The sequence below is a fragment of the Xiphophorus couchianus genome, chromosome 11 (assembly GCF_001444195.1).
Source record: "Xiphophorus couchianus chromosome 11, X_couchianus-1.0, whole genome shotgun sequence".
NCBI lineage: Eukaryota > Metazoa > Chordata > Actinopteri > Cyprinodontiformes > Poeciliidae > Xiphophorus > Xiphophorus couchianus.
Genome location: NC_040238.1, coordinates 26,856,192 through 26,971,626, shown reverse-complemented (window position 1 = coordinate 26,971,626; position 115,435 = coordinate 26,856,192). Strand labels below are relative to the sequence as shown.

At 41.3% G+C, this 115,435-nt stretch overlaps 1 protein-coding gene across 4 annotated transcripts; it reads left to right on the top strand.

The window, feature by feature from the left end:
- Positions 1-10,588: 10,588 nt before the first annotated feature.
- dscama (Down syndrome cell adhesion molecule a) lies at positions 10,589-112,617 on the top strand. Of its 4 annotated transcripts, XR_003597346.1 has the most exons (34): positions 10,590-11,565; positions 41,264-41,581; positions 41,746-41,895; positions 78,314-78,460; positions 79,148-79,426; positions 79,571-79,846; positions 80,118-80,414; positions 81,892-82,167; positions 83,112-83,390; positions 83,515-83,634; positions 84,853-85,032; positions 94,021-94,217; positions 94,616-94,712; positions 94,816-94,944; positions 95,072-95,239; positions 96,182-96,252; positions 97,159-97,402; positions 99,677-99,823; positions 101,204-101,359; positions 102,758-102,891; positions 103,016-103,169; positions 103,544-103,661; positions 104,251-104,414; positions 104,530-104,628; positions 104,707-104,895; positions 105,422-105,712; positions 105,798-105,974; positions 106,063-106,093; positions 106,461-106,576; positions 106,656-106,814; positions 108,794-108,991; positions 109,134-109,436; positions 110,508-111,187; positions 111,347-112,617. XR_003597346.1 is itself a non-coding variant. In XM_028032128.1 (33 exons), exons 1-33 carry the CDS (start codon positions 11,523-11,525, stop codon positions 110,885-110,887), a joined length of 6,078 nt encoding a protein of 2,025 aa, XP_027887929.1. In that variant the 5' UTR covers positions 10,590-11,522; the 3' UTR covers positions 110,888-112,617. The 4 variants fall into 4 exon arrangements, 3 of the variants coding, with proteins under 3 accessions (XP_027887930.1, XP_027887929.1, XP_027887927.1); XM_028032128.1 differs by having other exon boundaries at positions 106,656-106,805; positions 110,508-112,617; XM_028032126.1 differs by having other exon boundaries at positions 110,508-112,617.
- Positions 112,618-115,435: the final 2,818 nt, after the last annotated feature.

The window sequence follows — 115,435 nt, the reverse complement described above, 5'->3', positions numbered from 1 at the left end:
TCAGCAACATGATGTGAGCCTCATCTGGATCTGAGTATTAGCGTTGCAATACATTTCACATCTTATTGGCCAAATCTGAGTTTGTATTTAATATGTACAGAAATATTAAAAATTGCTGTAAACAACAGAAGCTAAAGTATTACTTCAACTTAAACATATAATTCAGACTTATTGTGGACAATTCATTAAACTATCCACTGACAGATTTTAGCTGATTCAAATTTCTTTTCTAACCCAGATAAATTATTTCATTACCATTTTCTGGTGTACCTGATGACACATTTTCATGTTTGTTTTAAAAAAACTATCTTTATTTTTCAATGTAAAGTTTGAATCCCCTATGATACATTGACCATTTGTGGTACAAAAAAAGATTTTTTACATTTTTGTAACAAATTCTGAAACATGCTAAACAGTGAATCAGCCATGTTACTGTACATTTTGCATTTAAAAAATGCTGTGGCCGGATATCCTTCAGGATCTCTTTCTGAGGAAAATTCATGGTTCCATCAATAATGGAAAGGTTGTCCTTGTTCTGAAACTGTTCCTATTAGTCTTCATGAAGATATTTGTTAGGAAATCTGACAGGAGTTTCTGTTTTTTTGGTCACCCTCTCACCATAGGGTCTTCCATGTTGGCCAATGTGTTTCTTATTATTGAATCATGAAGATGGACCTGTAGATGTTGTTTGAGATTCTTTTGTGACCCTTTTCTCGGAAGTGCTCCATGTGTGGATAATGGCTCTCACAGTGTTTCGCTGGAATTCCAAAACCTTACAAATGACAGTAAAAGGAGTTCAGATTTATTTGTGTTAATCACGGGGAGTGGATATTAATTACCTGACCTGCAGGTTTTCTAAATATGGTAGATTGTAGCCAACAGATCATTTCCATTTTGGTAGGTTTATGCCAACTTATAACATATATCTGTAGTGCCTTATGTATAGATGGTATCTGGATAAACATACACTAACCTTATGTTGTAGATATAATGTTGGATCAAAAATTATTTATTTCAATATTAAATTCTCTCTTTTACAATCACGCACTTTACAGTCTACATTATTTCCTTACTCCGCTCCGCCTCCCTTTCAGTAACAGCTGCTGACCACACGGTGGCATCAGTTCTCAGTGAATGAACATACGTTCAGCATCTCTGACGAGCTTGGGTTTGGGAAATAATCTTTGCTGAGGTTTTAATAGTAATCTCAACAATCTCTTTTCTCCTGTATGTACAGCCCATACCATCATTACAATGCAGAAAAACAAACGACTGATCCTCCCTGGATAAATAAGCTTAAGGAATAACAAAAGGATTTCCATTTAAGATAGCTACTTTCTCATAACAAGATCCCTCCATACAGAAAAAAAAAACATTTCAGTATAGTTGTCAGGGTACATATGTGTATATTATATATGTAAAAAAAGTGTATTTTGTACCCTGTAGGGGTGAATTTTTGAGTCAGAATATAAAATGAACCCTTGGAGATGGTGCGTTCTCATTCCACTAAATGCCGTTTTTCAGGTTAAATGTTTATCTCCCCAGAGTTCTCTTTGGTTGGTCACCATAGCATTGCTGTTGACAATTTTGTATTTAGGTCAGTGGTGCCCCCTCAGGGTCTGACAAAGCACGTTCTCCCAGAGTCCCTGTGATTGACAGTTTTCCTTATCGCAGATGAAGTCCTGCTCCTCCGGTTTTAAATTCTTGATGAGTAACATGTTATAAAATACAAGACTAAATGCTGCTGTTGGTGCGTCTTTGTTTTGCTATCCCTGAATACCATTTAGTTATGCCCTTAATGCCACTAACAATACCGTGGACAATATTAGAATCTCTCTGTGTGTGCGGTATTTGTGTTGAATGATGGGAGTGTATCTCCTAATATACCACACATGGACATGTTTCTCTCTGGGGGAGTCGCATCTTGGTTTGCATAGACAGCAGAACCACGTGACAGTGTAGAGACCCTGGCTACCTGTTGTTCTTTGTGATCTGTCTCCTCCACACACCACACAGTCTGCAGAAAAGAAGCAGAATTACCAGGACATCCTCTAAGAACATAATGCCCGTCTTAGACACTGGGCATCTGGTGGCATTTCCTCACTGCATGCTCCAAACAGGGGAGGGGGCTGAGGTGAGGAGGAAGCCTTAGGCTGGGATTAAGGGAGGGGAGCTGTAACGGGGGATGGGTGAGGTTGAAGACGTCGTGTTGACCTGAACGGACCACATGTCCCTTCCGTAAAGCGCTTTTCTTGTGTGTTGGCCCTGTGCCCCGGACAGCCAGTCCAGGTCGGGCCTGGCACCCCCACTGAGCAGCACCCCATGCTGCTGCCCAGAGTCATTGGGATCCACAGGTCTGTTCAGTGATCAGGCCTGCGGGGCATTCTCATACTCAATCTGTAGACATTGTCTGGTCAGGTCTGCAACTTGGAATAAACTTGATTGAAAACGATCTTTGATGCAAAGAAAGCAGAATGTAAATGCTGTACTGCAATGACTGAACCAGGAAATCTCAAAAATCCTAACTTAGGATAACTTGTGTTTAATTTAGATTTCAATTGTAAGAATTTGTTTTAAAGTTATGCCGGTGATTTCCAGGTGAATAGACTTTTGGCAAACAAAGTAAGTTTGTATTTGACTAGGCATATGCCAATCAATATATTGACTACAGCTCCACTGAATGGTGCATATACAGTTGTATGCTAGCTTAGCACTGGCTACCCTCATCAAATACAAAATAAAAAATAATAATGCTTTGTAAAAAAAAAAAAAACAACCCATATTTTTCAGTTTGTATACCTTGACAAAAGAATCTAAGACCTAAGACCTCATCTAAGGCTTATAACTGACTGACTTGGTGGATTTCAAAGTGTTTAAATAGGTTTCACTTGTGTCATTTTGATAAACTGTAGTTTGAAATTTATAGTACCGGTAATTTCTTGAAACAACCTGAGATGTATCTACCTTAATCCTGCCGTGTGGTTTGGCAGTCAAACTGTCTGATATTGTTGGAACTGTGTTGAACTAAAAAGAACTTATGCTAGGAGAAACCCTGCTATTCCTCTTGACAGTGAAGAGGAGCAGCAAGACAAAGGATGTTTTGTGTATTTAAGACCGTAGGATTCATAGTTCAGTTGAGGAAATTCCTCATAATGAATGAGTATCTTTTTACCCATAATCTGAGGGGTCCTACTGAGAATTTTTAGTTCTGGAAAATATTAAAGCCTTAATAGTCCATCGATGTCTATAATGAAATGGGGTCTTTTTGTACAAAAGTGAAACTGTCTTGATATCTAAATTAATTCTTTTTACATCTATGAGACGCCTAAAAGGCATGGAATGAACTTTGCTGAAATTCTACCAAGTGTCTTTAATAGAGCAGTTGTACAGCTTATTTTGAACAAATTAAATACAGTTTTTCTTTAATTAAATACAATTAAAAAATAAGGCACTGCTTAGCAACAGTGCCGTGTTTTTTCCCATGTCTACTGCCAACATGCTTTAGTTGTCCATTTCTCATCAGTGTCCTCGACGCAGACTTTGTTTGACTGGACAATGTCTGAGCTGGTATGGTTCTCAGTTAATTTGCTGTCATTTAATCAGAGAGGCAGTCAACATTGATGGTCTTGATGGTTTCTAAGGACGAACATTGAATGATTGTTCAATCATTCAATGTTTCTCCAGCTAAATAACCCCAAGATGTTTGCCTTGTGAGGCGGACCCCAGTATCTTAGGTGGGATGCCTTGCCAACTGAGCTATCCAGCTGCTGGTAATGGCCAACAGATCCAGACATTGTGATCATTAATAAACAGCAGAATAAAGCCATTATGAGTGATACAGCTATTCCAAATGATGAAAACATCAGGAAAAATTAACATGATACACTAGAAAAAATACCAAGGGCTAGAAAGATCCCGGCAGGCCAAGGATCTTTCTACTGCTATGCTGCCATTATGTGAATATTTTTAGTATAGACCAAAACAAAAACTGTGATCCAGTATTTTCTGGAGTCAAGAATTGTTGAAACTGTAATGACATAGGCTACTTATTTCCCCAATGGTTTCCAAAGCCTCCATTGTACTTTGTGCTGTTAGTTTAAGTAATAACACCGGTAGTGTTCGACTCCACGCCCGCTTTGTCATTATGACACTTGTCTCAACTCTGCATAAACCTTCTACAGAATAAGGCATTTTGCACAAGGTGACTTCCAGCTCCTGGCAGGCTGTGTGCTGAGGAAACATTGAATATGCCCCAGGGTCAAACTACCAGCACCGAGGCCAGATGGGAGCCCCCACACGTTTCTACCTGCCACCGCCTCTCCACCCCCGCCCTTCCACCACCTCCACCCGGTGCCAGTCTCTTGACACCCCCTCTCTGCCATCTGTGCCGACCTGCCCCTAGCTGTCAACAGTTCAAGAGCGGCGTGCGGTGCTTCGGCCCCGACAAACACAGCTGTACAGATGTTTTCGGGGAGAAAAGATGGCCACGGAGGCGACAGCAAGGCTAACATCTGTGCTCCCTGTGGGAACAACATAGCAGCACTTTGTATGAAAGCCAGTCGCTGTGATAGTACGAGCTGACAGATGCTGTGTTTAATGTTCTGTGTGTTATCATCGCTGCTGCTGGCTTATGAAGGCCTTGGAAAATCCCACACATGCGTACACACAAAGCCAGCGCTGCCTGGCGATCTGTCACTTCAATAAATATGTTTTGGGGATTAAATTCAGATTAAGACTCTGGAAACCACAGTGCACAGATTTACATCCCGTAAGTCTATCACAGAGATTTGATATGGATAGTGGCGCAAACATATAATCCAAATATCATTATGGATTCCTAAGCCTCTATCTGCCTTTTTGTACTTTAAGTAACATCGCAGGAATGTTCTAGTGAAACTAAACATCCTCTGAAATTGTGCTGATATTCTTGTCGCTGGATGCAAACCCCCCACCTCCAACTCCTTATGCTGCTCCATGCAGTCTGTGGCATGTGTCAGGTACAGCCTTTCATTACCACTCTGCTGCTTTATCTCTCCCTCTGTCTCTCTCTGATGCACACACACACCCACGCACACACCCCCACGTACAAAGGACAGCACGTTTAGGGTCTGTTCATCTGGACTACGTGTCTGTGTCGATGTTTGTGTGAGACAGAGGGAGCGAGAGAGGGAGAAAAAGCAGCACACAAGAGAATGTGGAAAAAAAAGACTTCATACATTTTTATGACCACACCGATAAGGTCACTCATGTGCTGTGGTTACTAAGCAACGCTGACACCCCATGTTGGGCAGTTATGGACCAGAAGAGTCAAATTCAAAGAATTTTACTTTTGCTTTATGAATGACTGCTGACCAGTCGCTGACTTCTGGCATGTCTGCGGAATATCATCCCAATAAGACGAATGTAAATATACAGAAACACTTCCTACTGCTGCTTCAATGTGATGCAGGTCTTTGTTAAATCATCTCAGGGAAAATACACTTACATGGAGAATCATGTGCATGGGAATGGCAGGAGTAAAATGATTTCTATCTGTCTGTACCACACAGGAGTAATTTAAAGACAAATGTGCCAAGACGTCACCCTTGGGGAACCTCAGAGATAACTGTTTCCTGACATTCAATAAAAAAAGTAAAGTAAAAAGCAAACTAAATTGCTATAAAGTGACACATCGAAAGCAGCAGTAAAAACTTAACTTAGCTAAAACTGAAGTTTTACTTTGAGGAGTTGGAGACATTTCTTTGGTAGCACTAACCTATGAGCGATGGCTTATTCATCAACGATTGTTTTTCATACCAGTTTGTGGAAACAGGAAAATATGTTTGGATTGCAGAGAGCTAATATAATGGTCCAAACAATTACAACTACACTAAGAAGCTGAAATCAGCTTAGCTCTTTTTGCAGATAACTCAAACTTCACAAGCATATGGATTTGAGGGGATAGACTGTTAAACCTGCATCTGCGAAGACACTTAACCCTCAATCTCAAGATGATCAGCAATATTAGGATAACATTACCTTACACTGATCAAAGATGTTTTGGCTTCTTTTTAGATGACCACATGTTAGACAGTGCATATCATTAGCCAGCTAAATAATGTGTTCTAAACTGACCAATCACTTGTTTCAGTCACTTTCAGCAACCTTGCTCTACATCTCCTTAAGAACTTTGTTTTATACAGAAGAATATAAATAGATTAATGCCTTTTGATTTGATCATGACCTCACAACATGTCAGAGACCTAAAGAAGGGATTAGACAAATAAGGTTGGAGCTCTGTTTGACCATACTGCCAGTGATTTTAATCCAATCTCTGTGCAGCCTCCACTGGGATAAACGCTGGCGAGAACCATTCAGCATATGGCTGAAAGATTAGATAAACAATACAAAATAAGAATGATTTGGAAGTGGACCAGAACACTTGGGGAGGAATGCTTGAGATTTCTGAAATGTTGTTGTTGGATACCAAAATCCTGTTGTTGCTATCGACAGTTCTGGTGATAGTTCAACTATGAATTTCTGGAATTAGGAATGTGCCAATCCTGATTTTTGTTGTTGTTTGTTTTGTTTTCAATACTGAACTGAGTCTTTCAAGATCAGAGATTTTCCAATATCAAATCACAGCTCAACATTTCATCAAAATAATAATTAAAAAAATCAATGGCATGTGTATGCCCAAAAACTACAAAAATGAAACTACGAAAACAAAAATTACATCAGTGTAACACATATATACTTACCAATGACATTCCAGGCGGTCTCTTCAATCCACTGTACTTGAGAACAACAGATATTTTATTTCTTCATTTAACTCAATTAGGAAAGCTCGTGTATCGTTCCCGCTGGTCTCATGGTGAGTACCCTGCTTTAAACCAGGCTAAGATTAGCATGTTGCATTCTGTTTTGATAAAACTCATTGATAATATAGCTTGTAGGATATATCAGGTAATCAGGTTTGACAAAACATAAAGAAAAAAAGTTGTTTTGCTGAATAGACTTAGAGCTTTGATTTGATCAGAGTAAAATTAAATGCTGCTCTCTGTTCAGCTCTCTGTCCTAAACTGAGAAAATGCAGTAATGGGGACCCTGTTCTGCACAACATATGTGGTTTAGCCATTAAATGTTAAAACAAATTAAGGATAATGAATTAAAGAGATGTCTTAGTGCTTCCTAGCACAATCTTTATGGGTTGTGAGGATCCTACAATCAAATTTTACAAGCAAGATTGCCATTTCAAATGTCTTTTTATTCAACTTTGAGTGGTAAGAACGCCATTTGGTGAAGTATGATGCTACAGCTGATTTCCAAACAATACTTTGAGCTAAAACTCTGGATTAATTTTGCTCAAATTGGCAGCAGAAGATTGGATTTGAAAACATTTCTACTCAGATAAAGGGAACGAAATCCAAATGTGGTAGTCCAAACATCCATTAGAAATAACTTGTCTCCACTTGAGGCATTTTATGGCCTTCTAGGAAATGAACTTTAACTTAGTGAAAAAATAAAGAGCAGAAAAAACTACCTTTGGCGTGCATATATATAATGAACTCTATTAGTAAGTATTTGATGTAGGTGTGTACGTGGAGATCTGTTTTGCTGGTGGGATGCATCGGATTGGTTTGTCAGTCGGCTGGAACAAAATAAAGAAAGCAGGGTTTCAAATAGTAATGTGTTTAAAAATGGATAGAGGGCATTGTACAGCACCAATCTGCAGATTAGAGCTGTGCACAATGAGGGGGGGATTTGGTATAATCTTTACAAACACTGAAGCAAACACTTCTTGCACACACACACAGAGAAGCACTGCATGTTTCATCCCCGCTGTCTGTGATAATAATCGGTTTTATTTTGGGGGACGCCTGGCTGGGAGCGTATGCAGAGGCCAGACAGGCGGTGGCAGGTTGTGCATTCCTGGTGGAAAGAAAAATTGTTCATGTCTGGTATAGATGCTGAATCTATGAGACAGATATGAGGCTGGGGTTTAGGGTTGGGGCTAGTTGGCGTAACTGGGTCGTGGAGATGTCACAAGTATTGTTTGGTTATTTTTTTTGTTCGTTTTTGTGTTGCACTTCTAAAAGGTGGTGAAATCTTGCCTTCGTAGTTTCTGTAACCAACTAAGTTTTTGTAATAACAGATGAAAAATAGCTCTCATGTGAGTTTTGTGAAAGAAAAAACAGCCCCACAGCATGATGCTACCACAGCAATGCTATGCAGATACACTGTTGTTAAGATTGAATTCGCCCAATTTTAATGTACAACTTAGACACTCACTTGCAACATTCTTATAACACGCACATGTTAGGTCTTGTGAGCTTGTTAATCAGCCTGTACAGTCACATTCAACAAATCAGGAAGTGTTTTCATTTTGTCAGATAAAAAGTATTGTTTGAAAATAACATAATAAAAGTAGGTATTAAACACACGTTTCCATAAAGCCCACATTTCTCTATTAAAAAACAAGCAAGGTGTTTTGCATAAATATGCTTTTTTAGGCTTGAATAGTTTGGTTTTAGGCTAACTCCTTTTAACACAACTTGAACACAACAATGGTCTTTTCCAGCGTCCAATCAAATCGTTTTTTGAAGTAAAAATTAGCCCTCAGTGGTCCAAGAGAAGCGGTTTTGCCGTTCGTCGTCGTTTGCGAATGCTGCGTGTGCGTCTGATTTAAGGGCGTACCAGAAACAATTCAAAATTGTTCAGGCTGGAACCTTTGTATTTAGAAAAAAAGAAGAAGAAAAAAGCAATTATTTGCATTCAAATTTTTAACGCGTTAAGATCTATGGAACTACTTTATCAAAATTAACATGCTAAAGTCCCAAAGTTAGTTACAGCACAATGAGAGTAGTTGGAACAAAAGTTAATTAAGGTGTAAGTTTACATTTTTTTAATTAAGATATCAATCAATAATCAATCAAGTTTAATCAGGTTTATTTGTATGGCACATTTCAGCAACAAAGCAGTTCAAAGTTCTCTACATAAAACCACAAAAATACAAAGTAATAGAAAACACAGTCAACAACTGAAGCATTACAGTGACAGATTAAGGTGAGATTGACTATTGATTTCAAGGTAAAAAGGCCTGTTAGAAGATATATGTAAAAAAGAATAGATTTTATGCATTAGTAGCGTTTAAGCAGTGCTGTTAGAACAAAAAAGATTAAATAATTTCACATCCTAATATCAGTTCATAACTAGAGTCAGTGTTGTTAAAGTTGTAAATAAACAGACCGTGTTAGTGGAACTATAAAGTCTGAGGATGATCACTTGACTGGCTGTAGAGTAGGAAAAAACCTTTTAAACGATGTTGTTAAAACCGAGCCGGCGTTTTAGTTTCAGGTTACAGTACAATAATTACAGCACAGTCAATTATTTTTTACTTTATTCTGTGAAGTAAAGAGATTTAGCAGAAAATATTCATCGCCAGGAAGTCGCCTTTGTACATCACGCCAGTCTATTCTCTAAAGAGCCACCTGCTCATTACTAGCTGTGATATGTTAATGTGGAGGTCACCTCTAATTATTTCAAATAATCAACATTTACCTCGCAGTTTAGGCATTTAGTGTGCATGTGAATCCCCTCTCATATCCCCCTTCAGTCCTCATGTGCAATTGGAATGGACCAGAACTCAAGGAGTGGGTCTGACATGGCTGCTGTTTGATGCCCCCTGCTGCAGAGGGGAGGATTACATATTTGTCAAGGTCAATTATTGAATGCAAGGGGGTTACAGCTGGAAGGATCCCCCCCTCCACACACACAAACACACACACACGGACCCCCCAAAACCGCCCCAGAGAGTCATAAATTATCCAAACAACACATTTATTTTAAAGTCAGGATTTAGATCTCAGGGCTGCACAGTGGCGCAGTTGGTAGCACTGTTGCCTTGCAGCAAGAAGGTCCTGGGTTCGATTCCCGTCCGGGGTCTTTCTGCATGGAGTTTGCATGTTCTCCCTGTGCATGCGTGGGTTCTCTCCGGGTACTCCGGCTTCCTCCCACAGTCCAAAAACATGACTGTTAGGTTAATTGGTCTATCTAAATTCTCCCTAGGTGTGTGTTTGTGTGTGAATGGTTGTTTGTCCTGTATGTCTTTGTGTTGCCCTGCGACAGACTGGCGACCTGTCCAGGGTGTACCCCGCCTCCCGCCTGGAACGTAGCTGGAGATAGGCACCAGCAACCCTCCCGACCCCATTAGGGACAAGGGTGCACGGAAAATGGATGGATGGATGGATTTAGATCTCCTCCCAATTAAGGTAATTTAGCATGTGTTTTCTTTTCTCTCCTAAATGCTTCCATAGCATCAAGTCAGGTGTGGGCTACATCACTATCCCCCTTCCTCCTTCCTCCAGCCCTACACACTAGCAGTCCCAGCAAAAAAGCAAAAAAACCCAGAAAAAACAGAAGGATGTCCTGAATTGCTAGATCTCTCTCACCTATTAAAGCAGCCCTGCCTCTGAGTGGGGCACCTTGATCCGTCATCTCTGTGATATAGAAAAAAAAGAAAAATAGATTTATTTTTTTTTCTTGCTTTCTAACGCTCCTTCAGAGGCTCAGCTGCGCGCTCCCCCTCCCCACCCCACCTCACCCCTGTACCTTTAAGGCAATGGAGAGGGACAAAAGCGTCTGCGGAGGAGGCGCGGGTTTATTCCAGCGCGCTCTGAGGCAGGGCAGGTTCTGAGCGCAGGGAACCACAGCAGTGCGCAGTGTGTGCGTGGAAGATGCGTGTGCTTGTTGCTCCGCGGACGGAGAGAGGCGGCGAAGAAGAGAAAAGGAGTTTCCAGCGCAGCTAACAATCAACTCCATCCTCTTGATTTTTTTCTTCTTCTTCTTTCCAACTTTTCCCTCTGACGGCTGGGATGACACATCTGGCTTCACGCTTCTAATTTTTTTTAAAAAATCTCATATTATTTATTTTCCTTATTTTATTTTTAAAGGCTTTTCTTGTTTGTTTTTATTGTTCTTGTAGTTGGGTGTGCGCAAAAAAAAAAAAAAAAAGGTACTTTGTCCTATGCGTCTCCAGCCTCTGACTGAGCGGCAGCAGCAGCGGAGGTGTCGGCACTGCTCACCTGGACCGGAGCGCACCGAGCCGAGCTTGCTCATGTTCCCCGCAGAGCAGCGCTCCGATACGGGCGGACGGCTGCTCTGAGGCCCGGAGCGGTGCGGTCAAGTCCAAACGGCGGTGTGGAGGGGGGGAGAAGCAGAAGAGACGCTACAGTTGTGGATCTTATACAATATCTGCGGCTGTACCAGGAGACAATCACCAGCAGGAAGAAGCTCTAACCTCCTCCTCTTCATCTTCTTCTTTTTCCTCAACGTGCAGGATTGAGGGAGAGAGAGAGAGAGAGAGACAGAGAGAAGGGAGAGAGGGAAAGAGATTTGCAAGCTCCGCTTTCTTTCATTGCAACTGACTTGTTGAAGGGATAATAATAATAATAATAAAAATAAAAAAACGGAGAAACAACAAGAAAGAGTGCGTGGAGAGAAGAAGAAAAAGCATTAAGATTGGATATTGAACGGAGCGGGGCATGTGGATATTGGCTCTTATCTTTTCCCAGTGCATCTTGAATGGTGAGTGATGGTTATGCGCACATCGGAACTTCAAGTTTAGCCTAATTATCGCAGCGTTATCTGACGGTTCGAAGCCCAGCCTGCACGGTGCCGGTGCTGGTCTGCGGAGAAAATTCGATTATTTCTTTTTTTCTTTCTTTCTTTTCTTTTTTTTTTTTTAGTGATGCTTTATAATCGAACGGATGAGGAACAGGCTGTTGCTATGTCCTGTCACAGGCTATGGGCTCTGTACGTGTGGGGGCTCAGGGGGGTGGGCTGACGGTTCAGTCCGCAGGAGCCCTCATGGAGCTCAAGTGTAAAATTGTTTCGTCATTTCTGCAGGTTCAACATTTACAAATAACCTTTTATGAAGGGAGATGTGAAGCAGAAAGAGAGGAGAGGGAAGCAAAAAGAAAAAGAAAGGGAAAAAAAATGTAGGCTGATGATAGGTGCAGCCTGTGCTGCAGAAGCAACATTATGTATTTCCAAATATTGTTTAAATTCCTCAATTAAACCTTAAATTTAAGGTTTGAACGACATCTAACAATTATTTAGCTTCATTATTAGCAGCTTCTGAAGGTGATTATTTATTCTCCATCCTAAACCTGCACAGGGCCTCAGTCTGTGTGGCTTTTCCTGCATTTGTCTGCAAATCAACAGCAAATAATCAATTTGTACTTATAAAACCTGCCTCATGAAAGGATATTCATTGGCAAACGATTTTTCCTCAATATACTTCAGTGCTTACTTGGTGCAATCAGCAAATTGTTTAAATCTTAAAGCTGCATTTCTAATTTATTTCAGAAAATCAGTTGTGCCCCTCGGTCCCCCTTTAATTAGAAGAATAATAATTGTTTAAATTCAACATGATAAAGTGAGCCTGAAAACGAGCCAGCATTTTGGTGGAAATGTGATCCATTTACATACATGCATTTTTATTATTTTAGGTTATTAACAAAGTGCTGTAACATGGGATTGCATGCTTTTTGTTTTTTTCCCCCTGCAACATCCAATGTGTAGCTTAAGAATTACGAATACATAGGTTGTCTGCGTTTTTTTTTTTTTTTCCGGCATTGCACCCGCCATATTAGAAGCACAGACGTGGAGTCATTTTGAATTGGGGGGGAAAGAAAAAAAAGAAGACAAGCCCTTTATAGCCCGTGCCTAAGTGCACATCTCACTAAATGAACCCATACATCGTTTTGAGCACAGCAAAGTCCTCGAAAGACGGGCTGGATAAGAAGCTTTCTGCTCACTTTGGAATAAGGGTTACTTTTTATTATGATTGTTACGGCAAATACAAGAATTGAGGAAAGGCGGAGGCTGTGAAGGGGGGGACAGTGGTGTAATGGGTGGGATGTGCGTGTGTTGGGGGGCAGATATCAGTTAGACAGAAAAGGAGGATGTTTTAAAGCTCTTCTGGGAGGAAAAATTGAAAGAAAGGGGTTAAAAGTGGCCAGAGTGTGGACTGAGATCAGAGGACGATACGTCAAGCAAACATGACAGGCAAACCATTTTGTGGCCATGCTAAGGGCTCAGCGAAGACAGACGTTATTTGGAGGGGGAGACTTAGAAAAGAAAAAAAAAGCAAACATGATTTTCTGGAAACAGATCCTGGAAACAAAAGAGGACGCCGCTGGTTGCTGCAGGACTGTCTCTCTGTATCGAGCTTAAAAAAAAATAAATAAAAAAAATTCTTCTGTTTGCTTTGCTGGTGAATGGCTTTTCCAGTCTCTTTGGTCCAGGCAACAGTGTTGCAAAATGGCTGCTGCTACAGACAGCTAGAGGAAAACTTTGAATGGCAGACACAGCCAGTCGTGCAATAGTGATAAATGTTAGATTTGTCGTATATATATTAAAATAACCTCGCTCTGTTTGACGCTGAGCTTCTTTGTCGAGTCGAAGAATTAAACGCAGCCATTTTTTTTTCTTTTTTTTAATAATGAAACACTCAGATGCACCATAAACAAGCCTCCCTTTGTATTTTCACTCCTCGTCTTTCATTCGCAATAAGAATCTGTGACTGCTGATCTCTGATAGCTTTGTTTCTGCCGCCTGTTTGTTGTGCTTCAATAGGCCTGCAGAGACTAAGGGGCTGGTGAGCAGCCTCCAGCAGAATGTTTTTTTTATTTTATTTTCTTTTTTGTTATTATTATTTTGCACCTCTTCTGGACTGAGAGCTGCAGCTCTATGAAATGAAAGCTTTTAGAGCTCCCGTCCAGTGCGGGCTGCTGAGGTTGTCTCTATGGAGACCCAGGTAATGAGTGCTGCTGCAGTGTGGGCTTTGGGCAGGAGAAAACGCTGCACTCCGTTCAGGTGACCCGAGCAACGCTTTTCGCTATATTACAGCCCTTTACTCCTTCCTTGCAATTACATGATGATTACCTTTCACTACTTGGTCTGATTTGCTTCAATGATCGCATTGATTTGTTTATATTTTGTTATGCCTTTTCATGAAGGAAAGAAAAAAAAATCTAACTCTGCAGTGAGCATTTGTGAGCCCGTCACACGTATCCCCCCACCTCCCCTCTTCCCCGTTTAGCTCCGAACTGCTATTTGCCAATTTGAGGACACATTTGCAAGCTCATCTCCAGCGCATATAAACAATCCACTGCTGCAGAGAGTGAAAGCTGCTGTGGAGTTCACTTCAGCGCCGCTCGAGCCTTTGAAGTGCTCTCGCAAAAGCGCCTATTAAAACCATAAATGTAATAGGAACAAAATATTCTGATTATTAGGGGACAGAATGGAGGAAGTGGCATAATGTTGTTTTATTTTGGGGTTTTTTGCCCGGGGATGAGGACAAGGCTGAAGCGGATGCTCCATCAGACCCTAATAAGCTCTGTAAACATACAGTGGAGATCCTCTGTTGGCTTTTGAATACATTTAGCTTTCTGTGTGGAACTGAAAGACACATTAAGAGATTAGACCTCTTAAGTTCATCATGTTATAAAGTAGAATTTAGGTTGTTGTTTTTTCACTGCACTTGGGTTTACTGATAGTTTCTGCAAAGTAAACTATTTATTGGGTCATTCATGTTAGGAAAATGCGTCCAAGTTGTCTGAACCCCATGAGCACGGTTATCACTGCTTCTCTTCAGGGAGGCCCTCTTGTGAAGACGGAGATAAAGTAGATCAAAACATACAGAAACAGTCTTTATGTTTAGGGAAAAGAAAACAATCATGGAACATCAAATATGAAACACTATTGTTATAAAGGAAACAACAAATATATGATAATATATACATTTCACCTAACATATCCCAATTTCAAACAGGCTTCTTTAGGATGTGAATTACTTACAGAAGTATGATTTATATCACCCAGCTACAAACAGTAACTGCATTTATTAATAATTTCAAATGTTCTGATATTTATTGATGCTCTCATAGAACAAACAAGTGGACAAAATAGTAAAAATAACCTTTCCGACAATGCTGTGTTTGTTCTTTTATTTAATGTCATTAATTGGAATTTATAGAGGCTACGATAAATCAAATTCTTATCACGATAAGAAATGTTTCACGATAAAAGGTGCGATAACTGCCCACCCCTATGTGTTGACATGTTGACAGATTCGTGTTTAATTTGTTTCCCCATCAGTTCTTAATCCTGGAGAACAAGACTAGTGCAAGCACTTTTGAAAGTGAAGATCTTACTGGGGTCGGGCATCTGTGCTCGATACGATATGTTTATCTGATATATTAACGATACATGAGATGCAATTAAGCCCAAAGCTTTTATCACAGGAGGATCTTGTGTTATTTTCCATATCAATGAACATCTGACTTCTATGAAAATTCTACCATAAAAGTGTAATTTGCAGCTTTTCGATATCTTAGTAGTAGGAAGCAAAAAGTTTATTTTCCAGATTCTCAATATTATATTATATTATATTATATTATATTATCAATAAGAATAGGTAAATCTCTTTGACACTGTTCATAATGGAAAATGTCTTGACCTTTACAGAATACAAAAAGTGGCTATTATTTTCAAACAAGGACAATTAAAGTGAAAAAAAGTTTTGATTTACCAAAAAAAAGGACATATAATTCAAAAGTATTGACAGAAGATACTCACATGATTTGCATGATTAGGGTGAAATGGACTATAGATGCACTTTCAGCTTTTATGTTGGCAGACTTGCTGTAGTTCTATTTCCAAACTGTAGGTGGTAGTGCTGAGAAATAATACTGATGTGCTGCTGGAAGGACAGCAGAAGAAAAGCCTCACGTGTCTTCTTTTATTTTTTACCAGAACAAACCATTCATGTATCTAGATTTTATCCAAAAGCTCCTCAGCATCTAATCATGGTTGCAGTACTGATCCACTGGTGTTAGAAATGTCTAAAGTCAGAGTCTGTATTAACATGATTTTTAGGGTTGCACTGATTAAATTTTTATGTACTGGTTCCAATATTTGAATATTTAAAAGTTCTGATTTTTCCAGATTTTGTTGAAAACTAAAGACAGAAACATAATTTTCTTCTAACTTGAGTTCAGCTATCTCTATAGCAAGTTTACAGTAATGGGCTTTTACATATTTTAGTAGCAGGCAGCTATATGTAGTAGCTAAGCTTAAATTGTAATATTTAGAAGCAAGAGCTAAATTTTTCTTGGATGCTTTTCATGTTTTTAATTTCTGGTTGAACTTGAAATTGCCTACATCTCATAAGTTAATGTATGTTTACTGAAGTAGTTGTCAAACAAAATTAATTTGAACTTTGCTGATTGTGTCAAACACGGCTGTTTAATAAATTATGATTCATCAATATTATTTGGAAAACTTCTAAGTAAGGTTTTTTAAGAAACCATATGATAGCAACTTTGATTTTTCAGAAATCCAGGGCAGCCACTTTGATAGAAAACGTTTTTATAGTAGCGACACTACAGAGGACGATTCCCGCTCTACGGTTCCTCAAAAGTCATTAATTTCACAGCATTTTTTAAAATTACTCTTAGATACCGTATTCTGTTCTATTTTACAGTTTTAAACAACTATCACCAGTCAAAACAAGGATGCTTAGAGGTCACATGAGGGCCAAAGAGAAAGTGGGTCTCTGAAGACCCACGCCTTTTGGTTTACATCTGTCACTTCACGTAGAGGCAGGAAGGGTTGACAGAGTCGAGGCAACACACATCAGCAAACAACAGCCGAGCTCAGCTCTTCAGTCGCACTTTAAAATCAGCACACCAGTCAACTGAATGTAGGCCACGGGGAGCAAAGCTTCAAAACGCTCGGTTTGAATAAAATGGTGGTCATATTTCCATTGGTTCTATACAATAACACAGTGAAACAAGTCATTATTTTAAGACAGATACAATGATATAGCCTTAGTCACTTTTCAGGTTTTTATTTAAGACTGCTCATGGCAACGAATAAATTAAAGAGGCTTTAATCCTTCTGTAAATATGAGAAGTATCATAGCTAGTGCTCTAGATGGCAGTAAGAAGTCCATTTTTATTTTTTTTTAATAAGATGCTGAAGATGTAACATCAGAAAGGATTAGTGACTCACTCTTTTTGTGGACAGAGCGGACTAATCACTTTGGGATTTGTTGGTGCCATCGGGTCAGGATTCTTTTTAGTTTCTTTGAGGCTCCGCAGTGCGCACATGTGCCTCGACTTGGCTGTGAGCAGACTCAAGCATATGTTAATGGATGCACATTGAACTGTTAAAGGTTTCATTTAACCCAGACTGGAATGCTTAAGGAGATGTTGGTGTGTAGTGAGGCAGAAAAAGAGGGGGAAGACGGGACACGCAGAGACGGATCATCTTATTTTGTATCTAAAGCTCAAAGAGTCGGATCAAATCAGCTTGTTTTCTTTTTCTTCCAGAAACAAGATGGTGACATAGTCCTTATTCTTTGTTCGTGTTATTGTAAATACAGCAGGCCACGATCTGCAGGAACTAGACTAAACATTGTTGTTGCGCTTTTTGGCTTAGTAGTGTGGGTTAATTTAAAGAGAGATCCTCTTTTTTCTGCCAAGATGTAAACATTGTGTTGTGTTTTGAATTAAATATGGGAAAGATATTAGATAAAATTTACTAAATTGAAGTGAAATAGGCTTGAAAACAATTTCCAGTTGTTGTAGAGAGAAATATTGCAGATATTAGTAGGCTGTAAGCTTGTGGAGGGTTGTTAACAAAACCTCCCCAACCATCCCATGGTGCCATAATGTTGTAAACCACCAAAATTTAAAACATAAAATGTTTTTAGCAGTCATTCCACTTGCTGCAAAAACAATGGAACATATTGTTGCAGTTACAATAATGTTGTTTAAGGTCTTTATTTGGGGTGTTTTGATTTTGATAAATAATTTTGTGGAAATATGAAATTAAATCCTAATACCTAGGTGCAGGTCTCCTGTCTTTATCGAGTAACACGGACATAAAAAGTTAATATCAGCTGGTTAATTGACCGGGCTTTTGGCTCGGGTATCTAGCCTGCTGCTTGTCTGAGTTGCTGTTTATAGCTTGCCAAATATATCTTTAATTTCCTGCCTTAAAACACGCCTTAGTTTTCATACCATATTTAAACATAAACTAGCCTTCTGGTCAGCAGTGTTCAGCCATTACTCGACACAGCTGATGGAAACTATTCTCACTTATTCACTTTCTCTGGCTCATTTTTCCACTAATACCTACTCAGCATGACCTCACTCAGCTCTGTACAGTTATAAAGGTTTTCCACATGCAATGATTGTGTGGTACCAGGCCCACTTTTCAGAACCTCCTTCGCAAGGGTGCAGAGTCGGGCTGAAGACGCATCAAAAGACTGTTGGTCACTGATTGGCTATTGGGTGACGTCACAAGGGCAACTCCCTTGCCACAGTCCAATACACCATTTGTAAAAAGTCGCAACTGAGTCTGACAATAAGCCATGGAGTGAGCTGAATATTCAACATGTCCTCCATTGTCGGGTACAGATCACGTCATGATACTTCAGACCACAGGTGTCAAACTCCAGTCCTCAAGGGCCAGTGTCCTGCAACTTTTAGATGCGCTTCTGCTGCACCACACCTGAGTAGAATAATTAGGTCATTAGCAAGGCTCTGGAGAACTGATCTACACAAGAAGGAGGTGATTAAGCCATTTCTTTTCAGTGTTTTGTACCTGAGGTACATCTAAAAACTGCAGGACACCAGCCCTTGAGGACTGGAGTTTGATACCCCTGCTTCAGGCTCTGGAGTCACCCAACTAAATGGAAAAACCCGCCCACGAGGACTGTTACTCAGTCATAATAGTGAACCACTTAAACTGTTTAGATACTACAGTTATTGACTGTCCTAAAAGTTGCTTGATGATGTCATCAACTAATCTGCATATTTCGCCATGGGCTTTAAAAGAAAAAAATATTAATGTCAGTAAGTCAAAATGTAATTAAAAATACTCTAAATATGTTTTTGGCAAATAAATGACTGAGGCTGCGTGAATCAAAAGCACTAATTTATTTTAGTGTGGCAGTTTCTTAACCTTAGGTCACATAAAAATACTATATTTAGATTATATTTACATTCTTTGTGGTTCATAGTGGTATCAGCGGTAGGTTTGCACATACGTGATGCAATTGCAGTATGGAAATGGGATGGAGTTGATCTCCTCTCTGCCCTGACTGCAGGCTGCTGTCAGACTGACCACCTGCAGCTGTTGGGGTGGGAGGGTCTCAGTGCAGCACTCATTGCTGATATATGATTTGTTCTTTCGTATGCTGTCGCCAAAATCTCCAATAGCATCGAAAAAAGTTGCTAGATTTATCTCCAGATGCCTTTTTGAAAAAAAAAAGTTGCTAAATATAGCAACAAAGCGACTAAGTTGGCAACGGCGTGTAGAGTAGAGCCGAGTCTGTAGAGCGGCTGAGTGCTTCTGGAAAAAGGCCAATAGAAGAATTTAACATGTAAGAGAGGTATGAAGGTAATGTTTTGCAGTTTTGACACAGTAACTTTTACAATCTTCAGTGTATAACTGATTACTAAGTCATACTTAATACAGGTGCTCAATATGGCTGACAGGACACATGTACTGAGGGGCTCGGCAAGGGGGACTTGCTGGGTTGGGTGAGGAACCCGTTGATAACTGCTTGCAGTTCTAGTTCTAACTTCAACTCACGAGGCAATTCAGAAACAAAGACGTTTGCTTTATTTGCTAATACTTACAAACAGTTAACAACAAACTTGCATACAGAAACAGAAGATCTTCCTATCACAGAATTTTGGCTTGTGTGTCTCTCAGGATAAAGAGAGGCTACAGTTCAGCATGATGGCAAACCTCATTACTTGGATGTCTGTGAAATTTTCTGTGGTGTTCTATCTTCTCTGAAAATGCCATGGCACCAAAAAGAGCTTGGTCCAGTCGTGAGCTAAAAGGAAAGGTGACTTAACAGGATAACAATTAGGTGTGTTATTTATGTCTGTGGACTTTTACATAAAGTAGGGCAGTAGGTCAATGGAGTTGACCCCAATGATGAAGGAAAACCTTGGACTTGGTGTTCCCTCGCCCGGACGCGGGTCACCGGGGCCCCACTCTGGAGCCAGGCCTGGAGTGGGGGCACGATGGCGAGCGTCTGGTGGCCGGGCTTTTACCCATGGAGCCCGGCCGGACTCAGCCCGAAGAGGAAACATGGGCCCCCCCTCCCATGGGCCCACCACCCGTGGGAGGGGCCAAAAGGGTCGGGTGCACTGTGTGATGGGTGGCGGCCAAGGGAGGGGACCCTGGCAGTCCGATCCTCGGTTGCAGAAACTGGCTCTTGGGACGTGGAATGTCACCTCTCTGGTGGGGAAGGAGCCGGAGCTAGTGCGTGAGGTCGAGAGGTTCCGGCTAGAAATAGTCGGTCTCACCTCGGCGCATGGCTCTGGTTCTGGAACCAGTCTCCTTGAGAGGGGCTGGACATACTTCCACTCTGGAGTTGCCCAGGGAGAGAGACGTCGGGCAGGAGTGGGCATACTTGTTGCTCCCCATCTCGGCGCCTGTACGTTGGGGTTTACCCCGGTGAACGAGAGGGTACCATCCCTCCGCCTACGGGTGGGGGGACGGGTTCTGACTGTCGTTTGTGCTTACGGGCCGAACGACAGTTCAGATTACCCACCCTTTTTGGAGTCCTTAGAGGGGGTACTGGAGAGTGCTCCTCCTGGGGACTCCCTTGTTCTGCTGGGGGACTTCAACGCTCACGTGGGCAACGACAGTGAGACCTGGAGGGGCGTGGTTGGGAGGAACGGCCCGCCCGACCTGAACTTGAGTGGTGTTCTGTTGCTGGACTTCTGTGCTCGCCATGGATTGTCCATAACGAACACCATGTTCAAGCATAAGGGTGTCCATATGTGCACTTGGCACCAGGACACCCTAGGCCGCAGTTCGATGATCGACTTTGTCATCGTTTCATCGGATCTGCGGCCGTATGTCTTGGACACTCGGGTGAAGAGAGGTGCGGAGCTGTCCACTGACCACTACCTGGTGGTGAGTTGGCTCCGGTGGTGGGGGCGAAAGCCGGTCAGACCTGGCAGGCCCAAACGTGTTGTGAGGGTCTGCTGGGAACGTCTGGCGGAATCCCCTGTGAGACGGAGCTTTAACTCCCATCTCCGGCAAAACTTCGAACACGTCCCGGGGGAGGTGGGGGACATGGAGTCTGAGTGGACCGTGTTTCGTGCCTCCATTGTCGAGGCGGCCGATCAGAGCTGTGGCCGCAAGGTTGTCGGTGCCTGTCGCGGTGGCAACCCTCGAACCCGTTGGTGGACACCTTCGGTGAGGGATGCCGTCAGGCTGAAGAAGGAGTCCTATCGGGCCTTTTTGGCCTGTGGGACTCCGGAAGCAGCTGATGGATACCGGCGGGCGAAGCGACATGCGGCTCGGGCGGTTGCTGAGGCAAAAACTCGGGCGTGGGAGGAGTTTGGAGAGGCCATGGAGAAAGACTTCCGCACGGCTTCGAGGCGATTCTGGTCCACCATCCGGCGTCTCAGGGGGGGGAAGCGGTGCAGCACCAACACTGTTTATAGTGGGGATGGTGTGCTGCTGACCTCTACTCGGGACGTTGTGGGCCGGTGGGCAGAGTACTTCGAAGACCTCCTCAATTCCACCAACATGCCTTCCACTGAGGAAGCGGAGCCTGGGGACTCTGGGTTGGGCTCTCCAATCTCTGGGGGCGAGGTCGCCGAGGTGGTTAAAAAGCTCCTCGGTGGCAGGGCCCCGGGGGTGGATGAGATCCGCCCGGAGTTCCTTAAGGCTCTGGATGTTGTAGGGTTGTGTTGGTTGACGCGACTCTGCAATATCGCAAGGACATCGGGGGCAGTTCCCCTGGATTGGCAGACTGGGGTGGTGGTCCCCCTGTTCAAAAAGGGGGACCGGAGGGTGTGCTCCAATTATAGAGGGGTCACACTCTTAAGCCTCCCTGGCAAGGTCTATTCAGGGGTCCTGGAGAGGAGGGTCCATCGGATAGTCGAACCTCGGATTCAGGAAGAGCAGTGTGGTTTTCGTCCTGGTCGTGGAACACAGGACCAGCTCTACACCCTCGGCAGGGTCCTGGAGGGTGCATGGGAGTTTGCCCAACCAGTCTACATGTGTTTTGTGGACTTGGAGAAGGCGTTCGACCGTGTCCCTCGGGGAGCCCTGTGGGGGGTTCTCCGGGAGTATGGGGTACCGGGCCCTTTGATACGGGCTGTCAGATCCCTGTATGACCGGTGTCAGAGTCTGGTCCGCATTGCCGGCAGTAAGTCGGGCTCGTTTCCGGTGAGAGTTGGACTCCGCCAGGGCTGCCCTTTGTCACCGATTCTGTTCATCACTTTCATGGACAGAATTTCTAGGCGCAGCCAAGGTGTTGAGGGGCACTGATTTGGTGGCCTTAGGATCTCATCTCTGCTTTTCGCAGACGATGTGGTCCTTTTGGCTTCATCAGATCGTGATCTGCAGCTCTCGCTGGAGCGGTTCGCAGCCGAGTGTGAAGCGGCCGGGATGGGGATCAGTGCCTCCAAATCCGAGGCCATGGTCTTGAGCCGGAAAAGGGTAGAGTGCCTTCTCCGGGTCAGGGGGGGTGTCCTGCCCCAAGTGGAGGAGTTTAAGTATCTCGGGATCTTGTTCACGAATGGGGGAAGAAGGGAGCGGGAGATCGACAGGCGGATTGGCGCAGCGTCTGCTGTCAAGCGGGCGCTGTACCGGTCCGTCGTGGTGAAGAGAGAGCTGAGCCAAAAAGCGAAGCTCTCGATTTACCGGTCGATCTACGTTCCCACCCTCATCTATGGTCATGAGCTTTGGGTCATGACCGAAAGAACGAGATCGCGGATACAAGCGGCCGAAATGGGTTTTCTCCGTAGGGTGCCTGGGCTCTCCCTTAGAGATAGGGTGAGAAGCTCAGTCATCCGGGAGGGACTCAGAGTAGAGCCGCTGCTCCTTCACATCGAGAGGAACCAGTTGAGGTGGCTTGGGCATCTGGTCAGGATGCCTCCTGGACGCCTCCCTGGCGAGGTGTTCCGGGCACGTCCCACCGGGAGGAGGCCCCGGGGAAGACCCAGGACACGCTGGAGAGACTATGTCTCTCGGCTGGCCTGGGAACGCCTCGGGATTCCCCCGGAAGAGCTGGAAGAAGTGGCCGGGGAGAGGGAAGTCTGGACCTCCCTTCTGAAGCTGCTACCCCCGCGACCCGACCTCGGATAAGCGGAAGAAGATGGATGGATGGATGGAGTAGGTCAATGCTGGGACCAAGCAGGTAGTTGTTGTAAATGAAGGACCCGGTCACTTTTTCTTCATTGTTTGATTTTCTTTTTCCCACAAAATATAGATTTTAGTTGAACCTAAAATGAAATAAAGCTTGGGGATGAACCTAAATGTAGCCATGTAGGATTCACTGGGCTTTCTTCAGTTCATTTATGCATACAGTTTTTCAGTCGCTAAAACAATGAGTATATAATGGAATTTAGCATCCATCCATTTCCTTACCTTCCTAATTCCTAGTATGGTTTTTCAGCAGTCATTGGGTAAAAATGCGGCAAAGATTGCTATGGCAACACAGAAACAAACATCCTTGCAGACATACACATTTACTGTCATCCACCTGAGAGCCTTGCATGTTTTAGACTGTGGGAGTACTAGAGGGCCAGGGTACCAGCTGAAAACATTATAACAAAAAAAATGGCAAGATTTACACCACAACTCTATCTTGCAGCGAGCAGCTGTGCTATCTCTCCGCCATGCTGACATGAGTTTGAATATCTAAAAGTAAGTAGCATATTAACAAGCTTACATATCTCTTACTTCTAAGAATGTTGGCTGCTTTTATGTTGGGGTTCTGAAATCAGAATACGATTACGAGTTTACACAGTTTGGAAATTTAACCAGCAGAAGGAAGAGGTAACGCCTGGAGAAAAGCCGTCCCTGCACCTTATAAACATCACTAATAAAACAGTTATCTATGACTTCGCTTCCAATCAACTGTAAATTATTACATTTTTTATTGTATTGAACCTGAATCTTTAGAGTAGCATGTAAAATTCTGCGATGATGCCTAAAAATATGTTGATTAGTTGATAAAAACGGTTTGCTCCATTATTATGTCTGGCTCTTAATTTCCTCAAACAGGTTTATTAAATGTTTATTATTAAGCACACTTCTGTAAGATAGGGACTACTTCCTGCCGTCTTCTTTGTGGTTTGCGCCAGTGGCAACATCTGGTTGTTGATCATGTGATTCATGTGATGTTATCATTGCAGTTTTGCAAAATTAACTAATTTCGATACAGCCAAAAAATAAAAATAAATAATTAAACACCTCATGCTAGTGCTAAAACCTTTTTTATTGAGAACAGAAGGTTTTTTCAAAATGTGGTGCATTTCTTTTAAGTGAATTTATTTTTGAAATGTCAACATTGTCCAATGGAAATGCAGCTACTGTTCTCTGTGAAGCAGCACGCATTCTTCATTACGAGATTTATCTCTTTCCTAGTTAACTGTCTTTACTTCTGCTCTGTTACAGTACATCTGGGCCACAATAAGTTCGCTTTCATCTATAAAGTTGCAGCTGACACATAGAAGATGAGGAGCAAGAAACAGTCAGGGACTCTGGAGCTGATTTTGTGCCCCACTGACTGCCTTACTGGACATGTTCATTAGGCAGAGCCAAACCCTTGATTAGCATTCCTAATCCAGCTTCGTTCCCGCAGCCGGGAATGTGTAACATTTTCAAACATTCTGCCGAATGTTTCATTAAAGCGCTGTTAGCCCCCCAGCTCCATTCTGCTCCAGTCTACGCTCTATCAGGCCTTACCCAGAAGTGATTATGCTAATTGCTGTTTGATCAGATGATTAAATTATAATTTGATTAATCCCGGGCACTAAACGCTCTGAAAATGTTGCTGTGTGTTTTTGCTGCCTGGCGGTGTTTGCCGGGCCCTCTGTCGCCAAGCTGCCGGTTTAGCGCACGCGACCCAGGTGTCGGACGGGATGAGGGATACGCGTCAGGCTCCGATGGAAGGCGGGCACGGCCGTGAGTGGAACCCCGGTTTGATGTGCTGTGGCTTCATTATCACAGGAAACACGGCGGTTAATGAAAGCCGCTTCTCATCTCTGTGCAGATTGAGGGCAGCTCTAATGCAGACAGCTGCCATTTTCTCAGTAGCGTCTGTCTCTGTTGCTCTCAGCTGACAGTGTATCCATCAGGGTGATTTATTATAGCGGTGCATCAGGCTCCCATTCTACACCGCTAAATGATTAGATTTCTAAACCATATTCCCAAATCACAAGGTGAGCTTCTAATGCACCATGATGTAAGAAAAATACAGACAAAGCGATCTCTCTTACTGTATGTATAACATAAAAGCAGAATATAGATCCACCCGAATTCAGAATGTACTCTGTAGGTTTTGCATAGTGGAAGTAAGTGAGGAATTAATACTGTTGCCTTTGAGGGAAATGGAAGGCTGAAGATGGGAGGGGCTCTGAAAGTGGCAAGTCATCTGACCCACAATCCTTTCTTAACCCCAGGATTTTGATTTGCCCTCCACTGCCACCTGCGTCCTGTTTTTTTTTTTTTTTTACCTCTTTCTTTGTGTCCGTATCAGGGGTGTCAAACTCCAGTCCTCAAGGGCCACTGTCCTGCAACTTTTAGATGTGCCTCTGCTGCACCACACCTGAATAGAATAATTAGGTCATTAGTAAGGCTCTGGAGAACTGATCTACACAAGGAGGAGGTCATTAAGCCATTTCACTGCAGCGTTTTGTACCTGTGGCACATCTAAAAACTGCAGGACAGCGGCCCTCAAGGACTGGAGTCTGACACCCGTGCCGTAGATAGCATGCACTGTACTAAGGCCTTCACATGAAAGTGGTTTTATTAAAAAGAAAATCAGTTTCTTTTAAATAATTCCTAAGCTTGAACCTTCTGATGCCATGAAAGCATCACAAGGACTTTCAAATCAAAAGAACATGCACCAATCAGAGATTTGGGGACAATTTCTGATCTCCGGTATTTGTGAAGCTATGACCCCACTGATACTGATGTTAGTTGAATTCTCTTTTAATAAACAAACTTGAGAAGCATTCATATTATTTTCTTCTAGACTTCCTACTGAGGGTGAATTTTCATAATAAATGCAAAATCGCTCAGTGAGTCTGTGAGAGCTAATTTAATGCAAAAAGAGAGGAGTGGAAGTTAACATTCTAAACTACCTTTAATACCTTTTATTGGCTGTTGTACACTTTAGTAATCAAGTAATCTATTGACTATTCTGATGATTAGATGAGTAACCAAATAAAAACTTGTCCCATTCTGTAGTAATTACCTAAGCTAATAAAAGAAATATATGAAAGAGAAAAAAAATGCTAGTTAAAAAAACTACTCACTGTTTTTAAAGAAAACATTTTAATGCAATATTATTAAAGTCTTTTGAAGGAGAATTTTTAATTTGTTTTGGTCAAAATCTGATTTTTGAAATTTGATTCAATAACTTTTGTAGGCAGTGTATTAAGAGCAGCTCTTTACAGCTGCAGAAGCTGGTTTATTAGAAACATGCTACCCAAATATTAATTGGGGAAATAATTTAGATCCTTGTCTAAAACACTTCCAAACCTCATCCTTATCTTCAACAATGTTGCAACAACATCATAATTTATCATTTGCAATTTCAATCCCTTACTTTACTGATTAGTTAAAAAAAAGTAATTTGATTACATTAGCATGTTACTTCTAGCATGTTAATGTGCATCACTGGTTATATCTGCATTGTTAAAGGGAGACCTAAAAATGCAGCTGCTATTATTGAAATTATATTGTAATTTTAAAAACGAGTGTTGGTGACAAGTTTCTTTCATGGAACGAATGAGCTTTAATTGCACTTTGTAGGAAAACAGATGACACTAAGAATGGACAGACAAGCTGAACATTTCACTGTCATAAACATTTTCCACTTGCATTTTAGGTGCCTTGGGATTAATTAAAACAATCCATCAATCCATCCATAAATCTACGGTAAAAGAAAACCTGGACAGATAAGAAGCTGCGTTTCCACTGACCTCATAATTGTGTAATTTGACATCTTGAAAACAAATTTGCTTAGTGGAAAAACAACAATTTCAAAAAAACTTTCATTTTTTGATTAAAAGCTGTGGCGCTAGGATGAGGTGGAGTTTTATTGGCCTCATCAAAATTGTTTTATTTCACAAAACTGCAATGGAAAAATTTTTTTTTCACATCATACGAGTCACATGATCACCAACTAGATGTTGCCACAGGCTCAAACCACAAAGAAGATGACAGGAAGTAGTTGGACGATGACGACATGGCATATTTTTCAATGACTTGTCACGTGAACAAATTTATTCATGTGGGATTTCTTGTTTAAACCCAGTTGAAGAATTGTGATTTTTTTTTTGACATTAAGATTCACAAAGTTTTGCGCACATTTGTAATGGAAACAAAGTTCTTGTGCCTCAAATGTATTTATCAAGAAAAAGAAGTCAATGAAAAGTGAACTTTTATAAACCGTTATCTGCTGGTTTCTGGCAGATTAACGACACTGGAACTAAACATGTAGTGCCTCAGGTTATATTACGCATGTGCTGCAACATCGCATAAGTAGTGTAGATTATCTTCAAGTTGTCAGCCTTCCTCCTTAAGCTAATCTCTCCATTCAAACACACACACTGGGTTTAATGTCCTCCTCCTCTTCCTACCTGATCCACTCTCTCCTTCTGTCTCTTTTTCCCCTCCATCAGCTCAGTCAGGCTGCGGTTTAGAAAGCGAGCAAATGTGGGTGGAATCTTTAATGAAACAGAAATAATGCCACTCAACCACTCTCTGAAAGTATGCACAGTGTATACTGCACTTCAAAGTATTACATACAAATTTAAGTCAAGTACTGTCGAAAGGTTCAGAAAGTCGGAGACTAAAGAGGACATCTCTAACAAAAATGCTCTGTGTGAAACGCAGCTCTGGTGGTGCTGAACGGAGGTAAGAAATTTAGGACTCCAAAGTTTCTGCACCAAAACCAAAGCCAACAAGGTGGTTGGATCAACATCACTAAACATCCATCGCAAGCGGTTAGCATAACCATGGCAACACACGCAGGAATGCTGGAGAAAGCAACAGAGTGAGTTACTGAGTGAAATCAAAGTGTTTTGGAATTTATTTGCTATTTAGACCCATAGAAGATGTCAGAGAGAAAATGTAGTCCATCTTATGAGTCCTCAGGCTGCTGAGCATTTTAAACATTAATGTGGTGAGCTGTGGTGAATGAAGCACAAAGTATAGTTAGGTAAACCACTTGTCAGGATTCTGTGTAAAACATGGCCGTTATAACTAGGAAGGTAAGAAAATTCACAGCAAAAACACAAAATCTACCAAGTATTTTTGGTCTAGTTTCTAGTGCAAATATCTTAGCGCACTTGAAATAAAACATAGGAAATTTAAAAGTAACTTTTCATTAAGAAACATGGGAGAAATAGTACTAGTTATAAGTGAAATAATCTGCCAGCGGAACAAGAAATTTTCCCATATTATAAATAAAAATGTCTTGTTCCACTGGCAGATTATGGCATTTAGTTTTTCATCAATCTTAAGTAATTATTGATTTTAACAAGCTCCTGCATTTTGCTGAAAAGTTACTTGTAAGTCACTTTTGTCATATTTCATGTGTACTAATAATATATTTGCACTAGAAACTAGACCAAAAACGCTTGATAAGAATTTGTGTTTTTTGCCGTGTTGACTGTTTTTGTTCATATATTAGGAATTAATTGGGCTAAAACATTATTTTTGAGAGGTTTAAATCTTGTAAATAATTATCACTTAGACTTGGTGAAGCCTGGAGATATCTCAAATAACAGTAAGCAATGTTACACTGGGAAAACATAAGTAGCAGTAAAAAATGTAACAGGTTGTTTTATTTGCCTTTCCTTTAGCTATATTTGTTTATCACAGAAAACATTAAGTATAACACTGCCTCAGGAATAACTTCAGTTTTCAGCTGTTCAGACCGGAAATAAAAGGCGAGAGCTGCTTTCCCCAGAGGTAAAACAATCTGCCTCAAAAGCTCATTATGTGGTTTCATTTATTGAAGTAAATTTATGAAAAGTTGGTGGTAAATTTGGCTGCTCTGGTTTGTTTTCTTCTATGTAGTCTACATTAATATTCTAAATTGATCAAAAAGATAAAACAGAAATGCAGACATTTATTTTAGAACAGTGATTTATTTAAAACAAATCAAAATCCATTTTCATCCCATCCTTACTGTGAGGGGATCGTTCAGCAGACGGTTTTGCACGTACACGATTCATTTATCAGCCTGGACGAGGAGAGAGCCGCTCTGACTGGATCTGGGAGACCGCTGCTGTGCAAAGATTGGGCCACCTGTGAGAATTCAGGGTAGATGAGGGGCCCAAAGCAGAACCTGATGCTCATAGGAAAGAGTAAGAATGAACTGTGGTTTCACATCAGTCTCCACTAATGTCAGAAAAGTCACCAGATCTGTCACTGGTTGCTTTTATTTAAAGGCGCAGTTTTACAGTATGTGTTTTCCCAGCACATAGTGCCATTTTATAGTACAATCAATTAACTATGTTAGCTTTAGTTGTTATAGAAATGCTACATGTATCAAACATGACTTAAAAGAAATGTGACTTAGTAATTTAGCACATTGAAATTTGGCCTCTGTCTCTTTAAAAAATCCTGCTCTTTCTAACACTCCACTTACAGGAAGTCATCACATCACTCCTCTATTAACCGTTTAACGTTTTTATCAGCGTTGCACTGAGAAGTAGTTCATATAATGATGTGCTCAACTGCAGATGTGCAGTTCCGCCAGGTGTTTGCTAATTGCTGCTGGCTAGTATGAAGGAGCAGAGTGGGGAAGTCGCGGGTTAGGGGTGCTCTATGAGGCCGAATCGCGGATGCTTGGAAACTGCAGCTGTTTTTGATGAGGAAATAACATAATCTGATGTAAAGCACAAAATTGTTTTCACGTAATTCTAAGAGTCACTATCGGGGTTCAAAACTGGCCGACTTGGTGACCATGACTATGCATCAGTTTTTCTGCACCAGTCAGACCTTTGTTTCTCTGAAACACAAGTAGTATAACTGCAATGTGCATGATGTCTTTGATTAGCCTTTGACTATCCTTACAGGTACTTCTGTCTAGAAAATGGAAACGTTCACTAATGAAGAAGAAGAAGAAGAATTACTTTATTCATCCCAGCAGGGAAATTATTTCGCTATTACAGCAAGAATTTTTTATACACAGATTAACACACACACACGACGGGAGCTGAGTCTGCAGGCAGCCAGCTGAGCCGGCGCCATTTTTGAAGGAGGACATGCGGCAAAGGTCGTCGGGACCTTTGCCGCATGTCCTTATATCGCATAACATTATATCGCATAATGTTATGCGATATAAGAATTCATAATGTAATGTTAACCCAAATGCAAAACCGTAGAATTTTTATTGTATTTTTTTAAGTTTTAGACCTCTTGGATAATGAAACCTGCTTTCTCGTTGTTCTGTCTGTGTAGAGGGTTGCTTGGTTTCACATTCCCAGTCTGCGACAGAAAGTACTCTCCAAAAAGCTGATGTTGAAAAAGTTCCAGTGATAGTACTATCTGCGTCCCCTAGAGTTGTATTCATATGCAAAAATGATGGTTTGCTACACACCCCGGTTTTAAAGTTCTAGTTTGGTGTGTATTCAGTACATTACATATTGAATTACTGGAGATTTGGTTACCAGTTGTACCTGAATACAAAATAGAAGGTCAACTGTCTGTGAAAACGTGTTTTATATATCGTACATAGGTAAACAATCCAGTTGTTCTACACAACCCCAATAGTGCAATTCAATAGATCCAACAGAGAGTCCTAAACCAACATGGCTTATGGTGTCGTGGATTTCTCTGTCTCTACTTGGTGTTTGTGTCCTAACTCAAAAATGACTAGTGTCTTCTTTAACCAGCCTTTGTCCATTTATTCACTTGTTGGGGGTTCTCTTCTCAACGGTGTTTTTTTCTTCTTCTGTCATTGGGTACATCCACACCAGACCTGTTTAGTCCACGTTAGTTGAACTCTAGTTTCTTGCCAAACGAACTCTGGTTCGATTGCAAACCTAGATCTCTGTTCGATTGGAGTGAACGCTGGTGCAGTCCCAATGCATATATGTAATTGGGCATCATTCCAAAAGCAGGAAGCGAACTATAGCACAGGGCATTCTGGGTAAATGCAGTCAAATTAAATACTGTGTCTAGCAGGAGAAATGGCTCGTGATCAGACATGGATTAACGAGGAGGTAATATTTTATATTAATAAGACAAAAGAGAAATTCTACAACCTCTAAAATCTGACACCATTCCATTTTTGCCTACATTTCATAAAGAAGGGAGTTGCGCTTAGTGCTTTCTTAAATTTTTTTGTGCTGTTTCCTTCAGTGGTTCTTCGGTCTTTGATGTAAAAACACCCTCAGTCAGTTTGATGTCACACATTCTTTATATATTTGATCAGTCTTCCAAGTAACAAGTGGTTGGTAACGTTGCTGTGGTCTGCCGGCTTTCATGGAAATGAGCATTCACTGCCATAGCCCACTCAAAGGTGACTCTTATTTTGCCCTCCAGAGAGCTGACATCAGAGGAAGGTAAAATTGGTTTTACATGGGAGCTGCATAGCGCTGAATGGGGATCTTAACATTATTCATGAGAGCAAATTGGGCACCGTTGATTTAGAAGAGTGGGGGGACTCTTGCATGCACACATCTATGCTCAGTGCGGTGCTTATCTTTGTCGCTTATTGTGTAATCCCCTCGGGCAACGGGGGAAAGGGTGGAGGTTTGGGATGTCATCATGAAAACCAGCCTGTCCTCCACCCAATCTCCACCCTTCCCTATCAGTTGGCCTTGCCCCTTCCCCCATCCCCACCACACTCCTTCCCTAGGCGGCTCCTTCAGAGTTCTGCCTTAATTACCTGATTTGCCTGTCATGAGCTGTCAGTGTGACTCAGTGCTATAGCTTACCCCAGTGGAGTCGCCCTAATGCCTTGATGCCTCAGTGCAAGCTGTAGCACAACAAAGATCTCTGACCTGGTAAGGGGCACAGTGTGGCTCTGAGCCAATCAGACCCTGCTGCTTCAAAATGTTATCAGCCTTGAGCAGGGAGGACATGTTAAGGCTAATAGCTAATTTAAAACCCTGAACGAATGGAGGAAACCAAGTTGTTGTGGCAGACCGCTAAGCAGTGAACCTCAGTGATATGGCAAAAAGATGAAACACCATGGAGTTGTTGTTTTTTTTTATTTCAGTGCTACAGGAATACTGGAATACTCTGCACAGGTTTTGCATAAGCTGATTAAAGTTGTATGGTTGAGGTAAATATAAAATGAGCAGGCTTGAATTCTTATGGGCTAAAATATGGGTTAATGTATAGACCTTTTTATGTTGTGTTTAAGTGGGATGTGTATTGATCAGACGCTTACTTAAATAAATTGGTGAGGTAATTTTGAAAGCAACCACTGATTGACACTGTTAGAGTGGATGATAATGGGTTATATACTGTAGGGTTCCAAAGCCTTCAGGAAAAGATTGGAATATTAGTATTATCCATGCCTGGATACACATGGGAAGAAAAAATTGTTTTGAAAAATATTTATATTGCCATCTGTCCATTAAAAGATTTGTTATACAAATTGAAACAGTAAATTTTAGTTTTGAAAAGTCTGGAACTTTGTTATGAAGAGTGCTCCATACAGTGAGGCCAACATGCAGCAAACAGCAAAACGCACTGTGAACACATGAATGATGCGAACAAAAATTCAAATGCTGCAAACAGAAAAATGCTGCAAACAAAATAAAAATTGCAAGCGCAAAAAATGGAAGCTAAATCCTAAAAGCAGCAAAACAAATTCAAACAAAAAAAAATGCTGCAACTGCAGGAAATACAAGTGGAAAGGAAAATGCAGAAAATAGTAAAAAAACAGCAAATATGAATTGTTGCAAACTCACTCCACAAACGGAAATGCTCCAGACGCCTAGCTGGAGTCGATCGCCAAATCGTATAGACCAAACCCTCAGTAAAGACAGAATGTTAAGATTTAATAGGATGGTCAGAAAAAAGGAAGAAAGAAAAGTTGTGTTATAATTCATGGAGTTTTACAATATTATAGAGCTATCACATATTCACGTAGACCTACTCCAGACTCCCCATAGTGGTCTATGGGCAGAGCCTCACCTGTCATCATGGAAAATAATATATAATGATAAAATAATTTATATTGCTATTTTCACCCTGTGGTTTGTACTATAAAGTACCCATTTTTCATTTAGCTTCACCAATTCTGATTTTTTTTTTTTCAAAATCACCAAATGTTCGCATTTTCCCATTCAAATGCTCGGAAGCAAAGCTAGTGAGGCAGCAGCGAGCAGAGCCTCACCTGGGATTGCACAACCTCGCACTAACTGCACTGGCTGCCATTCTATGGGAGCATTATATACTGTATATACAGTATATATACTGTATATATGCATGTGTTTTCATTTCATGTACAGTAGTTGGAGCATTTTGTCTGTGGTTGCAACATTTTTGTTTGCTGCGTTTTTCTGTTTCTTTTTTTCATTTGTTATGATGTTTTACCTTGTTTCACGTGGTTGCATTACATGAAACTAAAAAAAGAAGAAGCATTTTTTTTAGCTTGTTTGTTCAGGAGCATCCAGAATATACTTGTATAACCTTATTTCTAAGAATGTTGCATTGTTAAAACATTTCCTCATTCAGACACTTCAAGATGAATCTTACGATAGCAGGCTAAACCCAACAAGATGTCTCTCTACCAAATCTGACTTGATGTCTTGCCTGCACACCAAGCCCAAGTCAGTATCTATGTTTATCGGCTTCCAGACATTAACGCCCACCCCCTCGCACATGCACTTCCATCTGACACGCCTGCATACACTCTCCTTGACTGAAACACGTCTGGTGCCCTTGAGCTCTAAATGGTGTAGCAGCGGCTCCACAAAGGGGATGACTACGCGAGGAGTCACCTGCAATCCACGATTAGAGGATTTCAGCAGGGCCTGCCACCAATAGGTGCTGACATGTGGGACTGTGCTAAGCATTATTCCACACAGCTAGTGGAGGAGACCTACTTCACTGGCCCAACAGGACTCCGTCTCCCTGCTGCTGTCCCCTCCTCTGAGACTTACCAGGGTAGACAACGCAAAAGGAGAGCTCATCATTTATGCATATGCGAGATTTATAATTGAACAAATGACTTCTTCTTTTTGGTGTGTTTTTCAGCAAAGCTGAATCTAACATTAGGACAGCCTGGTGAAGTCGAAGGTGATTTGATTTTGGTGTTTTCATTAAGCAATCAAAGGTAGACTGCATTTTAAAGGGGCAGTGTTATAGATGAAGGTAATTTTACTTATATAGCACATTTTCAGCAGCAAGGCAATACAAAGTACTTATGTATTTTATAGCACAGTTGAGTGACTATATTAACTTCAGTTGTTCTATCTATCACATATGACTTAAGAGAAATTTGACTTGGTAATCTAACACCTTGAAATTGAGCCTTTGTCTCTTTAAAAGCATCTACTCTTTCTGAAATTCTGCCCCAGAAAGTCATCGCAACATCACTCCTCTATTAACCTTTTAACAACATTTTTACCAGCGTTTCACTGAGAACTGGCTCTTGTAGTGAGCTCAGCAGATGCACAGTTTGCTAATTGCTTCTGGCTAGTCTGAAGGAACTGAGTGGGGGAGTTATGAGGGAAGGGTGCTGAATGGTTGCCAGGGGAGATTAAATATTTTCTCAAACATGCATGAAAGAATCAAAGTAACACTAAAGGTATGTTTTTGATGAGGAAATAACATTATAATATTAAGTAAAGCTCAATAAGTTGGATTTTACATACTACTGCCCCTTTAGAGTATCAATGTTGACAAAAGAAGAGAAGCTTTGAAAAAGAAAGAGGAATCCTTACTGTACAAAATTGTTTTTCATCTATTTAATAAATGCAAAGAAACATGCTTCTCAGCCAGGCAGAGACAGCCTTCAAATATTTCTCTCTCAGTCTCAGAGCTGACCGACTATCGACAGAATCCACATGAAAATTTCATCACATCTCTCCAGATTTCGTTGCCAGCCCCCGCTTTTGATCTCACGCCGGTGTCTTCGGAATCATCAACACATCTTCAGAAATGCGCTTCGCCACTTTACGGAGTGCATCTGCGAGCGGCACATCTGTTGTGCGCTGCATCTTGCTTTTCATGCCAGCCATTAACCAGATTATCATTTAACAGCCGTGCACACAAACACACTTGATGACAGCCAACAGCCGCCCACATGTTGTCTCTCTTGCTTGCGAGCGAGCGTTATTAAAATAAATTCTCTGGAATTCACAGCTGCACATTCAAATAATATGTCATAAAAATACAAATTGGGTTTATGTAATTTCTCCTTTATTAGATAATTCTCAGGGAAAAGTCACACACTGTTAGGGTTGTCTTCAAACAAACAATCCTTGTTATTTAACAGCCCAGGAAAATGAAAAGTGTCTGCCTGCAGGTGTCTTTTTCATGTTTCTTCCCTTCTTCAACTCTAGGCTTTGTTGACATCTTTGCGCTCATGTATAAAATCTTAATATCTGCCTGGCAGATATTAAGATTATGGTATTCGCCAAAAAAAAATAATACTGCAATTGATATCAGTTTTCACACACTGCACTGATAGGATCAGGTCACTGACCCAGTGGTTCTGTTTTTTCATTTTCAAGCATCGGTGCCTCAAGAAAAAGTGTTTATGCCTGAAGTGTTCTGATATTTGTTCTATCCTGCAGGTATTTTGCTGAGATTTCAACACTTAACCTAACTGTAAACACAAACCACATTAATGGAGTCAGAAATGCAGTTTAAAAAGTCTCCAGTAAGATATCTGAAGAAACAAAGAGCAGCTGTTCTTTTCTATTCACTTTTGATCTGCTTGCCCAATTGCATAAGCGAACCAGTCGATCATGAATACTGGTCAGATAAAAATGTATTTGTTTGTTTTCTAAAACAGATATCTGCAGAAACAATGTTAATTAAATTTAAACATAGTTATGTCTCCCTGCCTTGGATTTTGCGAATGTTGCCTTAAGTAAATGATGATACAGCATCAGCTTCCTAAGCGTCTGATAGGGTGGGATATTACTGCTGTCAGGCCAAAATGTTGCATCTCCACTCTTCAGCATTTTTTTGTGAAAATCAGTTCAGTTGATCTACATCCACATCTTTCTGTCGTTTAATTGGTACACATCTATCATTGTTGCGATACACAATTAATCAATTAATCGCATGATCAGTTAAGATGAGCTTGATAATTTCCACTCTAATGATTAATATATTTTGAGGGCCAATTTTGTTTACAGACACCCAGCCAGGCCTGCACATCCGTTTAAAAGTATCAAAAACAGCATGTGACTTTGAACAAAAAGGGTTGAATTTATATTTAGAAGACAAATGTTTGTTTTTTTTTGTCTTGTTTTGTTTATTTTTATTTTTTAAAGAGAGGAGGGAGAAAGTGTAGGACCTTGATTTTATTTTTTATAAAAATAAAATCAAGTTTAAGCTGATTTTTTTCAACTTGAACTGAACTTGTCTTGTACCATCCTGCCACAACATAGTGTGGAAAATACATATTTTTGTAAAGGTTACATACTGTAGCTTTAATGTTTTGCAAAATATGCATTTTCCTTCATATTAGGACCCATGAAACATGTTTCTTGATATACCCAAACACATGGAAAAATAAGAAATAGTGTGACGAGCAGCTTTATCAAATGACAACACTGGTCATTTCAAGTCGTCTTCTTCTTTTCTTTATGGTCTTTCCTTTGTTTCACCTTCCCTGTTAAATTTGACCTACCTCCATTTTAAGAGCTTTCTATTTCCCTCCTTGCCCTCTCGACCCCCCACACTTACTATTTTTCGTGACCTCTCTGCGCTGAAACATAAATGCACCACCAATGCATCCTTCCGAACCGTTGGGATCTGGGTGGGATTCGCCTCCCCATCAGTTGCCACCGTCTTTACGGATCAGCCAGCCATAAAAAGCTGATGGTGGCGGCGGAGGTGGTCTCCATTTTTTATGAGTTGGTGCAAATCATTTTATTGAGACAAAAGCAGTTATGAGGCAAGCTCTCCTCTCCTCATCACTCAGTCACTCTTTAAACATGCTGGGACCATAGCCGCCTGATGGCCGCTTGTTCTCATTTAGAACACAATTTCTCTGATGGATGATTACAGCCAAATGCTACTATACCGGGAAGGTGGATAAATGTGAATATATTATTCCAATATGAAGAGATAACGCACTTTAAATAGATCCAGGCAGCATCTAAATTGGGTTGTTATTTCCTATGGTTTTACGACAATTTGTATTATTATTCTTAACTTGTGATCCAGATCTGAAAACTAAAGAATTAGTTTTAAACTCCAGATTTGTCTTGTATACAAATGCTGACTGGTTTATAATTGTAACTATTTAAACTCAGATATGATTAAGTGTGACAAATTATAATTTCATGTCCTGTTTTCTTACATTACCTTTAATTTATTTAGTCCATAAAATCACTTATGGAGTCTGTGGTATTACCTGAAGTCGCACATAATCGCGCACTGTGCCAGTAACAGACAGTTGCGTTTGCTTTCATAGGGCCAAGAGGACTCAGCGGTATTTAGGAGATCATTACAGAAATGTGGACAGATGGTGAGAGCCAATACTGAAACAGTCATACACATAAATGCCTCAAGCTCCCCGCTATTCATAACAGATGCTGTGATTTTATGATCATCTTGATGGCAGATTTTCCTACTTGAGAAAACCCATGACAAGCTGTTACTCTGTGTGATTACAAGTCCGTAAATTAACCACTGAGAGGGCCCCCGTGTATCACTGCAGGGAGAACGCAATGTTTATTAAGCCCAAGTCTCTGATTTTTCTGGGGTTTTCTTGTGCCTAAACCCTGTTTATGCAAGAGTGTGGCATGGTGTTTGTCTGTCAGCGCAATCCGTCTCTATGAACACCCACAGCAAATAGTTCTTCATCTGAACAGTTCCTGAAAGCATCTGCAGCTTTAGCCAGAAGCTTCCATTCACTCATCATGGTCATTTTGTATTATGTATTTACAAAATGAACTCTCTGGATATTCTTTATTACACACAAGGTCAAATTAGCATATACAACCTCAAATATATGCTTACATTTCCCTAAATATAGTAGTAAGTAGTGCTGCAGGTTCTTTAACATTATCAGGCCTTATTGTCATTAATACTCTCAAATGTCTGTGGCTTGTAGTTTATCTTGGTCCTCAAAAAAGGTTTTGATTGCCACCACTCATTCGATTGACCAACATGTAGAACAACAGGAATGTCTAAAGAGGTGAGTGAAGTGAAGGGGAACTTTGTAATTATCTTAAAATGACAACTTCTTTTCTTTTCTTTTAGAATACCTTTTGATTGAGAATTATAAGACTGTCAATTGAAACAAATGTAGAGGTTATTCAGCCGTGTCACCCTTTCCCAAGGTCCAAAACTGTCAACCTCAGATTGAAGGTGACCTGTTATGCTTCCTTGATCAGGTTTGGACAGATCTATGGACTATATAAAGCATGCTCATTACATTTTTTGCACAAAATCCTTCTTAGATAATTAGATTTTAGTCTGGTCAGTTCTGCATATGTTAAACTGCTTAAGGGCATCCTGTCACTTTAAATCTAAATAAGCTGCTGCTAGCCAAACCCCCCACCAATATATTTCAGTATTAGGGATTATTCTGATTATTCATATTTATTGTATAAATAGCAATACTGAAATAAATCAAATCTTTCATATGTCATATTATGTCATATGACATAGCAGGGTATAACTAAGCTTTTACAATGGCTTTACCAAAGTACTACGATAGACCTATCAAAAATATCTGAATTATTCTCAAATTCTAGATCTGTCAGGAAAACAGTTTTAATTAAATCTAACTATTCTGCCTAACAAAAATGGTTAGATATTCAATCAGAATTAGCAGACTAACAAATTAGCAGATGACTTCAAAAAGTTTACGGTTGGATTGCTTGGAGTATTTAATCAAATATTAGTGAAATGTATGAATGAATGTGAGCCTCTATGTATAATTCGGAACCTGTACGGTTTGAGAAAATTCACAATTACTTCAAAAGCTCACATTTTTAAAAGTCCTTGAAGTTTTATATCATACAATCACCACCCTGGAAAGAGAACGGATCAAATAAACCATTAAAAAGTCCAAGTTAAATGTGCTATTCATGCCTATTACGACTGACTATATCGAAGTTTGTACCGCGATTTCCTTTCATCTCCATTGCCTTCTTCTGACACCATTTGGATCAGAAACGGTAGCCTTGTATCTGTTGACAACTGCAGGCCTTCCTCTCTCAACACCTCCGGGCCCAACCCTCAGAGTACTGCATGTGTGAAGTGAGTCTAGCTCTAAATGTGCAGAAACATGTGTTCGCCACATTGTTTGTTTGCTGTAGCAGGTTGAACGACCAGTGGGTGGAAGTGGCTGGTGACTCGAGAACGCTCATTAGGAATTTATGAAGCGCTAAAATGTTTGGTCTCCAGGGAGGGGGGATTGGCAGCTGTCGCGCAGCCAAGCAAGTGGGCTGGCGACAGGAGGAGGGATCCCACATTAGCACAGAGTGGAGGCTGTGGTATACGGCAGCGGTGCCTGAAATATTTACAGTAGGTTACTGACACTGGTGGTGTATGTAACAGCTTTACAAGGCTGCTCCTATCACAGAGCACGCAACGTAGAGTCAGCATTTGAATATTAACAGATTTTATGTTGCTTGTAGCTGTTCAGCAGATGGCATCAAAATAATTCACTAACTTCTAGTGTGTTGTAAATCCAATGATCTTCAGCTTTGACTCTAAAATGCAATTATCCAAAATTATAGATTCAATCTTTTCAACCACATTTTATTTTGGTTTTTGACAGATGTTTTGCAGCATTTAGGTACACTGTTGTAAAACGTTTAGTATTACTTGTTTAATGTCCTTTATGAACTACAACTTAAAAGACCTGTTGAGATACAAAATGTTCAAAAACTGGAAGTCTTTAAAACTTCAGTTTGAGTCGGAGCATGTCAACAAAGTTTTGTTCTCAATTAATTAACTGTACTATCCTGTATTACCCTGCATAGTTCATAGTGGTTACGGGCAATGGCTGTTCCAAGATGAATCTTGGTGGGTTGATTTCAGCTCACCATTCCACTTTGAGACCTTTTAGTTTGTTGCAAGGCCTACTAAACACATGTGGTTCACTAAAAAAAGTTGCACTACATGGGAGTAATGCCGCTGCAACCCCACCAGGCCACACTAAAAACAAACAATGGTCACTGTGGATTATATGCTGATTTGTAAACTGTTTACAGAAAAGAAGAAAAGTAGAAGAAAAGAGCTAAGCAAATAAATGGAGGAATTCCTTACCTGCAAATTCATGCATTGTTTTTTGGCGCAGAGATGAAAAACCAGCGACACTCCCTGCTTCTTTCCTCTACAAAAAAAAACAAGTGTCAGTTCTGTTTTTCTTCCTCTGCTCCTGATGGCCCATAGTTTTCTTTATTTACTTTGTGTATATTACTTTTAACCAAGGGTTGTTTGGTCCATGTTGATGTGCATATAAGTGTAGGTGAAGTCAGTGAACGGTACCATCTGAGTCCACTGTGCTTCTATTGAATAGATTTACTTGAGTATGTATTCAAATTAAATGTATCAGATGAATGTGTTGTTTCTGTTGAGTCTGTTAGCATGTCATTACAAAGGTAAAAACTTTTTGATACCTTGATATCTTAATTAATGATCCATGCCTAGTCTGGGGTAAGGATAACCTGGTGAAAACCAGCCCTTACTTGCTTCATAGAGAGTGTCTGAGCTCTCAGCTGTTGAGAAACGATTGCTTCCTAGAGGCATAGATTGTGTTATGGTTTTAAATTTTAACCAATTGCTAACGTTTGCCAGTGATGTAGCAAACGGAATTGCACAGGAAGGGAGCAGAGGAAAAAGGACTAGAAATCCTTGTGAATCCTTGAGACCCTTGTGACCCAATGACAGCAGCATGTTGACTACTTCAGGTGTAGTAGTCAACATGCTAGTAGGAGGCTACAGGTGGAGTTAGCACTAAAAAAACAATAAACTAACTTTTTAGGTTCAAAAACCAAGACTAGTAATCTTGTTCTTCTCCCTTTCTCTCTCTTTGCAGTTTTCTGTGAAGATCTACGTTCCAGCTTATATTTTGTCAATGCATCTGTGCAAGAGGTAGTGTTTGCCAGCACCACAGGGACATCGGTGCCCTGTCCCGCTGCAGGCGTGCCCCCTGTCTCACTGCGCTGGTACCTGGCCACCGGCGAGGAGATCTATGATGTGCCAGGGATCCGCCATGTGCACCCCAATGGCACCCTTCAGATCTTCCACATCCCCCCTTCCAGCTTCAGCAAACTCATCCACGACAACACTTACTATTGCACAGCCGAGAACCCCTCAGGGAGAATCAGGAGCCAAGATGTCCACATCAAGGCTGGTCAGTTTTTTGTTTTCCCTCTCTTCTTTGAATGTCTCTGCCACCGATTAATTTGTTGTAGCCCTGGAAATTAACATTGCACTAAAGAGAGGTTGTTTGTCTGAACTCTGCCTGCGTCGTTTTCCAGCTTAAACACTGCACACCTCTTTGTCCTCTACCTGTAGTCCTACGAGAGCCGTACACTGTCCGGGTGGAGGACCAGAAAGCCATGAGAGGCAATGTGGTGGTCTTCAAGTGCATTATCCCTGCCTCAGTGGAGGCCTACATCACTGTTGTGTCCTGGGAGAAAGACACAATGTCAATCAATGCTGAAAGTAAGGCATTACACCTTTCTTCTCTAACAACCAATGCGACAATGTTTGCTAGACTATGACATGCTCTAATAATGGTATACATGCTGATGGGAATGCTTGGTGAGGTATGTTTTGCTTGGACCAGGCGCAGATCCCTTGGGCGTGCTGATATTGATATTTGGATTTTCTTTTTTTTATATTCTCTTGAAATAACAGTGTTTCCATGAGTGGTGGTGTGTGCCACTGCAGAGAGGGCTGTTTCTCTACATCTGTCTGACCCAATGATGGCAGAGTCCTGCTCGTCGTCCTTTTGCCCAGTCTTCCACGAGAGTGCCGGCTGCCAGCAGTGTCACTTAGTCTCAGTGTATTGACCCATTTCTCTGGCTGATAGGATGCATTGCGGCGCGCCGATCATTCAAATCACTTAAATGGAACGCTCTTCTGCGTGATTGTTTCCCAGCCCTGGGGGTGAAATTCACTTTATGTGGGGCATTTAGCAAACTCAATAGACGAGTGCTAATGTCATTTTGCTTTTGGATGGAGGGCAAGTGCTGGCTAGCCATTGCTTTCCCCTTTTTTTTGTTGACGTTTCACATTTGTCCACTAAGGAAATATTGGCCATGTTGAAATCTATATCAATCTCTAAATTGTACACAAATTGATTTTTGTGCTAGCATGTTCAGCATGTCCCTGAACTGTTTGTTGTCTCGCTGCCAATGGTTTGGTGGTGCAGAGTCTGAGCCTGCCACAACGCTGCCAGCCGCAATTGTACTTCAGTTGCAGAACTTGCAATTTGTGGATATAAACATTTGCTAAGGCTTCAGAAAATTTATGTTTTTCACTGTACTACCCCACGTTTTTACGACCCTTTACTTAGATGCCAGATAAGGTGCCTGAGTAATCGAAGTTGTTTCCAGCTGAATGTAGCACAGGTGGGGTAGAAGTGTTCCCTCTTTACCTTTTTTTGCTGAATACTGCTGATGAGCTGACAGGAAGAAAAATATGGAAGACCAACTGAGATGTTTTAGGAATCTTTCTGGTCAAAATAAAACAGTAATACTTATGTAGAAAAAAAAGATGTTGCAACAGTCACTTTTATTCAGGTAATGTAAGTTTAGAGCTAGCAAATAAAAAGTTGTTGATCGATGGCTCGTGACTGAGGCTTGTTGTACTTCCTGCTTTACCCCCATCACACTTTTGTACATCAGCCTTTCATTCCAATGGTGCTGGAAGAATATAAAACCCTACAAATGCCTATACCTCTCTATCATACACAGGTTGTTTATGAAATTAGTCAGGATCCCTATGATGTTTTGGACAATTCAACCACATGTATCAATAAAATCGTGACCCAAATCTATGAAAACTACACCGAAAGGGACAGTATGCTTTTAAATGCTTGTGTAAAAACTGTTCCAGAGTAAAACTTGTCTAATTGTGAGTAAATCATACCAGCTCATGCCTCATGGAAACTAAAAATGTGAAACTTTTACTGTTTGAGAATTTGAAACATCTTTTCCTCATTATTTTTATAGTGAAAGTTGCAAATTCTAACAAGGTGCTTATCTCGGCCAGTAAAATCATCTTCCCATCTGGTGCCATCAGCCATGTAAATGCTGTCAAAAAAATCATCTAGCCACCAATCCACTTCTCTCCTGCATGCTAAATAATGGATGACAGAAGCCTATGAATCTATGAGCAAGTGGTCTTTATTCACGTCTCAATGCACGCACCCTGCATCGCATCGTCCATTTCCCCCATTCTCTGCTACACAGTTTTTAAGTGCACTGTCTATGTGTGTGTGCGTGTGGGGGGATGTTTGTGTGAGTGACAGCTCCACACAAGACGGCTCAACCCCTCAACCTCAAGACCAACCTAGGGCATTTCACAATTCAATTATTTAAAATCGTATCAACACTTTGACAAAGACAAAAAAGCTTTAAGAAATGAAGCTTTTCTATCTCTAGCATGAATAATTGACCGAGACTCTTCACTTTAGGAGATAGAGCCTGGTGTGCTGCACTGGTTAGACATTCCTACTGTCGGCCTCACTGGACTGGACATTTTCAAGCTGTTGCAGGGCAGACTAACAGAAGACTTATGCAAGGATCCTTTTGTCCGTTTGAAATGATTTTCAATTTATGATGAAAAGTGCTTTAGGTCATAGCATACTGGCAAAGCAACTGGTATTGCTCACTTGTCTTTCCCTTCTTTTTTTTAATACAATGAACCATCAAAATAGTGTCTTTTTGGAAAAGATGAGTTTGATTTATCACAAAGTGAATCACAGGAAAGTTTTACCAGATTAGATCAAGAGAGCAGAGTTGCCTGTTGATTTAAATAAAGGAAAGGTGTTAAGACATTTTGAAGGGATTTTTATTTTTACACTTCACACAGGTAGGAAATTCACACTGAATACCAGAGCTTATTTGCATTTTTATATCTACTCAAGCATAGTGGACTGTCCAAGGACACAAACTCTGATCCATTCAAAACCAACCAAACTGCTCTGGTCCCCTTAGAGAAATATTAAAATATTGTAGAAAATGTTATAAATGTAACTTTATACAGAAATTACATTCTTCTGTTGTTTGTTTATGTTTGTTTATTACCCTCCAGTAAAATCCAGATATATAGAAACCACTGGCAGATTTTGCTTGGAGGAAATCTTGACACATTTCCTCTGATTTAAGTGAATATTTTGGAGTTTCCTAGTCAGATTCCTAATTTGAATCTGATAGAAAATCTGTGGAAGGAGCTAAAGATGAGAGTGATGGCAATGAAGCCTCCAGCCTTAAAATCTCTCAGCTCATCAAAAAGAAAAAACTATACTATACTATACTATACTATACTATACTATACTATATACATAATAAAAAACAATGCTTAGCCTGGTGGGGACACAAATAATGCCTGGTGGCCCGCCAGGCTTATAATACACTGGGGGAAAACCTGAATTTAAATCTAAATCTACCATGTGTATGAATAATTTTGGTCTTTATTGTAGGTTTTACATGTTTTTGTAGGATTAAATCATGCTAGTTACCTACCTATTCAACACCTTTTATTGAGTTTCAATGGCACCGTTCTGATGAAGCTATTCCTGCTATGTGAACGTGGCTTTTTTAAATTAATCTCCTTGTAGAAAATGGCTGGTGCTGGCAGAATGGCAGAAAAGCACAAGAAATTTGTGTGCATATGTAGGTTAGATTGAAAGGGCAGCAAATACTTCATTTTAATCATTTGTCCAATGTATTCCTTATAAGTTAGAGAAAACAAAAAAACCCATCTAAATGCAGATTGTACCTGGTAGAGCAGTGTGCCTTGTCTGCAGGGTTGGCTCTCTGGATGTATTGGGGTGATGTGTGTGGCTGCGGCTGTGCTGCTGAGCAGGGCCATTCCCCCAGGTGCAGCCTTTGCTGCAGTCACTGAGGAGGCCTTGTAGTCATTTGCCCCGGCCTGATGCTGTCTGCTCTGCATTCAGCACCCGTCGGGGCGAGAGGGGGCCAGCCCCCCAGCAGTATACTGCGGACACACACACACACACAAGGGGGCTTTTTTTCATTCAGCACACGACCAAAACACAAAGGCCATTGGCCGTCACACAGATTCTCTTTGCTTTGCTCATCTCTCCCTCCACTTCCTTTGGTTTCATCGTTCGGGTTTGAATTTATTGCTCTGCTTCTCCAGCTCTTTCAAGCCAATATATTATTACATAAACATAGCTCTAGAATCCAATTATATAAAATTGTCAAATAAAATTATGGAGGCTTATTTGATATCTGATAATAAGTGCCACTTTTCTAGCTTGGAGGTAGATTAGCACATCGCTTTACCACTTCCATTCAGCCAAATTGTTTGTTGACGATTAAGATACGGTATGTTTTCTTCGACCCCAGTCCTTCACCAATGCCCCGAAGCTCCAAAGCATCTGGTACTTCTCTCCAGGTGTCCAGGTCTGGGCAGGTTGCCAGTCCTTCTCAGGGCAATATGGAGACGTACTGGAGAAACAAAAATCAGAAGGGCAATGTAGCATAGCCAATTAACCTAACATCCATGCTTTGTGGAATCCAGAGTAGCCAGAGAAAACCCATGCATGCACAAAGAAAACAAGCCAACTCATTGCTGATAGACGCTGTTTAGATAAAACCCAGGACCTTCTTGATGCAAGGCAACAGGGTTAACAATTGTTCCATCGTTTGCCTATAAAGTCCACAGGAATATAGATTCCTGATCGGTTAGTAGCTTGGTGGTCTGAGTCCAATACATATTTTAAGAAAGATTTCACTATTGAAGACTGATGTGGTGACTGGATTGCACACTATTTTCTAAAACATGTAGTTGCACCGTTTTAATGTTTGCATGTGAGATGGAAACTTTTTCTCCATTTGTAAATGAACTACCAGATTTTAAAGGGGCAGTATTGGGCAAAATCAACTTTTTTGAACTTTACATAATCTTATAATGTTATTCCTTCATCAAAAACAAAGCTGGAGTGCTATACTGATTCTCATGCATGTTTGAGAAATCCTGCCGTTTCCCATGGCAACCATTCAGTTGTGCAAAACACCTGGCTGGACTTAGTGTCACCTTCGAGGCGAAGCTCCTCCTCGGAGGTGCAGTTTCCGAGCTTCCGGCTTCCACCTCACAGAGCAGCCTTCCCCTGCAAATCCTCCACTCAGCTCCTTCAGACTAGCCAGCAGCAATTAGCAAGCATCTGGTGGAACTGCGCATCAGCTGAGATCATTACACAAGCTGGTTCTCAGTGCAACGCTGGTAAAAACGTTGTGAATGGGTTAATAGAGGAGTGGTGTTGAGATGACTTCCTGAAGGCGGAGTTTCAGGAGAAAAAGCAGAAATTTCACCCAATTTCAAGGTGTCAAAAGAAATTTCACTTTGTAATTTAAATCATATTTGATATGTACAGTATTTTTATAACGGAAGGTTATATGCCTGGAAAATACATAATACTGCCTCTTTAAGATATTCCTGAAAAAAGATGTTTAGCCATCCTCTATTAACATGTAGAGGAAATTTGCCATTTATTCACTGACAAAATTTAAAGTAGCTTTATCCAAGTGTTTGTGAAATGCTTTGGTCACTAACCAATGTAAATACAGAAAACCCTTATGCCAAAGATGAGCTCTTAGCTGTGCTCAATAGAGCGAGTCTGTTCTTGATTTAACTAGGACACAAGGCAGCATCGCGCGCCGATCTGAGCGTGAACAAAAACAATTATACCACAAACACCAATACTACACCAACCAGCGATTCACACGCTCTTCTTCATGGTTATCACTGTTACAGAGCAGTAAACATATATATAGAAAGTAGGACTGGAGGTAATCCTCAGCCCACAGGTAGTGTGGGATAATGACCGGCTTTTGTTGAGGGAAGCTCTGCAGCTCACTCGCTGTCAGTTTTGCCCTTTTCTTAGAATTCATGTAGGAAGCGTCGCCATTGGCTGAGCGCAATCTTGAGCAGGGGGGCTGGAGAGGGTGTGTAATGGCTTTACTGGTCCCAGTGTGGAAGGATATATATGGAGGGGGAGGAAGAAAGAGAATAACTAAGTCCTTCTTGCTCCCTTTTTCATTCTCTCCTTCCTCTGCCTTCTGCTGTCGACAGGCAGGGTTGGTAATGTGACGTGTGACAGGCTGTATGGCGTTCTTTCTTCAGCGTTCGTCATTCCGGCTGCTGTGACTGACCAGAACGTTGTTATCCACTAGGAAAAAATGGGTCAGGTGGCCTGCGGAGAATGGCGAACATACCTACATGCATCCCACTCAGGGTGGGGCCACGGCGTGCGGCAGAGCGGCTTCTGATGTTGGAAAAATCAAAATAAAGCCGGCTTGCGTTTGGCGAGCATGCGAGTTGCTTCTCTCCTCACACCCATTGGCCGGAGCTTGGCAAGATAAATACAGGGTAGCACTGAAAGAAGAAGGGAGGAAAAAAAAAGCTGGGAAGAAAATCAATACCTGTGTGCATAAATCTGGCTGCAGCTGCCACAAAGGATTATGGGAACATGATGGTTGGATACGGTGGGGCTGGGCAGTGTGCAGGCAGCATGATAAACACAAAATCAGGACCTGAAAACGACAGGGGATTAAAAATAAGACTTGTACAGATTAAGACTGAATCTTATCAGAATTATAGTAACGGTTTGGAAATCCAGGTAGGTACAGTCATTTGAAAAATAAAATTTGTTTCCATGATTGGGTGATAAACTGCTTTACAGTGCAGCTTTAAAAGGCTTCCTCCTGGTGGAATACATGAGTGCATATGTAACAGCCTGCCGACCCTCAGTGAGCTTTCCACATTACTGTTCTCCACGCAGCCTGCTGCTCCAGTCGTAGCCTGAGACTGACAGAGATGTTAATTAAATTGGCTGATTCTCTCTCTCTGTTTATTTTTTTCTATCTCTGCTGCAATGATCACGCTCCCACCTCCGTACTGTGCTGTTTGCTCGCCAATAACCGCAATTTGTTTTTTATTAAACTCTTGGGGCTGCGAACAATTAGGGTGTGAGCTGGAGGTGTGTGTTGGTGTGTGTGTGCATGCATATATTGAAGCACATGCAGGGCTGCAGGAGGAGGAGAAGGAGGGGAAGAAGCTAAACACTGTTTAATCTTTGATAAATAGTGAGGTCTCCTTTGTGCTGCTGCAGTTTGGCATGTCTTCTTCTCCATGCTGCTCAGCGCAGCGTTCGACCGGCTCATGGGTGCTGCCTCCGCGGCTCCTCAGCCTGGACGTGAGCCAGGTCATGTGTGGCTCCACGCCAGAGCACAGATTAGCTATAAGTGCAACATGAGCTAAGAGTGGAAGGAGCCCCCGATTAATTGACACTTAGACTTTCTGCGGATGGTATGGACTCAGGACTGCCTACTATCGCCTGGGTCATAGATGTCCTTAGGTTTCTACACATGTTCTCACAATGTGAGGGTTGAATGTATGTCAAAGAAATATTGCTGCTAAAATTAGTTTGAGTTGAGGGTTAAAGTTGCAGTGACTTTTCGTAAAAATTATATGTTTATTTACATGTCTGTTAAAATTGTCACTTTGTCGAGACAGAATAATATGAGATGGATAATCTGTGAAAAAAAATAGATTTTCTCTAACTTCTCCTAGTGCCATCTGCAGAAATACACCTCTCTGTCAGAAACAACCAATCAGAGCCAAGAGGTGGGTCTTACCGGTGTCAATCACTCACTCGCCCTTCGCTACAGCCAGTTCCACACAACGGAGCTTACCACGCAGGCTCAGGCTAGTTAGCATGGCTGGACAACCAGGAGAAATTATTTTTCTGTAACAGTAAGTTGTTTTTCCGCCATTAGCACATTGAGCAGGGCGTTCATGATCATGACTGACGGCGCTAAGACCCTCCTCCTGGCTCTGATTGGTTGTTTCTGACCAAGAGGTGTACTTCTGCAGATGGCAGTAGAACCACTGGGAGGAAGTGATTTTACACAGATTATCTGTCTCTTACCATACCAAGGCGAAATAGTGACATTTTTAACAAATTTGTAGAGGAAACATCACTTTTTGACTAAAAGCTACACGCTGAAGCTTTAAAGGAATAACAGATTTGTCAAGTGAGCTGATGTGAAGTTAAACAAAAATTACTTACATTCAGTTAACAATAATGATAAATTAAAGAAAGTGGGGGGAATCTTTAGATTTAGCACCTGATTTTGTTGATTTTAATTATTTAAAGAAAAACACGCTGGACACGTTGCTGGTCCATCACAGGGACTGGACAGTTGTGAAACAAATGACATATATGCATGTGAACATGCAATATACAACCTTTACAGCGTAAAATTACTGATATTTTGATGGTTCTGTAGTTCTCAATAGATAATACAGACAGGTTAAGATGTTGGGTTTTTTTTACATCAAGCCAAGAGTTTTTATTCATTTTTTAAAGCAAAACTACAACAGCAGAACTTGAAGAATTAAGGTTTTTTTAAGGCTTGACTCCTGAATATGGCAGGAATTTAAAGAGCTTTTTTTTTAATTACCTTTTTTGGAGGACTAATCATAAACAAAGTCAAGGAAATTTCCGTAGGCTTGGTAAATATTAAGTTTTTTTTTACAGATCATACAAATATCCTCATTTCCATGGCATATGCACAATATCTCAAGACACAGTAAATCTCCGCAAGATGCACAAAAAGGTATTTTGGGCATTTTTGGATTATGGGCATTTACCCATAATCCAACAGAAAGTCGGCCATTTCGGACCGTTTATTAGCTTTGTTTTTGTTTGTTGTTTTAATTGCAAACATTGTGGTGAGCGTAGGACACCGTCCTATAAAAAAAATATATAGTTGGCAAACATATGCAGTAGGTGCATAATTGTGATTGAATCTTTACCAGCAAACTGCCACATACCAGACTTTTTAAGACAGTTCAAACCAACAGAAGAAATTTAGTAATGCCATTACTAACAACAAGGTGTTTTGTATTTGTACATAAATGTATTTTATTTAAAATTACATAAGATTCTATGTTGCTACTGTATTTGACTTTAATTCATTTAATTTAGTTCGGTTTTATTTCAGACTTTTGGCTTGAGCCATTCCAGCAGTTGGAATATGACAGAAGCTGCAGCTGAAGGGAATCTGAAGCCTGTGCAGCTGCTGACTACATGCTGGTGATTACTCAGACACCAGACTTTTTCATTTTTCTTTTTTTTTTAACCAAACAAAACAAAATAATTTTCTGTGACTCCATCGATTTATCACAAAGGCAGCTTGGAGTAGCCAGTACCGTGGAGGAACCTGCTGAGAGAGTGATGTGCGTCTCAGTCTGCATTGGATGTGTGTGTGTAGGTGCGTGGGGGTGTGTGTTTGTGTGTAGGAGAAGGGGAGGGGGGGGCAGACTTGGCTGTGAATGACTGCTCTTATCGCACACATGCAGCTGCTGCAGTGTCTTTGAGAGACAGAGGGGCTGTCCATGCATGCCACTCACTCTGCCTATTCACAGCCGTCCTCCCTTCCCCGTGTCCCTCAGCCTCTCTCCCTCTCTGTCCCCGTCAGCGCTGCATTTTATGGCAGGGAGGTAAACAAAAGAAAGACAAAGAGCAAGAAGAAGAAGAAAAAAGAAAAACAGAGAAGAAGCAAGTGAGGCTTTAATGCAGACTCATATGGAGCAAACCCGGCGATGATTCTCAGGATAAGGGACAGGCAAGAAATTAAATGTCACCGGACATCAACGCATCACCTCCTCTGATGTGTGACTGTTTGCACACCAGCATACCTCCCCTCCACCCGCCCACCCGCCGGCCGCCCCTCCCTTCTCTGTTTGACACGGACATTTTAGTGGTTTCTGGTCATGGAAATCCTTGGTCAGCGTTGCATGCAGCACATAACGTCTGATGATTGTATTTATAGATTTCCTTCAAAGGAGCAAATGTTCAGATGATGCTGCAGAGTGAGGGGAACGCATCGCAGGAGTCTGCAGAGCAGAGCCTGGAGAGAGGGATGGAATATTTAAAAATAAGACGAGTTAAAGATGCTGGTAGGAAGGTGAAATAATTCAGAATTAGAAGAAGTGATAGACAGTGTTCTGTGGCAGCAGCAGAGGAAGTGATGTCTCCATCCAGCGTTTGGTGCATGCGGTGTGCGTTCTGGTTTCTGTGAACCTCCCCCGCCGTCTCCCCCACTTTTCACCGTTCTGTGCCCACGTTCCCTGTCATGTACGGCTGCACTCCTGCGGCACTTTTTTTTTTCTCCCTCTCTCTCTCTCTTTTTTTTTCGAGCTGTCATATGTAACCTTGACTCCGGTGGAGCAGATGGTGAGAAAGGAAGATTATGAACATGTGTGGCTGAGAGGCCTGCAGAAAGAGACTTGGTATTTTTATCTAAGGAGGGTCGCTGCATCCTTTGGTTGTGAGGCGTTTTTCTTTTCTGCAAAACTGACAAAACAAAAAATAAAAACAGAAAAAAGGCTTTTAGAAAGTATTCAAATGCTTAAGGAGTATTTATTTATTATTTCCCTCACAATTTTGATTAAATCTTTGATAATTAGCCACTCAATCATTGTGTTGCTACTGACGTTTTGCCATCCACTAATAACAAAAATATCAAATAAATGAATTTTGAAATAAACACTAGATTTGGAGTTAGATGTTTACATTACAAGTAACGTAATTTGTTTGTTTCCAGAAGCTGGTAGTGGCGCATAAATTATGTTTTGCATCATGAAAAATTAAATTACATTTTTGGGACTTGGTATGAATAAAACACTCACAGGTAAATTTAAAGAAAGTCATTCATTTCTATGCAAAGTCTTTCTGGAAAACCTTGGTTTCATTGACACATCCTCATATCTTTATGTGACAGTAACTTGATGCATACCACCAATCTAAGAGTGGGCAGTAAGCAGACGCCTCATGGCAACATGCATAATAATAAACAAGTAAGAAAAATAAACTGGTAGGTTTGATGTCTGAATGGGAATACATCAATGTTTGGTTTCTGCTTGGCAGTGCTAGTACGTATTTATTTTTTTCCAAATTAACAAAACATAAATTTCTTTAAAATAAATCAAAGCAATTATAAATGTTAACATTTTTTGATTACCAAAACTGTGCATTTTTGAGTTAACACATCTGTATTTATTTCAAAATAGTACCCAAATAATCTGTTTTTTTCCTCGTTTGATTTTTTTTTATATTGTTCTCGTTTGATACAAACCATTTAAACAAACAGAAGTCTTTTAATTCTTATTATTTCTAAGAAGAATTAGAAATATTTATGTTTCATTTATTGTTAGCTGATTTTATGGTTCTCTTTACCTTAGACTAATATTACAAATGGAGCCACATTTATTCGTTATTATTTTTATTACATTTGTTTAATTGTCAAATGGATTACAATTTTATGCAGTTTAGCCATGAATAGACACAATTCTCCTTGATTTTATTTTATTTTTAAATTGAGGTTTCTTATTTATTGATATTTAAATGACAGAAACAAGAAGCGTTTTGTGGGAAACTTAGATCAAGCGAGAAAAGAAAATTAAGCATTAATTTATGTGCAAGCAAAAATAAATAAATGTGTAAAATTTTTACTTATTAAATAAATAGATGCAAATAATTTATCAGAGTGACTTTAAGGCGACTCTTTGAACTGGGACTGTTTTTTTTTTTTTCTCGGCCTTGCCAACAAATGACATTACTTTGTTTAAGTTGAGGAAACCTAATTTTTGTAGAAGTGCTTGAATAATCCTTTGGTTCCGCTAACACAACACTGAAGAGAGTGTGTGTAGAGGGGGGAAAAAACGACTCAGAGGACAAAGAAATAAAACTGATAAGCGAGCGCATGAAAGGTTGTTTGCATAATCCGAGTTAATCCACAATGCAGAAAAACGTGTTTGTCAAAAAAAAAAAAAAAGAGCATCTTCCTCTGCCTACAAAAAATGAAGGAGACATGTTTAATTAGCATGTCAGGAGCTGCTGCTTCTTCTGCAGCCGGTAATAATAGTTATTATTATTATTATGTGAGGTTTCTCAGGTCTGTCTTGACTTCCATTGTTCCTCAGTCAGTGGGAAGAGGAATGCAGAAATCTTAAACTGCGGTAAAATTAATTTATTTTCTCTCTGTATCTTTATTTCTTTATTTATTTTACTAATTTCTCCTCATTTTGTCTGGGATTTGCTGGATGAGCAGCGATGGCGCCCAAATAGATTTTCCTCTTGAATACAGTAAATAGTCATATTGTTGCTGAGGGCCTGAGTTGACGCTGACAGCTGTACCTGATTGGCTGGAGCGCAGTATGACTCGTCATGCGCTTGGCCAATGCGGTTTGCTCTCACCCCCCACTGCCACCATTCCTTACACACACACACACACACACACACATACACTCACGCATGCACACTAAATAAATTGCCTGGAGAAATTAAAAAAAAAAAAAATTAGAGAAAGGGAGAGAGGCTTTCATCTAATTGAGAAGCTCATTTTAGCTGTGCTGGGAAGATAAGCTGCTCTCTCTCAGCAGCTATTAAGCTTACTGTTGGTTTGCCAGTTTCTTCCTTCTTTCATGTGAGTTTTTTTTTTTTTTTTGAGCTGTCAGCTCTCTGCTATCTGTGTCAGGCTTGAAGTTGCATGTGTAGGTCACTGATGGGCATCTTTGGGTGTCCCAGGTGGGTCTGGCGGGCCACCGTACCTGCAGACTGGTGCAACGCTCCAAAATGAAAACCAGGTCAGGTGGCCAGTGCAGCAGCCATTTAGTCATAGAAAGTAAAAAAAAAGGATGAAGAGTGCTGAAATATTCTTCTCTTATCCTTCTTTTAATTATTATTTTTTGAGCAAAAATCACAAATTTTCTGTTCCAGTTAAGCCTCTGCTGGGATTCACCCTGTGGTCTCATTCTAAGGGTGCGGACCCTCCTTCTCCTCTTCCGTTGTGCCTTGATCCCCTTCTTTCTCCTCCACCTCAACCCCCATTTGAGGATTACATCTCCACAATCTAATCCTGGTTTGTTGGCCTGAGGGGGGGTCACACTTTAATGCCTGAAATGTTCTGGTGTGGAGGCGAGATTGTGGAAATTGTTGAAAGATGGGATCAAAAAAAAAAACAATCAAGACTGCTTGATTTAACAAATTAAGTTGTTGATATTCTTTTGTTTAAAATAAATGCATTTCAGTGTCAAGGTCTTTAGAACAACTTAAAAAAATATTTGAATTTGACAGCTGTTCTTTTTTTATGTGTTTATTGTTTAAAGAACATAAATATATATTGTTGTCCCTCAGTGGGGAGATTCAGCTGTAACAGCAGCAAAGTGACAGGCAAAATGGAGGCATGTAGAGTCACACAAATGTAAAAAATAGGATAAAATTACATAAAATCATAAGACCTAACAGAAAACAAATTTACAGCGGCATACTTGGGTTCAAAGAGGAGTTCTCCTGAGTAGCATGATGTAAAAAAATGTGCAAGCTGGGCCACTGTCTGAAATTTAAAGGTGTATCAGCTTTCCGCTGATGGATTTACTTTGAAAATTTACAAGATTTACTGTAGTGGACGTCTTTTGCTGTTTAGTCATTAAGTTCATTAAAACTGCTGATCGATTTGTTTAATTTTAACATTAACTTTTGATGATGCTGTTTGGACTCAACAGGGACAGCTGTAAGATGTCAAACACAAATAGAAAACAACTGGTTGTGTTATTTGTGACACTTTTTACTCATAAGTTGGAGTTTTTCGGAAAGTTGGAAAGTCAACAGGAAGGCTCCTCCACTCCTGGACATTGGAATCTGACTTGGAAAGGTTTAGATTGTGCAGTTTATTTTTACTTCTGACTGTTTCTGTCTCCTTTAATTGGTCACACGTTTGGCGCCGTTCAAACTCTGTCAGTGAATATAGCTGAGTTTCCGCTAGAAATGTGCGCAAAACTTTGCTTATATTCTGCAAATGTAAATAAAAAACCTAAAATTTTTCAATTGCGGTGTGTCCATCTAATAAGAAACACAATAAAAATCACACATAAATAAGTGTGTTCATGTGATAAACTGTTAAAAAAAAACATGTCGCACTGTCATCTTCCTGTTTCTGTCAGTAGTAACATCCGGTTGTTGCTCACATGACTCATGTGATGCAAAAAAATTATTTGCATTGCAATTTTGCAAGAATAATTATGAGTCAGCCGAAAAACCACCTGATCCGAGGGCAAAAGCTTTTTATCAAAAAATTTGTTTTTTTTTATATTGGCATGTTTCCATTAAGATAATTTATTTTTGAAATTCCAATTTTCACAATTATACAGTCAATGGAAATGCAGCTTATGTCTCTGTAGCGTTTGTCAGCATTAAATCCCGGGGATTGTTACTGACTTGTTTTGTTACCCTGATCACTGAGCACAGGAGTGAGTGGATCTTATAAATTTTAATTTAATTTTAAGTTCGGTAAATGGAATATTTTGAGCAATCAGAGAATCAGACATTGCTGAATCTCTGGTTGCTATGGTTATTCCTACCATTAATGGAGCTTGGGGGTCGTTGGTCCATAGCAAACTGCATTCACAGGGCTAAAAATCTAGTAAGTGTCATCAAAACACTGAGATGAGCATTTCGTGATGAAATCACAAAATAAAAACCCAACGTCACCACAGGCTCTTTTCTCTTTATGATCAGCCTTTGTTTTTGAAAATAAACTCACCCGTCAGCCTCTGCTGCTGCTCCAAAGCAGCCATTTTATGTCAGTCAGGCATTGTTGCTGTAGTTCAGAGCTCATAATAACAAACAAAAGAGAAAAAAAACATTGAAAACACACTGAGGAATGTATTAATCTGTTCCTGACACAGACATGAGCTCTAACCCTTAAATAAATTTGTGAAATGTCAAAGGTAGAGGCCTCTATTCTGAGCTGAAACTGAGAGGTTGTGTTACCACTACCTCTCATAAACACGCCCACACACACGCACACACACACCCATATATGCTCTCCAGCAGCAGGTGCACTGCTCATCACTGCAAGTCACCTTCCTGCAGTTCAAATAGAGTATTTATCTGGCTGATAACAGCGGTGCTCTCACAGCAGAATCGTGTGTCTGTCTGAGGCCTGAGCAAACACACCATCGATGGAAGTGTCCGTTGGCTCATTCATTGAGGCCTCTTGATGGCCACCATCATCCAGTCTTGTTTGCACTTCGTTTTTGTGGCCTTGTCGTCTAGCAGATGCTCCACCAGGGATTAGACCCGCCAATGTAGAGATGTGGAGGGGAGAGGGCGGACTTAAGGCTTACACAAAGTTACAACCATCATAAGAACAGAGCTACAGGTCCTCCTGTGGAACTGATTGATGTTTAAGTAGTGGATAAAATGGCCAAAGTGTTTATTGATAGCTGGTTTGTGCTCAAATTTCACAACTTCAGAGGGGCAGTATTATGTAAAATCTGATGTTTTTTAGCTTTATGTCATGTTATAATGTTATCCCCTCATCAAAAACATACTTAGAGTGTTGCTTTGATGCATATTTGAGAAATCTTTTAATCTCCCATGGCAACCATTCAGCTGTCCAAAACGCCTGGGTGGACCTAGTGCCGCCCAGTGCTGCTGTTTCCAAGCTACCGAGCTCCCGCCTCCCAGAACACCCCTCCCCCACATCTCCCACACTGTGCTCCTTCAGACTAGTCATCAATACCTGGTGGAACTGCGCACGTGTTGAGCTCATTAAGTGAGCTACTTCTCAGTGAAACGCTGGTATAAACATTCATAAAGGGTTATTAGCAGAGCGATGTTGTGATGACTTCCTGAAGGCGGAGTTTCAAAAGGGGAGGCGTTTTTAAAGTGTCAGAGGCCCAAAGTGTTAAATTACAAAGTAAAATATATTTTAAGTATATTCTCATATTTTAGCATTTTTTTAACAACTGAAGTTAATATAGTTACTTGATTGTACTGTAAAATGCACTACCTGCCTAGAACACACATAATGGCGCCCCTTAAATTTATATAGTTGAACGTTATATCAGTACCTTAAGGGAAGCTTTTTTGTTTGTGTTTGACTAGAGAGCGACGACATGTGGCCCTTCAGTCTAGCTGTAATCACACTGGAAAGGCATATGTCCTGGATGGCCTAATCCCTAAACCCTGCACCCAGTTCGCCCCCCAACGCCTCACACTCACTCACTCCCCCTCCCCATCCCTTAACATATGGAGACGGGTGGAATTAGTGCAGCAGAAGAAAATAAATTAGTTAAAGAGGCCAGCAGCTTAGATCCCTCAGTATTCATTCCTGGATGACCCGTCTGTGATTTCTTAGATAATGCAGTCAATGAATGCGACAGTATGCTGCACACTCCCTCTGGAAACGTTACACTCTGAAGTGTTTTCAGAATCGGTTAACACACAATATATCCATAATTGAACAATTCACAAACAATTCTCTGTTGTCAGTGGCATAGCCCAGACAAAAGGTTCATTGTTTTTGAAAAACACAATGCTTTTGGTGGTGATACCCACAAACTAACAGCTTGAGCCCAACGGGCTCCTCATGTGACCCTGTGACTCGGCCCAGCCCAGTTTCAGACCAGATCTTGTTAAATAGGATTAGGCTGGCTACCTGCCACTGAGTGACTTGGACTGGACCTCTTATCTCCTGTCTTCAGATGGCTGCCAAGGACAACGTATTGGACAACGACCTACATTGAACAATACCTCATGCAGCTTTTGTAAAAGGCTTATATCTCACTGCCAGTGTCAGTATTGTCTTCCTGCTTCTAATTTTCCATGAGTAAGGGTAGGTTACTAGGCCACTTACATGCCTAATTGGGACCTAATGGCTGGGCTCTTGCTAAAAGGCACAGAGACTCAAGCCTATTAAATGTTTTGATGCTCGCCTTGACCACTCATGTGTAAATTTGGATGTCTGGTCATCGATCTTGCCTTGGTTCGTTTCAAAGCTACCATTAACTGTATGTCCTTTAGAGCATGTACCCTGCACTCTATGTACTGTACTTTGATACTAGAGGTTTAGTCTGTGTGTTTAGTAGGACAGGACCCCGAGGGAGACTCTTAACAGCAGGGGAGCCTGTGTCCTCCAACGCACATGTGACAAGTTTCGAGCAGCCGCCCTACTCTCCCTCGAAGCAGAGACACCAATTCAGTGGCGTAAGAGGCTTTGTGGCCAAATCCCCTGTTGATCTTCATAAAGTTTGTGTCTTACAATTAAGTGCAGATGGTTTGCAGCTGGTTGTAAGGCTAGTAAATAACTTGGGTCGCTGTTTTCGCCAAGGATTTTGTGGTGTAATCCCTCTCCCTGACAGTTTACCAGATTTAAATCAGTTCAGGCTTTGCTTTCCTTGCTCCATTTCTTCAATCATTTTTCTCTCTTCCCACCCCTCCCTCATTCTATCTAAAGCTCCTTATCTTCATTTGAATATGCTATCTTTTAGCACACACACCATTCGTTTGCACCTGACAAGGGCAAAGCGAGATTCTCTCCCAAGCTGAACGCCTTGTGTTCTAACAAGGCCAGGGTATAGTATGAAATCCTTAACTTAAATACTACAGTTAAGATAAAAATGTATTTAACAACACTAAAACTAGAGATGATCAACATAGTTTGGACTAGTCTAATAAGGTGGCGCTAGATGGGACATTTAGGAAAATGTCCCTAAAGTAAAGACGGCCTAGCTTTAGGAATCTTGATGATTCCACTTTCTATATTGGATAAAAAGATAAAAACATTATTCTTTGTAGCAATGTCACTTCATGAGTGTGAGAGGGGCCATTTAACAGTTTGGTTACTAGTTTTTCCACTAAAACAAAGTAATGACACAATAGACATTTTAAGCTGTCTTTAACTGCCTAATATTAGAAATGATCCTAGTGACCATGAAAAGCTCAGTCCCAAAGTTTTTGAGAATGCTAATCTTTATTTAATAGATTTCCTAAAGGTTGCCCACATCTCCAGTATGTTCCATAACAGAGATTCAGAGCAAAGGTCAAATCAAAGCAACTTTGATGCTCACAGCTCAGTCCTTCCTGTTGTCTGCAGGACATCTGGCTCTCACTCATATCACTGAGCTGCAGAATTAGCTCACTACATCTTAGTGCTGACTTAATTTTGAGCACATTACCGAAACAAAAAATAGCTACCTTTGAAACATCGTAGTTACAATGTTACTGTGACAAAGTCGGTCCCAAGTTGGTCCACATAGTTTTCTTCTCTTTTCTCTTTCTTGTCATTTATCTCTCTTTTCTTCTACCATAGAATTTACACTCAAAGTTACAGATTCTTGTCTTCGTCTTCAAATGTTGTGGACACAATTGCTTCTGTTATGTTGTGATCCAGCTCTTCCTTCCTCTGGAGGAAGTTCAAAGCAAGGACTTCCTCCGCAAGTCCAAAGCATTCTTCATCTTTGGCTAACGTAAACTAGAAACTGTGAATGTTTTCCAGATTAATGTGGTCACTGCCGTCAAATTCTTCCACTTCTTCCTGTTCTGTTTCGGAATCTTAAGTGAGATTGGCATCTGCCTTAGAGAAGAAGTATTGCTAACAGCCATGGTTCAATTCTTGAGCAAAGTGTTCAGCTTGGTATTTGTTCAATAACAGAGACCCAACTTTAAATAGCATGAAGTACCTGCTTAAGTAGCCATGCTTCCCTTTCAAACGTCCTGCTTATTGGCCAAACCAACAGCATCAGAAGAGTGAAACAAAGACGGTATGTTAATCACCTTAAACGCCTACTGGCTGCCATTGACTCTTTAAACAAGCAATTCAAACACAAACTTTAGCATTTTAACACTTTTGAAACTGTTACTTAAAGCATGTGGTGGTTTCTTCATAACTTCAGTGAGTATTTTTTATTTATAAAAAAAAAAAAAAAGGAAAATCACAATTTACCAACGATAACTTCTATTCCACATTCAGCCTGTAGCTCAATGCAATCTCTATCAACACTACCAGAAGCATGACTTTGAGTCATGGATATAATTTTTTTTTCTTGTCATTTATCTCTCACAGTTGTCTGTCAACTGGAAAATCGGGGTTTCAATCCATGACTGAACAAGTCAACATTACAAAGAGCCCTTGGGCAAGAAAATGAATTCATCTTTTAATCTGGTGCATTCATTTGTTTTTCTTTGACAGAGAAATACAGTGTATTGGTATAGTTCATGTAAGGCAATTCAGCGTGCATACAGGACCGCCGTTAGGCAGATCTCTCTCCTGGGACTTTGCTGCTGCCAAAAGGCAGCCATATTCTAATGAGCACATAGTTAGGGCACTCGCATATCTTGGCGGAGCTGTGATCATCAGCTGGGGTAAAGTAAACTCTCCCTAGAAAACAGCTTGACCTCAATGCTCCTTGTTTCTCCTTGACATCGCTATTATTCAGACATATTTATAAATTTATATTATTCTTCATCTGCTGCAAGTTGAAGGAGCTGGAACAGCAACACCTCATCTGCATAAGATAATAGGTAAGTGATCTAAAAGTGCCTGGGGACACGAACAGATGGGAGTGTTTAGCAACCTTACCCACCAACCAAAACAAACACACACTTTTGCCAGAACCCACACAACCCTCATTTCCCCCACCAGCTCCGGATATCCCTATCCAAATGTTCACTTAACCTGTCAGCTCGCTTCGCCTGAAATCCAAGATGCCATATGCCTCGCTTTTGACTTCCAATCTTCAACTCCCCCTTTTCTTTTTCTTCCTCTCTCTCTTTCTCCTTTATGGTGACATGAAAGCTCCCCTTGAAATATGAGAATGTGTCTCCTCTGTCGTTTGATTCTTAACGCAGGACTGAGATCACAGTAGATGCAGGCGTAGCTTGTCTTGTAGAATAAAAGAGGTCGCTCAGAGCTGCACCGCAGCACTGTGGCAGCAGACATCCGCGAGACCTTTGATAATTTATCTCACGGAATACAGGGGAACAAATAGCGTGTTGCGAAAGTTATGTTGCAATACGCCGAGTTGTAAAAACGAAGGATGACTGATGGGTGTGACGTCCTACAGGGAATTCGTGACGTCTCCTCCGCAGGTGAAGTGACTAACAGTAAAACATAGCAGCTTGTCTTGTCTGATATTGTGTCTCCTGTGAGTAGCGTCTGACCCGTCCAGTGAATTTCAGGCCATTTGCCCTTCCTCAGAGGGCATCTCCCAGCAGGCTTGGTTACAGCCACAGAATGTTGTTGTTTATAAGGTCATTTCCACCACAGGGGGCAGCATATTCATTACACCCACCCCATGCTTCTGTTTGTCTTTGGCAGTCTGTTTCTCTGTGGGTTTCTGTCATAAGGTCAGGTAGGTCTTACCGTCACCCCCATCTTGTTTTGCAATGGGCAGCTAAGTCATGATGGCAACAGAAGTAGAGAAATGTACCACGGCGTATAAGATGCAATAAAAAAGGAGGAGTAGTTTGTTGTTGTTTTTTTACCAAAAAACTGAGAAAGTTCTTGGAGATGTTTTATGCCAAATAGCTCAACCTCACTCAGATGGGATGAAAAACTGGGTATCTAGATAAGCAAAGCTTGACGGGGGCATACTCTAAATGAAATGCAGCTGAAGTCGCAGTGAAAGGTGGTTTCACTATTGAAATCTGCAACTGGTTTTTTTTCTCTCAGATTTTCACGTGCAACAAAATCTGAAAACAATGTGTCCTTTTCTCTCTACCTTAGAGTTATGTACTACTTCGTTGTGTTTTGGTTTTAGTTTGAACGAAACGTTTAAAACTTTTAGGAGAGCATGAGCGCTTTGCAACGAACTTCACACGTAACATCACCTTCGGAAGCCAGATAAGTTACAGAAACCGATATGTTAGAATTCACACATAAAATCGCTTCAAAGAGACGCACGTGAGCAGTTTTGTGTCTCGTCTCTGTGGAACAGAAACGGAGTAAGAGAGAGAGAGACAGAGTTGGGCATAGAGTCGGGGAGTGGGAGCTAAGTGAGGTTGTTAGGAAGCGGCGCTGACAGTCCAATCCAGCGCTGCGACCGTTCAAAAGACAGCTCCTTTTGTTTCTGCCTCCCCTTTTCTCTGGCAGCGCAGGGGAAAAAAAGAGGGTGAATCTCTGTGTGCTGTAACCCACTGACACCTCCCTCTGATCTGCCTCCTGCACGCTAACCCCCTCCCTCCCTGCTGCATCCCTTCACCAGCACTCTAGCCTCACCTCCACCTCCCCATTCTCCCCCGACCCAATCCCTATGCTTATGCCATTGCCTAGAGTCACTCTCCTGGTTGCCACAGTAACCGAGCTCACCTCTCTTCCCCCTCGTAGTCTTCCTCCCTCTCACAATGCACCTAAACTAGAGAATCTGTCTCAGTCTGACAGAGACGCAGACGAGGGAAATTTGGAGGGAGGCATATTTCAGAAAGATGGCTGTTGTGCAGTTGTCTTCCCGTCTCCAGCTCCTCGTCCGCGTGTACGCAGGCTGCCGAGCGAGACAAAGAAAGGTAGCAGGAGGAAGAACAAGGGCAACAGTCAAAACACGAGGGGGAATAAAACAAGAAAGTGGAAAGAAAGTAAGCAATCTGGGAGTGACAAAATTTTTTTGTAACATCTCGTATTTTCCAGCTACTATAGTGCAGTAGGGTCGGTAGCATCCTCCACCTGCTCCATCCACCCTGCTCCATCCCCCCTCTATCACCCAACTCCCCCATCGCTCCCCACCCCCACGTCGGCCTGTCAGGTGGAGGAAATGGTGTCCTCCCCTAGACTCAGACACGTTGAGCACCTGAGCACTCTGCATGTCTGTCAGCGAGCTCGTCCGCTGCCATCGCTCCATCTCTAATAAGCCCACCGCCCAATTACAGCCCTATTACCTCCTCATTACCCTGGACACAACAGCAACTGGTGGCACAATCACAAAGAGAGCAGAATGGAAATCACTCACAATTCATTCAGACATTATTTGCTGATTTTTTTTTTTTTTTCCTCTACTGGGTAGTGGCATGTTAAATGCTCTCCCAGTGATTGTGGTAATTTAGTGCAAAATGGTAATATGGGGTGCTGATGGCTATTTCTCTACTCACCAACTCCCTGGTTTTTGTCCTTTTGTGAGCTGCTGACGGCCGGATTACACTGAAGACGTAATTGGGTATTTTAAATTGCAGTTGATGAACGATAGAAATCAGCTCAGTCATCATTGATTATCACTTCTTGGGGCACGCATCATAAATTAGGCTGTCATTTACTTGAGTGGATTCATTTGCATATAGGCTAAAGAGGGATAGCGGAGCGCTGGCCGCTCTTAAAGAGGCGATCTGTCATCAGGGAGCTGTCGTAGCACGGCGGACATCATGTCTCCTGTTTGCATGATTTGTGTATATCATTAATGATAGTAAGCAAAAAATGAAAAGCTTGCTCTTTATTTTCGTATGCTTATCAGAGTGTGTAGTGTTTTACTGGTTGGTATTTATTAATTAGTCTGTAACACTGAATATTTAAACATAGTTACACGTGAGCATTTACTATGTTGCTGTGTGTTGTTTATCCAAGTCAAAATCTGATGGTTTCAAACTAATCTTGAATAAATGTTAGACATTTAGAAGTTAAAATATGTATTTAATATCAAAACCACATTAAAAATAGACTAAAGCAAACAATATTTTAGTTACTCTGTTTACTGGAACAATATAGTTAGACAACCTAAAATGAAAATCTAAAATCTAAAATCTAAAATCGAGTTTATTTCAGCAACAAGACACATCAAAGGGATTTACTTCCTAAAAATGTCAACCAATTATGAAACAAGCAAGAAACATTTTGTCAAATGTAGAAGATCTAAGAAAACAACGTAGCTGCATCCATCCATCCATCCATCCATCCATTCATCATCTGTTCTCCCATCCATCCATCCATCCATCATCCATCCATCCATCCATCCATCCGTCCATCCATCATCTGTTCTCACATCATCCATCCATCCATAATCTGTTCTCACAGCATCCATCCATCCATCCATCCATCCATCCATCCATCCATCCATACATCCATCCATCCATCCATCTACCCATCCGTTCTCATCCATCCATCCCTGCAGTCTTGTGTGCAGTGCTCGGTTGCTTCCTCAGCGGGCGGAGAGTCGTTTAACGAGAACAGAGGGACAGCGTGGCACTAATTGCATTGTGTGATTTATACCAGACTGGGCCCGCTGCAACACAGGCAGACGACGGTACTCTGAGAGCAGCTGCTTTGCCCAATATTTACTTAACCCTCTGCCGGCGGGCCTGGCACTAGTGCGGCTGATGATGGGTCTGCGGGGAGTCGTTTCGCCACTGAGTGCTTTGTACAGCAGCCGGGCCGGGGCGGCGCGCGGGGACCGGCTCAGAGTGGGAGTGTACGGGCGGTAGATTGGAGCAATTAGCCGGAAGATTGTGATTGGTCCCCTGAGAATGTCGCTAATCCGTGAGGAATGGTTGCCAGGTGATGCAACAACATTTTTTAAAATGCGCATAGCCTTCCAGCTGGGTTTGACAAATAAATAGAATTTAAAAAAATGTTTGTCAATGGTTTCACCTCTTTTTTTTGTCAAATGAACAGAAAAGGCCTTAATGGTGAACAGTTTTTACAATTAGCATCTTGCTACATTTGGCTGCATTACTTTTAACCACGTTCACTGTTCTGTCATGAGTTAGCAGTGACAGACACTTCTATCCCACACCTGTCTGTGTGGCTCATCTGGAGTGATGGCCTGAAACATCCTCGGGTTGCATCTGCAACTCCATTAGTTACGTCTCAAAGAAATTAGCAACCGGAGGTGGCAAAACGGTGTTAAAAGTTAAACTCTGTGTAAACATTTGCAGCCTTTATGAGGCTGATGATTTATTTAGACTTTCGAGAGGTAAACACACGCTCTTGATCGCATTTTGCCTCATTGCAGGAACGATGTGATGAACAGGGGAAAAAAGAAAAGCAGAGGAGAAAACAGGCAGGGAGGGGGAGTCAGAATCGGTCTCCACAGCAACGTTGATTGATATTCTTCAGGTGGAGCAGCTGTCAAGCGGCCTGACCGCTGGAAGCTAATGCGTTGTGGGGGTACAGGGAGCAGGGGGAGGGAAGAAGACAAAAAGACCAAATAATAAAAAAAGGAAGGAAACAGAAGGGACCTGGAGTGAAATGGAGGAAGAGATGTTCTTTCACTGTGATTGTGAGTCTTTCTAAGAGGGAAGGAGCATTTCATGGCCACCTTTCAGTCAACTCATCCTGCAAAACAAAGGGTGTGTCTCCATTCTGTCCATTGGAGAGGTGGAGGGGCTGGACGCTGAAAGTTGGCTGGCATAAAATGGTTCGAGTCTTTTTCAATAACTAGATATATGAAATCAGGATCCAGGTGTTTTGTTTTTTCAACACCTGGGCTGCAGGTGGGCTGCAGTTCGCTTCTGCTTCACATCATGATAGACAATGATTCTTTTCTTTAAGCTTGGAACTTGTTTATTTCAGTAATTTAGAGAAGCACCAAGAAATTAGATTGTGACCTGAACAAGATGACTTTTTTAGCTTGACTGGTCCTCAACGGCCATTCAGAAACATAAAAAATTAACGGAATAACATAAATACTATTTAGAGGTGAAGAGGGATGGGAAAGTGAATGAGGAGGTCTTGAAACCAGCAACCGTCAGGATCAGTGAAATGTTTCAAATGAAGTCAGAGGCATCAAAGGTTCTTTCAAGGGAAACTGCGTTTTATGAAACATGTCGACATATGACTGAGGTACATTCAGGCAGAAAACTGTTTTGTTTTTGTCTTGTTGAACTTTAAACCTTGTCCTGTCAAACAACATGCTAAATTTGGAAATGTCGGCAACTTTTGGGAAATTCTAGAGTTAATGTAAAGATCTATGTTTACTTTAAGTGCCAACAGTTTGAAATGTCATCTCAAATCCATCTGTCTTGTTTAAATGTGTAAACTCCTGTTTGACAACAAGTGCCGTTTTATACTTATGTTACTTCTCCTCTGCTCCTAAAATAAAGAGAAAATTATTTCTGAAAGCAGACGTAGCAGATGTATTCCTAATGGCTCGTCTCCACTCCACTTCTTTCTAAACCTGCTCATCTTTGTGGGGTCATAGGTCCATATCTTTCCTATAAATTATTTTATTTCTTAAGAAAAATCGAGATTTATTTACAGTCTGTCTCAGGTTTTCAAAGATGAACAAAACTTGTAGATTAGAAACCTTGAGACGACCTTTTCCTCGATGTGTTTTGGATTTGGTGGTTGGAGTTTGTGCCTGAAGGCTGCAACGCTAATCGCAGTCGTACTGTTTACATTTTTTACTTTTAAAACGTTCCCATTAAAGTTGTTTTTACAGAATCTCTTTTCCATAATTTTTAATATAGTTTAAACCTGTCAGATGCATGATCAATTCCCCTTACACCCATTCAGGTGACTTTTAAAACCGGTGAATCTCACCAAGATTGGGAACTCTGTCTGGTTCAGCACCATGGACAGCACCAGTCAACCAGTTACTGCTGAGTCATGTGTAGCTGTACAAATGCTAACTATCTATTACCCTTTGATTTACTCATTGGTTCATATCTTAAATGTTTATCTTCTGAATTGATTCACAACAAAAAAAAAGTAACTTTTTATCTCTTGACAGCAACAGAAAGTCGAAATAGTTTCAGTGCGTCAGTGCAGTTATTTTGTTTCTGATGTTTCTCAATGAATAAACAGAATCATTAACGGTGAGCTCACCACTCCCACCCCTCCTTGCTCCTCTCTCACAAAGCGCAAAAATTTAGAGAACTTTGAAACTGATTATTTAAGCATTTTTTTAAATTCTTAAACATTCAGGCTTAAGCCTGAATTCTATGGCCACCAATGTCAGCTTATAAATGGGTTTCCTGTAACAGTAAGTTGTGTTTCTGCCAATAGCAGAGACACAACTGTAATCAATCTCGCGTGCACAGTATTAATTGACAGCACTAAGTCCCTCCTCCTGGCTCTGATTGGTCGTTTTTATCCGGGAGCAGTGAATTTTCAGACGGTAGCAGTAGCTTCAACCGGAGGTGGAGCACAGATAATCTTTCCACACATAATCCGTCTCATGTTACATTTTGTCATGACATGGTGATATCTTTAACAAATTTGGAAAATCACATTTGGTTTTTTTTTTGGTTTTTTTTAAGCGACACACTGTAACTGTAATTACTTAAAACGAGAGTTTGTTGGGTTTTTTTTACATCTGGAATGAAAACATCTCATACTGATCATGTTTGTCTGCTCTTAACTCGGCATCGTTCCACCTTCTCTCTCCTCCTCTCGGCTCTTCAGCCTCATCTCTAGGCACTCGCTTTCCCTCCCTCCTCAGTGTGGTTCCTGAATATTTAATAAGCTTGAATTACTGAGGCCCTCAACTGTAATGATGGGAAAATCAGACAATTAAAGCAGAAGGGCTCTGGCTTTAAGTCTCACCTCCCCCAGAGGAGCCAGAGATTATTTAAAGTGGCACACTGTTTGATTATCTAATCCTCCTCGTGCCCCCTCTGCTTTACTCACAGAGCAGCGTCGCCTTGCTCCACTTGCCACCGCAAATTACCATGAAACGCCAATGAGCTCCGTGTTTAAACCCATTTTCATGAGCAGGAATGTTGTGCCAGGAAATCCCAAAGGGAGTATCCGTATATAGGTTAGCTCCTTTACATTTAGGTTATCCCTGTGCTGCTCCCAGCCTTCCACAGTGTTCTTCCCTGGTTCACTCTTAGCAAATGTAATTATTAGGATGTTGAGAGGTGCACAATTGAGTAGAAAAAACAACAACTTGTTACTTGGTTGGAAAATTGACATTTCGTGCGATCAGATACGTGTGTCGGTCGATGAGAATGTTGCGTCTAGTCGATATATCTTTTCCCCAGGTGGCACAAAGGCTATTCGAGCTTGTTTTTGTTTTGTTTTTGCCTATCTTCTTTCATCAAGCAGAAGTAAAAGCGATGTAGAAAGGCAACTTTGACCTGCCGATGTGTTGTTTGACTGGAAACAAGCTCTGTTTTCCCTCCGACAGAGCCGGGTTTGTTTGGCTTTCCCAATGAGCTCGAGTTATTTTCCAGACAAAGTGATGGATCGTGATGGAGCAGACAGTTGCAGCTTCCTTAGTGTCTTCCAGAACTACACACACACACACAAACACCCCCACACCCAGGGAGGTTTTCAGAACACGCAGATGAATATTCATGATTGTACAGCTGAGGCTCAACACTGGCTCATTTAGTCTTGGCCAGAGAGAGACCAATGATAGCATTGTAAACAAAACGGGGTTTAATAGCCGGACTCTAACGCTGTCTAATTACCCTGCACAGTTCGTCATATAGTGGCACGCAGATTTAAGAGCTATTGTGGTGAGATTTCCTCTCAGATTTGACTCCGATTGGGGAACTTCTTATAGCCCCTTTTGGAATAAAAGGCGAGTATCCAGCTGCTGCTCTCAGTCTGAGGGAAGAGAGAGATCTTTTATCAGAGCTTCCTAATGAGTTCTGCACAAATGGACTCCAGTCTACAAATATCATTTGATTGTTTGCAGCATAATGGACGAAGTATCTGGCAAATACTGCCAGTGTTGGTTTTATATTAGACTGAGTTTTGTGTGCAGAGAGCACATCCAGTCACCAGGGACATGATTGAGATCCACATTTTTAGCTTTTTAATTTATTTGTTAGGGTTACTTGATATGACACGACTTTAATTAGTTTTAACTAACAATAATTGGATGCAAAGGTTTGAATTTACTGCAACTTCGAGTTCAGCTGCCCACGTCGACAAGCCGAATGTCTTCTGCAGTTGTTTCATGAGTTAAAGCTTGAGCTGTTTGGACAAGAAGCATGTTTTGATTTCTGGTTTAGAAATCCCAAAACACTGTTCAGGCTGTCCGACACGGAGGTGACAGCATCATGCTAGGGTTCTGCTTTGCTGCCAGCGGTACTGTTGCATTGCACATACTGAATGGCATAATAAAGAAGCTCTACTTTCAGATTCTCCCATCTCATCTCATCTCATCTCAGGTCTACAGTAAAATAGTTGAATATTTGACATAATTGGATGTTTCTGAAGCACAAGGATCCCAAACTGCTTCAAACTGCTTTGAAATGGGTAAAACAGACCAACAAACAGACCTGGTCTCGACCCGAATGTTAGAAATGAATTGACTATGAGTAAAAACTTGATTTGTATTTGAAAAGAAAAAGAAAAAAATTTAACAAATGTTACAAATTCAACCACAAACCTTGGTGAAATTATGCCCATGTTTTATTTTTGTTGTGTAAAAATGTACTGTTCACATATTTGTTAAAATTGTGTCAATGTCCTGACAATGTAAAATGAGACAGAAGCTTCTCTGGCTCCACCTAGTGGACTCAGAGACTCACAGCTGTTTGCAGAAGCAGAAACAACCAATCAGAGCCAGGAGGAGTATCTTAGCAGTGTCAATTAAACTCATGTACACGCTGCTCACACCCTTCCCCTACGTTCAAGGCGTTTAACGTAATTTAACATAATTTAAGCCGAAGATTGCTGGTGTGCTGCAGCTGTTCTAATGGTGGAGAAACAGACTGATGTTACAGGAAATCCGACATTTTATTGAGTTCTCGGTTGGCCCCGGTGTGATAGAGAGGCTTTAGAGGAAGGGTTGTGGCTGAGCAGAGAGTAGAGGGGAGGAGCTATGATGGGCTTGTTCAAATCTTCAGTTTTTCTCCGAACTTCCTACTGCAGTTTCAAGGGTCTTTTAACCAAACATAAATATATATGAACCTAAATGTATAGTTTTATTCTGCATAGATTGAAGAAAATCCACGTTAAATTCAAACTTTTTCACATATTTTGTCTATTCATAAAAGGTATATCATACAACACAAATGTTGTTAAAAGGCCCAAATTGAAAGTATCATTCATGCATTTGATGAGAGTTTAGATTTCTAACTCTACTCTGTATACGAATGAACAAACAGAACATATGCAGCTTGTGATTCTCTGAACATTGAACCTTTAAATACCTGGAAATACCCTCTACTGTCTCCCTGGGTGAAGCTGTGAAGACAGAAGATATCTCAGCTCCCTCAGCCCTGTAGCTTGATACGGGAATGTGGGGCAACTGTGTGGCTTCGGGGTTTAAGCTTTCCTTCAGCCTGCTGATTTGAATATCATTCAGCGTCTATTTGCATCTAGTTTTAATAGCAGTTTACTCAGTGAAGCGGAAGATGACATCTTTATCTGCGGTTGACACATGAGGCCGTGCGCCTGCGGCTAGCGTGTGTCTAGTTAATGAGCAGAGGGATGCTGCTGCTGATTAGGGGCGGCAATAAAATAAAAAAAACGCTCAACTCCAGAGAAGGAATAAAACCGGGCCCAGACCCAGACGGTTACAGACTGGGTACTGCCAAGAGGTCCGCTTGTTTTTCTGTTTAATTGATTCTGAAATGAGAATTAGAAAAAAAGAATTTAAGATGATATTGAAAATTGTTACTAAATGTTTGGATTAAGTAATTTTTAAAAGGAAAACTGAATTTCAGAGATATACTGTAGATGTAGTGGCAGTCCTGGTAGAGATGTGTAAAAAGATTTAATAATCCAACTTTAATTTTCAGTACTCTTATTTATTTAATATTTGAATTAAACAACATCGTGGGATAAAAGTTTATCCACTGATATTCATTGCTGACTAAGGTAAAACTGTTGTTAAGGTTAATGATGTCATGAACTCCTTTAAATATTTTAAATTAAGACTTTAAATAAAAAAAAACATGTAAACTTTGCGATGCAGCTAAAAATCAGTCATCACTGGGTCTTTCTACATGGTAATGATCTAATGTATATGTATATAAAAAAGAAGGAGGAAGCATTAATTATTTATGTGCGTTTCTGTCCACTCAAATATTAGACTGGACAAGCCTGATTCCAGGTATCCCTGCTGCTGCAATGCTGGGAATACTGCACACTAAGCCAATGTGTTGTCATGGCAACCGCAGCAGCTGTCAGAGCACCTCCTGTAAGAGTGACAGATGATTTTTATTACACAGGCTGCGAACACTGGAAGGGTCTCCCTCCTTCCATCGGCATACGTATGCCAGCCTGATCAAATCGCACTTCCAATGCCAATGATTGAGATGAGGCCTAATTAAAGCCCGGGCCCGCCTGGGCTCACAGTCCGCTCGTCGTTACACAGCCCACTCTGGCAGTTCTGGCGCCAGTCCCCGTGTCACATTATCATACTGGGAAACAATGTGGCATCGCATACGGTAACATTATAGCACCAATTACAGATTGATAAGAAGACAGCTGCTTGTAAATGTTTATTATCCTGAATGAATTTCTATTTCTTATACCACGATATACTTATGCTCATTATGAATAACCAGAATACAAAATTGTTCTATCTGCAGTGAGCTTCCATTTTTATCTATATTAGGTTGAGATGTAATCTGCAAGAGCATCAGCTATAAAACTGCGCAAACTGGAATTGCGAAAATAAATTTGCTCAATGGAAACACGTAAATTTTTCAACAAAAAAAAAAAAAAAGCTCTAGGATGAGGTAGTTTTTCTATAACTGCATACTAGCGTTGTTGTAGACAGAAAAAAAAAAATCTTAAATTCCCGACCCAAAAAAAAATCAGAAATTTTGAGACAAATTTTACGAATTTTCTAGAAAAAAACATGGACATTTCTGAATTTCAAAGTCTAAAAGTTTTGAATTTTCAGAGTTTTTAAGCAGAACTTGCTTCCCCTTTTTTTCCGTTTATAATGGCCGGTTTGCTGTTGGTAAAGTTAGCACACAAAACTTTTTTATATTGGAATCTAGCATGTAAACATCAGTGAGTATTTAATCAAGATTATAGACCATGCAGTTGGACTTGTGTGCTGCTGGTGTAATGAAAACCTGCCACATGTTTCTAATCATAAGGAAATGAATTGAATATCTTTCTGCATCTTTAAAGTCAATGTGTTGTTCTCTTACTCTTGTTCTAAATGTATACTGGGTTCCAGTGGGGTGGAAATCACATTTTTCCTCCAAAAGTTGGAATTTTTCCATTTAAGCCAGAAAGCAGCTAACTCAGGTGAGAGCTGTTCCAGAAATTGACGCCTAATACAGAAACAAAATCCGGGATTGTTTTCAGCAGTTTGTGTTCTGATCTTCAGTCAATCAATTTTATTTATAAAGCACCCTTCATACTAAAAACAGCTCAGAGTGCTGTATAGATCAATCAAAACAAACCCACAATACAAACAATTACCCACCACAACCCCAAATGAAGAAACACGCAAAAAACTTTATGCACAAACTATGTGGATATGACCCAATTCAGGAAGTAGTTAAAAAGATCGGTCTTTTGAGCCGCTCTTAATCGTTGTAATTAAAATTTTTCAGCACGCACGTTGCAAGTCACATATCTAAATAACAGGAAGGAGTTAAAAGGTTTGCTGGTAATTTGGCCTCAAGCTGCGAATTGTTATCCCTTATTTTCTTCTCTCAACTGACTTTGAGTGGCCAAGGTTACGGTGACACCGTGAGGCCGGGCTTGTCCCCCGAGACCGCGCTCCGCTCACTAATACACTCGAAGACAGCTTCACAGCAGGGACTCTGATAGCAGAGTGATGACGAGGCACTTTTTATCCGCGTGGTTTAGCTGACTGCACCTGTTTCCCCGTCAGTGGGCTCCAGATTGTTGTTGATCAAGTTCAAGTCAAAGTTTTCGAGGCGCTCTGGGAGAAAGTGACTTACTGCCGCTTATTATTACCAGCATGTTTTTGATGTAATTACAAATCAAAGAATAAGCTATCTTTTCTTTTTTTTTTTAAACCACACCACTGAGTTACAGTGAGCTGTTGCCTTTTCGGCAGCATATTTCCAGTCAGGGTAAGACTCGGAGAGATAGATGTGCCAGGTTCCCGTTGCGATCTGTCAGACAGACAGGGCTGACGCTTTTGTTGATAATTGCTCTGCCTAGCCATGATCTGAATTAGCATATGAAAGTTGCCTCTTTTTTTTCTCCCTCCCCTCTCTCTGGAAGCGCATAGCTGTAAGCCAATTTGTAAGTCATTTAAGATGACAGAAAGTGGTTGTATCCCAGAGGTGCTCTTTTCCTCTTGATCTTTAATTTTTTTTTGTCTATCTCTCCTTCAGTGTGTCTTCACCTCCTCCTCCCGTCTCATCCTTCCTCTTTTCATGTCTCAATTAGAACCGCCGTGGAATGCCTTCAGCGATCCGTTCTGATCCTTTCGGGTTAAAGCGGGGTGGTTCGGGGCAGATGGTCGCTCAGCAAGCTCAGGTCAAAGTGCTCAGCTACGCCGCCATGTGTCATTGTGTCCCACCTCAATGGAAACCCTGCTCCCTCAGTCCTTGGTGCTCATTATTAACCTTTGTGTCTTCCGATGACACGTGTGCAAACGTGTCGAAAAGTTGGTCGAAAAGTGCTTCAATAGCACACAGGCAGAAATTTCACTCTTTCTGTTTCGTTGCGCGAGCGATTAGGGTTTCGATGGCAAACTGCAAAGTGTCCTGGAGAACAAAACGTCTGCTTGCAAGCTCAGCGTGGCTTAAACAGGGATTAATTGAAGCTATTTAGTGAGGAGCCACAGAAAGAGACTTGTGTTTGCAGCAGCAGCGATGCCAAAGCAGCTGGGTGGGCCGGGAGGAAGGGAAGAGGAGACGACTGATGGTCCTGCAAGCCACCTGGGCTGAAATGAAGCCGTAATTTACAAAGCGTACGCACAGGTGTGAACAAAAACCCTCGCTCGTACGTCGGACATGTTCTAACGCAGGCTGCGGTGGAAGGGGTCAGGCATGCGGTGAGCGCAGCAGGGAAACGCATCGGCGAGCATCTTCAGTCGTTATTATTGACCATTGGTCCCTGCTGCTGCATGAGGTGTTAGCGGACTAACACTCACTTGCATGCACACACGCGTGAAAATATACAGAAAGATATTAAAATACAAACAGAAATCCCTACAGCCCGCCAGGATGCAACCACATGGTACGGACATTTAGGCTGCAGCTTTGTATTAGGGAGTCTGTGCTACTGCTGGGTGTGGAGGGGTCAGGGTTCATCCAAAGAAGTAATGAAAATTGCTTGTAAAAAAATATTGACACAATTGCACTAAATATTGATGTTTTATTACTAAAACAGGGTCCAAACGCCTGCTACAGGGCCACAACTGTCACGTTGAAAGTTCAGGCGTGCCATAATAAGAACTGTTTTCTGATTCTTGTTTTTTGTTATTTCTTTATTTTCCCTGCTTAAAAATGTACTTCACACAAACTACCTTAATGCAACTAGCAAATAGTCGGCTTTTTTATGAAAAAAATGCATCTGTTCTGAAATCCTCAATAATTTCCATTATAAGAAGATTTTATTTGTCTGTGAAAATGCCAAAGCCACAACCTCATTATGCCTTCACTCAGGTTCATTATGCTCACAGTGTGGTTACACTCAGCTCTGGTGTAACCACACCAGAGCTGGTGTGGTTACACCAGCTCTGGTGGAGGGGGAACTGTGCATTCCCCCTCCTTGTTCCTCTGACTGCAACAACCAAGTGCCTAAAAAAGACAAATGCACAGTTTCCACACCCGCAATCATGAAAGGTCTGTGGAGTTCTTCTCTTGTTTCACCTGTCAAAGGAGAAGAAGGATGAGGATGAGGAGCAGAAAGATCAGGAAGAAAAATAATACGCACAAGCTACCAGTCGATCAGGACAGATGGGAGCTCAGCCTGGATCTGCTGCTGGTTTAAACAGGAGTTTTTCTTTCCACTTTCACCACATGCATCCTCAGCATGGGGGATTATTGCAAAGTAACAACTGGATGCAATTAACTGTCCACTGTCGGCGCTTATTTTGATGAAGAGGCAAAGTCAGTGACTCAATGCGATCTTTTGGGTGCTTAGATAGAAATCTTTTTACTCATTTAAATTATAAGATAAACCTAGCCGCATTATTTTATGGTAGAATTGAACTGGAATGGATTTAATTGACTTTGATTCTGTCTGTACGATTGGACTGACTTAATTGTACATTTTGCTAAAGTACTTAAGGTATTGAAAGAAGATAACACTGTTTAGGTCTGTAAGTACACATGAGAGCAGTTTCCTCTAATCGAAGCCTTGACTAGAAAGAAAATGAACTGCTCCACTCCTCATACTGGACTCCAAATATGGCAGATCTTACAGAGTTGTGTTTTGTCCTTTTTCTGAATTCTACCATGAAGGCTGCTGTTGTTTGTGCTGATGCCAGACAATGTTCCTATAAAAGGAAAGAAAGTGGAAAAGAGAGGTACAAGCTATAGCCTGCTAAATGGAAACAGCACACCCTCACATGTCCTCTTCCTTTTGATTCCAGGGTGTTTGTTGTGGACACTTTTACAACATCTGAGCAACTAGCGAACAAAATACCCAGCAGGATGTCAAATCCATGGTCTCCTGTTTCTAACTAGGTCAACACTTGCTTACAATATCATGGCCACGGCTCTTTACTCTTCTCCTCTACCAGTTTTATTTCTTTTTCTGTCGTTCGTGTCTTTCTTAAAGCTGCAGTATGTAACTTTTATTAAATGCTTGTTAAAACTGTGCCATTTTGTGATAGTTTGTTATGAGACAGACAGATAATTTGTAAAAAGATCAATCTCCGCCAACTCCTCTCTGAGTTACTATTGTCATCTGATGAAATGCACCACTCCCTGTCAAAAACAACCAATCAGAACCAGAAGGAGGGTCTTAGCGCTGTCAATCAACATTGTGAAGGCACTGCTCACTGTTCTAATGGCAGAGAAACAACTTACTGTTACAGGTAAACCATTTATCTGCTGTCATTGGTTGCATGCTAGCTAGTCTGAGCTTTCACAACAGGTTGTGTTAGAGCAAGGAGGAGAAGAAAGGGGGCGATGAACAGCGTCACACGGAAGGTCATAGGCAGCGCTAAGACCCGCCTCCTGGCTCTGATTGGTTGTTTCAATGTTAGCACTAAGAGAAGGCAAAGGCGCTAAATTTTTCCACAGATTATATGTTTCATACCATTCTGTCACAACAAAGTGGCATTTTTAGCAAATATGTAAAAAATATTCTTCCTAAAAGTTACACACTGCAGCTTTAATTCCCAACAAACTCAAGATAGATGCTGTCATGTGCTGTGTTTGGTGATCTATATTCCCTTATTTTAAGGATGTGCTGTGTAAGAGTCTCCCCCAGCAGTCTTAATCAGTGTTAAACTGGCATGACAGGACTAAATGAGGGTAATTTAACACCCCATAAAGTCTGCATCATGATGAGCCTCACAGTACCTCCAGAATCCCCCCGCCATGCGCCAGCCTCATTTGATCACCATCCCTGATAGGCCTCTCCATCATTCGTGACATAAAATACTCCAGCAGCCACCGGCTACGGCGCACATCGTCCCCTCATAAATATTGACTACCTCCGTCTCCTTCCACGTGTTCATGCAAATTAGCGTTACATTACCGCCATCCGACCTGCGCAGCCGTGCCTTATCAAAGAGCTCTGTGATCCCCGGCTCCTCACACTTTAGTCTGGAGCGGGAGGAGAAAAAAAAAAAAGGAAGAGCAGACCTGTGTGTGAGAGTTTCCCCCAGGAGAGAGAGGGAAGAGCGATGAGCTACATGATAACGAGCTGTGTTACACTGCTACACAGCACAGTCTTGTCACTGCGCCTCAGAGCCGTTCGGAGCTAAATGGGCTGCAGCAGATGTTTGGTGACTACAATCACACAGGGCTGCGTACCTCACTTGACTTGCAAATATTTGCTAAGTGACTTCAATATTGGATCTTCTCTGTTCTCCGCTTCCACAATGTATAAGACGAAACGAATACACTCAGCTGTCTTTCTCTGCTACCGTCTGTGATTGTCACGTCTTCTTTTATTATTATTATCTTAAAAAGCCAACCTTCTCCTGTGACGAAATCTGGAGGCAACTGGTCCTTCACTTATTCCTTTCACATGTCAATCATGATTTTTTAGACTCCAAAAGATGGCAGTCCATGAAAAAATGAACCATCTTTTTCTCAAATGTCTTCTAGTATTCTCCAAATCATTGTACAGTCATTGACCAAAACACTGGAGCACCACGCTAAGCATCCCAAAGCAATGCTTTGATTTTAATGATATTTGGAAGACCATTTTGCTAGGATCTGCTGTGTTTACAAAGGCAGAAGAGCAGGCATGACTAAGTCCAGTCCCAGGGAGCTTCTATCCCTCAACTTTTAGATGCATCCCTGCTTCAAAACACCTGAATCAAGTGGTTACTGGATACCAGGCCTCTGTAGATGTCAAATGACATCCTGTTGAGGGAATTCAGGTGTGTTGAGAAGGGATGCCTCCAAACTTTCTCCAGGAACGGTGGCACTAGAGAGTGTTACTGGAACCCATTGAGTGGAGCCGTTGTGTTACAGGTAGCTGATGCTGACAGTCAGTCCAATCAGGGAGTGAGTGAAGGTGACCTGGCAGAAGATGTTTTGTTTACCCATTTGGACTTACGGCCCTTGGCTGACAGACTTCTGTTTTTACGAGAAATATTGTACGTTTGGTTTAGCTGTAGTAATCATCTGTGGGGCGAATCCTTACACCCCGGTGCTTTTGTGTTTCTGTTTTGGTTAATTTCTTGGCATGAGAGTGACAGCAACAGGCCAAACCACGTAAGAGACTCTAGTTGTGTTTGTCTAGCGTAATACAGTGGTTTACTATTTCTTTTAATGTTTATTGCACAAGACAATTAAGCTGAGTGGGAGCACAGCAGGGACTAATGAATCAAGAGAAGATGCTTCATGGGAAGAAATAGATAGCTTTTCCACACTTTGTAGTGTGGTGCACTTACCTTGTGGGTAACATAAATATGTCACATGTTGTAATGGCTTCTTCCACAGGCATTTAAAGCATTTATGGGTGTCATTTTATCATCTATGTTTCACTGATTTTATGATTTCATTAAAGTACATCTACACTTAGAAATGCTTTATGGTGTGCTGATATTGCTTTCTGAATGTGTTTCTTCTCAGTGTCACGGTTTCTAATTACATCCACTGGTGCCCTGTATATCCTGGATGTGCAAATGGAAGACGGGCTTTACAACTACAGGTGTATGACACGACATCGGTACACAGGAGAGACCCGACAGAGCAATAGTGCCCGTCTCATTGTCTCAGGTAAGAAGCCAGAGTTTTAAAAGTCCCCATCATCAGTGTAAACAGACAGCATTTCTAAAAGTGAATAGATTTTTTTTTAGCTGTTTACCTAGTTGAGATTAAAACTCCCTCATTTTCTACCCAAAATAACAAATTAAAAGTATAAATATATGCATATATAACCAAGGAACATATGGCTGTAAAATTGTACTAGTGACAAATCCTGTAGGTCATTTGAATAGAAATGAAGCTGACAGCATAAAAGCACTTAAATAAAGAGATTATGTGCCATAAAGGTAATTTGAACTTGGGTGAGAGACAATGCTCTTTCTCTTCAGCAATATAAAGAGGCAGTACTAGTTCTACAAACTGGAACTGGGAAGTAAAGAAATGCAAGGATACAAAATAGGGGTGTAAATTCTTAAAGAGGAATCAGAGGTTCTTGCTCAAGGACACTTGCGCATTTGGTCAAAGCAGAGCTGAATCTGAGCTCCTGACCTTGTGCTCACCAGATGACTTATTTGTTCACTGGTTCACAGTGTCCTCAGTTCATTGCAGACAAGTTTAGCATAAAGTTCCTGGACCTAATAATCACGAGTTACTTAAAACATTTCAGTAGATGCTTTTGACGAAGCATCACACATTGGGTAAATCTCAGCCTGTAGCAACAAAGCTTACAGCCCAACTTACACCTCGCTCTTTTGCCAGATCCAACCAACTCAGCACCGCACATACTGGACAGCTTCGAGCGTCGCGAGGTGATGACGAATCATCGAGTGGAGCTGCCCTGCAAGGCCTCAGGTCACCCGGCGCCCAAATACCGTTGGCTTAAAGACAACCGACCGCTGGAACCAGACACACGCTTTAGACAGAGTGTCACAGGCCTGTTGATAGAGAGAGCCCAGCCCAGTGACACGGGGGCATATGTGTGTGAAGTGTGGAATGGCTACGGCAATGCTGAGGTTGTTGGCAGGTTGCACGTAAAAGGTCAGTGCTCATTGGTAATCTGCTTACCCACCATGGGGAGTAAAATCAGTTTTATCAGATGTCTAAAGTGCTTAATGTGACAATGTACATATTTTTCCTTCTTGACATCGATCACTGATGTCTGATTACCTCTCTAAAACACAGAACCTCTGAAAGTAACGGTGAGTCCACGGAAGGTGAAAGGCAGCGTGGGAAGCCAGGTTTCCTTGACCTGCAGTGTAACTGGCTCTGAGGAGTATCAGCTGTCGTGGTACCGCAATGGAGAGCTCATTTACCCCAGCAACAGTATCCGCATGACAGGCCAAAGCAGAGAGAATCTGGTTATGGCTGGAATGGCCAAGAGCGACGGAGGAGCCTATCAATGCTTCGCCAGGCATGGCAAGATGTCTGCCCAGGACTTTGTTCAAGTGATACTGGAAGGTCAGAACTCACAGTGATAAATGGGTGCTTAGGCGTTTGTATCAATTTGTGAATATGTGATCTCTAAATGCAACTTCTATGCAGTTTTTAATCTAACACATGTTGTCCGTCACAATTTGCTGTTTTGAATAATTATTTCAGGATTGTAATGCCCAGTCTACTGAATGTTCAATACATTTGTTCTGTAGATGTTTTAAATTGGATTTTCTAACATTCTTTGATGATCTTAGCAGACACCATGTGACTATATTTAAATCCAATCTGTGTCCAGATGGCACCCCGAAGATTCTGGCTTCATTCAGCGAGAAGGTCTACAACGTCAACGAGTTTGTGTCACTGTCGTGCACGGTGAAGGGCACACCGGAGCCTAGGGTAACGTGGTCGCTGGATGACGAACCTGTGATCCGGGACAGTCGGCACCGCATCTCCTACTACACCAACGCCGAAGGCCACGTGGTCAGCCACCTCAACATCACCCAGACCCAGGTCCCTGACGGAGGGGTGTACCGCTGCATCTGCAACAACTCGGCAGGGACGGTTTCCTACCAGGCGCGAATAAACGTAAGAGGTGCTTGTCAGATCAACTCTTCCAGCACACCATCACATACACACATCAACATGCCTTGAGAAGTTTCGTTTTGACGCGGCCTTAAAAGCACCAAGATGTGCAGACGCAGAAGGAGTGCCTCACTAAGTTTGTGAAAAGTGTTTAGATCTTTGTCTTATAAATTTGGAAGAAAAATAAACATTGGTTTCAACTGAAATGTTTCAATGCTGAGAAGTATGTTTTTTATTTCTCTCATATCTACAGTTGTTCCAAAAATTATTATCTAAATAGGAGTTGAACTAAACTCCGCATGTGATCTCAGCAGTGTAATTTAACTGAATATTTTAAAGATTTGTGTTTTACTTACTTATACAAAGTATGAAAGTCTTTACCAGTGGATATTTTCTCTTTTAGAGAAAGCAAAGGGTTGAACTCACTGCAGTACCAGACAAAACAACACACAAGAGAGTAGTGAACCAAACTTGAATGCAACACAACATTGAATCTACTTCTTGCTGTTGTTTAAAACTAAATATTTCTGTTCAAGCTTAGACCAGCTGCTTTACCGGTTATATGACTTCTGAACATGTTTCAGAAGTAAAACTCAAGTTTCTACATCATGCAAAAGTGGAAAAAAGCAAAAACTGAAGATAAAACAAAGATCGCAACGTCTAACAGCCATTGCGATGACCCAACCTGTGTAGAGTCAAGTTGAGTTGACTTCATTCTGAGAAGCGATACCATGGCTTTCTAATATTGCAACATCTTGTTCCACAAGAACTTGTTACAACCAGAAACAATTGGATTGAGCACTAAAATGGTAGATAGTTGTTGATAAGCAGTCAATCTTTAAATATTTGTATTGCACTGTCAGAACAAACATCTAATGTGTCATAAAAGCATCAAGCTCCACAGTGAAAACAAAATGCTTCCTGACTACCATGAGAGCTGGAGTTGATTCATACTTATAAAAGAAAAAGGGTAATTTTTCAACACAAAACTGTAATGTACAGCAGAAAGTGCCACTCTAGAGTGGGACGGCCAATCCTTTCGGCAGCCGTGGAGCTTGATAAGTTTTGGGTAGTTCTGATAATACAGAGGGAAAACTGTGTGGAGATTAAGTGTCCTATGGAACCTGATGAGGTACAGAGTTAAATTTGTGTTTGTAGAAATAGAATTGTAATCAAATTATACTAAAGGACCTCTTGCATGACTTATTGTGTGGTAGTGCAAATAACTCAAATCATGAGTGAGAAAAGCAGAAAGGTTATGTTTCTGGTTGAGACTGACTTTTTCAATGCCATGAAGAAAACGTAGTGAGGCATTCTGGAACGCCCTTGCAGGTTTTCGTTTTCTCACCTTGTTTTAAGAGTAAACAAGGCATGTAACCTTTGTGTTGTTTTTAGAACAAACACAACACAGCACAGCTATCATTCAGCCAACCCCACAAGCCTCAAAATCATTTTAAGAGAGTTGTCTCTCCAATGTTGTCCTCAAGGGCCTGCCAGCATCAGACCAATGAAAAACCTCACTGCCATTGCTGGGCGGGACATGTACATCCACTGCCGCGTCATCGGCTACCCTTACTATTCCATCAAGTGGTACAAGGACTCCAATTTGCTACCGTACAACCACCGGCAGCGGGCCTTTGAGAACAACGGCACCCTGAAGCTGTTTGATGTGCAGAAGGACGTGGACGAAGGAGAATACACGTGTAACGTGCTGGTGCAGCCTCAGCTGTCCACTCACCAGAGCGTCTATGTTACTGTTAAAGGTAAGGCCCCGGTCTAATCAGCTGTAATGCAGGCCACGCAGTTAGAATGTCAGACTGGGCGAATAATCACCGAAATATTAATAATGCTATTTTTGTTGCAGCAACAGTTTGTAGTTATTGGTTTCGCATTATGATGGATGCCAATATATGGCGCTGTTTGGGAAACGTTGGTGGCATATATTTATTGACAACATTGCAAAGTAATAGATCTATACCATGTTTAATTTGCGTGATGTAGAACATGCATTTTACAGTTCAAACAGATATTTGTTGGTTGCTCTATGTAACACACATATAGCAGAGCTCATCTCCATCATCCCAGCCAGCCAGTTCATCTGAAATGCACTGGAATATGCATCGGTGCTGAGCACAGCCAGATGAAGATAACCTCAGATGGCTTTTTCCTCAGTGACGCTGCATAATTTGCAACACCGGACGGGTAAGCCCGGCCCTCCCTCTCTCTGGCGGGCCCTGACGAGCTAACGAGTGTGTGAAGGGGGGAAATCACACAGCGTAGGCAAAAGCTACACTGCGATTCCACCTCGGCTAATTTGGCTCTCAGCTGCTTAGCATTCCTCCGCTTCCGAGAGGGAATCCCCAGGAGCCTATTATGCCTATTTTGTTGTGAATTAAATAAGCACTGAAGTGCTGCTTATTCCAGTGCTATTTTGAATCATTAATTTTCCAAAGGATCTGCTTCTCATGATGGCTACAGCGTCCCCAGAGAGCAAAAAAAAACGGGCGGGGGGTAGGGAATGTTGTCCGCGTGTTATTGGATAAATTTCAGCTGATTTCACAGAAAATAAGCAATTTTCATTCCTGCCAAAAAAAACCAACCTGGGATGAGGAGGAGAAATGCGAACATGTGCTGATGTTAAACTTTAATGAACATCATGTAAGCCACATGCCTGCAGGGGAAATAAATTTGCATGTCTCTTCCACAGTCCCACCCACCATCCACCCATTTGAGTTTCCCCGGTTCTCCATCGGCCAGCGAGTCTTCATCCCGTGCGTCGTCATGTCCGGCGACCAGCCCGTCTTCATCACCTGGCAGAAAGACGGCCGGCCTATCCCGGCCAGCCTGGGCGTCACCATCGACAACATTGACTTCACCAGCTCGCTGCGCATCTCCAACCTCACGCTGGCCCACAACGGAAACTACACCTGCATCGCTCGCAACCAGGCTGCTGCCGTGGAGCACCAGAGTCAGCTCATCGTCCGAGGTGAGGAAAGAAGGCGCAGAGAAGCAAGCAGTAGAAGTGCTTAGATTTTCTCTTTTTTTTGCTTCAGAATCCAGAACTAAAACACATTTAAGCATCAATAACCAGAACTCTGTTTTACTTGCAGTTCCTCCTAAATTTGTGGTGCAACCAAAGGACCAGGATGCCATCTACGGGAAGGCGGTGATCCTCAACTGCTCAGCTGAAGGCTATCCAGTTCCTACCATCCAGTGGGAATACTCCAAAGGTAAACAAATGCTTGTGATGTGGCCATTTATGTTGACTTTTTGTAAATTTTAGTTTCTATCAATTTAGTTTTTCTTTGGGCAGTTAGAATATACTTAAGTTAGTTTAGAAGCAAATTCTGTAATTAACTTTTATATTTGTTTAGATTACTTTGGTAACTTTTAGACCTGTCCATAAATTTAAGGGATTAAAAACACACCAGGTGTGTGCTGGGCGTGCTTTTGTTAGGCAAACGTCCAAAGTGAAGACGGGAGGTTTTTGCACAGGAAGGTTTGATTTTTTTTTACCACTTTTTGAACTCGAAACATCAGAATAAGTTAACTTTCATTTTCAACTAAGTTGTAAATAAATTTTTAGTAATTGTTTGTCTATATTTTTGCAAGAAATAAAGGGTATATATTTTTAAAACAATCCAATCGGAAGTGAGTCCATGAACCAAATCATCCTTTGCTAACCACTGCCTTGATTGGAGATTTTTGGTTTTGGGTCTTAGAAGCTCAAACTTACATGAACAAAGCAAACATGTGGAAAAAAAGGTTCTGGTGGCAGAAAAAAATGTACTTTTTCATCTGGATGCAAAACATCTATGTGAGGGAACTCAGACAGTGCATCAGCACTGAGAAACACAGTAGTGGTAGCATGATGCTGTGGTGATACTATTCTTCAGCAGGGGACTGAAGCTGGAGCTAAATACTGGTCAATTCTGGAAGGAAACCTTTTAAAGGGGCGGTTTTATGTATTTTCCTGACATATAGTGCCATTCTATAGCACGATTGTGTAACTATGCTGTAGTTTTTATGATAATGCTGTGTATGTCCAAAACAACTTAAAAATTGACTTCTGTCTCTTTAAGATGCTCCTACCCTTTTCATTACTCCACCTTCAGCACATCATCACAACAATACTTCTCCATTGATGGCCTTTACAGTCGTATTTAGGAGCATTGTAGTTTGTATGATAATCTCAGCAGACCAGCTCCACCAGGTGTTTGCTAATTGCTGCTACCGCTAGTCTGGAGGAGCTCTGTGGGTTGGGAGCTCTGGGAAACAGACAATACATTGCATGAACAGGGATTAAGGCACTCTTAAGTGTTTGCCATGGAATACCATATTAGTAAACGACATTTTGCTTTCCTTCATATTTACAAATGTCCATTTTTTCTTAATGACTTCCTCACAGCCTAACCCAAGTGACTGTCCTGCTCTGCTTTCTCTGAAAGGCTCCGGGGTACCTCAGTTCAAACCCATCGCCCTCAACTCAGGCTTTCGCATCGAAGTTCTGGTGAACGGCTCTCTGCTCATCAAGCATGTGCTGGAGGAAGACAGCGGCTTCTACCTCTGTCGGGTCAGCAACGACGTCGGGGCCGATGTTAGCAAGTCCATGTATCTGAACGTCAAAAGTAAGTCTCATCTTCAAATACCTCTGTTCTGAAAAGACTCTGGGAGCCTTTTGTACCTTTGGGTGGTTTGTCCCTGTCTGGTGCTTTTCTAGTGATAGTTACCGCTAAAACTCAGAGGTGAAGCTGCATTCAGGGTGTCTAAGAGATAGCATCCTGCCGCTTGAGTCTGTACTTCCTGTTAACTGCTGCTCTTGCATTGGTGAAAGTGAAGAATTTAGTTGCTGAGTGAGAAAGTGGGGATTTTTAAGTACTTTGGGTTAAGCCCTGGATTCTGCTTATAGCCAGAAGCTGCAATAAGGAATTTTTGTGGAGCAGAACTGTGGAGATTTCTTCACCTTGTATTTGCTAAAAGACAGAAACATTTTCTTTACGGTGCAAACAAACACCTAACAGTACAGCATAACATAGAGAACGTCAGTTTTTTTTTTGTTTTTTTTCAAAAATGCCAGAGTTGATTTTTTATGCACAGTGTGCCATCTCCAGCTTTATTCTGGCTGGATGCACATTTTGATCAGTCATTGCTAGATGAGGCTTAGGACCCTGCAGCTCTTATCAACCTTAAGCAGAGGACTTCCTGCCGAGATCCTCGCTGTCTGCCAAACGGTAGAGTTCCTCTGCGACTCTGTCTTACTGAAGGCTCAGAGTTAGAACTGCATGTCTAAAAATATTGGAACAGGGCAGAACTTCATGGTGTGGTAAAACAGTGTTGCTTCTCTTTATAGATTTCTTTCTGTTTTGCATTTTTTTTCTCTCTTCTTTGTGGAATTGTTTCAATTCTGCATCATGAGTGGTTTATCAGTTGTTTGTGTGATTGTGAGTGTCGGATCTTCAGATTTTGAAATTATGTTCCCAAACTCAAACCTTTGTAAAAAAAAACTTTAGGTAATTTGGAAGATGCTGCCGTCTTCAACGTGAATGTGTTTCTGAGAGACAGAGAGAGTTTGCAGGTTTAATCACGTGTTTAACTTCGGTGTAGAATTTCTTTTTTTGTTTTGTTTTGTTAAAGGAGCAGTATCATTTCAAATCGATTTTATTTATTTTTTTATTTTTAGCTTTACATGATGTTCTTATGTTATTCCCTCATCATAAACATACTTTCAATGTTGACTTGATTCTTTCATGCATGTTTGAGAAATCCTTTAATCTCCCATGGCAACCACTCAGCTGTGCAAAGCACCTTGGTGGACCTAGCTCTGCTTTCTCCAAGCCTCCACCTCACTAAGCAGCCGTCATTCCCACTCAGCCCCTTCAGACTAGCCACCAGGAATTAGCACACAGTTCAGTTGAACTGTGTATCAACTGAACTCGTTATAGGAGCTACTTCTCAGTGCAACGCTGGCAAAAACATTACAAAAGGGTTAATATAAGGGACTTCCTGACTTCCTGAAGGCAGAGTTTCAGAAAGAGCAGAAATTTTTAAAGAGACTTAGACTTAGACTGACTTTATTGTCATTTTGCATGCACAGGGTGTATACAGAACGAAATTTCGTTGCATACGGCTCAGGACAATGTTTTGAGCTTTCAATGTTGTGAGGTTACTCCAGAATAAAATAAAATACAGTATAAAATATGAATATAAATATAAATATAAAATATAAAGTGCAGGAATGACAGTAAAATAGAAGTTATTTAGCTCTGTACATGTGCAAGGTATAATGTGGAGACCAGATTTTAAGTGCAGTCCAGTTAAGAGTTCAGCAGTCTGATAGCAAGAGGCCCAATTTCAATGTGTTAAATTACCATGTCAAATGTCTTTGTTTTTCTGTCTCATCTTCTTTCTAATTTTCTGAGGCCCCCATAACACTGTGTTTGGTCCCCTATGGGTCCCGCTACCCCCACTTTGAAAAACAGTGTAGTAGAGCGTCATCATAGTAGAAACTGTGAATAAAAGGCATAAAACCCCCACATTAACTGTTCCCTCAGTGCAGGCTCCTGCGTTTGCTCTTGATTGTTTTTTAGCAATAGATCTCCCAGAAGCTTGGAGATGCTTTCATTATTTTGCCTTCTTTTTTTTTCTATTAACCCACATTATAAATAACATGTCAAGGCAGCCCTGAAACCTGGGCTTTATATCACAGAGTATCGATCTCCGTCGTGTTTCCTGTTTTTCGGGCCTTTGTGTGTCTGTTTGCGGCCCCTCCGGCTCGTTCTCTGCTCCAGAGCCGTCTTGCTGTTGTGGCACTTTTCCCTTCCTGATTTGTACCTCCTCTCTGCAGGAGGAAGGCCCCTGGGCACAAGGAGAGCCACACCTTGCTGCATGTCCCCTGTGGGGGATGTGCGTGTGCATGTGTGTGTGTGTACATTCAGACAATGAGCTCATTAACCTTTAAAGCTTCTCCCTACGTTTTCTAGGTGTAATGTAGACCATCTGAAGCTATGATGTTCTGTACACTGTGTGCCGTTTATCCAGGCCAGCCTACGCCACTCCAGCAGCCGTGGCTACTTAAGAGGCTTAGGAGCCAATTAGGGTGGAACGCAGGCTGACGCGCTCGTGTGATGGATAGCATGGTGTGTGTGCGTTACCGACTGTCCAAATGTGGCTTGATGTGTGAGTAAACACACAGGAGAAAAATCAATAGAGCGAATCTGAGATGTATGGAACAGATGCATGGATGGCAGAGATGCTCTCAGGTGAGCAAACAAGCACACACAAAGGCGCCCATTTCACACAGGACCGCGCCATTTAACATAAAGAGTTGGCTCCGCCACAGCCATTACAAAGGAATAATGGCCCGGACGAGCAAGCTAGCGCTTCCCCGTAGCTCCCTCTCCACCACGCTATTGTGGTGGACTCCCCAGGAAATGAATTGCTGCTATTCTGATGTCATAACTTGGCACTTTCATTGTTATGAGACGTGTGTGCGTGCGCACAAGCTAATGTCTCGTCATAATACGCCATGCATCATGCGCCGGCTGCTCTAACAGCTTGCCCTCGCTGCACCAGAATTAAAGCTGCAGTGTGGAACTCTTATGAAATATGTAGTTTTTAAATATTTGTCAAAACCGTCACCATGTTGTGACAGTATGACAATGGACAGATAATCTGTGAAAAGATGGCTCTCCCTCACATCCACCCAAGCTATTATTGCTGCTTGAAGAAACACAACGCTCATGACCAAAAACAACCAATCAGAGCCAGGAGGCGGGTCTTATCGCTGTCAATCATGTACAATGTGCTAAGGGGGGAGAAACAACTCACCGTTTAAGGAAAAGCGTTAGTGACCATGCTAACTAGCCTTAGCATTAACTACAGGCTCTGCTATCAGGGATGAGCAGCACATACATGAGAATGATTGATGAGCGCTAAGACTCTCCTCTAAGCTCAACTAAGCTCTCTTCCTAGCTTAGTTGTTTCTATTTAGCACTGGGAGAAGGCAGAGGAGCTTGATTTCTTTTCACAGGTTATCTGTCTCAATATGTAGAAAAATACTATTTTATAAAAGTTACATGCTGCAGCTTTAAACCCTGTGAGAACGCGAATGAGCTCCTGTATTTGGGTCCGCTCAGCCTCCGTCAGCGGCCATTTTTTTAGTGGATCCAGTTAGTCCTCACTCCGGCTGCAGGTGGAAGCTTGAACTGATGGTTTTAACGCAATTTTCAGTCGAGCATCTACACTGTGGATCCAAAACAGATGCAATTCAGCCAATTCATTACCAATGCACAGTGGATGCTATCAGAGTCAGTGAGCAGCCACTCAATGTTTATCAGAGCCAATTAAGACCAATCAAGCCCGCTAGACATCATAATGTCTGAAGACGGTGATGAGGCCAGAGTGTATAATGAGGCTTCAGTGGAGAGCGGCGCTAAATGGTCTCATGGTCACTGAGCTGTCCGTTAGATTTCCACGCTGCACTGCAAAAGTATTCACACCCCCAGAGGTTTTTCACATTTATGTCCCAAATTTAGTGAATTTTATTGGCATTTTATGTGACGCACCAAGATAAAGTAGTGGAGGATTTAGACATTTTTCAAAATAATTTAAAAAGTGTGGTATGCATTTATTATTCAATCTTTCACAGGGCTTTTTTTTCTTTTCTTGGAAAGTCTACCAGCTTTGCTTTTCTAGAGACTTGAAATTTTGCCTGGTCATCTTTGCAAAATAGCTCAGACTCACTCAGATTGGATGAGAGCATCTGTGCGTCAAGTCTCAGAGGTTTTGATTTGAATTTAGGTCGGGGCTTTGATTAAGCCATTCGAACACAAGAACATGCTTTAATCTCCATGTTTGGGGTTGTTGACCTGCTGGACAGTGAAACCTTAAAATCTTAAGACTTTTCTAGCAGGTATTCTTCCAGGATTGCCCTGCATTCAGCTAAATACAAGCTCACGCCTTTTAGATCTTTATTTGCCAAAACCTTCTTTCCACTTTATCATCATGTGCTGCCATTTGAATAAAAGTCCTGAAAATATGTGGTCGCAACATGACAAAGTACAAGAGGGTTCAAGAAGATGAAATATTTATCTACTTGTGACCTTCATGTGATATTATTGTTATCCAGCCCTCCTCTGTGCAGCTCTACTGCCAGGCGCATGGCTGCTATCATGCTCCATGTCTGAGCCAATTGTGCAGCTAAGGGAATTATTTCAGTACATTGCAGACGGCCATTGAACCAGTCAATGATGTGCGATTTCGCTTTTTTACCCCTCTCCCAACCCACACCCCGCTTCAGCACCCACATACAGTCTGGCCCCCAGGGCGAAAAGCGGCATGTTCATGTTTCCTCGCCTAGCGCTCTCCGTGGTGCCAGGCCGCCGCGTGGCCCAACCTACAGACTCCCAGAATTGGGGAAGCAGCTCAGCACACCGCATGTGGATATTTATTTTAAAACCGAAATAAAAACAAACAAAAATAAGAGAAGTTATGGCCACTGTGAGGCATAAATCTCCTGAAGATCTTGCAGTCTGAGGAATAATCAATTACAGTTTTAGTGAACTGCTCAGATCTACCAGAAAAATTATCAGTTTCCTGAGGTTCCCAGCTTCATGGAGTGTAAAATGTTGCACCAGTCGTCCGTCGACAGGTTGAAAAAAGGCTACTACAATTTTGCCTCACTTTGAAAAACGACATTTTGACTGTGATGTTTAAAAATATTGTAAATATTTCTTTAAAAAATATTTAAGAAAAAAAAAGAAAAAAAAGAAAAGGGGTAAAAATTAGAAAATTAACACAGGCTCCTGCAGTACGACACAAAGATTATAACTGCAGATAGAAAGTAAAGGAGCAAAAACTGGAGGTGTAAAAATTTTTGGTCATGAAAAATTGGACACTCAAACCACTTAGTCACTCTATCACAGTAGCACCGTTTTAAAACTACAGCAGGCTAAAAACAGCATATTTTCCTATGTAGGCTAAATATAGATTACAATTACACACTCACTTAAACTAATGAACAGTTGTTTGTAGAGGAATTATGTTATTTCTATACTGGTAAATTGTTTTCTATTGTAGTAAGTTCATAAAACGACACTTGTATTTATCTAAAACCTTTTATAATAATGAACTAACTGAAGTCCAATCACCAAATTATTCAATTATAATGAATATTTTTTAGTATTGGTATCGGTGAAATTAATCATACTTGGTATCAGATAGATCCCAGAATTCCCAGTATTACACTACCAACTGGAAAATGTGGTTTGTCAGAACAAAATCCTGAAACCTGATCCCTGTTCTGAAGTACAACATAAAAATTGTGCCTGTTGAACAAATAAATGCCAAATTACCAGTAGAATAATTATCAATGAGCGTAATTTTCTATGTGGCTTTCATAAATATATATGTGAAAGCATGAATGCACACTACAATTTGATCATGTTAAACATTTAGATTGCTGCAAAGTCAGTGATTCGATGTAATCGGCTGGGTTTCTTTACATAGAGTTTTCTTAGTTCTGCATTGTATTTCAACTAGAACCACGTTGGAATTTATTCAGTTTAATTGAAATGCGTGTTAAAACAAACATATGTTTGGATATAAATTGGGTCAGGTTTCCTTCTAAAGTGCCTTAATGTGACATCAGTTGTAAATTTTTCACCTAACAAATAAACCGAAGTGAATCAGGACATTTATAACCACAAAATGCCACCAACCGTTGATAAACAAGAGATTTCCACAATAACTAAGTGGAAATATGATGTTTCTGTCCTTTTGTTACAACTAACAAGTAATCCCACTCAAATGAAGCTGAAAATAACCATAACCTCACCCCAATGACCTGTTATTTTGGGGGTTTTTTACCTCCCGATCACAGCTGAATGGCCTGTCACTGAATTAGCCATCCACCTGTAATTATGTCGTATCATTATCATCCTCCCGTCTAGCCCATCCGGCTAATTTTGTTTGCCACATCACTAACACCGGCAGTTAGACACATTGGCAACATTTTTCTTTTCGTGATGTTTTTTTTTTTTCCCCTGCACTGCGACATCGCAGGACGTGATTGTGCAATCATCCCACTCCAGGGGAAATCAATGGCAGGTCCATTTTCTATTCCTGGCTACTAGAAATGGCCCTTTTTTTGCCAGGAGTAGAGAGAGAGAGAGGAGCCTGGGCGAGGTGGGGAGAGAGGAGGAGAGACTGTCCGATGCTGGTTGGCATGGTAACCTGGCCAGGTGAAAGGGAGCCTGGGAGAAGGAGGGGGGGAGGAAAAGAGGGAGGGAGTATACAGGGGGGTTGTCTCAGGGGAGTAACCTATCAGCAGCCAGCCTATCCCCCACAATCCCTTGCAGGCTTAAGCGTATCATCACTGCCCTCTGGGTTGCTGTGGAGGAACAGGGCTCTCCTCACCTCCACATAAGACACTTTGTACTGCGCAGCAAACATGCGCTGCATGCTCGGCTGTTTCTTCTTCACTTTCCAAACAGCCAAACTGCTGATGTGTCGCTCTGCAGCACAACACTGAAGGACATTCACTGCTCTCCATTTGTGTGTGTCAACATGAACACACATGTCCACAAGGATCCATGGGAACATAAACATTAAGTAACATTCAGTTAAAATATATATATACATATATATATACATATATGGTGATTTAGAAATTAAACTCATCACCAGGACTGTTGGTGTGGCGCTGTCAGCTCCTCCTGCATCACAGCTCTTCTTTTATTCGTCACCTTTTGCAATAATTCTGCAGCATATTAAAGAAATAAATCAGCACAACAATCACAGGGTCCAGCCGTTGCCTCAGGGCTGCCTCAGCTGCTCGTGCACACACAGAGCACACACATTCTGCTGAATTTACATGCACACACAAACCGCTTCCCAGAGGCCTCGCCATGTTCCACACACTCTGATTATTGAGTCTTTCTTTTCTGCTCTTCATGGACATTATTTTGGAGACATGTTCAGTCGACACCGTGGCCTTCTCAGTGATGCCAGGGTCACAATTTTAATCAAGATTGGAGAGTTTTGAGCAGCTACTTTTAGGAATTATAAAATAAAACCTTGGTTTTCTTCTACTAAGAATATATGTATTAAATACTTATATAAATATCCATTGGTGTGTCTTTGTTGAAATGCATTGACAGTATCTGCGTTTCCATTGTGCGCTTGTACTTGTGCAATTTCACGTTTGAAAAATAAATTTGCTTAGTGGAAACATGGCAATTAAAAAAAACTTTTATTTTTCAATAAAAGGTTTTTGCTCTGGAATGAGGTGGTTTTTCAGCTATATTTTGCAAAACTGCATTGGAAACACTTTTTTTCACATCTGCCCAAATCTGCCCTCTTCTAACTCTGATTAATGAAACCATGAATATCTCACCAGCTCATTAGAGCCTAAGACAACGACACAAGTTCATGTTTTCATCTTGTGGAAGATTTATGAACCGTTCTTAATATGCTTGCTGACCACAGTTAGCAATACTAGTCGATAACATGTTTCTATGTTTAGAAACACAGTATATAAAAATTTTTACAAATTTATTAGTGGCAACTGATTTAATGAGGCACAGATTATTACTGTTTTATAAATGTTGAACTGTGAGACTGGATATGTTCTAGTTGATATTTCTGACTTAGAATTAGAATTTTGGAGTTCTGCTTCTGCTACTTCCACTTTTCAGCTTCTATTTTTTTTTTTTCTACAATCTGATCGTCTCCTGTTATGTCAGACATTGGGACTGTACCTTAACAGACGGGATTTTCCCTTTTAATCCCCAAAGTGTTGAAACATGTGAAGTTCGCCCTCCACACATCCTCTACAGACCTAATGGCTGGAAACGTATCAGCCTCCCGTATCGCTGTCCCCATATTTTGTCACCTAGCAGAGTACACCACCCTGCCAGAGGTGTCAACAAATAACCGAGCCTTTTTTAGGGCGGGATCAAAGGAGCCGCGCGCTAAAACGAAAATGTTTACATAAAACCCAGGCAGCTCTTTCTTCCCCGGCGCTCGTCCCAAATGTGTCTCACGAAAAATTCATACTTGTCATGCAAAATAAATCAGCATTCGTTTCCGTAGCCGAGCCCCAAATGGCGGCAGAGTGAATAAGAGATGAGGCTTAAATGTTTGCAACCTCTTGCCTGACACTTTCCATCACATCATCGGAGTTATGCTTTGTGTGTTGGCGTGTGGGGGTGTATGTGAGGCCCAGACTGAATGTGTGTGTGAGCATACATGTGTGTGCGAAAGCGTCTGGGAGTACGGGCTTGTTATACACTCCGCTGTGGGTGTAATGAGCCATGCATGTCGTTATTGTGCGTTAAGTGTGGTGTCTTCAGAGGGTTGTTACAGCCTCCCTGCACCATTAAGGGGCCTCTGATACAAGATACGCAGCGGGGCCACACGCTTCCTTAAAGTCAGCATTAAAGCGAAACCTCATGTGTGCTTACAGCTCATTAACTATGCACAGGACTTTCAGAAAGTGAGCTGTTTCTGACTGCCTGCAAGTGAGAAAAAAAGGATTGTTTCTGTGCCTCATCAGCATATGGAACCAAAACCACCTGCAAGGGAGTTCTGACAGATACGCCTGTTTGTCTCCTCAGTTCCTGCCATGATCACATCCTACCCAAACACCACGCTGGCCACGCAGGGAGAGGAGAAGAGGATGAGCTGCACTGCCCACGGAGAAAAACCCATCATGGTGCGCTGGGAGAAAGAGGAACGCATCATCAACCCGGAGACCAGCCGCTACGTTGTTTCTGTTAAGGAGGTGGGCGATGAAGTCATCTCCACCCTGCAGGTAAGGACAGAGATGTTCGCAGGTGAAGAAATGATGCTAATATAATGATGGTAACACATGCAGGTATGCGTATAGATGGAGATGAAGCTACATGCAGAGAGATGTATGGATGGCTTTAACATCAAGAAAATTACTGGAAGAGAAGAAATCAACCAAACTTTCATGCATCTGAATGTTTTAAACCTAAAAACAAAAGTTTTTTGGATTTTTATATATATATATCTTACACTGAATAAATAATCTAATCACAGTTAAGCTTCCATGATTCATTTCTGGTTTTACGAATAGGGGGAGGGCGAAAAAGCCTTCTTTTGTTTTGTTTTCTTATAAAAAACTGTTTCTACACCATCCACCTCTCAGCTAATGTCCATCATAACGCCTCCTTCTACATCCACCAGATAATGCCTACAGTGAGGGAGGACTCAGGCTTCTTCTCCTGCCATGCCATCAACTCCTTTGGTGAAGACAGAGGAATCATTCAGCTCACAGTGCAAGGTAGAACTGACCCCCCAAAGTGCTCTGAGAACTTGTTCCAGTCAGATCCATAACTGAGGTGTTGCTTAGAGTAAACCGTGTTGGACGACTTCCTGCTTCACAGAGCCGCCGGATCCTCCCGAGGTGGAGATCAGAGAAGTGAAGGACAGAACCATTGCTCTGCGATGGACCATGGGGTTTGATGGCAACAGTCCCATCACGGGCTTCGACATCGAGAGCAAAAACAAATCAGGTGCAAAAACAGTCCCCAGAGTCATACGGTTCTGGGTCAGTGCTGGGATTTAACAGGACTTACTTTAATCTGGCCTCTGGCCGGCCTTCATTCACCCCAATAAAAACCTCCATGTTTCCCCGCTCAGCATCCTGGGACACGGCTCAGAAGACCAAAGACGTCTCGCCTCAGCTGAACCAGGCTACCATCATCGACCTCCATCCCTCTTCGACTTACAACATCCGCATGTTTGCCAAGAACCTCATCGGGAAGAGCGAGGCCAGCAACGAGCTCACCATCACCACAGATGAAGCAGGTGAGTCGGAACGGACAGCACCGATATGTAAAATCAACTTTTCAGTGTTATAATGTTATTCCCTCATCAAATATGCACCTGGGGTGTCGCCTTGATTCTTTCATGAATGTTTGAGAAATCCTTGAACCTTCTTTGGCGACCATTTGGGTTTGTAAAATGCTCAGGGGAGCCACGCAGCTGCAGTTTCCAGGCCAGAGTTTGTGCCTCCACCAAACCTCCACCTCTCAGCTCCTTCAAACTAGCAGCAGCACCAACTAGCAAACACACCCGGTGGAACCGGGGCTTATTTCTCAGTGCAATAATAAACATTTGTAAACACTTAATAGAGGAATTTTAAAGCTACTACTTGAAGGTGGAGCATCGGATGATGCAGGAGCTTCTTAAAGAGACTCAATTTCAATTACATTTTGCAAAGTCAAATTTAATTTAAGTCACATTTTATATACGGCATTTTGTAACAACTGAAGACGACAATTATTTGATTGATACTATGTGGCTGCAAAAGACATAATACTTTAAATAACTCATAGACTTGGTCTTTTTTATTAAACTGTAATATCAACTATAATCATACAAATAAATTAGGTTTCAGAAATGAGAAGGTGTTGTTAACCGAATTGAGAACATTTCCAACCCGGAGCCCTATTGGCTCCGTTGCATTATTGAACACACGCTGACCCGATGCTAAAAGCAGAACTTTTCAATTAGCAGCCTCAGTAGTAAATGTCACACCACGGTCAACAGACTGAGGCTGGACGTCTTTTTGCAAGTCATCCCCGTACTCCTTCATCTCACCCTCTGTGGGCGCTACGGGGCGCTTCTTCTCACCCCCAGGATGTACCAGCAACTCCGAGCGTCCCATCTGTTCACACACTCAGTCTTCATACTCTGTGTTTTCTTTTTTTTTTCCATATCTGAATGGTGTGGATGATGTGATGGCAGCTCCCGATGGACCTCCTCAAGACGTGCAGCTGGAAGCCCTCTCCTCTCAGAGCATCCGGGTCACATGGAGGGTAAGTCCCGACAATGTTTCTACCACATGCAACCCAGACGCAGAGACATGTCCCATCAACTTTTTGCAGAAACTATCAGAGAATTTGTTACGTCACTAAGGAAGAATGTTGGTGTATCCTTCTGTGAAGAGTTGTTTCAACTAAGATCCATTGGAGGGTTTTCCATCATGAATAACCTTTTTATAGTCACAGTAGTCAGAAATGACTAGAGAATTTGACCAGGACTTTTAACATTCTTCCTTTTTTCTGTTTAAACTATTCAGAGATGGATTTGCTGGTGTTCTTTGGGTATATTGAATATATACCCCTGAATATATATACATACGTATATATATATATACGTATATATATTCAAGGGTTCCAGTCGGAACCTTTGTATTTGTCCGTTTCTGATACTCTAAGTTAAAAACTTTACTCAAGTCCCACCACCAGTTTTAATTTTTTTTTTTCTTTCAAATGTGAGACAAGCTGTTAATCAACAGCAGGTTTTAGTTTTAAATGGTGTCTGGGGTCTTTTTGTAACCTCCAGGAGGAACTTTTGGTACAGGCCTTGAGTAACTTTTTGTACATTTTCTTTTTTTTTCTATTTGTGGATAATGGTTCTCACTATGGTTCACTGGAGTTTAAAATTTTTAAAATTGGTTTTGTAACTCGACTTGAAGTGGGCGAACACAGGCACTAGCTAGTTGTGCATGTTTGTTTTTTCTTCTAACAAATGTATCATGAAAATAAAACACAGCTGGGTGATGAACTACGGATTTCTTCTCCAGGATTTAAATAAATGCAAAGTTTTTAAAGTACACACAAGAAAATGCAGGGAAAATACTAGTTTGTGGGGATTTTGTTGTTGACGTCACATTGTGTGAAAAACAAGCTTTCAAATCACTTGTATGATTTGTGTGCCAGCCGCCCAAGAAGCACCTGCAGAACGGGGCGATCCGCGGCTACCAGGTAGGCTACCGGGAGTACAGCTCCGGTGGGAACTACCAGTTCAGCGTGATCAGCGTGGAGACGACTGGGGACAACGCAGAGAGCCTGGTCCTGGATAACCTGAAGAAGTTCACCCAGTACGGCGTGGTGGTCCAGGCCAGCAACAGCGCCGGGACCGGGCCGTCTTCCACTGAGGTGGCTGCTACCTCTCTGGAGGACGGTAGGAAAACATTTTCTTTTTAGACTTGGTAAATGAGGGCCATTGAACTGAAACGTTTTGTTCATTTAAAAAGTGGGATAGAATACAGTCCTTGTTTTAGGATACAGTTATTATACAACATTATCAATCAATCAATCAATCAAATTTTATTTGTATAGCACATTTCAGCAGCAAGACATTTCAAAGTGCTTTACATCATTACAAACACAGAATCACAATGCAATATAGAATCAATAATCAAAACAAAGCATTAAGTCAAGTTCCATCCATAAATTTGTAATTGATTACATTTCAAATACAATTCTAAACAGGTGGGTTTTTAGTTGAGATTTAAAAGAAGTCAGTGTTTCAGCTGTTTTACAGTTTTCTGGAAGTTTGTTCCAAATTTGTGGTGCATAGATGCTGAAAGCTGCTTCTCCTCGTTTGGTTCTGGTTCTGGGGATGCAGAGCAGGCCAGAACCAGAAGACCTGAGAAGTCTGGAAGGTTGATACAACAGCAGCAGATCTTTAATGTATTGTGGTGCTAATCCGTTCAGTGATTTATAAACTAACAACAGTATTTTAAAGTCTATTCTTTGAGCTACAGGGAGCCAGTATAGGGACTTTAAAACTGGTGTTATGTGATCTATCTTCCTGGTTTTAGTGAGAACGCGAGCAGCAGCATTCTGGATCAGCTGCAGCTGTTTAATTGATTTGTTGGACAGACCTGTGAAGACGCTGTTGCAATAATCAATGTGACTGAAGATGAACGCATGGATGAGTTTCTCTAGATCTGGCTGAGACATTAGTCCTTTAATCCTGGAAATGTTCTTCAGGTGATAGAAGGCCGACTTTGTAACTGTCTTTATGTGGCTCTGGAGGTTCAGGTCAGAGTCCATCACTACTCCCAGGTTTCGGGCCTGATCGCTGGTTTTCAGTTGTAATAACTGAAGCTGTGCATTGACTCTAGATCGTTCCTCTTTAGGTCCAAAAATAATAACTTCAGTTTTGTTTCTGTTCAACTGGAGAACGTTTTGGCACATCCACACATTTATCTGTTCTAAGCATCTGTTCAGTGATTGGATGGGCTCTGAGTCACCTGGTGACATCGTAATGTAGAGCTGTAAATATAAATGTCGAGCTGTAAATATAAATATTGAATAAAAGGGGTCCTAGGATTGAACCTTGGGGTACCCCACATGTGACCTTTGATGGTTGTCCTTTAGAAGACTGAAAACCTGTTGTCCTTAAAGCTCCGGCATGTAACTTTTACAAGAATAGACTTTTTACATATTTGTTAAAACAGTCACCATGTTGTGACGATGTAATATGAGACAGATAATCTGTGAAAATATCGAGCTCCTCAAACTTCTTCCTGAGCTACCTGTGCTGTCTGAAGAACCACTCTGCTCCCAACCAATCAGAGCCAGGAGGAGAGGTCTAAGCACTGTCAATCAACCTTGTGTACGCAAAATTCAGTATGGTAATGGCAGAGAAACAACTTACAACTCCAGGAAAATGGTTTATCTGCTGTGATCAGTGATCATGCTAACTAGCCTTAGCATTCAGGCTCCGTTGTGGGTTGCTAGTTGTAGAGTGGCAGAGAGAAAGGGGGTGGCTGGGAGCAGCGCATACAAGAGAGTTATTGACAGCGCTAAGACCCTCCTCCTGACTCTGATTGGTTGCTTCTGACAGAGCGGTGTATTTCTTTAGATGAGATTATCTGTTCATACAATGCTGTCACAACATAATGATAGTTTAACAAACATATAAAAAAAATTATATACCGCTGTCTTAAATCTTTCCAAAATAATTGATCTCCATGCTTGTCAAGAACTGGATATGATCAAAAAAAATTTTCAAACTTTTCCAGACTTTTTTAAACTATTAAAAGAAAAATCCTGGTTTGACATTTATTTGTTTAACACGGCTGATAAATGAAGGGCAGGAGGCTTTAATGTAAGGAGCATGTGTGAAGATCTGTCACCATCTAGTGGCAGTTAGAGGGTACTGCCATGCATTTCTGCCCTCTAGTGTCTAAAACAGGGGTGTCAAACTCCAGTCCTTGAGGGCCAGTGTCCTGCAACTTTTAGATGTGCCTCTGCTGCTCCACACATGAATAGAATAATTACAGTAGGTCATTAAGGCTCTGGAGAACTGATCTACACAAGGAGGAGGTAATTAAGCCATTTCACTGCAGTGTTTTGTACCTGTGGCACATCTAAAAACTGCAGGACACCGGAGGACTGGAGTCTGACACCCATGGTCTAACCTGTCCTCTTTCTCCTCGCTCAGTGCCGAGCCGTCCTCCTGAGAACGTCCAGGCCGTGGCCACATCTCCAGAGGTCATCTCCCTGTCCTGGCTGACTCCTCCCAAAGACGCCCTGAACGGCAACCTGCTGGGCTTCAGGGTCATCTACTGGGCCAACCTGCCTGATGGAGGTATACAGTCACACTTTGGTTTAAAAAAAACACACATACACACGGCACAGCTTTGAGAAAATATTTTTAAACTGTGAATAAAAGCTGCTTAATTTCTTGATCTAGTTGAACGGTGTGTCTGAGATGTCCTCTGCTGGATGTCAGACAGCATGGCATGGTGCTGTCACATGCTGCGTTTGTGCTGGTGGGATTGGTTGTGACAGTGTGATTACCTTTGGCCCCTGCACTGTCACATCATGTTTGCCCGCCTGGACAACAAGCCGGTTCTGACTTGACAGCCACAACCGGCTTGCATAGTAACAGTGGGGAAACACTTACATTATAATGCTTTTAGATGATTGGTTTGACTAACGCTAAATGCAAATGAAACTCAGTAACAAGACATTTGGTATACAGGGAACCCTCGTTTTTCGCGGGGGTTGTGTTCCGAAAAGAACCCGTGATTGGCGAAATCCATGAAGTAGTTACCTTTATTTTTTTACAGTTATTATACAGCATAATTAAATACTCTACATTGAAACCAAAGAAGCATTTTTTTAACAAATAGAACGCTTTCTTATAAATAACTACAGTAAAATAATCATTGTAATCATCAATAAGAAGTAGAACATAGTTATTGCTAGTTGTTGTCGTTCTTTTTTCTTCTGGGCAAAAATATTTGCCAAAATTTGCCAAGCTGTATGTTTAAATACCGCAGCGTTATTGGCACACAGGTAGAGAAGAAGCGCCGAGACTGTTTAGCCAATCAGGACGCAGAACACAATGCACTGTGAAAAAAAACTGCAAAAAAAACTCCGCGAGGCCGTGAAAGGTGAACTGCGTTGTAGCAAGGGTTCACTGTATTCTCTTTATGTACAACAATAAACAAAATTAGAACTAAGAAAACTCTGAAAAGGCTAATCTTAGTCACTTGCTTCCTCAATTGTTTTATTTGGTAGAGAATAAAATCACAGATATAACAGATATAACCAACTTATTGTATTTATCAGATGAGCTTCCTGGCCTCTGAAGATCGTCTGAAAGCATGTCTACTTTCAGATTGAGTAGAAGAAACAGTTTTGGAATCATTTTATGTTATCGGAAATACTATGCAAACCAGCTGAAATTAACTTTTGAAAGGCAAGGACACCATTGTATAAACATATAGCAGCAACATATAGTTTTAGGGTTTAGAGAAGAAGTGGTGGGTACCTGAAGTGACACTGAAAGACAGAAAGTAGCTGGAGAACAACAGAGACCTGACAGACATGTTGTTGGACCAATGGTGGTTAGCAATATTTGTGTATTCTTGATTTCTGGATCAGAATATAGTTTTGGCTGAGGCACAGAGTTTCTTACTGCTCTCTTTCACTCCTTCCTGTTTCTCCTTTGCCTCTTCAGAGCTCGGGGAGATCAGGAACGTCACAACCTCTAAGCCTTCACTGGAGCTGGACGGATTGGAGAAATACACCAACTACAGCATCCAGGTGTTGGCCTTCACCAGAGCAGGAGACGGTGTCCGCAGTGAGCAGATTTACACCCGCACCAAGGAGGATGGTAGGGAGACGAACACACCCTTTTAAAAGAAAAATAAATAAATAAGACGGCTGTCAGATGGCAGGTATCAGGATCTGTTGTCTTACAAATACACTAAAGTTTCATAAATCAATTGTGAGGCAACAGTTTCTTAATGTTTTATTCAACATATGAAATAAAACATTATTTCATATGAAATAATGTTGTGTGAGAAAGTTTCAAAAACTTCACTCACTTGTTTTGAATAAGGCGACTTGAGTCGGTTGATTCCTTATTAGGAACACAGAGGCAGGTAGTCCAAGTACAAACAGTGGCCGATTCCCAGCTGGAAATGGCAGTTTTCTAACTTTCATATCTTATTTCTGTACCTCAGAATGACATCAAACGAGATAAAACAGTTGTATTAGTTTCACTGATACGTAACGTAACCCATGGTAGGACATATTCAGTGAGTGTTCTAGCTACTCCATTGACATATATATTGTATATTATCAGTGAATATTTATAAGGTGTTTCATTATTAATATACATTGTCTGGACACTGTTTAGGTTAATATATACTCTTTTCTGTGCTGCTGGTGTATTAGAGCAGAGACAGACAAGCTGGCCAGTTATCTGCTGAAGTCCTGTCTGATCTCACGCGACTGGTTTGGGTCTTAAACTGGCACTTAGAAGAGCATTCATATCCTTTTGTAAGGAAAATTATATTTTTTCTAGTTCATCATATGTTTAACTGGGGTTTTAGATTTCCTATATTCAATTTCTGTGCACCTTTGACCTGATTATAGCTATTTTGTAACCAAATTCCATTTTTCTTTAAGAACTAGAACATAAAACGATACAAGAAGGGTGAAAGATGTTGTTTCTATGGCCTGCTTGCGTCTTAATTTAGCATTAGACTAGCTATCACTGCAGGTTGTAGAAAAATAGCCATCTGCATGTTCTGGAGAATATAGAACCTCCCTTTATCTCTGAGGTTGCCAAGATTTCCAGGTTTAGGGTATTCCATGACAGACAGAGGCTAAAAGCTCAAAAGGATGTAAAAGCAGCTCAAGTTAACGTCCCTGTTGTCTGCTGACAGTGAATGCTATCTCACAGCGTGAAAGAAATGCAGGCATGTCTCAACATGTTGCATGAAATAGTTTCCACTAATATAGCTTCTTACATCTCTCGACTACCTCTAACTTATTTTTAAGCGCTTCACTGACAGTGAAAAGACAAACTTTGTGTGATCTTTTCTCAATAGTAATTTCTGCAACAAAGACAGTTGTTGTCTCAGGGTTCTAGTAGCACTTAGTATGGTGCGTTCACTTATTGAAAAAAGACTACATATTTTCTTTTTTTTGGTTTCTAACCGGCCGGTCACTGATCAGGCCTCATTAAGCATCTCTACTATAGCCGATCTCCTTCTGCTTTCAGTTCCTGGTCCTCCAGCTGGTGTGAAAGCTGCAGCTGCATCCAACTCAGTGGTGTTTGTGTCCTGGCTTCCTCCTCTCAAAGTGAACGGCATCATCAGGAAATACACAGTTTTCTGCTCCAATCCACACCCTACGGTAAAACCGATTCCACCAACTTTCCTGTTCCGTCATTTCAATTTCAGTACTCAGCTTCTTCAAGACTGGTGAGCAAATGGGATTTGCAACAGGTTTAGCATGCTTTAAATGTTTCCTCCTGCAGGTGAGCAGTGAATTCGAAGCAGCTCCAGATGTTTTCTTCTACCGCATCCCTAACCTGAGCAGGAACCGACAGTACAGCATCTGGGTGGTGGCCGTCACTGCCGCAGGCCGCGGAAATGCCAGCGAGATCATCACTGTCAAACCCATGGCTGAAGGTCAGTACCAAACACATGCACATTTCTTTATCAAAGCCCACAGTTAAATTCAAAGATGATCCATTATGGCAGACTGATGTGGATGGAAATAGAAATCTCCTTTCCTTTTCTTCAGTTTAATGCAAATAAGCCTGCATTCATGTACATGCTTGAGTGAGAGCTGATAAGCTGATTGCACTTGCTGATAGTTCCTGTGTTGTCTGGAGTCGGAACCCACAGCTCCTATCAGAACGTCCGCATTCTGCCTGATCAATGTTGCCTCCACTGTTAACACACTGAGCCTTGACTCGGTTGGCTGAAGGGTGACAAAACACGAACGGTGCTAACCCAGGAGGGTGCTGTGATGTCACAAGTCTGCGTGTTTGTGTTTGCAGCTCCGGCTCGAATCCTGACCTTCAACAGGACAGTCACGACTCCCTGGATGAGGGACATTGTGCTCCCCTGTAAGGCAGTCGGTGATCCGTCCCCAACCATCAAGTGGCTGAAGGAGATGTGAGTGCGGTACAAATAACAAAAGAAAAAAAACTATTTCAGGTTTTAATGCATTGTACCTTGCAAAAGCATTCATGTTCCTAGAACTTTTCATGTTTGTGATGTTTAAACAACTCACTTCAATGTGAGCAACAGGGACTTAACCTGTGCTTTAAGGGTAAAAATTTCACAACCATTTCTATTCAGAGGTACTACCTCTAAAGAACTTTGTGATGAAGATAAAAACAAGGTTAGATGTTATATTGTCTGAAAATGTATCAGTTATGGAAAAAATACAACTCTACCAAGAGATGGCCGCCAAACTAAGTTAACAAGTTGAGCAATGTGACAAAAAAATAACTGGACAGTCCATCTCCGTTGCCAAACATGGCAATGGCTTCTGTCAGACTGTAATGTCTGAATGACTGAAAGTTGTGTTTTTGGGGTCTTCTGCTCTAGGTAAAGCTCTATACAACTACAGGACAATTACCATTCTACAGTGTCTTGGACTGTAGACGTCCAAGACACTGGTTTGTAGTTGGTGAATACATTTAATGTTGATATTTTCTGAAATCAGAATATTAAATGTGAATATCTGTCTGCGTTCCAGCAATGGAACCCCTGCTCCTGTTGTGATAGACAGCCGGCGGAGTGTCCATGGAAATGGCAGCCTTGTTATTCGCACAGTGAAAGCGGAGGATTCTGGGAATTACACTTGTGTGGCCAGCAATAGCTTTGGTTCAGACAAGATCGTCCTCAACCTGCAAGTTCAAGGTGAGCTTCACTACCGGAGCCGAAAGATTGATGGATCACTTGTCTGAAAACATCCATGTAAGTCTGACTGTGTTAGTGATTTTATTTCTCAAATAAATCCTTGTGGTTCCTCTAGTTCCACCTGACCAGCCTCGCCTCACCGTCACCAAGACAACCACAACCTCAATCACCCTCTCTTGGATCCCAGGAGACAACGGCGGCAGCTCCATTCGAGGTCAGACGCGGTTCAGCGTTTCTGTTTCGTAGAACTGAGCTCGACGGCTGACTGTTGTTCCCACCCGACTCTTTTCAGGCTACATCCTGCAGTACTCAGAGGATAACAGCGAACAGTGGGGTAACTTCGCCATCAGTCCCAGTGAGCGCTCCTATCGGCTGGAAAACCTCAAGTGTGGTACCTGGTACAAGTTCACTCTCACGGCCCAGAACGCAGTTGGTCCTGGTCGCATCAGTGAAATCATAGAAGCAAAAACCCACGGCAAAGGTACCTGCTTTGTTTTATTTCCCATACTTTAGCAGGCATCTGCTTTGCCGCTGACTGTGATTGAGACCTATTGTCCTCCAAACTGGTTACAGCTGCCCTTCTCAAGTATGATTCTGATAGCTTCTTTCTGATAAAATGTTGCTGCAGTCTCTGACAGAGTGTTGAACTGAGATCCATTCATAGCAAGACAACCTCTTACCTAACCTAAGATAGATGCAGCTTTATTGGCAGTTTTTAGAGATATATTTGATGAAACACTTCACTAAACTATGCCCCTTCTGACCATTTTTGGAGTTTATTTAAGTGCTATGCTAACATTAGCATGCTAACTCCCTGTATGATTCATTAGAAATGCAGCTTGTACTATATTTAAAACCTAAAGAAAAAGTGGTCAGCACTTTACTGAGTGAACTTTCAGTTCTTGATCTTTCAACAACCTTCTACCAAACAAGTTAGTGACAATAGATCCTTGTTGAGAACAGAAGCAACATTTTTTTTCTCTCTTTGTTCGTTGTGTTTGAAAAAGAGCCTCAATACGCTAAGGAACAGGAGCTTTTCACCAGCATCAACGCCACTCGGGTCAAGCTCAACCTCAACGGCTGGAATAACGGCGGGTGTCCGATCACCTCCTTCACCCTGGAGTACCGGGCCGTCGATGCGCCCACCTGGACCACTGCGCAGCGCACGTCTCTTACGAAGAGCTACATTCTGTACGACCTGCAGGAGGCCACCTGGTATGAGCTGCAGATGAAAGTTTCCAACAGTGCCGGCTACGCTGAGAAGAGAGTCAAGTTTGCAACGCTCAGCTACGATGGCAGTACGTCGTTTTCGGTGTTTGCAAAAAAAAAAAAGGGGGGGGGAGTCTTTGAAATTACATTATTTTTTAAATTACCTGTCCACAGGTACTATCGCCCCTTTGGTGAAAGCGCCCAATGTGAGCGAGGATACGTCTGGGGGAGGCGAAGGTTTGAAGATGATGGTGACCATTTCCTGCGTGTTGGTGGGGATCGTTGTAATCTTCATTGGGCTGCTGGTGCTGAGGAGGAGGAGGAGGGAGCAGAGGCTCAAGAGGCTGAGAGGTGAGATAAACTATTGCTCAACACTCTCACTGCTCGTTTGTTTGCTACAGTTTCAAACACATAAAATACAATTCTTCTTATTTTACAGATGCGAAAAGTTTGGCTGAAATGCTCATGAGGTAAGTGTTAAACATCATTGTCTTTAGATGAAATACAGCTGAAATAAGATGTTTCCATGCACAGTACAGAAAGACGTAACTATTCTGTCTCACGCTGATGTTAGACTAAAAATTTTTTGTACTAAGTCGGGCAGAATTGACAGAATTATTTCCATTTCCGAAACGCCAATTTCAAGATGTTAAATTAGGAAGTAAAATTTCTTTTAAATCATATTTGATATACTTGACATTTTCATCACAATTGAAGGTAACACAGTTACTTGATTGTGCTATGACATGGCACAACCTGCAAACACTACAAGCGGTGTCTTTCTTTTGAGAACAAAATAATATGCTCTTCAGATATTACCGTTTTTATGTTCCTCAGTAAAAACACACGTCCGGCAGAACCAATTAACAAACAGCAACAGACGCTGCGTATGCACATCGACATCCCCAGAGCCCAACTCCTCATTGAGGAGAGGGACACCATGGAGACTGTTGGTAAGCGTCACAGGACAGTGAACACAAAGCTCCAGACTGCTGGTGTTTTGGCCCTGATCTCATGTTTTTTGTCCGACAGACGACAGATCCACTGTGTTGCTGACGGATAACGACTTCGGAGAGACACAGAAGCAAAAGTCGTCCACGGTCACCCATACTGTCCACTACCAGTCCCTCTCCCAAGCCACTGGTCCACTGGTAGATGTATCAGATGCTAGGCCAGGAACCAGTAAGTCCAGTACGGAATCTTTTTCTTTAACATCATTACACATAAACGCTGCAGGCTTTGTTGTTTTGCGCTGTAACTTTTCCTCTTTGTTCTTTTGAATTTGTGTTTTGTTGTCCGACATTTGCTAGGTACTTAGGTTAGGGTAATACTTTTACTCAAATATTTGTTTTATATTCTTCTCTTCAGGTTTATTGTTTGAAATCTAGTTTCTTTGAATGTGAATAGAAGGAGTTTAGTGAAGTATCTCAGAAGAGGGACTGATTCGGAGAAAACCTTTTGTCATTTTATCGTCTTTCTCCCATGGAAGACATTTAATCATCCTTTATAAAATAAATTCTTATCTTAAAAAAGGAGTTCATACACCCTTACTATGGAAAAAGAGCAGGAATTTCCTCACCGAGGAAACAATCTACACCAACCTGCAGCTTTAGTCGCTCTTTCAGCTTTCCACAATTACTCTTAATAACTATGGAAAAAAGGTAAAGAACCACCTAATGTTTGAATATGGATAAATACAGACAAATGCAGGCTTCAGCAGTTTCATTTTTCTTTATTGAATAATAATACCAAATTTCAACAGTAGAATGACACAAAAAGAACCTGTGGTATATTTTTATACCCAGTTTTATTGTCGTTAGGTTGGAAACTATGTGCTTTTTCTTTGCAGAATATTTCACATGCCATATATTATTATTTATATATTAACATTTATTTACTCTCTTTTTGCAAGCTTACTTTTTTATTATCATTTGAAAACCACAACAGTGGAAATAAAATTGCAGTTGATTAAATATGACAAACTTCCTGGATTACTAATCAAAAATGATGTCTTTGATTCAAACGGTGACTTAATATTTGTGGCTCTCAATGAGTTTTATTTCACTGGACTGAAGGTAAAAATGGCTCTTTGCATTGTCAAGGTTACAGAACCTTGATCAAAACCTTAAGCGAGGCTCTCAGAAGAAATGTCTCAGCTAGGACGTAATTTGATTTGCAGGCAGAGCAAATGCAGATGATTTCTGTAAGAGAGCTGGGATAGTTAGATCAACCACCTGAGGGCACAAGTGGTCAGTTCAAGTAAACAAGTGTTATCACTGTTGCCAGGTGTCCAACGGTCAGCAAAAACTGTGAGTAACACACAGTTTGACTTTCCTGCTCTTGTACTACCTTTTGTTTTGTTATTTTAACACTTAAAGGTACCTGGATAATTGTTTTCTTTACCTGCCTGCCTGTCTTTAACAAGAGACTGTCCATGTTTTTTTGCTAAACATGGACGGATACACTGTGTTTGCTCTCCTCCAGCAGTGTGATATGTTATTTTACAATGTACACCAGCTGTCCTTCATTGTTTGTTGAATTTTAACCTCTTCTGTAAGCTGCATGTTGGGGAAAAAATCTAACACACTTACAACATAGTAGTGTTGGAGTTTATAAGTTCCTTATGCTTTGGTTTTTAACCACCACATTTTATGTTCTTCTGAGATGAACAAAGACATGATAATCGACCGGCCCCTAATTTACACTAGAAACAAAAAATACTTGGTAAGCTGCTGCAATTTATTAAATTGAAACACTTCAAAAGCAACATACAAAATCCCCAGCCATGACAGGAGCTGATGTTTAACAAACAGAACTTAATTTCTTCATATTTAATCCCACATAAACATGAATCAACATAAATGCCAAAATAAAAAAACAGTGTGATGGTTTGACATACCTATAAGAAAATTGAATTGGTTATTTAGTTTCTTAAGATTGTCACCATCCTAAAGTAATAACCCAAGTCTTTTTCTCGTTGCCAAATGTAATTGTTTTGGGTTTTTTGTTTTTTTGCTTAAGTCACCTTTTGGCAACAACAATGGGGTGATTTCTTTCTTCTTTTGTCAATACCACTTTTTGCTAAAAATGACTTAGGCCATTATTTTAGGAAGGTGATGAAGTCCTAACTCAGACTCTGTATGAAGCTCGGCTCTGCTCCTTATCCTTAGACCCGACTGCCCGCCGTACAGCCAAAGCCGGCCCAGCTGCCCGCAACCGCTACGCCAGCCAGTGGACTTTGAACCGCCCCCACCCCCCTGTCTCCTCCCACACTCTCAGCACTGACTGGCGGCTGCCAACACCCAGGGTTGCAGGTTCTGTTGACAAGGAGAGCGACAGCTACAGCGTTAGCCCATCTCAGGACACAGGTGAGCTTCAAGTTGACTGCTAGAGCTGTTTTCTAACATCAAACGTGTACCGTCGACCCCATCTGTTACTAAGCTCTTAGGTTCCTTGTTCTGCCACTAACTCTCGGCACTAATCCTTCCACTAACTCCACGCCATGTCTAGACCGAGCGCGGAGCAGCATGGTGTCTACAGAGAGCGCCTCTTCCACCTACGAGGAGCTGGCCCGGGCCTACGAGCACGCCAAGATGGAGGAGCAGCTGCGCCACGCCAAATTCACCATCACCGAGTGCTTCATCTCCGACACTTCCTCGGAGCAAATGACGGCCGGCACCAACGACTACACCGACAGCCTGACGTCCAGCACGCCGTCCGAGTCGGGCATCTGCCGCTTCACTGCTTCCCCGCCCAAGCCTCAGGACGTCAGCCGGGTCATGAACATGGCCGTGCCCAAGGCCCACAGACCGGGTGAGGCCACGGCGGTCCACTTAGCGCAGCCTGAAAGGCCGCAGTGTGTTGAGCCTTCCTTACAGCTTAATAACCTCTACACATGTTCTACTAACATTAACTTTAATGGATCTTGCCGTTTATGGATTTAGAAAGTATCGGAGTAATTCTTCTCTAGTGCATCGCAGAATGCAGTTGTGGTTAATTTCTTAATGAGTCGTTATTAAGTAAGTTTTTAGGATTCAAACTTGTCTTTTTACAGGGACAGTGCTTTCTAAAACCAACTTTTTTTAACTTTACATCATGTTATAATGTTATACCCTCATCAAAATCATACCTGGAGTGTTGCCTTGATTCTATCACGCATGTTTGATAAATCCTTGAATCTCCCGTGGCAACGATTCAGGTTTGTAAAATACTCTTTGGAGCCAAGCACCCCCTGTCCCACTCAGCTCCTCCAGACTAGCCAGCAGCAATTAGCAAACACCTGGTGGAGCTGCAGACCTCATTATATGAGCTCCTTCTCAGTGAGTCGCTGGCAGAAAGGTTGTTAAAGGGTTAATAGATGACTGTCAAGCACTCTCGTGTATGCATTGGTAAGAAACATCTGTCTTTTCATCTCTTAGGAAAATTAGTATTAAGGAAACATTGGAGGCAAAATCAAATCAGAGACAGATGCCCCCAAACGTTTGTTTCAAGGATTTTCTTGAACAAGAGGAAGACAAGAGTTCATGTCTAACTAACACAGGAAATGCTCTCACTTATTAGGTTTATACTTATTATATTTGGGACAAGTCTTTGTCTCATTATGGAAAATGAACCAGTTGCACTTCAATTGTCTGTATTTTTATTATTCTAAAACCATACTGCTCTGGAAATATAAATAAAAGGGACTCAAGCACACAACAAGAACACAATGATGCAAAATGATTAAGAAAACAAATCAAGTGAGTAAATGAATATACAAGTAGAAAAGTATGAAACTAAACACTAGATGATTAAAACAAAAATAATAATGCTATGATTATAACATGATGATGTTTTTACAACGTCATTCTAAGCTAACTGTGCTTTCTCTGTGTTGTCCTGCAGGAGGCGAGCTGGTTCACCTTCCTCCATACCTGCGCATGGACTTCCTGTTAAACCGGGGCATGACCTGCTCAGGCTCCTCCAGGGGGACAGCAGGCAGCGAGAGAGCCGCCATGGGCCAGACCTGCCTGGAGCCCCAGAAAAGCCGCTCGCTAAAGCGGCCGTCTCGCATGGCGCCGCCCACGCCCACGGAGGCCCCTCAGGCCAGCAGGGACCCGGCGGCCCAGTGGCAGCCCGGCTCGGCGGCCACGCTCCCCCACAGGGAGGGCTCGGAGCTGGCCCAGGCTGCCAAGCTCAGCACCTCACAGGAGTCCCTGCTGGACTCCAGAGGACATCTGAAACAGAGCAGCAACCCCTACGCAAAGTCCTACACGCTGGTATAACAGCAGGGGCGCCTGGAGCGGGACTAGAACTCACTAACACTGGACTTAACACTCAAGTGCAGTAAACTGACTCTCACCACGCAGTTCTGTATATACGTGCCCTCCCTTCATGGCTGGGGGGGGGGCCACTTTTACTAATCTCCTTTTATTGATTTTAGAGTTTTCTTTTACAGTTTATTTGTATTTTTATTATTTTTTGCTTTTGTTTCACCTTGGGAGGAAAAATTCACTCATCTGGAACGACTCCAGGAGGAACTTTGCCAAACTAATTGAGCAACAAGGGAGCATTATTTATTCTTGGTAATTCTTTATTATTAATCAGTGATTATTCATTGTTAATTGCCAGCTATTAACGATCATTAATTACCAAGTACAAACTGATAATCTATCGTCAGCATTTCTGCTCTATGTTTTTATAACATCCAAGACATTGTTCATTCCTCTTTTTTTTTTTTTAAGTTTCCTGCAGTGGAAGATGACGATTTGGAGTCATTTTTTTCCTACGGGACGTTTTTGCCCCCCCCCGAGACAGCAAACAAAACCTCGGAGGGAACAGGGGCGGCGGAGGGGAGACCTTGGAATGAAAAGCAATTGACACCAGTCCAAACTTTTCAGCTGCTCTCAAATTGTTACTTTTTTTGAAGAGAAAAGAAAAGAAAAAAAAAATCTATTTCCTATGGATGCATGGGGACTGACCAACTAAGACAATGATTACGGCTGTGGCTGGGTTGTCCAGTCAGGCGTTTTGTCACACTATGAAATGATCCAATGTGAAGATTTATTATTCTTATTACTATAAATATATATATAAAAAGAGAAATCACTTTTATTTGTGGATATTACAGGGAAGAATTTGATTTGGTTAATAAAGTCCTTAGTCATGTTTGCACATATCTTGTTTTAATTAGGAAATGGAGTCTCTGTTAATCTTTCTCTGTGTCCCATTCTTGATGGTGCAATATGATAAAAAGATAAGACAAGTATATGAAAACTATTGATCTATACTGTACTGTAATGATGAGAAATAACTATGTTGTGAGTATAAATACAGGGCTGGACGCTCTCCGGCTCATGTCTTCAGGTGTAGTTTGCCACTGCTTGTTTGCCTGGGTGGTAAATGATGTTAGCTAGAACAGGGAGGCTTTAGAGAACTGAGGGTTTGCACTTCAAGTGTGTCCAGATAGATCCCCCCCCTTGACCTACGACCCCCTCCCTCTCCTTACAGTGCACTAGGTAGAGTCGTCGTGGCTCTCTCTCCTCTCAGTAGATTTACTGTTGCTGCGTTGGCAGCGATGCTCCTCGACAGGGAAGATAAGACATGTGAGACAATCCAGCAGAAATCCCCAACGTCAAACCAAACTTCTAATGTCTATGGGAAAAAATAAATAAATGAAAATAAAGATAAGAAAAAAATATGAATAATGTGGATATACATAAACTGTTTTTAATTCCTGTCTGCCCTGACCCACTTCTGTTTTTGTTTTTTTGTTTTTGAGTTAGTCTGAAGGGACGAGAGTTTGATACAAAACGCTGTGAGGTCATGCTGTCGTTTTCTACGATTAGTTTCTATTATTAACTGTCTTCATTCTGATTATACATTTTAACAAAATACAAAAAAAAATGTCACTTTTTTTTTATTTTTAACATTGGTGTTCACCATGGTGGCACTGGAATAAAGAGAAACTAACACAAAGGTTCAAATTTGACTAATAAAATGGCTGTTCCCCAAAGTGTCCCGTGTAGGTTTGACATGACACCCCATGAAACTACAAGACACAGAGCAGAAACTAAACATTTACACTTCATAAGAAAACACATCTCCATTATTTCCTTCCTCTCAGGCATTAAAGTGAATGAAGATGCTTTGTATTTTAGTTCAAACATGATTATCACAATCATTCCTATTTGCTAAATGCCGGAATAATAGTAAACAAATATTCTCTTCAAATTCAGAAGTTTATATACATGTCCTCAATATTTATCAAAATTGTCTTTTAAACTTTGTGACTGGAGTCAAACAAATTGGGTTTCCTTCCACAATAGTTTCCTGGAACTTTGGCCCATTCCTCTGAACAGAGCTGGTGTAAACCAGTCGAGTGTTGAGACCTTCTTGGTTGAACACATTTCACATTTTAAGCTCAGCCCATTAACTTTCTGAAAGACCAAAATAGGGGTTTTGTGATGGTCACTCCAAAACATTGACTTTGTTGTCCTAAAACTACTTTGTAACCAATTTCGTGGTATGTTTAGGGTCATTGCTCATTTGGAAGATCCATTTGTGCCCAAGCTTTAACTTCCTGCTTGATGCATTGAGATGTTGCTTGCTTCAGTATTACCAAATGATGTTCTTTCACCAATTCCACCAGCAGCAAAAAACACACACACACACACACACAACATGATGCTGCCAACCCTGTATTTCATATTTCTGATGTTTTAAGTTTTGAAGGTCCACCTTTTCCTCCAGGTGTAACAAACTGTTATTATGGAGAAACGACTTCAGTTTCACCAGACCACAGGTCACATCTTTAAAAAAAGTCTTTGTGTATTTGCAAACATCACTAGATTTAATTACCAGTGTTTTAAAGGCAAGGTTTTAACAATTAGAAATCATTTTTCTTTTCTAAAGCTAATCTGAAGGGTCTAAAACAAGCCAAGTTGAGTCTGATATAATGTGAGGCAGTGAGGAATATACTTTTTTTCATTTAGTGTGTAAATATGTGGTTTCATCTGTAGTTTTGGAAATGAAGCTACAGGTGGTTACCTGAAACCCTGCTGGCTGAAAGTGTTTTGACAAAAACCTGAAGATATCTCACCTGCTGGTTGCTAAATATTGTCCTCCAGTCCTGTAGATGGCGCTGTTGTTCAATAATCGAGCTGCCCAAGCTTTGTGTGTGGTCACATAAACCAGACACATTTTATAAATAATTAGCTATTTACAATGATAAGAGAAAAAATTCAACCATTCTTGTCATGCTTAATAGTGATGCAACTGCTATTATTCATATCTATACTGCTGTACATATGCTGAGTTGGAAACCAACATTCTGATGCTAAGAATTAGCATCAATGCTAATGTAAGCTACAATACACCAAAAAGCATGTGGAGAATCACAAGCATGTTGACATGGACTTACTCCATTCAGTATGTCAAAATTAGTGTACAAGCTACAATTAGCCAAAATGCTAATGTTAGCCTAAGTGCTGTCAGTGGCATGTGGGGTATAACTAGCATGCTGTCTTACATTGACTTTCTCCATTCAGTGTGATAAACATGGCAAATAAAACAAAATAGCTAAAACGCTTATTTTAGAGAAAAGGCTACTGCTAATGTATGTGCTAATGTTGTAATCACTGCATTCTTTCTGATCGTTTGCTCTGTGGTACATCGTTACCAGAAAACGAGCTCATCTCTTAGCAACATACTAACAACAAATATTGTTATTGTTCAAAAGATCTAAGATTTCTTCTGCACTTTTGAAATTTCTTAGAGCAAATCAATAAGCAATGTTATTGTTTATAAAACATAAACTATTTTGAAATACTGCTTATCTGCATAGACACGAGAAATTTTGCAAAAGTAAAAAGCAGACATTTACTTGGTTTCACTTTGTTACCAGAAAACACGCTCATCTCTTAGAAACATCTTAACAACAAATGTTATTGTTTGAAAAACAACAACAATATTGTTTTTTTACACAAGAAATTTACAGGAGGTACATTTTGCAAAAGTAAAAATTTGATGTTTACTTCGTGGCACTCTGTTGCCAGGAAACGAGCTAATCTCTTAGCAACAGGTTAACAACAAATATTGTTATTGTTCAAAAAACATAAGATTTCTTCAGCACTTATGAAGTCTCTTAACACCAAATTAATAACACGTAATACTGGTAATAAAACACAGGGGCGCCAAAGGGGGGAAAAATTAGGACAATTCCAAGGGCCCCTGACCGACAGGGGGCCCTCCGCAAAATAGTTTTTTTCTTTTCTTTACAGAAATAAAAGAAAAATTGGGGCCCTGTCAATTACAAAATTAATAATGCTGTGTTTTCTAAATTGTTTTCATCAGTAAAAGATGGGTACCAGCAACCATCTCAACCTGAAGTGTGCTAGATGAAGTAGGGATGGAAATAAAAATCACTTTTGGTAAAAAGTGATTTACACTTACTCTGCTGCCAGCTGGAGAGGAACTGCTTTAGAGTCTAACACAAAAAAATAAAAACACCTGAAATAATTTAATAAAAACAGGCAGAAAAAACTTGTAAGTTGGAAGCCAGGCTTCAGTTTTCTCTGCTTTTATGTAATACAGTTAAGTTGAAATTGTTTGCCCTTGTCATCTTGAAGTTCTCGTTCAGTAATAAACCTTAAAATTTCAATTCAGATTTTTTTTTCTCTTTAAACTGTTTGTCACAATTTGTAATAGACAGAGTCGATAAATAACTCAGATACTGAAAGCTGAGGTTGTTCTGGAAAAAAAAGAGCAAAAATACAGACTCACTCCATGCACATTTTTTGAGAATTTTACAGCCATAAAATAATAATAATAAT

What these genes read in the sequence shown, in the direction of transcription:
- dscama (XM_028032126.1), top strand. Translation starts at nt 11,523, where the DNA reads ATGTGGATATTGGCTCTTATCTTTTCCCAGTGCATCTTGAATG. An exon ending in TGCTACCTCTCTGGAGGACG is followed by an intron (nt 97,403 to 99,676) that starts GTAGGAAAACAT and finishes CTCCTCGCTCAG; the next exon opens with TGCCGAGCCGTCCTCCTGAG. An exon ending in TAGCCCATCTCAGGACACAG is followed by an intron (nt 108,992 to 109,133) that starts GTGAGCTTCAAG and finishes CGCCATGTCTAG; the next exon opens with ACCGAGCGCGGAGCAGCATG.